This window comes from Lepidochelys kempii, chromosome 12, assembly GCF_965140285.1.
Source record: "Lepidochelys kempii isolate rLepKem1 chromosome 12, rLepKem1.hap1, whole genome shotgun sequence".
Taxonomy (NCBI): Eukaryota; Metazoa; Chordata; order Testudines; family Cheloniidae; genus Lepidochelys; species Lepidochelys kempii.
In genome coordinates this window covers 32242504-32386682 of record NC_136391.1, presented here as the reverse complement: position 1 = coordinate 32386682, position 144179 = coordinate 32242504, and the positions used below count along the sequence as shown (strand labels likewise).

Here is a 144179-nt window from a genome sequence, read left to right as displayed (position 1 = left end):
ATATTTTGTGTGCGGTGGTGCAATTTCTGCACTCTAGTTTTAGCCTTTCCTATTTCATTTATATTGTTATCAGAATATACAGCACTCTGCCTTACCATGTGATCTTAGCCTGTGTCACTTAACCTCTCTCCGTTAGCTTCCCTGCCTTTCAAATGGGGAAAACAAAATTTACCTAAGGGGCAAATTAGGGGCATTGTGATGAATAACATGTTCATATAGCACCTTGGAAAATAGAAGTGTGATATACAGATTCTGCCACTCCTGCTTATCTCAAAGGTTCCCTTAGAGTCCCACTTGAATAAAATGAGGCTACTCTTGGAGTATGGTACTACTCAACATGGGTAAGAATGACAGAATCTGGTGCTAAATACTGAGAGCTAGATTTTGATATTCTTACTGATGTTGAATAACACCTTGTTGTGTGAGAAGATCCATTTATTCCAAAAGGCTATGCAATTAGGTCTGTTCAGTATCAGTAAGGCTATGAGGATCTACCTCTAAGTATTATTACTAGATGAAGTGCAATATATTCTCAATATTTTCATCACTGTAGACAGCTGCGCACCTGGTTCTTGGTTCTCTGGGAAGAAAACTGCTCTACTTTTTTGCTGTTTTAGTGTTTTTGCCCTGAATGAGGTCTGAGCTTCCCCCTAGACATCCAAGCAGAGCACTGTAGTACCATTTTCGTTGTTGCCTTGCAAGCATTCATTGTGTGTGCAATGAACAAAAGTCAATAAGCAGTGATGATAGCCATGTAATCCAGTGTTTTGCAGCCCTCTATGCAAGGCAAAAGCTGCCTTCTAGTACCACTCCGATATAGGTGAATACCTGACCCTGTCTGAGATTCTGCAGGAGGCAAGGATCTTTCCATTTCTCCCCTTGGTCCCTCCCTTAGTACACTGAGATGCTAAAGATCATTAGTCTCAAAATCAGAGTAACACCATCAATCTCGGTAACATTCCTCCATTCAGACAAGCATGAGGACTTGCCTTCCAGGGAGAAAATATACAAGGGGAGTACAGACTGATGTTCCCGAAGAATGGGGACCTGTTTCTCCACAGCCTTGCATATACATTTACTCCCTGTGCAAAGAGTGTAAAATTCAGTAGTCTAAATATTGTCCAATATTGTCAATAATATGTATGGGAGTAAGGAATACTGGATTTAAACGGGAGCTGGGGCAATGAGCCAGTGGGCTAGTGGCAGGAGAGCATGCAGGAGATAAGCTAAGGGCCAAACACACTCACATCCAGCCCTTGCTGCCAAAGGGAGACCATGTGTTCTTTATTCATTACCCATTTGACCAATCCAAAAGAGCTATTCCTAGCTCAAAAAGGAAGCTGTGATAACAAGGCTGCAGTTTGGTTTGGATGTGTTGTATTTTCTCCTTCTAGGAGAACTGAATCCTCCAAACCAGAGCTTGGAATGGTTATGGTCTGTATAATAACAGTACCCCCTGCTCCTCTCTTAAACAATATACCATTTCTCTTATCTTGTCATCAGTCCAGAACATGGTTATTATTCTTCAAGACTGCTGCCTTAGGGTAAAGATATCTGACCCTTCTATCACAAGGCTATTGGCTTTCATAATTCCTAAAGGTGCTTCCTACTTTTCTCCAAAGCTAATGCCAATAGCAGCAGTGCAACACAGTGAGTCAACAGGTGAAAGCCGGAGACCCAGGGATTTAATAACCTCTGTTTGTTTCTCTCCTGCCTCTTTCCCAGAGATCAAAGACACATGTTCCTTCCTGCTGAGTGTGAAAATGGGATAGCAAAAGCTCTGATTTTCTTGCAGACATTGGAGCCTAGCTTACATTTGTTTAGATGTCGTCATTACCCAATTAAGCACTTCACTATATGTCATTCTCTGCATCCCCGCCAAATGGCAGTGCATGCATCTCCAGTCATCATTCTCACTGTTTCCAAACTTTTCCTCTCCTCATCACCACCCCAGACAGACAAAATGCCAACACTGAGCATTATCCAGAAATGATCTAATCCATTTTTATAGTTCCAGGCCTTTAATACGATGATGCTGTTCGGTCTTCCAACTTTGGTTCTATGTGTTAATGCAATGAATGATGCACAGGAAAAAACGTTCGGTTTAGCAACTGTAGTAAAGGTTATTTCAGTAAAGACTCAGCTTAACTAAGGATGAATGCACTGCAAGAGATCTAGCGAATCCTAGCATTTGAGACAGAGATCCCAAATTACCTCTGTTACTGAATTGCTGTTAGTACTAACAGAGCTTCTTTGTAACAAGCTATAAATACAGCTGTGTCTACTTGATATTGCCCAAGGGGTTGTACATCATAGTTTGCTAAATTTTAATCATGCTAATGTTTGCATTTGTGTGAGTTCACATGTCCCATAAAGCCCTTAATCCTCAGTTTGCCGTCCCAGGCAAAATGCCCAGTCTCGGTTGGGGCCTTCCTAGCAAACAGTGCTGATTCCATTGACTTCTCACCACATTCTCTAATGCATTTATGGATCTGATAAGAGCTTTGCTAGAGATCTGCATGCCTTATACCAGGGATATTATCTGCTGCTGTTGATGATACTGGTTGTTAAAAAATACTATACAAACATTCAGTCAAATAAAAGTGAAATTCATCCATCTCTCTTGGTTATATAAAAAAAGTTTATTCATATAAAAGTACAGACAAACCTTACAGCTGGAAAAGACTACATGGAGACACTGTATTTATTCTAAGTGGTTTGAAAAGCAAGTTATAATTATTGTTAGAATCCTCTGCATCTACTACCGCCAGACTGCCCCTGATTTTAAAACAAGTTAGGAGTTCAATTTTGTGCCTAATTTCTGCATGCAATTACATTAATGGTAATTAATGGTAGATTTAATGGTAATTAATGGTAGATTTTCTTGTCTAGAACAGATTTCCCCTGAAAAAGTCCACGAAATTCACCTATGCATATGTGGTGCAAAGGGCGTAATTTGTTTTAGTTTACAGTAGTGCGGCAGAACCTGGAACTTGACAGATAAGAAAAGGGAAACTTGATTTACATTTGATTCATTTTGAAATGTACCAAACTTACTTACAGGGCTTAAATGTAGGGCTTCATCCTGAGTTTCACTTGCTGCCCTTTCACTTTTTATGCATGAACTGCTCTGCCTGTGGGTGATAGATTCTACTTGCACATGTGCTCACTAGAACTTATGTGTGCCAAGCCCAATAGGCAAATGGATCATGTTTTGAAATTCTAACCCCTGTGTGTGCGAATGTTAAAATCTATTGCTTGCATACATGGTGTTAGTATGGTGAAAGCATATGCAAAAAATATTAAGTACACAAGCCAGGATCTGATTCTGAAAGCCAGGCTGTTCTTTTCTTACTGCTGAATCTTATGCAGTTAAAAAAACCTTTACAGTGCCCTCTTCACTTATTATCTTTATTACAGTCACACTTACAGACCCCAACAGAGATTGGGGCCCTACTGGTCTAGGTACTGTATGCAAACATAGTGAGAGACTACTTTTGCTTTGGAAAGCTTTACATTGTAAATTAACAAGACAAGCACAAGGTGTGAGGGGGAAACAAAGGCACAGAAAGAAGAAGCAACTTGCCCAAGGTCACACATAGCAGGTCAGTGCAGAGCCAGGAATAGATCCCTAAGTCTTCTGACCTCAGTTGTGGTGCCCTGCCCTCTAGGCCTAGCCACATTCATGCTCCTTTATTTCTATATTCCCCTTTCTCTGTTTACGGGCTCTGGTAAGCAATGGAAATGGTTAGTTCTTGCTTGAATTTCATAAGTGGCCTTCTTCCCATCTTTTCAAACACCAGCACCTTTTATGCTGGCATGCTCTGGTCTATATAAACTCCACTTTATCTTCTTCTAAAGCTCTGGAGGAAAAGACTGTTAATCTTTTTTTTCCTTAATATTTTCTTCTCTCGACAGCAGACAGATTTCTTCTCCTTTTCTTTATCCTCAGCCAGATTCAAATAGGTCTGTAGCTTCAGAGCAAAGGTAGGTCAACTGGACAGAGGTGGTGTGCTCGACTTCAATCGCTTAGAGATGGCGCTACTGAATGAGGCCATGTAACTGAAAGTGGTGGTGACCCTGCAATGGCTTAGAAGTGCCTGTGTTTCATGTGAGCTGGCTGAACAGTGCTGGCCCATAAGGGTATACAGCCTGGTTTCTTTCACTAAATTAGTTAACAAAAGATGGCGTTGGGGAGGGGAGGCTTTGGCTGGGGGGATAGTCACAGAGTTCAAGGCCAGATGGGACCATCAGATCATCTATTTTGACCTCCTATATATCTTCAGCCACCAACTCCACACAGCACCCGCTCATTAAACCCAACAACCAACATTAGATCAAAGTATTACAGCCCTCAGGAGACCGGACTATTATGTGCCACAGGGAGAGAATAGGAAGGACTGAAGTCCCTAGTCCATGAGACTCCCACAATAGCAGGGAAATGATTAAGCGAGGGAAGGGCGATAAATAGCAGTGCCACCTCCTCAAAAATTCCAGTATGACTATATTTTCTTGGTAGCTAAAACAAAGTATAAAGCCCCTGAAGAAAATATTTATTAAGCCACAGATGGCAACGCTGAGCCTCTGATTTTTCTAAATCCTTAAGAGGATTGTAGTACGGCTTATAGGAGCGTCTTAGTGGTTGGATGCTCAGCTTCTTATTAGAGATGTCAGACGTATATCCACCACAGTAACTTGAGCAGGGAAGGTGCTTTGCTAATCACTCACCTTAAATTAGGGTAGCAGATAATGAGGTGGTTTTATTTTTTTCACTTGCATGAGTTCCCAGGGCTTCATGTGCATTCTCATGAGTTACAAACCTATTCTTTCTTATTTATTTAACTATGAAATCCAGAGTAGCCAGTAATATAAATGTAAATGCTCAAAACAGATGTCCCCTCACTTTTGATAAAACTTACGAAAGTTGATGACACCTGCCAGGTCAGTACAATAAAGTCAAGGAACACATAGAGATGAAATTGGATTCAGTAAAAGTGGGATGCATGTCTTCTCTTGGTGATTACCTTTTATTTCTTATTCTGTTGTCTTTCTCCCCATCCTCTTTTCTGTCCTTCATGCTTGCATTCCTTCTTCATTCTTCTCACTTTACAAATGGGAAAACTAAGGCTGAAAGTTCAATTGATCTGACCAAGGTCACAGGAATCTATGTCAGAGCCAGGAGTAGAACTTGCTCCAGTTCCATTTTAGTCATCTGCACCATGCTGCTTTGCACACTAGTGAGGTCCTCACACTTCTGTGTTGATCTGGATGACAATGGCTGCTCAGCAAAGAATCTAGATTAGATGCAGACAGCTCTCCAGGAGCCCTAATTGTATCAAAGTCAGCCTGGGTGGTACCCCTTCCCCAGACATTAATTGGTCTGGGTTTCCTTCAAAACTCAAGGCATCTACAGCTCTGTATTTCCTAGATCCCAAAGGCCATCTCTTAGCTGTAGAGAGGACCATGAAAAAAGGTGTGATTCTTAAAGGTAAAGTCAATGGGACAAATGTTCAGCTCTAGTGATGTGTTGATATTCCTGTAGTTCCTTGAGATGAAAGAAGTTTGGGATTTATTTTGTTTTTTAAATGAAAGCTGAGATTAACCTTGACCCTTCTAAAGTAACAAATATCAGGGGGGATACACAGACTAGTTCTGACTATTCCATCAAATATAGGAGAAGCTATATATACCTTACACTGTATCTACCCAGTGTGACAGGGTCGGGCCAGATGGCTATAGGAGAGTAATAGAAGGCAGATATATTAGCCCCAGGCTAAGTAGGTCCCTTTTCCCTGAGTAAGGTAACAGGGAAGGTTCCAGAACAATCAGGAACCTTCTGGAGACAATTAAGACAGGCTGATTAGAATGCCTGCAGCCAATCAAGAAGCTGCTAGAATCAATTAAGGCAGGCTAATCAGGGCACCTGGTTTTAAAAAGGAGCTCACTTCAGTTTGTGGTGTGCGTATGAGGAGCTGGGAGCAAGAGGCACTAGGAGCTGAGAGTGAGAACGCGGACTGTTGGAGGACTGAGGTGTACAAGCATTATCAGACACCAGGAGGAAGGTCCTATGGTGAGGATAAAGAAGGTGTTGGGAGGAGGCCATGGGGAAGTAGCCCAGGGAGTTGTAGCTGTCACACAGCTGTTCCAGGAGGCACTCTAGACAGCTGCATTCCACAGGGCCCTGGGCTGGAACCCGGAGTAGAGGGCAGGCCCGGGTTCCCCCCAAATCCTCCCAACTCCTGGTCAGACACAGGAGGAGTTGACCTGGACTGTGGGTTCAGAAAAACGGCCAAGCTGAGGGCTGCCGTGAAGCTCCAAGGCGAGCAAATCCGCCAATAAGCGCAAGACCCACCAAGGTAGAGCAGGAACTTTGTCACACCAGGTTACTTTCCAACTTAGATCTTTTGTTTGGCATTGCCATTGGGCTAGAATGTTGTAGATATGTATTTCATATGGGTACAGTATCACTCTGCAGACTTTAGGGTGTCAATTTACGGTATGAGACTTGAATAACTTCTACTCCAGGGGTCAGTGGCATAGAGGATATTCCCATACTTGCATACATTTGCTGTAAGAAGTCTTAGGGTTGGATGTACAGGCCGTAAACTAAGAACCACTTTTTGATCATCTTTGTATATGTGTATACTTTCTTGCATGGCTTGCCAGAGTTTTTGTATGTGACTGTGTTTTGCTTGGAAATTTTATTTAGTGAATTTTTATATTTTGAAATTAGGCTTCATTCTGAATTGGAATGAAACCTGAAAAAATCAAAATTCTCTTCAAAAGAAAATTCTGAATATTTTTTCCTTTTGGATCATTTGAAATGTTTTGTTTTGATTTTTGACTTGTTTATTTTATGTTCTGGAAATACAAAAAAATTGAAATATTCAAAATTAAAATGTTTCATTCTGAAAATGTTAAAATGGGACATTTCAACATTATTGAAACATTTTCACACCGTTTTCCCGCAAAACTACATTTTGGTGGAATTCTGATGATTTTTGTGAAGCATCTCTATTTTGATGGAATTACATTCTCCAATGGAAGATGGTTCTGTTGAAGTTACTCCAACCAGCTGTAATTACAAGCTACACAATTAATTTATCTTGGACACCAGGGTCCATGATCGAGTGACATGAGTTCACTTAAAAAAAGTGTACCTTGGATGTTGACATCCTGCAATTAGCTAGCTAAGTTAAGAGGCAGGATTCTCAGCTGGTGTAAATCAGTTTAGCTTGATTCCAGTGGAGCATGGGCAATTTACCTCATTTGTGAATCTGAGTTTATAATTGGCCTCTGAATGGTGAAAGTGAATTCAGCAATACCATTAGTCACCTTTGAATTGCCACAACACTAAAGAATTGAAGAAAATATTTCTAAATGTAATGATAACCAGAAGCATGTAGCTCAATTGTGTTGAAAATAAAGTAGATACATATGCTATGTGATTTTTCCACTATGTAATAATGGAAACATGGTAGCAAATTAATAGTGTACAAAAGAGTACAACGTTACTTCACAGAATTAATGTATTTTTCCCCACTGACATCTCACACTTCCCAACTCATGTAAAACATACTGTTTTCCTTGTGTTGACTTTAAAAGGATACATTTTTTTTTAAATCAGGAAATCTACTGGAAAATGATTCTAATGGCTCTTCCTGAGATACTAGTTATGATACTTTGGTTGTTACAAGGGAAAGAAAGTGCTGCATATTTGTGAATGTTAAAAAAATTTTGAGGTTTCTGGTTAGCTCTAAATAGGCCATCAAGGATGAGTTGTTCCTTAATAGCATGATTGATTATGTCATGAAAGAATATACTTTACCAGACGGATAAAGCAACCATGCAATTACCGAATTGAACTGTGCTGAGAATGTATTCCTTCATGTCAACTAAAAGGGAAAGCTGGTAAAGATGTCCTAGAATTTAAAGCTGCATTATGTAAGACTGAATTCTGTTTGCCAATACAAACCTATTTTGTTGAATAATTTGCACTGTAAATTTATCAATAGTAACAAAGTTCTGGTGATGTTTCTTAGGAGAGTTCCTAAGTCAACTAGAAAAGGAGGACTTGTGGCACCTTAGAGATTTAACAAATTTATTTGAGCATAAGCTTTTGTGAGCTACAGCTCACTCTTGCTTGATTTAATTTTATAGGACAGTTTGGGACAGTTGTTTTCCAGGAAAAGCAAGATGAAACTTTGTGGTGTTTGCTTACCTCTGCTGTGCTACAAGCACCTGAATTTCAGCCCACAGCAGAGATAGTCAGACATTTGCTTGAAATGATATGAGACTCTTTTCCCTCATTACTTACTTGACTTTGATTTAATGAGTAATTCATCTAGAAACTACTTATACTTAGATGTCTTGAGAAATAGAAGTCCTGCAATTTATTCAGCCTTGTAAAATATAGTGAAAACCTGATGATTTAGGGATGTCTCCAACTCCCATCAAAGTCAATGGGAGACTTTCCATTGACTTCAATGGGAGGTGATTCAGGCTCTCAGTCCAACCAACTGGTAAAAACTTCCTTTTCTATTTACATACAGTTTACATCTCCAGAAAAATATATAATCTAATACCTTGGATTCAGGGCCTTTTATAGATTATTTTTATAGATTATAATTGTGTAATTCATCAATCCTAGCGAACAGGAGTGGCTAACAGGGGAGTTTGGCGGGGGAGTTCTCTAGGTGAAGAAGGAGGTATTTCGTGACCATTGGGGTAAATTTGTTGTCTGTAGTGTGTGCGTCTGTGTTTGTGGTGTGCTTGCGGCTTGACTGAAATATACTGTGTGCTTTGTTTGTTTGTGGGACTGTGTGCTGACCGTGTGTGTGCTGAGCCTAGAGGCCTGCTAGGCAAGGCTGAGAGCTGAGAGCTTCTTAAGGAGGCTGTGATCCCAAGGCCTTTTAGCATCCATCAACCCTTAACCAGGGCGTGGGGCTACTCAGGGAGACCAGGGCTTTAAAAAGTCCACCCCTAAATGACCAGAGGAGCTGGCTAACAGGAGTGGCTAACAGGAGTTTGGCGAGAGAGTTTAGAGGGGGAGTGTGGGCAGCTGCTAGAACCCAACATTCTTTAATCTTAAAAGCCAGAAACACCCCCTTGATATAAACAAAACAACAACAAAGGAACCAGCTGCAGGAGTAAAAAGAGAATGCTAGCAGAAGTCCAGCAACAGTGTTGGGGCTACCCAGTTTATTGCACCCAATGCAGCAAGTATGATTACCTGCCCTATGCTTATCCCCATTCAGTGCAAGGAGTTCCTGACCCTCGGAGACCATGTACGGGCTTTGGAGACCAGAGTGGCTGAACTGGAGGAGCTGAGGGAGACAGAGAGGTACATACATAAGACTTTATGGGACACACAAAGTAGAACAGTCATAGAATCATAGAATATCAGGGTTGGAAGGGACCTCAGGAGGTCATCTAGTCCAACCCCCTGCTCAAAGCAGGACCAATCCCCAATTAAATCATCCCAGCCAGGGCTTTGTCAAGCCTGACCTTAAAAGCTTCTAAGGAAGGAGATTCTACCACCTCCCTAGGTAACGCATTCCAGTGTTTCACCACCCTCCTAGTGAAAAAGTTTTTCCTAATATCCAACCTAAACCTCCCCCACTGCAACTTGAGACCATTACTCCTTGTCCTGTCCTCTTCTACCATTGAGAATAGTCTAGAACCATCCTCTCTGGAACCACCTCTCAGGTAGTTGAAAGCAGCTATCAAATCCCCCCTCATTCTTCTCTTCTGCAGACTAAACAATCCCAGTTCCCTCAGCCTCTCCTCATAAGTCTTGTGTTCCAGACCCCTAATCATTTTTGTTGCCCTTCGCTGGACTCTCTCCAATTTATCCATATCCTTCTTGTAGTGTGGGGCCCAAAACTGGACACAGTACTCCAGATGAGGCCTCACCAATGTCGAATAGAGGGGAACGATCACGTCCCTCGATCTGCTCGCTATGCCCCTACTTATACATCCCAAAATGCCATTGGCCTTCTTGGCAACAAAGGCACACTGCTGACTCATATCCAGCTTCTCGTCCACTGTCACCCCTAGGTCCTTTTCCGCTGAACTGCTGCCTGCCATTTGGTCCCTAGTCTGTAGCTGTGCATTGGGTTCTTCTGTCTTAAGTGCAGGACACTGCACTTATCCTTACTGAACCTCATCAGATTTCTTTTGGCCCAATCCTCCAATTTGTCTAGGTCCCTCTGTATCCTATCCCTGCCCTCCAGCGTATCTACCACTCCTCCTAGTTTAGTATCATCCGCAAATTTGCTGAGAGTGCAATCCACACCATCCTCCAGATCATTTATGAAGATATTGAACAAAACCGGCCCCAGGATCGACCCCTGGGGCACTCCACTTGACACCGGATGCCAACTAGACATGGAGCCATTGATCACTACCCATTGAGCCCGACAATCTAGCCAACTTTCTACCCACCTTATAGTGCATTCATCCAGCCCATACTTCTTTAACTTGCTGACAAGAATACTGTGGGAGACCACGTCAAAAGCTTTGCTAAAGTTAAGAAACAATACATCCACTGCTTTTCCTTCATCCACAGAACCAGTAATCTCATCATAGAAGGCGATTAGATTAGTCAGGCATGACCTTCCCTTGGTGAATCCATGCTGACTGTTCCTGATCACTTTCCTCTCATGTAAGTGCTTCAGGATTGATTCTTTGAGGACCTGCTCCATGATTTTTCCGGGGACTGAGGTGAGGCTGACTGGCCTGTAGTTCCCAGGATCCTCCTTCTTCCCTTTTTTAAAGATGGTCACTACATTAGCCTTTTTCCAGTCATCTGGGACTTCCCCCGTTCGCCATGAGTTTTCAAAGATAATGGCCAATGGCTCTGCAATCACAGCCGCCAATTCCTTTAGCACTCTCGGATGCAACTTGTCCGGCCCCATGGACTTGTGCACGTCCAGCTTTTCTAAATAGTCCCTAATAACCTCTTTCTCCACAGAGGGCTGGCCATCTACTCCCCATGTTGTGATGCCCAGCGCAGCAATCTGGGAGCTGACCTTGTTAGTGAAGACAGAGGCAAAAAAAGCATTGAGTACATTAGCTTTTTCCACATCCTCTGTCACTAGGTTGCCTCCCTCATTCAGTAAGGGGCCCACACTTTCCTTGGCTTTCTTCTTGTTGCCAACATACCTGAAGAAACCCTTCTTGTTACTCTTGACATCTCTTGCTAGCTGCAGCTCCAGGTGTGATTTGGCCCTCCTGATTTCATTCCTACATGCCCGAGCAATGTTTTTATACACTTCCCTGGTCATATGTCCAACCTTCCACTTCTTGTAAGCTTCTTTTTTATGTTTAAGATCTGCTAGGATTTCACCGTTAAGCCAAGCTGGTCGCCTGCCATATTTACTATTCTGTCGACTCATCGGGATGGTTTGTCCCTGTAACCTCAACAGGGATTCCTTGAAATACAGCCAGCTCTCCTGGACTCCTTTCCCCTTCATGTCCCACCCCTGGTCTGCTGTTGAGGAGGATGAAAGTTCCAGAGAAGGAGAGCATCTAACTAGAACAGATGGAAACAATCCCATAGTTGGGACCCTCTTTCCAGATGATATTGTGGTATCCTCTCGCACTGAGGATACCTCTCCGGAGGAGGGAACTCCAGTTATTACAAAGAGACCGATATTAATAATGGGCAATTCGATCATTAGAAACATAGATAGCTGGGTTTGCAGGGTCTCCCGACTTGCCAGTCTGGTGCAAAGGTATCTCTCAAGACATCTAGATAGACTTATGTGTAATGTTGGGGAGGAGCCGGTGGTTGTGGTACATGTAGGTACCAATGACATAGGGAAGGATAGGAGAGAGGTCCTGGAGGCCAAATTTAGGCTGCTACGTAAGAGATTGAAGTCCAGGACCTCCATGGTACCATTCTCTGAGATGCTCCCAGTTCCACGTGCAGGGCCAGTTAGACAGGCGGAACTGCAGTATCTCAATGCGTGGATGAGACGATCATGTGGGGAGGAGGCATTTAGATTTATTAGAAACTGGGGTAACTTTTGGGAAAGGGGGAGCCTGTACAGGAAGGATGGGCTCTACCTAAACCAAAATGGAACCAGGTTGCTGGCACTTAACATTAAAAAGGTCATGGAGCAGTTTTTAAACTAAGGTTTGGGGGGAAAGCTGACAGGTGCGGAGGAGCATGTGCTTCGGACATCCCTTAGGGGAGGATCTATTAATAGAGAATCTCTATGTCCTAGTGAGGACAAGAGGATGGAAAATGATAAAATACGGGGATGGGCTGATCAGAAACAATCAAATAAAAAAGAGTCCAATTCAATTACATCGTGTAATGGCAGACAGCTAAAAGGAGACAAGTTTTTGAAGTGCTTATATACCAAGGCTAGAAGTCTAAATAATAAAATGGGTGAACTAGAGTGCCTCATATTAAATGAGGATATTGATATAATGGGCATCACAGAAACTTGTTGGAATGAGGCTAATCAATGGGATACAGTGATACGAGGGTACAAAATATATCGGAAGGACAGAACAGGTCGTGCTGGTGGGAGAGTGGCATTATATGTGAAAGAAAGTGTAGAATCAAATGAAGTAAAAATTGTAAATGAATCAAAGTGTACCATAGAATCTCTATGGATAGAAATTCCATGCTCTAATAATAATAATAAAGTGGTAGGGATATATTACTGACCACCTGACTAGGATGGTGATCCTGTCTGTGAAATGCTCAGGGAGATTAAAGAGGCTATTAAAATAAAAAACTCAGTAATAATAATGGGAGATTTCAATTATCTCCATATTGACTGGGTACATGTCACCTCAGGACGAGATGCAGAGATAAAGTTTCTTGAGTCCTTAAATGACTGCTTCTTGGAGCAGCTGCTCCTGGAACCCACCAGAGGAGAGGCAATTCTTGAGTTAGTCCTAAGTGGAGAACAGGATCTTGTCCAAGAGGTGTATATAGCTAGAATGCTTGGTAATAGTGACCATAATATAATTAAATGTAATATCTCTGTGGCAGGAAAAACACCACAGTGGCCCAACACTGTAGCATTTAATTTCAGAAAGGGGAACTACACAAAAATTAGGAGGTCAGTTAAACAGAAATTAAAGGGTACAGTACCAAAAGTGAAATCTCTGCAAGCTGCGTGGAAACTTTTTAAAGGCACCATAATAAAGGCTCAACATAAATGTATACCCCAAATTGAAAAACATAGTAAGAGAACCAAAAAAGAGCCACCGTGGCTAAACAACAAAGTAAAAGAAGCAGTGAGAGGCAAAAAGGTATCCTTTAAAAAGTGGAATTTAAATCCTAGTGAGGAAAATAGAAAGGAGCATAAACACTGGCAAGTGAAATGTAAAAATACACTTAGGAAGGCCAAAAAAGCATTTGAAGAACAGCTAGCCTAAGACTCAAAAAGTAATAGCAAATTTTTTAAAGTACATCAGAAGCAGGAAGCTTGCTAAACAACCGGTGGGGCCACTGGACGATTGAGGTGCTAAAGAAGCACTCAAGGACAATTCTGCAGATGACACAAAATTACTAAAGATAGTTAAGACCCAGACAGACTGCGAAGAGCTACAAAAAGTGGGTGACTGGGCAACGAAATGGCAGATGAAATTTAATATTGATAAATGCAATGTAATGCACATTGGAAAGCATAATCCCAACTATACATATAAAATGATGGGGTCTAAATTACCTGTTACCACTCAAGAAAGAGATCTTGGAGTCACTGTGGATAGTTCTCTGAAAACATCCACTCAATGTACAGCGGCAATCAAAAAAGCAAACAGAATGCTGAGAATAATTAAGGGGATAGAAAATAGGACAGAAAATATCATGTTGCCTCTATATAAATCCATGGTACACCTACACCTTGAATACTGTGTGTAGATTTGGTCACCCCATCTCAAAAAAGATATATTGGATTTGGAAAAGGTTCAGAAAAGGGCAACAAAAATTATTTGGGGTATGGAACGGCTTCCGTATGAGGAGAGATTAATAAGACTGGGACTTTTCAGCTTGGAAAAGAGGCAGCTAAGGAGAAATATGATTGAGGTCTATAAAATCATGATTGGTGTAGAGAAAGTAGATAAGGAAGTGTTGTTTACTTCTTCTCATAACACAAGAATTTGGGGTCACCAAATGAGATTAATAGGTAGCAGGTTTAAAACAAATAAAGTGAAGTATTTCTTCACACAACACATAATCAACCTGTGGAACTCCTTGCCAAAGGATGTTGTGAAGGCCAAGACCGTAACTGGGTTAAAAAAAGAACTAGATAAATTCATGGAGAATAGGTCCATCAATGTCTATTACCCAAGATGGGCAGAAATGGTGTCCCTAGCTTCTGTTTGCCAGAAGCTGGGAATGAGCGACAGGGGATGGATCATTTGATGATTCCCTGTTCTGTTCATTCCGTCTGGGACACCTGGCACTGGCCACTATTGGAAGACAGGATACTGGGCTAGATGGACCTTTGGTCTGACCCAGTAGGTCCATTATGTTCTTATTTTAAACAATATTTTACGTTAGGATTGGAATAAAAAACAAAGACTCAAATTCAGCCCCGGCCCTTCAAATTCTGTGGGATTCCAGGCAGGGGTGATGGAACAATTTGTACAGTGGGTGTGTTGAGAGCCATTGAAACAAACTGTAAACCCTGTATATGATGGAAATCTACAGCACCCTAAGTTCCAGCACCTATGATTCCAGGTTCTTGATACTTAGATCCAAACTGCAGCCTCTGACTCTGGATCCAGATTCGGCTGCACGTGTCTGGGCCCTAATTCCAGTTTGAATCCAGTGTAATTTTTATACGATACTTGGACACCCAAATGGGGAAAATATAACAAAATCTAGTTTCCTTGAAATCTCTTCAGTGTTGCAAAGATGAAATCAAGCAGATATTGCGATGATATTTCAGGCAGTCCATTTTCCAGTGACATAAGGAGAACTCTGCCAGCAAATCCCTCCCTTTTAGCAAAGAAATCTATATTTAGTCATTGACTCCAACAGTCATATGAGGAATTAGTAGCCAGAGGGTATGTCTACATTGCAGGTAGGAATAAGCTTTCTAGTCCGGGTAGACAGACATGCGCTAGCAGAGCTCAAGCTAGTGTGCAAAAAATAGCTGTTTGGACATTGCTGCTCTGGCAGAGACTGGGGCTAGCCACCCTAGCTCAGACCGAAGGCAGTGGTAGGCTACCACCCAAGTCACAACATCCAAACGGCTATTTTTAGCGCTCCAGCTTGAGCCCCGCTAGTGCAAGTCTGTCTACCCATTCAGGGAAGCTCACTCCCAGCAGCAGTGTAGACTTATGCTGAAAGTACACCAGTTACTTAAAGAATTTTCTCTTGTGTGGGACTCCAGCACTTAGAGAATTCTGTCCATCACTTATAAACTCCACAGCTAAACCATTATTGGTGTCAGTCATGATCCAAGAGCAGTGACAAGGTAGGGAACCTGTCCAGGAACTTGGAAAAATGCAAACAAGATATTTTTGGGGGTGTGACAGGTTTATTTGGCTGAATTGCTCTTGAATGTTACTGAGGCATGCAGTCCCATCAGCCTGGTTACTCAGTCTTTGTGTAACACTGGGAAGAGATCATCAACACAATTAGCCTGTGCACCAGGCACAGTTTGGTGCCTAGGTACCACAGATGGTGCCACAACCTTTTCACAATAATCATAAGCACAAAGGGAAGATGAGAAAATAAAAAAGCAAGTTATCTCATTGTCCTTTACCTCCTGGTATTCTAAAAGGATATCACGGAACTGTAATTGCTTTGTGAAAATATAAGGTAATATTTCTTGGATGTGTGCAAATCCCAATGGAGAGTCCTGCAATGTGAAATGGTGCTACTCAGAATATAACACATTTTGTGTAATGTTCCTCTAACTAAGGCTATGCTAATTTATCACTCAACTCATACATTTGATTACGAAATGCACATATTCTGACATTTTAACTCTCAGATAAAAACAAGTAATACAATGTATTATTTTATTTATATATGGTCTTTCACCCAGAGATCTGAAAGTGCTTTACAGTGGTACATTTGAATCTCATTTTGCTGAAGGGAAACCTGAGGCTCAGAGAAAACGAGGCCTACTGCATGTGCAAAGTCTGTGACTGCTGGCATAAACTGGGCACTCGTATACTTGCCAGCATCTAGTGAGAGACAAACCTGATCATTATAAATGACCAATTATTATTTATGTTATCCAAAGCACCCACCATGTGCCAGATACCACACAAACGTAAGGGGAGGCATGGTCTCTGGCCCCAAAAGCATACAATTTAAAAGATAATCTGCCTAATGGGCTGTAAACATCAGCCACACGGGAGACAAAAGAGAGTTTCTCCTCCCTTGGGCCGATAGGAGGTGAGCTAAGCTTGCTTCACCTGTAATTTGCAGCCCATAGTAAATTACTATCTAGGCTGCAATAAAACTGAAATTGAAATAATAGTGAAGTGGGATGAAGTGGTTAATGTTTGTTAAATATCCTGATCCTGGACTTTGGTCCTTTTGTCAACACCCGCTATTTTACAGGTTGCATTCCTGATAACTGATTTTATTCAGTGAGATAAACAAGTCGTAAAACCACTGTCCATGGAGTCCAATGTGCTCTAGGCATCTTGGAGATTAGAAAGCAGTTTTATTAGTTAATTACAGTTTGAAGAGATTGGTTTATAGCTGTAGAAATCAGGCCCAGTAGGAATAAAGCATCAGTTGACCCAGGCTCTGAGAGTGGCTGCCACAGCTTTGGGTTTTGTTTAGCGGTGTGGACATAGCCTAAGTTTTTGTGAACTCTGTGGGTCTGTATTATTTTATCTGGGATTGCATCATTGGCCAGGAATTGACATGGCATATCTCAGTGACCTGGCTTTTGTAGCTTAGGTTAGGTAAGATTTAGGGAGCACAAGGAGCTGACATTTACAGAGATAAGGGTTGTATAAAGTCCTCCATTATCAACTACTAGTACTTCTGTAGCATAAGTGGTTTTTCACTGTCAGTGTACTTGCTGAGGATTCTTATTGGGTTAGAGGTATTGCCATCCAATTAGAATTTTTAAAGAATCAAAAAGCGTAATAGTCACCCTGTCCTAACTGCCACAATGGTAAAACTGTCACTTAGGAAAGTGCCAGCTAGGGACCGCCACAGATTTGTCTGTCAATTGATTAGGGAGACTGTCAGAAAGTAATAGCCTGAAAAGTAAATTGCATTATGTTCAAAGAGACACAGATTGTCATAAGAGCAGTGGCGGTGCGGATAAATCCTTAGTGATGCTAATAGCTGCCAGCTCTCAGTTAAGTGGGAATCACTTTATTAACAGTGTCTTGTCCTAGCTTTTTAAGCAAGCAAGTGTGTGAGTGGCACAGCAAATACTGGATATACATAGTGCTGCTCACAGGGTGTAGCCTGTGCTGTGTGTAGCACTAACTGGGGAACGCGAACAGAAAAGAAAATATCTGATATATTCTGCTGGTGGTTGAGATGGCAGCTGTATCTCTGTACAGAGACCAGAGAAAATAAATGTGATTGACTGAGATCAGACTGCTCCCATGGCCCTCCCTTGAGTGCAAGGAGGGACTGGAGGGATAATTGGCATGGATAACCATGGTCTACAGCCCAAAAGGGTGTGTCTAATTGCAATGACAGTATGGCCACTGCCCTGGGCATCCTGCAAGCCTGCTAACATCTGGCAACAGGTGCGCAAGGATGGGAGGAGCACAAGCTAAACCATTAAAAAGAAGTGCAATGAAAACTAGGGTTCCTTCTCTTCCCAGCTCTCCCCTTGTGGGGTCTGTATTGCACAGGCAGAATGCTTCAATCCACCACTCAGTCGCTGCAGCTGGGCACTCCTTTCCCCACAAAGTGTGCCTAATACATGCACAGACATAATTTAGCCCTGTGTACACGTGTGTGTGTGCAGGGCAAGCTGGTTTGAAGCATAATCTAAATAAGCATCACAGCTCTTTTCCCAAGAATTGAATCAATATATCTGCTTTCCATCCCAAACATGCTCTCAGCCCATACATGGTACTTTATATTCCAGGATAGCTCATTAATATAATTTTAAATCAAAATGTGGTTACAGTAAACCTAACCAGTTTAGCACAAACCCCGTGGAGTATCTGAATTTTAAACTTAACCAATAATTAATAATACCAGAGAGAAAGGAAAAACTATGATGCAGGACATGGGGTATAACTAGTTTCTAGAGAGAGACCCTGTGAACTCTGGGCAAATATTTTCAGTAAAATTTCTTTCCTTGCACACCAACATGTATGAAAGTCACATCTACTAAATCTGTCTCATGAATGTTTTATCTAATTTCAGTTCTGCAAACACTTTAAAGGGTTGTATTTTTGGTAGGTTTCTAGGTGTCTGGTACAAATCCAGTTGTTCGTTCATGGATGAAATCTGAACAAGATGGAGGATACTGCAAGGAGTGGGATTACCGTTCGCTTTAATGCTCTGGTCTATAACTAGAGGGACAAAGTAAATTATATTCCAGATTAGTTTTCCCCCACCCTGTTTTTTATTTTTCCTCTCCCCCATTACATGTTTCTTTGGGACTTGGCAAATCCACAACTGTTGCTAAAGCTCTTCCTTGTCTGAACATTAAATGCATGTTTCTGCACAAGCTGCTAATTCCTCTCTACCCTGCACTTGGGTGATATGTCCAGATTATGCTGACCTAATGCCTGGGTTTGTGCATGTTCCTGGAACATCGCAAAGGAAATCCCACACAGCTTTTCCTTTCTGCATCATCCAATGGTTGTTAAAAACTTGGGTTATTTTCCACCTTCTCCTCTATAATGTCTGTGAGATCCTAGTTAAACATGCTATTGATATATTATTCCATTTATAAAAGCATCATTCATGGTCTGAAGCATGCTGAACAATATGTAGAAGATCCATACATAACTTCATGACCAAAGACAACACTGGAAGACTTACATCCGCCATTGTCTTCTACATCATCTTCGTAATTATCCTTTCAGGCAAAAGCGTGCCAGGATAGCTAGGACCTACAGCATGCTTGTACACTATCCCACACCCAGTTCACATTCTGCACCAGTCACAGAGATCTGATAATGGAAGTATGTAATGTGCCATTTCTTTATGTATAGAGGGGACTCCCATAGAGTAGCTGCAGCGAGACTGGGGACTGCTGCCAACACATTGATTAGAGGCAACACTTCTTGATCAGCCAGAGCAGAGAGTAATGGGGAGGTGATACCATCTTTGGAATACAGAAAGTAAATACCTAGCTGGTAGACATAAATTGTTCCATTCCAAGCCAGTGAGCACAGTGGAATATGCTTCTAATGGGATGAATCTTTATTTGAAGTGGAGTGAAATTTCTGTAAAAAGACGAAGACTTAATTGAAATAACTGAAGATGTCTGCGACTTTCACGCCATTGATTATTAGTTAGCAAATGCCCCTTGTGCTGTACATATATGTGCCATTTCCAAACATAAAATATGATACATGCCCTCTCCCAGTGATTTTACAAATCTAACCACCAGTGGAGATTCACATTTTATGTAAGGTTCTACTGTATTTATATGGAGATTTTACAATTTGGAGATTTGGAATTATTTCCTGATTTGAACCTGTTTCTTGATGATATTTGAATAACTGAATTCAAACTCAACATCCATTTATTAGTGTTTGAACCTGTTGGGTAGCTGTAGCCACTGTTTATCATCGGTCAAAGAGATCCTTCACATCTTTCTATATAGGAGAGAAGTTGGACATCAGATTTAAGATGATTTCAACCTTAATGAAAGTTTCTGGGTTTCCTTGACTCTCGGCAAAGTTAGAGCTGTACACTTTTTTGTTGGCCAGGGATTAAGAAGTAAAAGAAAAGTAATATGTCAAGAAATGTCATAGCCTAGAGCTAGGTACATGAGAAGAGAAGAAATCCAGCAATTAATTTGCTAAGGACATCAAATAACTCCTATAGATATTTAGATAGATAGATAGATAGATAGATAGTGGAGAGCGAGAAAGGAAGGAATTTGTTGATATGAAATAAGAAAAGGGAAGAAAAGGCAATCTTTTGCTATATGTTAAACAAATAAGCAAAAAAACTTAAATCCACAGATAGTTCCTTCAAAACTAAAGTTGTGAGAGTGTGAGTAAAGTATTCAGATAACATATGAAGAATTATAGAAAAAATGCCGAGTTTAACTAATGCTATTTTCTGTTTCCCCTTCCACTTTTTGTCTATCTGTCTCTTCAGACTGAGCTCTTGTCTCTTACTCTATGTTTGTTCAGTGCCTAACCCAATGGGGTCTCAATCTTGTTTGGAGCCACTAGACGCTAATGGAATAACAATAAAAAATACTTCCACCACCTTCATGTGATCATCTAGCAGCTCAAGTATATTAGGCTCAGTATCTAAGGCCATGTCTACACTACAAAAGTACTCCGATTTTACAGAAGTCGATTTTTGGGAACAGATTGTATAAAGTCGAGTGCATGTGTCCACATTAAGCACATTGATTCGGTGTTGTGCATCCATAGTACCATAGCAAGCATCAACATTCTGAGCAGTGCACTGTGGGTAGCTATCCCACAGTTCCTGCAGTCCCCGCTGCCCATTGGAATTCTGGGCTGAGCTCCCAATACCTGATGGGGCCAAAATTTGTTGCGGGTGGTTATGGGTAAATGTTGTCAGTCAACCCTCCCTCCTGCCGTGAAAGCAACAGCAGACAATCATTTCGCGCCCTTTTCCCTGGATTGCCTGAGCAGATGCCATAGCACAGCAAGCATGGAGCCCGTTCAGCTCACCGCAGCAGTTATGACCATTGTAAACACCTCGCGCATTATCGTGCAGTTTATGCAGAACCAGCAACTGAAAAACCAGGTGAGGAGGCGACGGCAGCGTGGTGATGAGGAAATGAACACAGATTTCTCTAAAACTGTGGTCCCCAGCAATCTGGAGATCATGGTATTACTGGGGCAGGCTTATGCCATGGAACGCCGATTCTGGGCCCGGGAAACAAGCACAGAGTGGTGGGACCACATAGTGTTGCAGGGTTGGGATGATTCCCAGTGGCTCCGAAACTTTCACATGCGTAAGAGCACTTACATGGAAGTTTGTGACTTGCTTTCCCCTGCCCTGAAGCACAAGAATACCAACATGAGAGCAGCCCTCACAGTTCACAAGCGAGTGGCAATAGCTCTGTGGAAGCTTGCAACGCCAGACAGCTACCGGTCAGTCAGTAATCAATTTGGAGTGGGCAAATCTACTGTGGGGGTTGCTGTGATGCAAGTAGCCAACGCACTCATTGAGCTGCTGCTATCAAAGGTAGTGACTCTGGGAAATGTGCTGGTCATACTAGATGGCTTTGCTGCAATGGGATTCCCTAACTGTGGTGGGGCTATAGACCCATATCCCGATCTTGGGACCAGACCACCAGGGCAGCCAGTACATAAACTGCAAGGGGTACTTTTCAATGGTGCTGCAAGCACTGGTGGATCTCAAGGGACATTTCAGCAACATCAATGTGGGATGGCCGGGAAAGGTTCATGACGCTCACATCTTCAGGAAATCTGGTCTGTTTAAATGGCTGCAGGAAGGGATTTACTTCCCAGACCAGAAAATAACTGTAGGGGATGTTGAAATGCCTATAGTTATCCCTGGGGACCCAGCCTACCCCTTAATGCCCTGGCTTATGAAGCCATACACAGGCACCCTGGACAGTAGTCAGGAGCTGTTCAACTATAGGCTGAGCAAGTGCAGAATGGTGGTAGAATGTGCATTTGGATGTTTAAAGGGTCGCCGGCTCAGTTTACTGACTCGCTCAGACCTCAGTGAAACCAATATTCCCATTGTTATTGCTGCTTGCTGTGTGCTCCACAATCTCTGTGAGAGTAAGGGGGAGACGTTTATGGCGGCGTGGGAGGTTGAGGCAAATCGCCTGGTTGCTGAATACGTACAGCCAGACACCGGGGCGGTTAGAAGAACACAGCAGGAATCGGTTTGCATCAGAGAAGCTTTGAAAACCAGTTTCATGACTGGCCAGGGTACTGTGTGACACTTCTGTTTGTTTCTCCTTGATGAAAACCCGCCCCCTGGGTTGCCTCTAAATTCCCCGTAAGCCACCCGCCCTCCCGCCTTCGAGCATAGCTTGCTTGCAAAGGAAATAAAGTCACTATTGTTTAAAAAACATGTATTATTTATTAATTGATTATAAAATAGGGAGATAACTCACAAGGTAGCCCAGGTGGGGTGTGGGAGGAGGGTAGGAGGGAAGGAAAAGACCACTTTAAAACTTCTTGAATGCCAGCCTTCTGTTGCTTGGACTGTCCACTGGGGCGGAGTGGCTGGGTGCCCGGAGCCTCCCCCCTGCGTTCTTGGGCGTCTGGGTGAGGAGGCTATGGAACTTGGGGAGGAGGGAGGGCAGTTAAACAGGGACTGCAGCGGCAATCTGTGATCCTTCTGCCATTCATGAACCTCCACCAGATGCCGGAGCATGTCCATTTGATCCCGCAGTAGCCCTAGCGTTGCCTCATGCCTCCTCTGATCGTCCTGCCGCCACCTCTCCTCACATTTATTGGCCACTTTCCTGTACTTTGCTATTGTGTCCCTCCACACATTCTGCTGAGCTCTGTCAGTGCCGGATGACTGCATGAGCTCAGAGAACATTTCATTGCGTGTGCGGTTTTTTTGCCGCCTTATCTGAGATAGCCTTTGGGACGGAGGAGGAAGGCTTGAAACATTTGCAGCTGGTGGAGGAAAAAAAGGGAGTGAAGTATTTAAAAAGATACATTTTACAGAACAATGGCTATACTCTTTCACAGTGAACAACACTATTCACATTACATAGCATATGTGATTTTGGTACAAGATCGCATTTTGCATCTTATATCGAGTGCCTGCAGCTTTGGTGTTAGAGATCACACACACAGGGCCGAGCAACAGAATTCGTTTTCCTGTTAACGTGCAGCAGCAGAAACCAAACTAACCACCCTCCCCATTCCAATTCTCTGGGATGATTGCTTTACCCCTCACCCCACCGCATGGCTGGTATCAGGGAAGATCCCTGCTAGCCAAATGCGAACAGCTCAGCACCAATGCCCCCACCCCCACCACGTGGCTAACTGCGGGGAGGATTTCTTTTCAGACACAGGCAAACAGCCCAGTAGGAATGGCCACCTCTGAATGTCCCCTTAATTAAATTCCCCTATTTCAACCAGGTTACCTTTAGATGATATCACTCTCCTGAGGATAACACAGAGAGATCAAGAACGGATGTTGCTTGAATGCCGGCAAACACCGGGACCATATCATTACAGGCTTTGCCATGCAATGATACCAGATTACTTGCTACTAGCATGGTGTGGTAAAATGTCCTACCATGGAGGACGGAATAAGGCTGCTCTCCCCAGAAACCTTCTGCAAAGGCTTTTAGAATACCTCTAGGAGAGCTTCATGGAGATGTCCCTGGAGGATTTCCCCTCCATCCCCAGACACATTAACAGATTTTTCCAGTAGCTGTACTGGCCACGAATGCATCCCAAGTCCTCAGGGCTATTTAACCATTAAAAAACGCTTGCTTTTATAACAGGTATTATATTTAAAAAGGTACACTCACCAGAGGTCCCTTCTCCAGCTTTGTTGGGTTGGGAGGGTATTTCAGTCAGGGTGATAAAAAGATCCTAGCTGTCGGGGAGAACGGTGTGCTGTGTGCTCTCCTCAAGCTTGTCGTCCTCCTCCTTATCTTCCCCGTCTGCAAAATCCTCAGTCATGGCGGGGAGTACCCCATCATCGGAATCCACGGACAGGGGTGGGGTGGTGGTGGTGGCCCCCCCTAGAATTGCATGCAGCTCAGTGTAGAGGTGGCATGTCTGAGGTTCTGTCCTGGAGTGTCTGTTTGATTCTTTGGTTTTCTGGTACGCTTGTCTGAGCTCCTTAAGTTTCACGCGGCACTGTGTTGCGTCCCTGCTGTAGCCTCTGTCCCTCATGGCTTCGGAGATTTTTTGAGATGTTTTGGCATTTTGTCTTTTGGAGCGTAGTTCTGATAGCACGGATTCCTCTCCCCATACAGCGATCAGATCCAGTACCTCCTGTTCGGTCCATGCAGGAGCTCTTTTTCGATTCTGGGACTGCACAGTCACCTATGCTGATGAGCTCGCCTGGCCAAATAGGAAATGAGAGTCAAAAGTTCCTGGGGCTTTTCCTGTACACCTGGCCAGTGCATCTGAGTTCAGAGTGCTGTCCAGAATGGTCACAATGGTGCACTGTGGGATAGCTCCCAGAGGCCAATACCTTCAAATTGCGTCCACAGTAACCCTAATTTGAAACAGCGATGTCGATTTCAGCACTAAACCCCTCCTTCGGGAGGAGTACAGAAATCTGTTTTAAGAGCCCTTTATGTCGAAAAAAATGGCTTCGTTGTGTGGATGGGTGCAGGGTTAATTAGATTTAACACTGCTAAATCCAGCATAAACTTGTAGTGTAGACCAGGCCTAAAGGTTTAGAATGGCAAAATAGGCTTCTGGCACTTTTTATCTCAAGGAGCAGTAGTAGTTAAATTGTTCACTGCAGTTCATGAAAGAGGACTACATTTGTGCTTCGTGAAACTCCACAGAAGTGAATGGAAAGATTTCTGTTTATTTGACTGAAGCTGGATCTAGCTCTGAGCATGGGCATCAGAATTACACTCATTAATAGGACTAAAACCCATGTCATAGCAGAGTGGAGGAAACAACCCTTGGATGACATGTGCAACTGTGGGTAAGCAAAAGCCTTGCATTACTGCTTCTTACATCTCTCTACCCTGCGCATATGCCCTTCTGTACACTAACTGCTCACTTGAAGTTGATGGAAGTTCTCAGAATTCAATGGGAGCAGGAACAAAATTCAGTCTGTCACTTTGACTTCGGCAAGGGAAGATAATTATTTCCTCCCCATTCACCCTACTTGCAGTTGGTTTTTCTCCTAATAGTTTTTTAAATGTCATATTTAGCTTCTTGTGCAGTGAGATAACTGTAGTAATCAGACATTAATTACAGGCAAGGTTCAAAGTAGTTCACTGTATGTTTTCCTGTTCATCTAGAATACATACTGTCTTATCTATGGGACTCTCTCAGTGTTATGCCTCTGCAGTATCTGGGAGCTATAGCCCAAGATCTTAGAGGAAACTTTGGACCCACTATACTAGTTGAAACAGGTTTTTGGCCTTTGGCTTCTTTAATCTTTTCCACAGCTCAGTGTTAGATCAGAAATGCTGCGAGTGCTGGAAAAGCCTGCAAATGTGTTTCCTTTTACTCTTGATCCAGTTGTCATTCCTGCCATTCTTACTCAGGCACATTTCCAACTGAAATTAATGGGGATCCTGCAGATTGCTGTATACCTATGGATGTGCAAGATACTGAAGGTCCTCTACACCTATTGACTTCAATGGGAATGGAAGGCCCTCTGCAACGTGCAGGAACAGACCCTGAAACAACAAAGCACATGACAGTGTCTTCATTTAATAGATTCATAGATATTAAGGTCAGAAGGGACAATTATGATCATGACTTTGCACTGATACACCATCTCTCAGTCAAGGATATCAAAATGCTTTACAAATAATAGTTCACACTGGGCCAAATCCCACTGAGCATCATGGGCACACTAGCAACATAGTATCATATCCCCAACAAAGTAAAGTAACTTCACTGAATTAATCTGTGTAAGAGTTGGGAAGAGAAGCTGGGATTCCAACTCCCTGATTTAACTAACAGACCATGCTTAGGTTTTGTCTACAGTAAAATTTCAGCCCCCAATGCTAAATAATCAGAAGTGATTTGGTTTAGAGCTCTGCAGTTTACCCCCCAATAATAAATAATAATAATATAATTAATAATTAATAAATTAATAATAATGTAAACCCCAAGAAATAGGCATGCAAACAAAGTTATCACTTGGCCTTGTAAAACTTAAGACCATTCAGATCTAAATTATTTATCTAAATTGAATAATTAAGCACTTTTGTTGGAAACAACGTTTTTGTACTTGACAAGGGTTGCCTTAAAATTGACTGATTACAGGGGGTGAAATTTTCAAAAGCTCCAAAGTGATTTAGGATTTTAAATTCCATTGAGTTTGAATGAGCCTTAGGCTCCTAAGTCTCTAAGTCATTTTTGAAAATGGAACTTGGGGTCCTAAATTACTTAGGTGCTATTGAAAATGTTACTCACTGTCCTAATCCTTCAGTCTTTTGCCCATGTAACTCCCACCAGTTTCAGTAGGAATTTGCTCAGTGCTTGACTGATATGGAATAAATTTGAATAGATCCAATTAGGTTGTTTCCAAATTGCTGTTCCCACGTATGTGTAAATAATATTTAGGATTTATGCATGGTAGCACTTTTCATCTTCAAATGCTGAACATATATTAATTTATTAATCCTCACAATCCTGTGGTTACTCAATTTCCTTTTATTCTCATCCTTATTTTACAAATAGGGCAACCAAGGTAAAGATAAACGCTCCCTTAAGCAAAGGAGGGAAGTCAGTATCAAAGCTGGAGTTAAACTTGGAAGTTTGTACCTCCTACTCAGCGGCCCAAGTGTCTCTTTATTAAGATATTTTTAAGCTAAAGAGAAAGATGACACTGATTCTTTCCAATGGACAGGAGAATTAACAGCTGATTCTGGGCCAAATTCAGACCCAGTCTCACTCTGTGGCTTTTGATGGATGAGTTTGTCCCCATATGGAAGTCTGAAGTAGTCATTGGCCCAGCTGAGTAAACCAAAGCAAAATGGCTCAGTTAGCAGGTAAACAAGTTTGAGTCCTAAAGGCCAGATTCTCAGCCAGTGCAAATCAGAGTGGCTCCATTAAAGTTAATAACTCACGCTGACTTCAGTGGGAGTCCTGCTCAATGCAGTGTTGACTTCAGTGGAGCTACACTAATTTACCCCCACTGGGGATCTGACCATCATTATTTGCTTATGACTGGTTTGCAAAACCCCTTTTTGATTCTTCCAGATGTTGGAGGACACTATGCTGTGTCTGCTTGAGTGGCTGTTTATTTTAGTTGTTTCATTTTGCACTGCTGCCTTTATAGGGCAGAAAAATCCTGGTCCCCAAAAGCAAATCATATTTGTGAGTGTAATAAATGGTAATGTAGCCGGAGCCGGCAATGACTGTACATAGTTTTGGAAGATATATAATATAATTAGCAGTTGCTGTGAGTTGCCAGATGACAATGAGGTAAGATTTATGTGCTTGCTTTTTACATAAGTATGGTTTAGTTTGATAAGTACAGTTCTGAGATAAAAATTAATACATAATGTATTGGCCAATCCTTTCCCTGTGATCCTGAAATCTATATTACCTCTTTGTTCTAATTATATAAAATTAGGTTGCTTTCCCCTTTTATCTCTGCTTTGATTACCTCTTTAACTGTTCCCCTGTCACCTTGGCCAGAGGGGTGTAATTATTCCTACAAGTTCAACCTCTTGCATTTGGGAGCAGAGATTGTGTAAACTTGTTGCCAGTGTGGCGGCTGGCTGAATCAAGCCGTCTGCACTTGCCTAACTTCTTTCAGTAAAGGACCCTGAATAGGCCTTTGTTGTTTAGGTAAGAAAATGACTGAGCTGAAAGGACTAGTGAGCTCTTTCTGTGCTTTATTTGCTCTAATATCTCCCCATTGTGTCATGGTACCAAACCTTGTTATTGGGCTGCCCAGTAATACCCCGAGGTGCTCTAAAGACCCCATATGGAATGGGTCTATATGACTCCCCCAGTGTTCCCCCATGGGGAATGGGTTGGTCACCTCCACAGAGGCATTGACCTGCCCCTAAATCCACCCTCACTCTCTAGGCCATACAAGAGCTCTCCATGGCTGTTGGAATCTGTGCTAGTGGACAGGTTGGTAAAAGGGAGGGAGAAGATAGGTTCCCATTGGCCCTGCAGCTCCGGGCAGAAAAGAAATACTGCCAAAGCTCTCTTCTGGCTGCATGAGCCCTGTCAGTGAAGTTCCACTTGGCTTATCTCCGAGGACTGGAGGTGGGGTTGCTGGAGACCCAGAGCTGGTGCAGAGGCAGATACTGCATGGATGGCTCTGGCCTTCCATACACCAAATTGGATCCCTCTGAATTCCAAGGGTTGTAGGCCAGCCCCACCAAAACTCCCCATGCATCCTGATAAAACAGTTGGAGAGAAACCTGTGTGGAAAGAACCTCATTGAGACTTCTTCCTCTTTAGCACTCTGGGGGTGGCTACCACCCCAGGGGCCATGGTTAGAGATCAGTTCCTGTGCTGGCAAGGAGGAAGGCGTAGCATAGAACAGCTTCACTGTGTTTAGTGGTGCAAGCTCCCAGCCATGCATTCTTCATATCTTCCTTCTCTGTGGTATTAGAAGCTGTGCTTTTAAGAACTGAGCTTCACAGACAGGGAATCTGGGAGGGGATCTGTGAAGCTCTTGTTCTTACTCACAGCCAGCTGGAACCGGACACAAAATAAAGCAGATCTCTGCAAGCTCCTTAAGCGTTGAGTGATCACAGGACACCACACCTTCCCTCTGTGCAGTGAAACCAGACTGATTCTGCTGCCTTTCAGACCACCTGTCCCTATGAAGGGGATCCGAATTTGCTCCTTCACTTGGCTCTAGCCATGGCTACTTCACCCCTCAAAGAATGTGGAGTGAGCACCAAAAGAACAATAAAACAAACCTACTACTAAAGCAAATGAAAGCCCATTTGTCTGAAACATCCCCTCATTAGAGTGCTCGCTGTATGAGGAATACCCCTTTAACCTGCCAGCCTTTGACTCTATTCTACTGGTATTTGTGCAGTTCACTGGTTAGAAACAATACTAGATGGACTTCTGAGAAACTCTTTGAAACTTCAGTCTCTGCATGGCTGTGCTCATTTAAAATGTGAAAACAGATTATGTGCTGTGCAGCAGTATAGGTCTCAGTTAGGTAATGATTAAAATACCAAACAAAGATCATGCCAATAATAATAATTAATAAATAATAATAAAAAGATTTAATAGGAAAATCTTTTGCGTTACAGCCTTTCAGTTTGAACAATTTAAAGATTCACACTGAAAAGCTCCCAGTTCCCAAAAATCAGAGGGGGGCGAGGAATCCAAACTGAATTTAAAGACACAAATACCATTTAAGTTACTACTGAGCTGCTTCTCGGAAAAAAAAGGGCATTTTGGCATTTTGGTTTAAAGCAGACATTAGTGTACAGTGTGCTAAGCACTGTCAGTGTGGACCCCTGGGTCTAGTTTATGAAGTTGTAAGGCATTTAAAGGCTGTTTATTGTGCCTAACTTTTTATAAAAGATCTACTGTTTTCGCCATTAATCATTCAAAACATTACAGTTTGAGGCCCTGATTAGCACCTGGTAATTTTCACATGATGAGTAATCCCCTGAATCCCATTGTCTTCAATGAGATTTCGATCAAATGCCATTACCTAGAGACAAAAAAAATAATAAACCTAACCCCAACATTTCCCAATTAGCTATTTTAATAACACTGGTCTTTTAAAAAATCTCAGAATAATGTAGGACTCAGTTCAGGTTATACTGAAGACTTTCCACTGATATCAGTGAGAGTTGGATTGCTGCCTTACTGAGAAAAATTAGAGGAGATTAAATGGCAAATATAACACATTGAATATTTACCAGAATATATCAGTTGCTCTTTCATTTGTTACAAGGCTCTGGCATAAGATGCTTAGGAGATCTGTACTTTACTGTAGACCAAAGCTTTTATATTTTACCATACTTTTTATAGAAAAAAAGAGTAGGGAATTTAAGAAAATACAAGCCATGTCAACATAGTTCAGTTTCTTGACATGTCATCCTGGCTCAGTTCTCTCTGCCAGAGCCTGTAGAAGGCCCTATGGCCAACTTGTCAGCTCTCATCTGCCTTTCTGTTCCTAGTGGGTATTTTATTAACACTTTTTAAAAAATGTTTTTTATTTATCTTGCAGTCTATATGCTGAGGCAGCAACCGGTTTGTTTCTCTGTCTTTTTCCTTCTTCCTTTCCCTTCTCTCTCACTCACTGTTGCATGAGAGTGAGGTTAGGTCTTCTGGCACTGGAGTCCACAAATCATGGCAAAAGGGATTGTTGCAGTTTGCATAAATGCGGTGTTACTCGAAAAGTACAGACTGCAACTGCTTATTGCAGTTCTGTGGAATGGCCTAAATTAGGCCCAGTATCTTTCTAATGACATTCATTTATGCAACTGGTTTTTAGGAAATTGGAAAGGAAATTAAACAAGAGCAGCCCGGGGTAACTATTTTTAATCTTTGACGTATGTTTCTGAAATTCTTATCTATCATACTCAGGGTGAAATCTGTTATCGAATTGTCAATGGATTTAGGTGTTGGTGTTTGGCAGGTCTGGTCCAAGTGAAATGTATGAATCAGAATAGGAAGGTACAATACCAATTTAATGCATTATTTCTTCATATCTAGATTATATTTTGTGTTCATTCTCTTAAAACCTGCATTCTTGCATAATTGAAGGCAAACCTGTCTAAAAGGATGGAATAGCTTATGCCATGGCCTTAGGTAAGCAGTAGTTTGCAAAGAATATTAAATAGCAAAACACAGAGGGCTAGATTGTGGTTTGGACCCTACACGTGTGCAGGAATATGAAGCCCCCTTACATACATCCTTGCATGGGCTGCTTACTCTTTCTCCAGAGCACGTGGGTGGAGAAAGGCAGAGCCTTGGTTTCATACCCCCTACTCACTGGCCTACATAACTGAGCTAGTGCATGGGATGTTGTAATATGCTTTTAAAGGTCATCTTTAAATTACTAACCCCATCCCCCAACCCAAAACAAGGGAGGGAATTATGACTCCAAGGTATGCTGCTGAGACTCAGTGCTTCCCTGGGTTATTCCTTGATTGATGCACCTGACTCATCACCATTTCCTCAGCCATGTGCCTAAAGCCCTGCAGATGTGGGCTTCATTCAAGCTTGATTTGAAGGGAAGAGCTGCTCATCTAACTGTACCTTTCTCTAGACCACACACCTTACTTTTACACTTACAGTTACCTCAGGTAAACTCTACTTTGACACCCACAGCAGTGAAAAATCTCTGTCTGGAGATGCCCTTTTATATCTGTTCTACAGCAGTAGAATAACAGGATAGTTCTGGCCATAGCCCTTTCTCCAGGCCTACGCCTGAGACACCACCCCATATAAATAAAGTTTAAACAAGCACCTGCCCTAAAGGGTAGGAGGGATTCCCAGATTTACCAGCTCACCACACCCCAAACACAGGGCTACTTTCCTCCAGGCTCTGTCTGGGCAACTGGATTATTTCCCTGCATGAGGTAAACAGCCTCTGTGCTGTAGTTTGTACCACTGAGCAGTAACGCTCTCTATTTAACATCAGGAATTCAGGCAGTAATGAACCCTATCCCACTGTCCAAAACCAAAGGATGAGGGTGAGACTTAGAATTGTGCAAATACCTGAAACTATAGATTTATCTTCAGCTTGGTTCTCAAAATGAGAACAGAACCTTGGCCTTGAAACACCCACATGTCTCCAACACTCTTGGATGTGTTGCCAGAAAAACAGCGCCTTACCTAAAATGCAGAATGACAACTCTTTAGACATCCCTGGTGAGAGCTGTCAGGGCTTCATCCTTTGACTAGGCACTTCTTCCAGCAAACAGATCCTCACTCAGCTTTCCACCTCTAAATGGACACCCTCACATTTAAGGCTATAGTTAAAAACACAAAGTGGCTTACCTGTGGAATTAATTTTGATTATTCAGCTCAAAGGGATCTTAAAAATCTAATCTTTAATGCTGTTTATTTTTTATTCACTGAGCTCAGACAATGAAAGCAGAGAAGTCGGTTATGCTTTTTTCTGTTGCTTATTAGTTCTCATGCACTAGCACAATGCTGCAATGTTTGGATTGCAAATGATGCCAAGGAAAGTTTAACTCCAAACCAAGCGTGCTGCTTTCACTGGAATTCACAAAAATAATCACTGAAACATTTCTGTAGTTCATATATTTTTCTTTAGAAACTTAAGTTTTGGGTCAACTCAACCTGACAATGTTTATCTACGTACAAGAGTGCTATAGTTGTGGGAAGAGGAGCTGGTCTTTAAATTAGAAGGAGGAGGATTAGACTAGAGTTTGTCTAGGAAGACTAAAAGCTTCCAAAGCAATAAGATTCAAGGGTCTCTTCCTATTCCCATTGAAAGAAATGGGAGTTTTGTCATTGACTTCAATGGAACTAGGATCAGACCCTAAATTAGTATTCTGTATTACTTCATAGTTCTTACCCACATCTGGCAGTCCTAGTTAAATATAGTTTTAGCTATATAGCTAATCAGTGGGGTTATTTAGAAATGACTCAAACCTATATGCTGTTAAAGTCTTAAATGATTTACTGGATGTCTAGATACCTATAATCCTGGAATTAAATCTATTGGGATATAAATCCCTGAAACTCGCAAGCAGTTAAATAAGTACTAAAAGAAAAAGGCCAATACACATCTAATCCATTCCATGTTAAGATATACAAAGGAACAACATTGGAAAAATTCATCTTCCACACTGAATAAAGAGTGATTACAAATGAAAGCAAGAACATTATCCAGAAATATAAGAAACTAGAGAAGCAGCATGATGAAATAGAGAGCCTGATAATTGCTGAAATAAAAGGAAATCACTGTAAATATTCATTCACGTTTTAATGGATCTGCATCGTCAGTGTGCACAGCCCTTTTATGCTCACTTTCAAAAAATATTCTCCTTCAACCTAGTTCAATGCCTGGATAACATCTCATTAAGAGGAGACATGCAAAGCTTTCATAAGAATATCCAAACCTTGAGCAAGGTCTGCTAAAATTTGTGATGCTTTTGGAGTGAACCATGGCCAATTTCTGAGCAAATCTGTGCTGAAATGTTTGAGTTGGAAGCTAATGGCCTGATCAAAAATCTGCTGAAATCAATGGAAAGACTCCCACTAACTTCAGTGGTCTTTGGATCTCAGTGTTGCTCTGTGCTTTCCACTATAGACGGGCTAACATGCTAACTGCAGTTCTGAACACCCCAGGCTTTGGAATGTTCAGATCCAGATCCTCAGCTTCAGCATGCTGATGCTCTTCCACCTTCTGCAGTCCGCTGACCACCTAAGTTTCAAAGGAGTGAAGGACAACTGTAGGAAAACTACCTGGGGACAAAGCTTATTTTTAAGTGACAGAGCCCCACAATGCTTTATTCCTGGTACAAAATCATGCACCATACAAAAAAATATTCACATGATCATTTTGGATGAAGGGTTCTTTGCATAGTTAGTGCTGAAAAGGGACATGTATTGACTTGGTAGAGGGCTTGGGACTTTAGGCACCAAGTAACAGATATCTTTTTGTAAGGGTCATCGTATTCACTGTGGCTATTATCTGGGAAGTGAGTAGGCTTCCATTTCATCTCCTGCGTGGTTCAAAAGGGAGCCAATGGGCCACTGTTTCTTTTCAAAACTCCTCATAATGGTCTACTCATCCCTCTGTGTTTGATTTCATAAATATTTATTGAGTGTAGGATGGGGCTGTCAAGGAGGAAGAAGAATCTATGAACAATCTTATACCACCTTTGCTATACAGTACATTCTAACTACCTTATTCCTTCAGAAATCCAGGCCTGACCCAGTGACCCTTCCAATAATACCCCTTATTTGACTTATTTGACATGATTACTTATGTGAGTCATGGCTACTTCCATGAATAAGGGTGGCAGGATTGGGCTCTGCAGCAGTGGCATATTAATGTGACCTTGTGCAACATAATGACTTTCAGCTCCAATTTGGAATCAGTGGATATATTACTTTGATCATTTAAGAAAATGAGCAGAGACCGGTAATTAATTGTGGTTAGTAAGCATTTGGCCAGTATTTACAAGTATGAGTAGATCATGGGTATTCTGCCTCTGGGCCTATCTTTGCATAATTTTCTTTGTTTGGTAATATAATGTGCATTCCTGGCGCCAGAGAAGAGTCATGTAATCCTTTTATGGTGGAACGTGGGTATTTACTAATACCCATTTAGAGTCTGTGTGTTTGCTGCTAGACCCTGCCCATGTACCCACACTGTATGTGTGGATTAGGTGTGCACCAAAAGCATTGCTCCATATCAGGAGCCAGTGATTCCTTGGCTACATGCACTGCTTTGAAGCCATGCACGCACCAAACCATTCCAAATGTCAAGGCAGTTTTATATGTCCTGCCATCCAAGTGATGATTTATATTAGCAGCTTGTACAGTCAGCATTTCCTTTGATAAATCCTGTTCCAGGATATATATTGTTGTAACTTAGAAGACATTGCACTTGCCACACTTCAGGATGCCTGCACAAATTCACTGTATCCTGGGCATTATTTACTGGAGATGGGATATTTAACCCTTAGCACATGCAGAGAAGTCATCACTGGCCCCAGCATGTCTTGAGTAGTTGATAGACAAGACCAGCAAAGCTTCACAATATCTTTGGTGGAAGTGTGCATTTTAAATGCAGACTGTACTCCTCCTATAAATACTGATGAGAGCAAAGTAAGAAAAATGTTAAGCTCTTCCTGCATTCCATAACCCTGGGGAAGAAGGCTGTGCTTTTTATTTCCTCTAGTTATAAGCGCAACAAAAACTTTGAAGGATAGAAGGGGAGGAGAATTGCCTTGGAACGGCTGTTTTAATCCACGGAATTTAGGCTACTGCCCATAAATCTTCTTGGGATGGAGGGGTGGCCTAGGTCCTTCTAAGCACTTTGGGTAAAATTGTGCGCAAAGCTTTATCACAGGGCTTTGCACGGAGGTGAATTTAACATTACTTCCAGGAGCTATATTATATATTTTAAGGCCAGAAGGGACCATTATGATCCTCGTGTCTGACCCCCTGCCTAGCACAGGTCCAAAGAATTTCACCCAGTGAGTTTTGCATTGAGATCAAGAGTTGTGGTTGAGCTAGAACATGCAGTTTAGAAATCTTTAGAAATCTTAATTAGAAATCTTAATTTAAAGACTCCCAGTGATGAAGAATTTGCCCTGAACACTTTACTATCTCTCCTAGGTTGTCCTCCTTGCAGATCAAAAGACCTGACTTACAAAAGTTAGTCTCAATTTAAGAAGCAGCAGCAAAAAAAGTGTGTTTCTTCAAGACCATCACATTACCTGACACCCGAACTAGCCGGTGGGTGTTCCTGGATTTACCTTCTACAATGCAATGCACAATTTTTTTGCAGAATTTTAAAGACACAGTATATTAACAATGACATTATGATATCTGGAATTAATTTTTTAAAATAATCTGAATGAAGTTCATAGTTGTTATCGATTATACAATAAGTATATACTTCTGTTCTGGCAGTTGAAGAAAAGGGGCAGTTTAGTAAATGAAAACTTAGCCACCGCTTGAGAGATTGCATTCAATAGAGGTACATAACACATACAAAGAGCAGCAGAATCTATGTTTTTTTGTTGTGCTTTAGTCAACTTCAGTGTAATCAGAAGAACTGTGACATTCGCTATGATCCTGGTTAACCAAGTACACAGTATGTGAGCCTCCCCTTCCAATGGTATTTTGATTCCCTGACCATCAACTCCTGACTACTCAGTGAAATGTGGTGTTGCCCAAGCTGTGTTGGGACTTGGGATACAAATGTATATTCTAAGGGAAGAAAGAGTGCCTGGGCTTCACTTGAGCATGGCCATTTTTAGTATGATAACACTTGTGCACACTGGTCTGAGACCCTTTCAAAGGGACCACACTGGTGTCAGTGTCCTATGTAAGGTCCAGGTTAAGGACCCATTGAAAATAAACCCCCATTTGCCCCAAGTGTACCAAATGGATTACTTATTCAGCTACTACAGGTAATTGAGAACATTAAGTAACTATTGGCATTGATCACGCTTCTTAATAGTTTTTTATCTGGAGTTGTCTTATCAAAGTTCATAAAGGAAGCCCATAGTAAGTGAGCAAGGTGAAAAACATCTTATCAACTGGTACCAAAGTTAATATTTGTCAATTTATTTAAGGCTTTGCCTCTGGTTCAGGAGAATAATTGCTTCAGGAGTCTTTAGCCTTTAATATATTTAACTGTTAAGCCACCCTGAATTTGTGAATGAGCCAGATCCTCAGCTGGTATAAATCTGTGTTCCTCCATTGACTTCAATAGGCCTAACTATTCACCAACTAAAGACCATTGTAACCTCTTCTGAGGTTGCTGATGTTATATCTGTACCTCACACCGACTCCTGGAGATTAGAGCTGAGGAGGAAACGTTTTTCCTATCCTGTGAAAAATTTCAAGATTTTGGAAAAAAAAGTAATCCCAGATCAGGATGAAAAATGAAAATCTCAAATTTTTGCATACCAAAAATCAAAATTCTGAGTCTTTGGAGATTTATTCAACACCTAATTATCCCTGACCTTTGGAGAAGTTTTGATTCAGATTCTCTCCCTCTTTTGTGTGCGCCCATGTATAGTAGATTCAGTGGTTGCCATTAAAAGTTTTAAAGGTGTTCTTTATGCTTATTTTAGCACATACCTAGAATGCCAGATGATGCTAATTACTATCAAATGGTAAAGAATTGACAAGATGGTATGTATGCACATGTGTGTATGTATGCATGCATGTGTTTGTATACATACACAAACAACTTAGAGTCTGTCTTCACTGCAGTAGTAGCTTGAGTAATCTACTCTCAAGTTAACTCCACTCAAGTCAGCCTCATTTGAGGAGAGCAGCTACATTGCAAACTAACACTCAACCTGTGCAGAGTGATAGACTGGAACCATCCTTCAGGGAATACTATTTCTTCAGTGCCTCCCTTGCAGGAGTACTATTGTCAGCCCCCTCTCTCCGCCATTTACCTAGAGGGAGGTGATACAGCATTGAGTTGCACCACTTTCTGCCTGAAACTCCACACAGGAACTCCTGGACTCAGCAGGGGCACGGTGAATAACTTGTTATCCTGCTTTTATCTCTCAGCAATGGCTTGACCAAAGTTCTGCTCTTAGTATCTTTGCTGTGCCCCACACACTGCAGGCAGAAATAATGTTGGATAACTCTGTACAGAAGTTTGGTTTAATAAATCCCTCTAATAAGTGCAACAAAGGAAAAGGAAAAGGAGCTCTTTAGTGGCTGAGCCAGCTTAAATGAGGAGAATGCTTTACAATTAACAATCCAGTGCTTCCCATCACATGCTTTGCTTTATTAAGGGCAAAGCGAAAAATGTTTTTAAAGCATGCAGATAAATCTTTGTTTTAAAAGAGCCTGCAGATTCTATTATAACGAGTCGACCACCATCAACGATCTAGAGGCCATACAGCACTAGGTCACTTACACAAAATGGATGCCAATATTTTCTCAGCAAACTCTCTATTGATTGCATAAATACAGTACAGTACCCATGAGGTAGTGTTGACCTGTCACATAGTAAAGATGTGGCAAGCCCCATAATTCATTACTAGTTGGAAATAGAACATCATTGGAGAGATAAGGATAACAATGACTTTCCATCCAATGATAAATTACTAGCAGCTGCATTATTTTCCCTCACTTATATATGGCTCTCTTTATTGAATTTAGCTTGAGATAAATAAATGATCTGCCAGAAGCCTGGTTAATATTACTTCTCTGGGACCCATTTTAGGCCCATCTAGACTTTTGCTGATAATATCTTTAAGCTTTTCAGTACGGAGAGACATAACATTTGTTTCTGACAAGAACCCTATGTTGCCTTATCTATTTCATTTGAGAGGCCGTCGACCTCAACTTCTTTAGTTAAAATGAGAGCTTTACTGTAGAGACTAAGTTCTTGAACTTGACTCTTCACTTACAATGAGATTATATGTCCTGGTTGTAAATTTGAAGCCACACATGATATACAGCTATTCTTAGCATTTCCTGTTGATCACAGGGTGGTATTGATTGCCCTGCTTTTGAATCCTTTTCTTATTGGTTTGAAGTCAAGAAATTCAATTTCTTTTTTCCCCTCACAGTAATTTGCAGATTCTTCAATGTATATTTATATTTTATTTTTGTTTCCTCCTTTTAGACATGACAGTAATTTTTTAAAGTGTCCCCCGCCCTTCACCGCAAGAAGAGGATAGCTTAACAAATGTATAGACTTGATTAAAAAATTTAAAACCATATGGCAACAAAAACGTAACTCTTCCTACATATCAGCATGCCAAGGAAGGTCCTTGAGCTCTTGAAATTCTCTTTCTTACCATTAAAAATGTATCTGCTGCATCAGTGCTTCTGGTCTTTGCAGACATCGTTGAAGCAGACAAGGGGGGAGGGGCAGAATGGAGGTGTAAGGCTGAGGCGTAATCAATCTTCTTTGCAGCCCTACAGGTTTGGATACCTTGAATGTTGTATTTTTGTTATTTCTGGGAAGACCTATCTTTGGGTTATAGATTAAAATCAGACAAGTAGAATTTTTCATACCATGAGAATTAGAGAAAATTAAACCTGACAGCTCCTGATAAATCCTCTCATAAATAAATTAGCTGCTGGTGGTAATATAAGTCCAGCCACCATTTGATTCCCATTCTCGAGAATATAGAACAAGTTCTCTTTGTTTTTTAACTTGTCCTCCTCCTCATTATTATTATTATTTTATTATTATATGCCCAACAGTAATTCCTGGAGGTCCCAATGGAGAGTGGGGCCCCACTGTGCTAGACACACAGTAAAATTTACCTCAGAGAGCTTACAGTCTAAAGAGACAAGACAGATGAAGATGGGAGAAAGGAAATGTTATCATTCCCTTTTGTCTTACAGAGGGGGAACTGAGGCACAAAGAGGTAAAGCAATTTGCTCAAGGCCACGTGGGAAGTCTCTGGCAGAGCTGGGAATTGAACCTACATCTGAGCTTCTGTAAAGTCCCTTATCACAAGATCATCCTGCCTCAGCATTTCTTGGAACACGTGTTATTACACTCCCCTTTTCCCCCCATCCCCCGGGCAAAACTGAGAAGATAAAATGGAGCAATAGCAGTAAATCTCCACTGTCTGATGCTAAAGCATCTTGCATAGGTTTGTATAAGTGAAGCTATAAACTGTGCACATTAACTCTAAGCTGAAGGACTGCCTGTGTTGAAAAAATAGAGTATTGGCTCTTTCTCTGTGATAGGAATAGTTTTTACCTGTCCTGATCACTTCCCATCACACCGTAAAATGCAATATGTTGCAAAATGTTCCTTTTTCTTATTTTCAAAAAAGAGAGTCTTATTCATCCAATCAGAAAACAGAGTAGTCACATGGCATACATATCCTCCCATAACTAACCATTTCCTGTGGGCTTCACAACAAATGGCTTGACCTTCAGTTTAAGACCTAGTGGCTGTAACTATTCAGAGCATAATTTCAGATAATGAGTACATTATCAAACAGGAAGATGGCTGATGTTTGTCAAACAAATTACTTGCTGCTCGTTAATAATAATGCATTTCCCATTGATATAGTGCCTCCATTCTGAGGATCTCAATGCACCCTGCAAATCCTGTGATGATATTCACACACACACACACACACACACACAAAGCCCAGGTTTCAGGCAGATATCTCTACAGAAGACTTGTGGAGAGCGTGGGGTGGGGTAAGGGGGAATGGAGGGGGAGGACTGCAGCACAGCACCCCTGATGTTACTGAACCCCAGAGAAAGCTGGGATGGTGGTCTCTGCTGCTCTGCACTTCTTATGGGGTTTTTGAGCCACTGGATCCAGTAGTCCTGTCCCCAGATTTCCTTGCCCCCCAAGGCCTCTATATGGGCTGGCCTATCTGGGGCAGGAGAGGAGACAGACTGTTTTTGGGATACACAGAGGGCATGTAAAGCAGCCTACCCTCCCACAGCCGTGCCATAGCAATCCCACCATGAGGATGAAGTGCAGAAGGTATTGTGTGTGATATGTCACCAATGAATTTCACTCATTAATGAACTGATCCTAATTAGAGCTCTGCAGGTAGGTAAATGCTATTCCCCCCTTTGACAGAGTGGGAAACTGAGGCATAGCGTGATTCAGTGACTTGACCAAGTTCTCACAGAGAGACTGTGGCACAGCTGGGAATAAAATCTAGATCTTCCCAGCCTTAACCACACGACCATGCTTCCTCCCTATGCAGTAACTGCTGGTTATTCTTTAGGCAGTAAATCTGTCCATTTTACCAAACAAACAGTATATATCTATCATCCTATACTTTGCATACTAACTAAGATTAATAGTAATGCATGTGTAGTGAATAAAAATCCTTACTACATGTTAGTATATTTAAAGTGAAGTGGTAATAATATTCCTGTGTAAGGACAGTATAACATAGTGCATTATTTATATGACAGTCGAATGCTGTTCTTATGGCTCTTATTCTGAGTTGCCATTTTGAGTAATATCCATATGCATAACATGCCATTATCAGCAATTCAGCCCACAATGAGGTGAAGGACTCTTCCATACATTTCCCTCCACTCTGCTGAAGAAGTTAGCTGTAATTTTGCCACACAGGTCATAACGTGTTGCCAAGGACATACCACTGCAAATCAACTCAGTTTCCCTTACTCCTCTTGAATTTATAGGAGAATATAATCTGTGGTGGTTGGATTGTTGACCCCACTACATCTCAGATAAGGTTCTTTCTCTAACCTCAACAGAAGTAATACAGCTCAGGCATTGGCATTTGCAAACTTCCATCTCCGTGCCTCAATCTTGACCTGGTGGGACCATATTTAAGGTAATCCAACCTCTCAGCCTATCCTTGGCCACTCTCGTAAGACTACCAAGAGTGCCAGCTATGGTGGCCATGATAGTGATGTGGACACCTGGCCACAGGAACTGGACCAAGACCAACAGCTCATTTCACATAGCCCATTGAGCAAGTATCACTAAGAATACCTGTGCCCCACGTGTGACGGGCTCTGTGTCCCAGTGCCAATCCCAATAGCTATCTACACTGCTTTGTAAGAGGAGACTCATACCTGGAATCTACTTACTAAAAATTGCTTGACTTGGTTAAAAGAAAATGTTGTCCCTGGGCAATAAATTCCTGAATGAAAATATTTGGCTTGACTGCGTTGTCACATTCCCAGTAGCCAAAGTCCCCATTATGCACTCTAGTAACTTCCCCCCCTTGCATTCATCTAATTGAAACATGACTTCTTGTTCGTATCACACTTTCTATTAAGAAAATCCCACCCTGCCTAGCTGCAACCTTGTTTGCCAAGTTCTAGGGGATGGCAAACCTATATATTTGCACTGTAAACCCTGAAGGAAAAGCCTTATCGGCTGTGGTACATCATGCTCAGTGGGGCCAATGCATGCAGTTCAGTAAGAACTACAGTAGAACTTCTTATAAACATACCTGATGTTACTTGCACTGTGCTAAACTACCAGAAAGACACAGGTGTTTATATTTACAGACTAAATATTTATCTGAATTAAGTGGTGGCTCAGTGGGTTATTCTAATTAAGCAATATTCTAACATGGCTCGATTCAGCTTGAAATTCCACCTCTGCAAAAAAAGCTTAGGTAGACCATGTTTTGAACAGTTACAGTCTTCTGTCAGCCTGAATGGTGGTGCAGAGATATAAAAACATTTTGATGATGTAAGAGCAAGAAACCCTATTAAGGAAGGCTTTCTTCCCTTGTAACCATTATTGCTGAACAAGTCATTCTGATGATTTACCTAGTGAGTCCTAAGTGTCCTTATAAATGTAACCCCCATCCACCCACCCACCTACACTTTTTTTTTTCCTGAGCAGATGGAAGTCTGAAATGGAAGAGAATAAAAACATCATTTGCTGGAGTCCTCAATTAATCACAATCAAGTTTGTGCATGTTATACTCTACAAGGGTAACAACAATGAAAGGCAGGGAGAAAAGGATGCTTTCCTGAGGCAATGATGAAGACACAAAAGCAATAAAGGATCATACTTCACAATAATGTGGAGATAGATGACAGCACTAAATAAAAATGTTCCTTTAAACGTACTGTAAAAATAAAGATGTTTGGATAGATTTATCAGTCCTGCTACAAACTCAAAATCCAGGAGAAACTATGGGCCAGATTCATCCCTTGGGGAACACTGCTGACTCCAACAGTTCCTCTAGGGATGATTTTGGCCCAGTATTTTTTCTAATTGTTTAAAAATGACTTCATTTATTAAAGAGCTTTTTTTCCCCTTGTTTTAAATGGGACAGGTAAGTAAATATAACATTAGACGATCCCTTCATTTGACATGAATTATCAGCTATTGTACATCCCTTACCTCTTTTATGACTGAACCATCTATCAATAAATGTATGGAGGGAAAAAATGCTCAACCTTTGCTTATGTGCCTGGGATTAGTATGTTACACATCTGATCCCATGAGACGAACATGTTGGGTTTTTTTAACCAGTTTTTTATAATGGCAAACCCTGTTAGCTGAAAATAACCCCCAACACCCACAAAAATCCTAGCCTGCTTGGCTTCTAAAAATTCAAAAACTAGTGAGATTAGTTTCTGGGGTCTAATTCAACCACTCCAATGGTTACATAAAACAATGTGTTTGTAAAATGAGATTATCCATTGCAGGCATATAGCGGGATACTGCTTGCAGAATGCCATTGGGACAATTTTGGCAATGGTATCAAAGCCATTAGTTTTGGATATGTGTGTTCACTGGATGTTCAGAGCTGTACATTTCCAGTCAATTCATGAAAGGTTTTTTAAATTACAGAAAGCGCTTCATTAATTGCTTTGAAAAAGGAGAAGCATCAAATATTGGACCCTGTAAGTGCATTGGGCATAGAACTCCCCTTGATTTCAATGAGAGTGCTGCACTAGGGGCCTGACCCAAAATGGTTGACTTCAGTGGGTTTTGGATTAAGCCCAGGGAGTGCCTGCATGATCCAACTCTTGGTGATTGCTAAATAATGCCACTCTTGATTAATCCAGTTTTTTAATAAAAAGCAAAATCATTGGATGTAGTTTTGAAGTTGAACCATGCATACATGCGACTCAGCCTCGCAAATTTTTGCCTGCTCACCACATTAGTTTTTTTAATGGTCAGGTACAGTGTTTTTAGTATGTTAGTTATCATCAATCATTGTTGTAAAAAAGAAGTCAAGGATATTTTGGGGAAATGAATAATATAATACTTATCTGCCTCCTAGAGCGCTGTGAGGTTTACTTCATTCCTGCTATTAAAGTAGTTTGAAATCATTGCTATACAAGTATAAAGTTCTGTAATAATGTGCGGTGGTGTAATATCTTAATTATGCATTTGTATTTGCTATTTTTACCATGCTAGCTGGAGCCCCACTAGTGCAAATCTGTCTACTTGGGCCAGGAGAGTAAACCATACTCTACAGGGCATTAGAAAACTCCAATCTGATGTGCACATTCTCCTTTTCTTCAATATGTCTTTCCAAGCTCAACATGAGTCAAGTATTCTTGCTCTACCCTCATTTCTGCACCAACACAAGATGCCAGAGATGGAGTATTTCAAAGGAGTGGGCTAAAACACAGCACCAGTAAAACAATTTTGTTTTTGGGCAGAGGAGATTCTGAGTAGTGTTTACACCAATAACTGTAATGGTAAAAAGCAAGTGTCTTGTGCCCTCCTTGCAATCAGCACAACCCACATGATCCCTGATCAACAACAAATTGATTAATTTAAATAAAAATAATCTTCCTCTGTCCTCTGCCCCGAGTCCTAACTCTGGAATCCCATGCAACTCTAATCAGCACATTTATATACTGATTTTCCTTTGCCCTCCATTCTCCCAGCCAAGAATCCTTCCTTGATCCCTGAGTAATAAGAAAATGATTTGTGCAAACAAAAATAATTACCTTTCTTTGCTCTCCACCCTCCTATCTGCATAATCTCACCAGTTTCATGTTTAACAAATTGATTTATTTAAATAAAACAGATGGTGATCTCCTTTTAACTTCTGCAGTACATCTCTGCTGAAAATTCATCTCACAAATTCTCATATGGCGAAAAGGACAATTTTTTTTAAAAAAAGAAGCTATACCTCCTCATCTGACCTACCCAAGAGAAACCTTGCTTTCTCTCACTGAGCCCAGCTAACTAAGAAACCTTCTAAACCTGGGAAGATCTGTCAATGGGGAACAGACCTAGGCCATTCCAAACAATAAGTAAAGTAAATCACATGTACCTTTATCTCAATGCTCTGTGCCAATCACAGCTGTTAAATCAACAGAATAGCTCTTTTGTATGAAGGATCCATACAGGGGGAGCTGCTTGCATTTCTAACACACTGTAGCCACCGTGTGTGTTTCTCCAGTAGGAAGTTCCAAAGCAGTAACAACCCCAACTATAAACCCAGTGGACAGCTTTCCAGAGTGTCCTTAATTAATGTGCAGATGTGCAATTAAAGTGCCCTCTCATGCCTCACATAAAACACAAACTTAGTGCCACCTAATACCAGCATGCTCAGTGACAAATGCCAGCAGCAGATGCCACTCTGCCATGTGCAAGCCTGTCGACTTATTCATCAGAATTCAAAAATCTGTCAGACACCCCATTAGGACCCGATCCTGTTGTCAATGAAGTCATTTGTAAAACTTCCATTGGCAATGGAGGTAGAATCTAGCCTAATAGCAGTTTATCAGTTTGTCCTTGGAAAGGGGAGGGCAGTAGAGTAAGGTAAGTGATAGCATAAGGCTCACGTTATTTAGATCAGTGTTTCTCAACCAGTGGATTGCAACCCCATCGTGGGGCGGGGTGGGGGGGTGGGGAGAGGGGTAATCACAAAAGTCAATCAGGAGATCACGCAGAGAAAAATCTTGCTGCGCCACTCCCCACACACCCTTACCCTTCAAGGTCAAGCAGTCTCTGTCAACCTCTTGAAACACTAACATAAATAAATGATGTAGGCTTTGTTGATATTGATACATTTTTTACTCTTAATTTTATATGTAAAGGGGTCATGAAGTGTTTGACTTTGAATAAAGGGTCACCGAGCTGAAAAGATTGAGAAACACCTGCGTTCTTCTGTTCTGACAGAAGCCTTATAATTATATAGTTGGTTTTTGCACCGGAACTTACTTTGACATATGCACTTGGAGTTAGACATCTTCCAGTTTGCATTTGCTAATTCAGTCTGCACAGAGTTTTGAAGTCTGATCCAGTTCGGTTTTATATTCACGTCAGTAGAGTTATTCCTGGCTTTGCAAAGGAGAACGTGAAACCAGAATCAGGCTCCAAATGGGTGCAAAAAAGAAGAAACAACGAAAATTCTCCTTTAATAACTTGTACATACAATTGCAGCTGCAAAGTTAGATGCTACTTTTGAAAATATGGCCCTGAATCTTGGATAGCCTGAGAGGACTCTTTGAGCAAGTTTTCCTTTTACAGGGGTGTCAGGATTAGCAGAACATGGCAATGGTGATGGCAACAGGATTAAGCAGCAACCCTAATGGTATTGAACAGTGAGCAGAAAGCTACTTTGCACAGCATGTTCGACGGCAGGTGAGCCTTGCTGAGTTCTTACAGTAAGCAAATGGAGATGTGTATTTCCTTTCCATGGTCATCCTTGCATGCCTTTCACATCATCTTACACTCTCAGGACCCAGTGATGTATTTACAGTCTGAAGGTTAAGATTTTCATTTTTTAGATCATTAGTGGATACAGACAACCAAATCAATTAGTAACATGGAAAGAAGGCAGGAAATTAGGACACAGAAAATGTACTTTAGTACAAAGAAGCATTGAACAGTATCATATATATCCTCAACTACTTTAATTGCCTCTAAGTTTTCATCGTTGTACTTCTATAAATGAATATGACTGTCATCCAAAAAGTCTGTTGGGCATTAAAAGGCATTTAAAATATCAGTGGTTTGGTGATTCTCTCCCTCAGTCCAGGCCCCAATATTATCAGTATGAAATGAAGCTATATAGTTATGTCTTACTTCATTAAAATGATTAATTTTTTTTTGTTCAGATGCAAAGGTTAATTGCAGTCTGTTGGAATGACAGAAACAATGCATCATCCATGACCAAATGGGATTTTCAATTGCCAGAAAAACTTCTCCTTGAAATCTGATGGAGCTCAGATCTCTCTTCATATAGGTTAATTTTCTATATATTTTTGCAAGACTGACTATGTGCTAGTAGGGGCTGAACCTGAAAGGTTCAAGGGTTCAGTTCACATCAGCACTCCCAAGCCTGCATGCTTATCCAAAGCTTGTGCAAACTTGTTGGGACTAGAAATTGGCCAGAAAATATTGCAAGAACAGTCTGTTGTGCTCCTTCTTGGTTCCAGAATGGTGAGAAATAGCAGTTATTTCATATTTCCCCTTCTGTTCGTTGCTGAAACCAGAAGGCAGAAAGGAAGAAAAGAAATGAGCAAAGTGACAATTGGTGTTTTTCAATCCACAGAAAAGGTTGGGGTCAGTTCTTGTTTTAGCTAAGTAGGTTTGCCTAGACTGATCCTGAGAACTATTATAGATCTTAAGTAACATGGGTATAAATACAAAGAAGCTGTATGTCAAGGTATTGTTATTGCATGTAAAAGTTATTGACAAAGAATTCTAGCAGTAAGGAGATAATAAATCACATGATAAATTATAGCGTCTGCAGTCAATAGTTGTTTAATATGATGCAAATTTTAAGTGAAATTTAGAGCATACAACCATTCCATGTGTAGCCACTTCCTCCTGCTAGGTGAATTAAACATGCAACCAGAGAATGTAGCAATGAATTACATTCAACCTCAGAAATGCTTTAGAATGTCTTCAGGAGTGTCTGCTTGCTCCAGTGATGGATTATAACTTAGCATGAGATCCCACAGGCACAGCAAGGTATTTATGTTGCCTTCTGATTGCCCAGACAGTTGGAACAAATGTTTAGTCAGTGCTAACAGAAATCAGAGCATTGCTGGTCCTCCCCCCCGCCCCCCACTTCCCAGTTGCTGGAGTATTATAAACTGCCGAAAGCAACAATTGCTGAAAAATAATTTACAAAACTACTTATAGTGGCCCTTACTGACAATGGATAAAAGAACAAGAAGTACTTGTGGCACCTTAGAGACTAATAAATTTATTTGGGCATAAGCTTTCGTGGACTAAACTTACTTCATCAGATTTCAACTATTTCCATCCCACTATCAACCTCAGCCTGGACCAGTCCACAAAGAGATCCACTTCCTGGACACTACAGTGCTAACGAGCAATGGTCACGTGAACACCAACCTGTACCGGAAACCTACTGACCGCTGTACTTACCTACTATGCCTCCAGCTTTCATCCAGACCACATCACATGATCCGTTGTCTACAGATAATGCTCTAAGATACAACTGCATTTCCTCCAATCCCTCAGACAGAGACAAACACCTACAAGATCTCTATCAAGCATTCTTAAAACTACAATACGCACCTGCTGAAGTGAAGAAACAGATTGGCAGAGCCAGAAGAGTACCCAGAAGTCACCTACTAAGGGCAGGTCCAACAAAGAAAGTAACAGAACACCACTAGCCATCACCTTCAGCCCCCAACTAAAACCTCTCCAGCGCATTATCAAGGATCTACAACCTATCCTGAAGGATGATCCCTCACTCTCACAGATCTTGGGAGACAGTCCTCGCTTACAGACAACCCCCCAACCTGAAGCAAATACTCACCAGCAACCATACACCAAACAACAAAAACACTAACCCAGGAACCTATCCTTGCAACAAAGCCCGTTGTGGTTGCTGGTCCACATATCTATTCAAGGGACACCATCATAGGACCTAATCACATCAACCATACCATCAGGAGCTAGTTCACCTGCACATCTACCAATGTGATATATGCCATCATGTGCCAGGAATACCCCTCTGCCATGTACATTGGCCAAACCGGACAGTCTCTACACAAAAGACTAAATGGACACAAATCAGACGTCAAGAATTATAACATTCAAAAACCAGTTGGAGAACACTTCAGCCTCCCTGGACACTCAATTTCAGACCTAAAAGTCGCAATTCTTCAACAAAAAAACTTCAAAAACAGACTCCAATGAGAAACTGCAGAACTGGAATTAATTTGCAGACCAGAGACCATTAAATTAGGCTTGAATAAAGACTGGGAGTGGATGAGTCATTACACAAACTAAAAACTATTTCCCCATGCTGATTTTTCCCCTACTGTTACTCACAACTTCTTGTCAACTGTTTGAAATGGGCCATCCTGATTATCACTACAAAAGTTTTTTTTTCTCCTGCTGATAACAGCCCACCTTAATTGATTACTCTCCTTAGAGTTGGTATGGCAACCCCCATTTTTTCATGTTCTTTTTGTATATATATATATATATATATATATATCTTCCTACTGTATTTTCCACTGCGTGCATATGATGAAGTAAGTTTAGCCCATGAAAGCTTATGCCCAAATAAATTTGTTAGTCTCTAAGGTGCCACAAGTACTTCTTGTTCTTTTTGTTGATCCTGACTAACACGGCTACCACTCTGAAACCTGACAATGGATAGTTATTCCACAAGTATTCCCATTGACTTAAATGGAACCATTGGTGGAGCAAAGTTCTATTCAATGTAGTAAAGGTATCACAATCTGGCCCGGTGTTTGAAATGTAGGAACAACTAATTTACTGCTCTGTTTTGCAGTGAGTGTACAGTTCAAAACAGATGCTCCCCAAAAGTTTCAGTAATGTCACAGAATGTTAATGGATCAGGAGGGAGACTGGCTGCCTTGCAGGAATTCAGGCAAGCGTACTCGTCAGGTATCATCCATGTAGACTGTGTGCCTTGAGTTTTGCTTTGAGCTTCATGTTTGAGCTAACCCACAGTCTCAACAAGAAAAGCAAAAACTGAGCTTCACATCAGATGCCGAGAACGTCAGATAATGTTGATTTAAAGCAAACATTAATCTGCCCAGATTTGCTTGGCACTGAGCCAAGGTTCACTCAACAGGTTGGTGAACCCTAGCAAATCTTTCTAAGAATCTGCTTTGTGTTTTGAGTTTGTACTGTGATCTGAAATTAGCTGAGTTTCATGTGGGTTTGATGTGCAGGTTTTGGAAGGCTTAAGGGGACAAATCCAGGGAAATACTGATATTATTGTATTTGCACTAAAGATTGAGGTAGTTGTACATTGTCCCTCTTGGCACTCCTGGATGCCAAAACTGGACAATGATGTTGATACTCTCAGTATGATTTTAAAGAAAACAAGCACAGTAAACTGGCTTCTTGTATTCTTGTTTCAGGAGAAGGTGTTGTTTGAGCTCTAGGAGACGCTGTAGCGTTGCGTCATAAATAAGAGCATCACTGAGCTCAAAAGCATCATGCCCCTCTTCCCTGGCTTCTTATAATTGTCTCTAAACCTGTACTGCATGGAGAAGTTGTGGGGTTGTAAAGAGTTCAAGTATGTCCAAAGGTATATCAGCAACTTCCATGTTAATTGGTTTCAGATAATTATGTATTGCTAGGAAAGTTAATAACCTTTCAGAACAGGACTATGTTTTACTCATGTGGGTGGGCAACTTATGTTATGACTGGGTCCCTCATGACATCTGCATTCATAATATAGATGGGACTGGAGAGTCTGCATAGCTAAATGTAAAATGTTTGGATGTTTTCAATGACAGCCTTACTGCCACAAATATAGGGCATTCCTTGATCCTGATCAGGTTGGAAAAACCGTGAGAACTGACATTTTCTAGCAGTTCCATTTCCAGCCCTGGCTGGAATCTGGAAGAGTATGTGATGAAATGCAGATGTGAGAAAATGTGGAGGGGGGAGAGAATAATTAATTAGAAAATTAAGAATTTCAAAGTGTTTGGGTTCATTTCTAGAAATGGGCAAAAAGGTGAATATTTGGGGGGGGGGAGCAGACAGAAGCTAATTATATTTTCTATACCAAGGAGGAAGCTTAAAGGCTTAATTAGGCTCAATAGAGTAGTAACTGCGTGAAATGTAATTCCTTGTAATATACAGGAGGTCAGATTGGAAGATCTAATTGTCCCTTCTGACCTTAAACTCTATGAATGTTACACAAAAGAACTAAAATTCATGGTTCCCAAATATAATAGGTAAGAACAAATGTAATTCTTTGAGTGTCCTCTAATATCCCCAAGGTTCTACTCCTTCCAGCCAGATGAGCGGATTGTAGTAAAGCAGCAAATTGAATTGTCCTGTCAGTCAGTTCAAAAGTACAGTAAAAGAGAAAAGCACTTTTGTCAATAATAGGCTGAAGCTGACATCTTTGTTCCTCTATTAAACAGTTGTGTTTGCACCTGCTTGTATCACTTCATTTTTCCACTAAGGTTGTCTAACTTATTTAACTTGACAGACTGAGCACCCCTCAGAGGTCTTTGAGATTCCAACCAGCATTGGAAGTGACAGCCCAGATAACACAGGTAATCATATAGGACCTTGTGGGACTGCACTGACTACTTTTTAATTGATATTTCCAAGTTTCTGTAATAAATTTATTTCTTAATTATATACGCAATGTCATACATGGTAGCTAATGATTACTACTAATTTAAGTTTGCAGGCTAGGAGGAAGTAATGAGCTATAATATTCCTCACATTAGTCTCTGGGTCTGAAAAACCCATTTCCCTCATTGAAATCATGATTATTTTTAAAATTAAGATTTTCTAACAAAGCAAAAAGAAAAAAAGGTGCACATTAAATCCACTTCTTCCCAAATAAAAGGAAGCTTTATGAAGTTAAGGTACTAAATTAGGTAAGTGTTTTTAATTAGCTGATCATTTCAGAAAGCTCATAAAACATTTAAATAACTCTGAAGTTATGTATATTTAAGCAGTTTAATGGAGAATTAAAGTCTTAAGTGGTAAATTTGAAAAGTAAATACAAAAGTCTATAGAGGAATGTTAATTGCTTTTTCTAAGTTTCCCACCTGGACTGATATGTTATAACTCCTGATACATTTTGTATTTATAATAATAATGGGTTGGATTAGGCCCAGATAATTCCTTTAGGTGTTTAACTTCACAATTCTGCAACAAACATGGAAGTTACTTCCAAAAATAATAAGTAGAATATGAATATTCTAGAATAATATATTTCTGGTTTAAACTCTCAGAATCCAGGGAATTTAGGGACAAATTCACCACAGGAACTCAGCCAAAACCCACTGAAGTCAATAGAAACCCACTGGTGCCTTCTTTCAAATCCCTTGATTTCAACACCTAACTGCCTTTTAGCACCATCAAACTGACTTGCACAGGCAGAAAAATGTACCCACTGGAAAATATCATTGAACGTATGTAAGGAAATATCATGCCAAGAGATGGGATTAGCACCCAGATGAATTCTCATTTGCCTGTAGGTAATTTGGGAATATTTTTGCTTTTCTTCTGACTTCACTGGATTAAATTAAAACCTTATTTGAGAGTTTAGTACCCCTATAATGCTTGAAGCTAATTAAAAGAAAAAATAGGTGTAATAGCTGGGTTTAAAAAGGATGCTTTGTGTATATAAACTGATCACTCAGTGTTAAACTTTGGATAGTGAGGAAGAATCCACAGGAAGAGGGGAAGTGGAGAGTAGTCTGTAAGTGACCTTACAGAGCTTTCCTGGAACCATTCCCTCTGCTAGGCATTGTTTGAGGGGGCCATCGAATTGGGAGACTGTGTCCCCTTCCAGTCAGTGGATCTGCAGATAAGGAGTTCCCTCCTGCCTTCCGTACAGAGATGGGAACCTCTCTGCATGGACAACTACTGTGCTACTAGGCTCCAACAGGAATGGTGCTGCCATTGTCTGGGTGCCTATGTGGCTAGGTGATAGCAACCAAGAGGGAAAACCTGAAGGGAGGGTAATGTAGCTAATAACTGTGTGATGTTCCAGTCGATTTCCAAAATGAACCCTGGGGGATGGTGTCATGGAGAATAGCTCCTCCCATGTTTTACATCCTTCTGCACTTTCGCTGGCACCATAATTCTCTGACCAGTCTGAGCTTCAGCAGAGCTCCATCAATGCTAGGAAAGGAGAAGAAGAATGGGGATCTCCGGTAGTCCTGCCCTCTCCTTGTGTGCAGGCATAGGCAGATCAATAAATGTAAGATTCCCCTTATATACAGATCCCAGGAGGGATGATCTGGGCCCATATATTTGCCTTCTCTGTGCCTTTATTTCCTCAGCAGTGGAATGGGGATAGTAGCACTCTCTTATCTCCTGGGGTGCTAGAAGGGTTGATTATTTTTGAAGCCTTTTGGGATTCTCAGATGCAGTGTGCCTTAGAAGTGAGATGTGTTATTATAAGGATAAAGAATAATTTTGCTGCTTCACATTAATGGTTAATATCTGCACCACAAAATCTGCTTGATTACATAAAGATCCTACTAAGCATTTAATCCTAATCTACAGGCTGATGCATATTCATTTTATTTAGAATATTAATTTAGTCCTCAAAGGTTAATCCCTCTCAGGTGTGTAATTAGATATAGCAGTGTCTTGACATCTCTGGGCTCACGCATGTTGGAATGGGTTTTCCTAGTGGTCAGGTCTGTAACTGTAACCCATTTTCAAATTCAGCCAGCAGTCACAGAACGCAACTTGGCATGCTAGAAGCCCTGGCGAGTTCAAAGACTTTGCATCTAAGTAGAAAAAGGGAAATACAAATAGATGAACAACCCATAGAATGAGTTCTAAAATTCTGGTTTCATTCATCCACTGGCAGGTTTACTCATCTTCATTAAATGTCAGAGGAAAATGGGAGCACCCCAGACTAAACATCTTTGTATAACTTTTAAATATAAAACCATCAGAGTTTAAAATTGTATTCACTAGTAGGAATGCTGCCATGTGCTGTTTCAATATTTTTGTTTATCGTGATATAGAAAGTGTCTGATTTTCCAGCCTGTAAACTAACTATGGATGTCCTGCTTGAGACCTGGGGCCTGATTTCCAAAGGTGCTCAAACCACAGCTCCTGTCCACTGGATCCATCCCCTTCAGAGGAAGGGGTATCAAAAAGAACAGTGGCCTGTGTGTGCTCTGCAGCTCTGCAAATCAGGCCCTAAGTGTCTCAGATCTGGCCCCAAATTCAGAGGTCACTTTAGAAAATTTGGTCTTTATGTGAAATGATGATAATATTCATCTCAAAGATATACTATGATGCTTCATTAATTAATGGCTCAGTCATTACACTAATTGAATCTATTTCCCCATGTTAAGTATCCTCACACCTTCGTGTCAACGGTCCGAAATGGGCCATCTTGATTATCACTTCAAAAGTTTTTTTCCCCCTGCTGATAATAGCTCCTCTTAATTAATTAGCCTCTTACAGTTGGTATGGGTACTTCCACCTTTTTATGTTCTCTGTATGTATGTATATCTTCTTACTATATGTTCCATTCTATGCATCCGATGAAGTGAGCTGTAGCCCACTTAAGCTTATGCTCAAATAAATTTGTTAGTCTCTAAGGTGCCACAAGTACTCCTGTTCTTTTTGCTGATACAGACTAACATGGCTGCTACTCTGAAACCTGTCGTTAATTAATGGTCATAAAGCACTTTGAGATCCTCAGATGGATGGTGTGACCTAAGTGCAAGGTATCTGTATTATTGTCTCATCCTTTGAAGCAGGAACGAACAGTTGGTTCGTCATTGTTCTGTTCTCAACCTCTCCCTGCTGAATGGTGATGAAAGCAATAAGATATGAGAGGGTGTGTACTGAACTAAGGGTATTGCTTTACCTCTGATGTATCATTAGATATAAGGCTGCTTTTAGCTGTAAACGCACAAGGGATGAGGAGAGCCCAGCAGACATGCATTGTGTCATGTCTTAATGCACTTACTGAATGTCTCTATGCAAATATCATCAGGAAAGCTGAGATTTCCAAAGGTGCCTATGGGAGTGAGGCATCCAACGCATACTGCCTTTGGGTAGGAGTTCAATGTCTAACTACCATAGGCGCCCTGGAAAATTGCAGCCTGAAACATTAAATCATTCAATGAGTTGTAATAAAAAAATAGTGTTCTTATTCCAATTGAAATTGCTCCGTACTTTAAATTATCTATTAAAAATAAAGAATTATAAATAAAGTATAACATGATTGTAGAGTTCCCATTTGTAGGGCGGCCTATAATTAGGCTCTACAGTATTGGCGGGGGTAAACTTGTGCCTCGCTGGTAAGAATTCTTTTTCCCAGTCTTCAGGTGTGGGAGCACAAATAAAATTTGGTGGCATGGAGATGTTCTAGCTCCTTTGCCAAATGTTTATCCACAATGCAGGCCATGACCTTTTATATTTTAAGTTGAAATGGCTGGAATCTTATCTATGGAGGATGTGCATGTGGAATAACTTCCATAGTGTTTCAGGACACAATAGAGGGGTAAATTCTGCCCCCATGCACCCAGATTTGAACCAGAATAACTCCACTGGCTTCAGGAAAGGTACTGTGGATTTACACCAGAGTAACTGAGAGCAGAATTTGGCCCACAATACATGTAATTCCTCCTAAATTATATTAAGCTTCCATACTTTTCTGAGTGCTGCAGTAGATTATTATGACTCCAACAGATGGTTCCACTGAGTAAGTAATGTGCATTTTTAAAAACTGGGTGAATGCCTATTTACTTTATACAATTGTCTGTAAAAGCTCTGAAGGCCTGATGTAGTCTGTTAAGTAAATAACTAGAAATAAAACACACGCTCAAAATTCTTTAAATATGCATTATCCCATTAAACTATAATGGTTGGAAGGAGCTGTGGTGTTTGGGAAAAATTATACATGTTTCTTAACAACTGTCCAAATACATATTTACACATACTTACAAATGTACACAAACCATCTCAATATGAACCCAGACAAAAGAGCCTTATTAAGCATTCCTCTAATGTAGTATTTTTAGTAGCTTCATCACTATAAGTAGCCAAAAGCCACAAAAAACATCAGGAGAAATGCTGGCTGGCTTTGAACCTACAAGTCTGGGGTCCTTAAAGACATAAATTATGTCCCTCTGACTCACATATGAAACAAATGATCTCAGGTGGCTTCAGGGGTAGTGGCAAAACCCTGGAGGTGGAGCTAGCTCATTAGCAGGGTCTGTCCATCTGGTGACCGAGACTGGAACCATGACCCCCTCGGCTTGCATAGTAGGTAGCTCTACCAGATGAGACAAAAAGGGCCCTGCTGTGGCCAAGAACTTTGTTAGCTGGAACTTGGGCTTTGAATACGTTCACTCTCATTGTTGGACTTGCTCTTTGTAAATACACGATTTGTGACATCAAAACACGTTAGGGTTTTTGTCGACTTAGAATTTGCTGAGCCCCTAAGGGCTTCCTCTGGTTTCATATTTTGTGTCTGGATGTAAATATTTGTATGTTACTAGAAAGACAGATTTTCCTTTAGCTTGGAAGCTTTTCAGAACAGGGACCTGGCTTTCCTGCATGCCCATGTTGTTATAAAACAATAACCCTTTTAGAATCATTTTAAAGAAGATAATAGTTTAAACAAGACCAGACTGGTGGAGTATCTCCTTGGCTGAAGGTGTACCTTGACTGTGGAACTGCCAAGTTGAGAAGATCTGGCAGTCTCTGTCTGTCTTGCCTTTAGTTCATGTTGTACATGTCGGTCTGTCTACGGGGGTGGGTGGGAATTTGTATGTAGGCTGTTCAGCTGCTTTCTCCATCATCCCTTAGAGCAGAATAATGCACTGGCCAACCAACGCTTGGGCTCTGTACTGCTGCCAAGAATAAGGGCGTAAGAGAATACTCCCCTTGATTATAAAGTTCTGGAATCAGGTTCTCTCTTGTTGGTACAGATTATTTGGTTAATATTGCACCTCCCTGCTCTGTCTTGGCCCAGGGAGGAGTCGTACTGAGGAATGCTGGGATTCACTGAGAAGGGGGAAGAAGGCCATAGTGCAAGCTCTCCCTTTGGGTTTCTGCAGAAGGAGGTTATATTTTTGTTCTGCAAGGTGCTCGATGGGACTGATCCATTGCTCACTGATATCAATTGAAAGATTCTCATTGCCAGTAGATCAGACCCCACAGGAGCTTAACCAACACAAACCCCAAAGGGGCAACCACCTCAGCCAGCAGAGCACACTATTGGCCTGTGCTGGCCAAGTGATGTTTCCCTAGCATCGTTGCAAATCTTTCTCTGGGTCCCCTTCTGCCTATGGAGCTCCTCCATGAGAGTCTATGCCGGGAATCAGTGTGGTCCTTAGGATGCCTCTATTTTTGGTCAGTTATCAGAAGCCCATACTAGAAGCATGTTTCTATTAACTGATTACAAAGTTGTTTCTCTTTGCTGGTCTATTCTTTTATTCCAAAATTGGCAACTGATAGGTGAAAATATGTGACTGTTTATAATTACAAAATGCTGTGCATTTCCGTCTTGTGACCCACAGCATTTAGTTGGTATCAGACATTTGGTTCATTCTTGACATAATTCAGTTTCATGACACATTTTGGTGTAATATTAATTATGTTAATATTCATTACTCTGTTGATTACCATGGGATCATATACTTGTGCATGCCTCCAAATTGATATTCAAATGCACACCCGGGCATACAAAAAGCTGCAATTGATTTCCTCTGACGTTTTTGCCCAGCTTTAAATAGCATCAGTATACATTCATTTTTTCCCAGCAGATTCCTTATTTGAGTGGGTTTGAACTCCAACATACGCTTCACTGCAAGAGGATTCATACTTACAAATGGGATTCACACTGTTTCCAGTACAGCTTCAAGTATTTCCTGTGCTTACAGCCGAAGTCTAAATACAAATCTGCCTCCCTAATTTTACTTTAATTTCCTAGTTTGCATCTGCCATCTCATCAGAGCAATCTGGCTTTGCAGTATGCTGAGGAAACTATCTAACATTACCAGTGGTTTGGATTTTTCACTTGATATATAGCAGCCTGCTACTCGCTGGATTATGGCTCTGTAAGAACCCATGAACTTTGCAGCAAATGACAGCCTGTTAGATTGTTTTGCAAGAGAAAGCATTACTAGAAACAGCAAATCTGTGGGGTGCAAGAGAGGTCTCATCTTAAAAGCTGGATTTCGCCTGGCTAACACGGTGGAGCCCTTTCAGCTCAATCCTGTGAGGTGCTGAGCATCCTCAACTACCAGGGCCTGATGCAAAGCCTATTGATGTCAATGGGAGTCTTTCCATTGACTCAGTGGACTCTGCAGATCAGTGAATCAGCCTCCTAATGACTTCATTCTGAATTTAGGGTACACCACACAGGAGTGCTCAGCATCTTTCTGGGGCAAACTCTTAATGAATAGCCACGTATTGATACGAAACTTATCTAGGTCCATGTAGCTCTTTGTCTTCTGAGGACGTGGGGGTCCTGCTAGATTCCAGATGTCCTGTACAGTATTGGATTCTTTTCTCTAATTCAAATGAGGATGAAAGAGGCTGCAAAGGCTTTTCCCCTCCCCTGCATTTGATTCTCATTGCATGGGACTAGCATCCAGTGTCAATGGAAGGAAGAAGGACAGTGTTCTGTTAAGCCACTAGGTTAGTGTTTTTCAACTACTGGGCCAAAAGTTGTGTGTGTGTGTGTGTGTGTGTGCACAATGCAGTCAGGGGGTTGAAAATTTTATTTTATTGTAAGGCAAAGAACATTTTGCTTGCCTACTCCCAGCACACCTGTACCTTTCAAGGTCAAATATTTTCCATCAACCTCTCAACACACAGATGAATGCTATAGGCTTTGCGTTGTTATCATTGGTCCTTAAAAAAAAACAAACCCCCTCCTATAGTACACGTAGGGGTGGGTGAATGTTTTTTACTTTGAATAAGGGGCTGCCAACCTGAAAAGGCTGACAAACATTGCTCTAGACTTTGACTCAATAGGTGTGGGCTCATTCTCACCCCTGGCACAGACTTTCTGTGTGGCCTTGAAAAAGTCACTTAACTTCTCTGTTCAGTTTCCCATCTGTAAAACAGATAATAGGACTTCCTTTGGCCCAAGCTATTTCTTTCTTGTCTACTTACTATGCAAACCTTTCAGGGCACAGGCATACTCTTAGCCAGTGAACATTTTATCTGGATAACTGTCAACAAAAGACTGGTTCACTGTGGTATATCAAAGATTTCTACAACTGCATTTAGGACTGATGATAGAATAATTGTTTTCCATCAAGCAAACCAAAAAAGAATTCATAATAAAATTTTACAAGTTAGCTGCCACCAAGAATAAACTAGAGAGCACTATATGAAATGAATTGGGTGCTTTAACTGAATCTTCTCTCAGGACAATAACTCTAATGTAAAGCCAAGGTCTGAGGAGGTCGCCTACAGAAAACCCTCATGGGGCATTTCAGAGGAGAAAGAAAATATTCTCCTTCCTGTCAAGTTCACTTCATGTCCTAATATGTCTGAGGATGTGCATTGAAAACATAATACACAGCCACCATTATGGATCAAGGTTTAGATAACAGGGGCCATTAAGAAATCTCCAAGGATGAGAAACTTAACCCTATATGAACTTTAAAGAGAATATGTAGCTACTAATGCAAGGAATAAGTCAGGTTGATTTTAATTGTGACTGAACTAAAATGTCACTTACCATTGCATTCAATTTTGTAATGTTTTTTTTTTAAAATACTGTAATATTCCTTTCTAAATGTACATGAACGCTCTATCTAGCTCCGTTGGACATAATCTGTTGTGATTTCATCTTTTCCAATAAATATGCTAGAACATCTAGAGTCTCTATTAATTAAATCTTTGCCCATCTTTAAGACTCCATTTAGGTATCATTTGTGGGCATTGATGCCATCCTGGAGCAGAAATTACAATATGTATTGAGAAATTTCCATATTTGTCATCATGGATATGTTTCCAAACCTCCCAGTTTCTGCGCAGACACTAGGATAAACAAGATAAATATGTATCATGACTCATCCTAAGTACAAAGATAACAGCTGATTTACAAGGAATGTAGAAGAATCTTGGTAGTGGTCAAGCATGGATTTCGCATTGCCTGCATCACACCACCTTACCACTAGATTGCTTCATTAAAATCACACTAGTGGTGAAATTTGTGCTTCTTTGCATAAAGGCTGAGGGGCACTGAGTGTGGATTCTGAGGGGGTGGAATCCCATACTCACCCATGGTCAATGCACAGGCCATCAGGCTAGACTGGTTGCATCCCATTGGAAGGCATTTCCCAACCACGAGACCACATAATCCATTTTCAACGTACCCTCAATGAGCCTTCACATTAACCTAATTAAGAGCCACACTAGTGCATGCTTTTGAAGCAAGCTTGGTGGCTCCCTCCGTTTCCCTTCCCCATTTCCCTCCTCCTCCCCCCACACACTCCAAACAGGGCTTCTATGACACAGAGAGAATCATGTGGGTTCTATCCCCAGGAATTTCTCCTAGTTACACAAATCTCCATGCAGCATCCTACAGCTATTTGCTAAGGGCTTCATCCTCAGCTCATGTAAATCGGTGTTGCTCCACTGAGAAGGATATAGCCTGAAGATTGGGATATTAAGTTTGAACAATATCAGATTTCAAAGGTGTTAAAATATACAAGGAGCACTTACTAAAAGCACTAATGTAAGAAACTATTCATATCCTTTACCCTGTATATTCAGCCAAACTGGAAGTTCTCATTTTGTTTCCACACCTGTTTGCATGTATAAACCCTGTGTGTGGATGCACTTCTAGATCAGGTTGTCAGATACGCACATCTGCTTGCTTGCATTCCCAGATGGCTGTGTACACCAATGAAGAGGCCAGTTGGAGACTGACTGAAAATGCACCTTTTAATGTATTGTATTTATTGTTGTTTATCATTTACTGGAATGAGGACGCTTATATACAGGACTGAAAGCACTGGCTAGAAGCTACTATGGATGAGTTGTGTGAGATTTCTTAGCCCCCAATTCAACAAGGATTTATTGCGTAGGCTGAGTAGGAAATTGTTTTCCCATCCTGCAAGAATCTGCAAGATTTAAAAAAAAAAAATTCCATCCCAAATAAGGTTAGAAAATCAAAAATCTCAAAATTTTTCAAGAACTGACATACCAACAAAATTGCAAAATTTAATTTTAAGCTTGATCTTTTTATTAAACTTTATTTTAGTTTAAATTAAGTTACATTTAGTGTAAATTAAGTTACATTTTGAAACATTAATTTATTGTTGTTTATCATTTACTGGAATGAGGACGCTTATATACAGGACTGAAAGCACTGGCTAGAAGCTACTATGGATGACTTGTGTGAGATTTCTTAGCCCCCAATTCAACAAGGATTTATTGCGTAGGCTGAGTAGGAAATTGTTTTCCCATCCTGCAAGAATCTGCAAGATTTAAAAAAAAAAAAATTCCATCCCAAATAAGGTTAGAAAATCAAAAATCTCAAAATTTTTTCAAGAACTGACATACCAACAAAATTGCAAAATTTAATTTTAAGCTTGATCTTTTTATTAAACTTTATTTTAGTTTAAATTAAGTTACATTTAGTGTAAATTAAGTTACATTTTGAAACATTAATTTTTTTTGTCAAATATCAAAACCCAGAATTTGTTGACAATTTCAAAACTATTCAAACTTTTTTTTGAGTCAGGAAATTAGTTGAAATTGACACTTTTCTATGAGCAGTTTCAGTTTTGACAAATTGGCATTTTTGTTGAGAATATTTTTGCAAAAAATTCCTTATGAGCTCCAGTTAGTAGCACAATCTATGGAAGTGTTGCCAAAGAGCTAATAAGAAATGGACTGCTTGGGTGTGTGTCAGAGGTATGGATGACTTAAAAATCAGGGTTATACATTTGCATCCATTTGGCAGCAGTGTCCCTGCCTGATCTGCTGTCCTGCTGCTAAATAGCACAATGGCATCACTTTTCTTTCTCTCAGCATCTGGCAATTTTTCCTCATCTGTTTTTGTTTAGAAGACTTTTTTGATGCCTGATAATTGGAGGATTGTATATGTTATTTATTTATTTGCACTACCGTGTGTTTTGGACATTGGACACAGTTGTGTCAATTTTTACCTTGGTCCCAGCTACAGTATCTGGCCAGTTGCACTAAACAGCATTATGGCCTTGTGATGTTAGCAGACAATGGAGTAGAGCCTGCCAACTTCCTCTCACTTGTGATCTAAGGCAGGTTTGCCAGAATAATGGACTGGGTATGTGGATCAGTATACTCTCTGGCTGTGATTCTCCTCTCATTATCCCAGTGTAAATCAGTACTACCTGTATTGGATTTAGAGGAGTTACAACTCTGTAAAACTGGTGTAAATGAGAGGAGGATTGGATGTTTTTTCTCTCTACGATGCACTCCGCCAGTTAAAACTTTTCTTTGCTTCCATAGGTAGAAGTGAATGAGACGGTCATGCATGTAATAGTTCAGTCTTTGGGGAGTGGGATGCAATGAGGATGCTGATGAGCTGTCTGAGTGGCCATGTCTCCCTAAATGTCACTTTGCTTCAACTCACCTTTGATTCCAGAGGATTTGTTCCCCACTCTTCATTTGTAACTAAAATCTATACTTGCACATGTTTGCCACCAAGAGTCCTACAGGACAATTTTATGCTTGAAAAGGGAGAATTACTTCACAGCTATGTATGCTGTCTGTGCAAATGGCATTGATGCTTCACATTCCAGGAAGAATTCCATTCCCTTTGTGCCTCAGGTTCTCTTTGCCCGTAAGAAATGGAACATGCACAATTGAGTGTTGAAAATCAGATATTGACTTGATATATTTACTTTTTCCCCCCCTGATATTATGGCTCTACTTTGAAATTAAGTGCACTACAGCTATTCACTTGCAGCACACTGTTGGCACATGGTTTATAAATTGCTAGAATTTGCCAGCCCTTGGCTTTTAAATTCCCACTGACAGCAAGAAGCTGGCCCTAATCAGCTCCAGGAGAGTTATGGTCTTGTGTACCTTCTTAAAGGAATGTACTGTAGATACACATCTAAAAACACATAAAATAGCAACATGCCAGAGACACTTTATTCTGAGCAGAGGCTTTATGTTTTAACTCTCTGTATTTTACATCTTTTCCAATAGTTCTGAAGGAAATTACCTCCTATATGACAGCAGGTAGACCTATATCACACACATATAAAATGGACAGAATCACAGTTTAAATAAAACTTGAGCCAAGTGAAAGAGTATTATTGGTCTTAGATAGCTAGCTGCTGTGAAGTTCAGTTGAGAGTCTCAGCCCAATTCTCCGGACAGAAGAGAATCATCAAGTGAAATGCTGTCCCTACTGAAGGCAATGGGAGTCAGTACTTCACCCATAGTCTGCAGAATAACTATTGCATTTGAGCAAAAGTGGCACTGGAGATTGGCCTGAGTCATGAAGATCAGTCATAATCAGATCAGGATATAATCTTCCCCAAAGGTCAATAGTGTTTGTATTTGGTCTTCATGTCTGACCCAATTATGTACAATGGCCTAAATCACAAACTTAAGAGACAGAGCTTTGTCTCTATCTGACTATGTCTATTCATCAGTTAGGACAGGGGAGATTGGATCATTGGTGTGTGTGAGCCCACTTCCACCTGTGGAGTGTGGTATATACAGCAATGTAATTTTAATACTGTTTTCTAGGTGTTTCACTTTGAAGGGTAAAATTGCACTCTTAGCCCATCTGCAGAAGTACTCTGTGTAACTTTTAGTTCAAGATGGTGGCTGTTTTAAAGTGAGTAACACACACGCTCTCTCATGTAGACTTTGTAGTTGCTTTGTCTCTTTTTGTTTTGTTCTGTCATTTTAAGTTGATCTGTGAAAGGAAAAAAGCGTTCTGGGCTTTTGTTCAGAGAATATTTTTATGGATGATTGAGGGACTATTGGTTGCACTCTGGGCTTTTGCAAGTGCTCAGCATAGATCCTTTTACCAGAACCTCCCGTTCCGCCAGCATGGCCATATATAGGGCAGAAGGCAACATCCAAATCAGAATCAAATAGAAAATCCATTCTCTCTGTAGTTCATCTAAGGCAGCTAGATTCTGCAGTGCTGAGCACTTTAGAAATGCAGATAGCCACAGAAGTGTATGCATGCAAAGGCGTTCATGTGGAGAATTCTGTTCTGTGGCCAGGTGGCTGTGGAGAGATGAAAGATGGTGCAGAATCCCCCTGCATGGGAGTTCCACTTGCCACTTGCATAGTGGAAATATTTGATGTCTGCTGCCTTTCTCCCTTACATACCCACATACAAGAGCTCAGGACTTGGGCCTATGCTCTGAAGAAGCGTGGATGTAAAATATCCATTTGGTTATATAGCCACACTGAAATCATAGACTGCAGATAAAATAAGAACTAGCCTGTACCTTTACCCAATGCTCAAACCAAACCACAAACCTTTCTTTGCGTTCCAAAATATTTTGGGTTGTTTTTTTTCCCCTTTCCATTATTTTTCCAATTACTGCAGCATCTCAGAATTCCCTGGTTCTTTCTGGCTAGACCCAAAATGGGAAGGGTCAATATGCCCTGAGAATGCAGAAAGTGTATGAAGCCTCATACAAAAGCATGGTCCTATTTGAGTTCAAGACCAGCTTTGAGATGTGAAAGGGTCAGATAAGCATTTGGGGGGGAAATGCTGTCCCCACTGAAGTCAATGGGAGTTTTGCCCCTTGATCTACTGGTGCTTATTCCAACTGAACCTGACCTCTGAACCTTTTCAGGTTCATCCATCACTACTGCATGTGTGATGGCTGCCATCTTTGCTGACAGTGAGCTCCAGAGCAAAAAGCATGAGCTGTTATAGCAAAAGCAGGAGCATTCACTGGGGAGAGGGGAGGAGGGCAAACAGGGGCATGCCAGGGCACGTCCTCCCCCAGTAATCAATGGGGTCACTGCTCCTCCAGCCCTGGGGCCACAGCAGAGTCACATCCCTGGGCCCACAGTGGGATCACAGAATGAGCCCCTCCAAAAGTGGTCAAATTTAAATTCCTGTGCACGCCCCTGAGCATGAGGTAAAGATCCAAGAATCATTAGCTGCGGATGAATGGACTCATATGCTCTACAGATCTGGCATGGCTGAGAGACCAATACCACACACTTAGCAAAAGGTTACACAATTTACTATGACAGGTTTCAGAGTAACAGCCGTGTTAGTCTGTCTTCGCAAAAAGAAAAGGAGTACTTGTGGCACCTTAGAGACTAGCCAATTTATTTGAGCATGAGCTTTCGTGAGCTACAGCTCACTTCATCGGATGCATACCGTGGAAACTGCAGAAGACATTATCTTGGGAGACAGGCCAGTCCTTGCCTACAGACAGCCCCGCAACCTGAAGCAAATACTCACCAACAACCACATACCACACAACAGAACCACTAACCCAGGAACCTATCCTTGCAACAAAGCCCGTTGCCAACTGTGCCCACATATCTATTCAGGGGACGCCATCACAGGGCCTAATAACATCAGCCACACCATCAGAGGCTCGTTCACCTGCACATCCACCAATGTGATATATGCCATCATGTGCCAGCAATGCCCCTCTGCCATTTACATTGGTCAAACTGGACTGTCTCTACGTAAAAGAATAAATGGACACAAATCAGATGTCAAGAATTATAATATTCATAAACCAGTCGGAGAACACTTCAATCTCTCTGGTCACGCAATCACAGACATGAAGGTCGCTATCTTACAACAAAAAAACTTCAAATCCAGACTCCAGCGAGAAACTGCTGAATTGGAATTCATTTGCAAATTGGATACTATTAATTTAGGCTTAAATAGAGACTGGGAGTGGCTAAGTCATTATGCAAGGTAGCCTATTTCCCCTTGTTTTTTCCTACACCCCCCCCCCCAGACATTCTGGTTAAACTTGGATTTAAACTTGGAGAGTGGTCAGTTTGGATGAGCTATTGCCAGCAGGAGAGTGAGTTTGTGTGTGTGTGTGTGTGTGTGTGTTCCTGGGGGGAGGGGGTGAGAAATCCGGGATTTGTGCTGGAAATGGCCCACCTTGATTACCATGCACATTGTAGGGAGAGTGGTCACTTTGGATAAGCTATTACCAACAGGAGAGTGCGTTTGTGTGTGTGGTTTTTGGAGGGGGGTAAGGGAGTGAGAGAACCTGGATTTGTGCAGGAAATGGCCCACCTTGATTATCATACACATTGTGAAGAGAGTGGTCACTTTGGATGGGCTATTACCAGCAGGAGAGTGAGTCTGTGTGTGTATGGGGGTGGGGGTGGTGGTGAGAAAACCTGGATTTGTGCTGGAAATGGCCCAACTTGATGATCACTTTAGATAAGCTATTACCAGCAGGAGAGTGAGTTTGTGTGTGTATGGGGGTGGGGGGTGGGGTGAGAAAACCTGGATTTGTGCTAGAAATGGCCCACCTTGATTATCATGCACATTGTAGGGAGAGTGGTCACTTTGGGTAAGCTATTATCAGCAGGAGAGTGCGTTTGTGTGTGTGGTTTTTGGAGGGGGGTAAGGGAGTGAGAGAACCTGGATTTGTGCAGGAAATGGCCCACCTTGATTATCATACACATTGTGAAGAGAGTGGTCACTTTGGATGGGCTATTACCAGCAGGAGAGTGAGTTTGTTTGGGGGGGGGGGGGGCGGAGGGTGAGAAAACCTGTGCTGGAAATGGCTCAACTTGATGATCACTTTAGATAAGCTATTACCAGCAGGACAGTGGGGTGGGAGAAGGTATTGGTTCATGGTCTCTGTGTGTATATAATGTCTTCTGCAGTTTCCACGGTATGCATCTGATGAAGTGAGCTGTAGCTCACGAAAGCTCATGCTCAAATAAATTGATTAGTCTCTAAGGTGCCACAAGTACTCCTTTTCTTTTTACAATTTACTATATGATATCAGCCGCTTTAAAACAACAATTAAGACCTAAATTTTCAAAAGTGACTATTGCTTTTGCGTGAGAGGGGCCTGATTGTTGTAGGATAGGTGCTCAGCAAAATGTTTCAAGTCAGGTACCCTAAAATAGAGGCATAGATGCTTTGCAAATTAAGGCTTATAGGAATATGTTTCTTCTTTTTGTATCACATAAGTACTGAAGAGACTGCATCTGCTGTAGTGTATGCCACAAGTGATTTATTCCTTTGGAGTGGGGTGGGTAGAGAAGCAGCGCTCTCAGAATTAAGGTCAATTTAAATAACCAAAGAGAAATTCACTTCCTTGTGTCCTTTTTTGGTAAATCCACACAACACTCAGCCTTTCTATCTTCTTTCTCTTGCTTCTGCTCCTGCACCCACAAACCTCAATGGCAAAACTCTATTGGTTTCAGTGGTTACAGGGTCTATTCCCATAAGGGATGAGTGAAGTCAGTCGGAGTAGAGGGTGCTCCATTTATTGTTGGGATAAGATCCCTAAATGTGTAACTTCAGACTAAAAAGAAACATTTCTTTTGAAGCTCAATTGAATGTTACTACTACACATCAGCATGTTGCACTGCACATAGATAGTGTAGCAAATGTGATTTTTTGGGGGGAGGAGGGGTCTCTTTTCCCTCGGAGCCTGTAAATATCCTCTGGTAGCAAAACCAGAGAGGAATAAATTCTCTTCAAGGTATTTACAAATGTGAGAAGCTTTTCAAGTCATATTTGCAATTCTCTTTCTTGCAACGACCTCTATTTTCATAATCCTTCATGGAATATTATGGTTTAAAGAGCTTTCTCTCCCTGCTGTTTTTGTTAAAAGGTTTTTGGTGTGATATTTGAAAAGTCAAATTCTGCATTTAAATTTTGTGTTTTCACAGATATAATATGAAAGAGGCCATACTTATGGGCCGCCCCCCTTTCTCCCTTTTCTGGGAGCGCCAATCAATTCCTCTCTTCTGCATGTATTGTTAACTAAACCGTGAGAGCATACGACAGTTTTAATAGTAAATCAATTGTGATTACATCTTGCTTGTAATTACATTTATTTCATCACATATGTCCAAAAAGGCAAGCATTAGTTGGCGTGTATGGGCATGTGTTTGTGGTAGGAAGAGTGTCGGTCAGCTTGACAGCAAGGAAAATAGCTTATGGTCACTTAAAGTCTTTTGTGTCATGGACACTTGCAAAGAATCTGAGTGCTTATTTTGTTTGCTTGCCTGCTTTTAAAATCAATTGCATTTGGAGAGAGGGGGAACTTATTACGTGCCATGGATTTGCATCTAAATAATCAAAATATGAAGAGCTACAAACAACAAGGTATGAATGTGTGATCATAAATATGAGAAACCCAATAGGTGCCACATTAAGGGACTGATCTACGAATGGTTGGGGCCTTTCAGGTTCCTTTATGCTGTAGTGGCAGAAAGAGCTGTAGGATTTTTAGTTGGCCATGCAAAATGAAGGGGGGGAAGGGGGAAGGAATTCTGCAATCTCTGCAGATAGCAATGAGTCACTGACTATAGGCTAGATTCTGAGACTGCTGGAGATGTGGAGTAAAATGCTATTCAAAGTGACCAAAGGGACTCAGAATCTGCCCCTTTTAAAACAAGGCATTTCCAGCACAAAATGCCAACAGTGAGAATATTATGTTCACTTAAAAATTGGGCTGGAGATTTTACAAATAAAATCTCTTTTATTTGTATATCTTTTGTACAACAAAAAGCCAGAAGTACATGCATATTCTTAGAAAACATCAGTACCTGACCTGAAACTGCAAAGAAAGCTTTACTTTGAGTTTTGACAAAAATTTGCAAATATCCCCAAAAGTTCTGTTTCCAACTCACCTGGTTTGTTGCTGTGTTTGATCCTGAAAGCAGATGAGTCTTGCACAGCTTGGGGATTCATGAGCAAATGTTAGTGTTCCACCTATTTGCACACACTAAACTGTGGCTGCTCCTCCTTGATGATGCTGTGGGGCCTGCTCCTGCACCAGGGCTTCATCCTTGGGGCCAGCCCAACCTTGGCCTGCTTCCAGCAGCCCATATTGCCTGTCAGGGATAGGGAGTGACATTGCATCTGGAGGGGCTGGGCTGGAATGTGGGGGCTGATCATAGTGTGGACTTTGTGGGCGAGGTGCTGGGGCCAGCCTCTGGGATGGTTCCACAGGGATTGATGGAGAGTACCAGAAGAATAATTTCTGGAGGTGCTTACTGCATTCACATAGATTTGTCAACCCCCCCCCCCCGACCCCAAATAATGGGCTACTTTTCCCACTTAAATTAATACCCACCCATAATGAGAACACCCCTCCAAAAGGTATAAAAGCATCACATTATTTTAAGTATATTTTCTGTACTTTTATAAAACCAAATGCACATTAATTTAAACCAAAAGCTAGTGTGTACTTTTCAGGTAAAGAAAATATCAATAAAAAATGCAGATAGTATACAAATATAAAGAGATTGGGGCATTGGCAAATAGACTGGGTAAATTCTAAGCATTCATTGACCCACAATATTTAGTGACACCTCCTATGTGGTAAAGCAGTTTAAGCATTTTGGCCCATAACGGAAAGATTGCAGTAGACTTAGACTTGAATAACCATCCCTGCATGTAGTAGGTGCTCTCTCAGTTTCATTCACCTCTTAGTTGTATTTCTTTAGCTCTGCCTTCATATAAGCGCATGTTGAATGGGCCAACACAGGAAAAGAACTCAAGAAAATTCATCCTAGAAAACAAAGAGAAAGGTTTACCCCTCGCTGCAAGAAAGTTCGTCACCAATAAGGTGAAACTGTATACATCCGCGAATGAAATATGGTTGTATATATAAAACTACATTAAACTATTATATAGTTTAATAACTATAATAATATATAGTTAATAACTGGTAATATAAGTCCAAGTCTACTGCAATCTTCCTGTTACAGGCCAAAATGTATTAAACTAGTTACAATACTGGTTGTTGGCGCTCCAACACATTGCACTAAAGTTGCCCTTTTAAACTTGCTATCTGTGTAGAGATCTTTTCATGAATAGGTTTAGAGATATTAAGCTGGTGAACATCTGTACCTAGAAGATTATTCAGTAGGCCAGTAGAAGTGGGATGGGAAACAAAAATGGTGAGTAATGTGGACACAGGGAAGAGCCAAGCAGGAACTTCGGATCTAAAGCTTCAGACCCAAAGTTTGAATTCAGATCTGGATCAGAAGTTTGAAGCTCAGGTCCATGTCTAATGTCTAATTATTGTGGATTGGGAGCTGCTGATTTGTTGATGGTTATGGCCAACATTTTCAAGTTTGGGTGCCAAAGTTAAGGGCCTAGATATGGATTTATGAACCTAAGTCAGAGTGACCTGATTTTCCTTAGGTACTGAGACTTGCAGCTGCTACTGGCTTCACTGGAACTAGGGGGTTATAAAACTCTTTTAAAAAAAGGCATTTTTACTTAAGAATATTACTTTTAGGCACTAAAGTTAAAGGACCAAAGGTACATGGGACCAGTTTTTCAAGGAGTTGGTCTCTTCAGTTACACATGCACAGTTCATTAGTGCTACTGCATTGCATGTGTAAAACCCACACTTGAGCACACATAGGACTAGACTGCCAGCCTGGACTGGACCCTGAAAACTTCCATTTTCAGGGTGCAATATTCTGCCTGCAAACACTTATGCTTCCACTTCTGTGACTACAATTATCAGATGTTAATTGTTAGATGTTTACTTGATTTGTACCCACAAACTGTTAGACATCTAATTAACAACATTTGCACTCTGAGTGCACAAAATTATGGCCACAGTTATAAAGATCACTATTGAAAGTCCAGTCCCAAATGAGTAATTACATGCACACATGCCAAACTGCATGCATAGCTCGGCATCTGTGTGTACAATCTTGCAAAACTGATGCACCTGCCTAGTTTGACATTGCCCAGGCTTAATCTAGCCTGAGCCCAATTAGGCCACTGTGTTGCACGTGGGGTGTGTGTTAGACTTAACTGGTGATCAAACCCAGCTGGGGAGAAGCTGGGTCTTCACACAGGAAGGAGAACAGGGCAGTGAGAAAGGCTAGGGAGAGGAGAGCTAGGAGAAAGGTAGTTGGGAGTTTCATCTGTGGGGCTAAGGGTGAGAGATGCCTCAGAGGCCTGAAGTTTGAAGCCAGAATTAGAGGTCCTGAGAAGAAACCTGGAGGCCAGGGCTGTGAAGCCTTGGGCAATAGGTGTGTTGTCTCTAAGCCAAGAGAAAGATGGAGGCAGTGAAGCCCAACAAGCAGTAACAGTAAACCCTAAGGGCCATTTGGAGTGAAGTTTGTAGAACTGCATAGAGGAGCACAAAAGAAGAGGTTCCTGTGACAGCCTCTGAGGAGTGGAGACTCCAGGGAGGAAGCCCTGGGAAGGAGTCCTCCAAAATAAATGAAGAAAGAACTCTGCAGGTATTTGGCTGAGCCCCAGCGAGAAGCCCTGAGGTAAGCAGCCCAGGAAGCTGAGGATGTCAGGGAAAGCCTTGGGTACAGACAGTTAAAAGACAAAGAATACAGGAGATGGTAATTCTCATTGTAGCGGGCTTGAAAGAAAGTTCAGTATGGAGCTGAGACAAGAACCAAGATGGTGGGAGACAAAGGGCTCTTCCTGAGCCTGAGACAGGGTTTGATAAAGTACTGGGAGTTGAGTGGGACTAAAAGTACTGAAGCGGAGATTTCTTTGAATAGTCTACATTGCAGATCCTGGGTGAGGACATGTGGGTTTTAGTAACGCCCAAGAAGAAGGGCTGAGACTGGAACATGGGTATTGAACTTGAGACTGGAGTACCCTGAAAGGGATGTAGAACTAAAGCTGGCCTCAGGGCTGAGTAATGGAAGATGCAGAGCGCTGTGGGACCAGAGTGACTGTGGCCTGAGAGTGTGAGGAGGAAGAAAGCCTGCTTTGCCACACCCGGACACAAGGGGCTACACCTGCGGTGAGTCAACCCTTCTGCAGCTCTCCTTGAAAACACATCCCATAAAATAACATCCCCAGTACACTCAAGACAATAGATAGGTAAATTGGCACCAGCTAAGAATCTGCCCCTTTATTTCTAACTCGATTGAAGAAAACTGTGATTGAGCATCGTTGAGTTACAGTGACTTGTATCAGGTGGACAGGATAGACAAATACTCATATAATCAGGATTGGTTCTACCCTCCAGACACAATAGTCAAACAGAAACAGCAAAATAATAGAGGTGGTTACTTTATATGTTTCTGACTCCAAGGGGAAGGCATTTTCTACTTTACTTGGGGCAATAAAATCTCTAGAGCAAATTCTGGACCATGCCGATGGGTATGGGCATAGATTCAAAGGCCAGAAAGGACCACTGTAATTGTCTCGTCCAACCTCCTGCACAACACTGGCCATAGAATTTTCCCAAAATAATTCCTAGAGCATGTCTCTTACAAAGATACCTTCTCATCCATTTTGGAGATGCCCATATTCCTTTATCTAATAGATTTATGGATAGGAAAGTAGGAGTTATATGAATATTCAAAATGTTTGTTAGAATAAATCCCCTAACTGTGAGACTTGATGGCTACATTGATTGAATGGGTTATTCACTAAAAATAGTTTCTAGTTAATTTGTTTGCTTCCAAAGCACTGTGTCCTGTCACCAGTCTGCTCCCTAAACTCCTCCTAGATTCAGACAGTGTGACAGCAAGGATATGGAGCTATAATCTGTATAGGTTCATCAGCTCTTTTCAATAACATACTCCTTCGTAGCCAAGCATTTTGAGCAGAGATGAGGAGAAGGTGGCGCGGAGGTGTGCATTAATGCTATTCAGAACAAAGATACATGATGGGGTTGCACAATAGACAGGGGCTTGTATTTGAATTAGAAATTAGCCTAAATGACAGCATTGTTTCTTCAAAATGGGGGTGGGGGAGGAATAGGAATCGAATTTGGAGATGGATAAGAAATTTGGATTTCGATCTAATTCTGGGTTTATATTCCAGTCCGAGTCCTTGTGGGTAGTTTGATCCAGAATTTTGCTTCTGCAGGGTCTGGTTTTTAATAAAGAGCCTTACAATGAGGCTTGTGCGTCACAGCTATTGTACGTTAGCATTTCCATTCTGCCAGCTGAAAATGCTAATATTTAGGGGAGGTTGTATGAACAACAACAACATGGAAATATTAACAGGAAACCATTTTGATGCCACAGGAAATTATAGCTATGATGGCACTTTCATATTTTATTAGTAGAAGAATGAATGAGGCTTCTGCCTGTGCAAACTTCCTCACCAGTGATGGGAAGAAATTGTATTTTAGCCTCTGTAGATGTACTTCTAAACATTATGCTTTAGGAAAAAAAAATTAGCATTGTTTGAGAGCTCTGCTCAGAAGGATTCATATTTCTTCCATATCAATTTTAGCAGTTGAAAGGTTTTGAAATTGACTGTTTGCAAAAAAAAAAAAAAAAAAAAATAGGGTAACCCTTTTTCTAGCCAGTTCTTGTTAACATGTCACCTTACTTAGCCTACTCTGGTTACAGAATTAGCATCTACATTGATCATTAGAAATAGACCACGGGCTGTAGGACAGGAAGGGACCTCCTGGGTCATAAAGTCCAGTCCCTTGTTGTTGCAGACAACCCATCATATAAACCCAGTCATAAATTTATCACACTCTAAGTTGCTTGCTGCTACTGTTCCTTTTGGGAGGCTGTTCCAGAACCTCACTCCTCTGATGGTAGAAACCTCCTCCTCATTTCCAGCTTAAATTTATTCGTGACCAGGTTGTAACTATTTGTTCATGTGCCGACATTGTCCTTTAGCTTCAATAACTTCTACCTCCCTGGTGTTTACCCCTCTGATGTATTTATGACGTATGTATTTATTTAGCTTCAGGCAGCCACTGTTTGAGAACCCCACCTTCCAAAATGGAGGATGACCTTTACTCTCTGCACCCAATAGCAATAATAGCTACTCCGCACAATGAGGCTATATCCTCCAACTGCTTTGGTGTCTCATATCCGCTGCCTGGAACTGCTATCTAGATGACCCATGCTTTACTGCGGAGTATTTGGACTTGTGTGGCCTAAAAGCAGCTGTTTTATTGGGTGAGCCAAAATGGATCCTCCCCATGCAGAGCTACTGTGTTAACCTTTTTTCTGCCAGAAATCTCTGGATCCGTGTGCAGCCTGAAAAAGGTGTGGGAAAGCTTGTGAACTGGGATAATTTGAGGATTGTAGTGGATGGAATTCTCCATAGCTTCTAGGACAACCTAAGGGCTGAAGTAAATCCTATTGCCCCTGTGTCCTCACCATGTGAAATAGGGGAGTTGCTAATAAAAGGATTAAATGTCCACTAGCCATGCCACGTACATGCTCCAAAACCAGACACCCTGCTGGGTGCAAGTTGTCTCTGCCACCACCATACCACTGGTCTAGACATCCTTCACCTGCTTCCCATGCACAGAGCACTGCGTCAAGTCCACCAGGAATCAAAAATCTTCCATTCCCACAGAGGTATGGGCAGGATTTGACATGAAATGGAGATCTACAAGGAATTGACAGGCTTAACCTGCCTCAAACTAACAAGTGCCCATGTGCACAGAAATAAAAAACCTGGGGGAGGGGAGAACTCTTGAGATGATCAGACACTGTAATATGGTCTTTCTGTGTCCTCCTCCATTAGACAAATATGGCTAACAAATGGGGACCACAGCTATATATTAATGTGTGTTTATGTAAAGCGCCTAGGGACACCGCCAAACACTTCATACAATAAAAATAAGCCAACTTTAATACATCAGTTACCATTCTCCAAAGATCACATTTTAACAGGGAACTTTGCAGGATAAAAACATGGTTGTCTGAGAAGAAAATGGAAAAACATGCCCCCCTCCCCAAAATCTGAGGTGGTGTCAACTATCAGTGCTAAATTAGAATGTTACTTATTATTCCTGAAACTGGAATTCATTGGATTAGGTGACTAATAACAAAGTAGCACTGTGATTTTATTTATGATAAAAAAAATTTACCTACTGGGAAGAAATGGACAGATAAAGCCATATGTATGTAGAGTATCAGCTCTCTGAGATGCTTGATAAATGCACTTTATCGACATTCTAAAGCTACAGAGTTTTGTGTAGAGCTCACTACAATGTATTACAAGCATATTATGCCTGCTTTACAGTAGTAAAACCAACAAAATGAAGGGGTACCTGAGGAACGTAGCTCATTGTGACACTTTTCTTGAGGTGCCCAGAACTGTAAGCTACAGTTACCCTACCATCTCAACAAGAGAGCTTTGTTGAAGCTTGTGTGTGTGTGTTCCCTGTCACAGCAGTCTGTTTGCCTCACCAACAAACTCTGAGACACTGCCAGTCTTAATTTTGCCTTGTGGGTAACATGTAGTGAACCCCAAGAACTGCTGGAAGAGCATTCCTCTGCAGTATCCAGCCCCTATCACTGGACACTCTCAGAAATTACTGCATCCACTTTTTTCAAAGAGAGAATCACACAGGTCTGTTGGCTCAACTGGGGATGCACACCTCATTTTAGAGTAACCACACTGATACGAATTTATAACAGGAACATAAGATCGGCCCAAACTGGGTCAGACCAAAGGTCCATCTAGCTCAAAAATAAGATTAATAAAGAACAGAGATTTGAGTGATACTAAGCAGAGATGACAGAAACAGAAAATGTAACCAATAAAAATGGTTTCTAGAGTCTAAAATTTTATCCTAGTTTTATGCAGTTTCTCACCTACAGTCAGTTCTCAGCATCCTCAACCCACATAGTTGGGAGATTCACCTTTCACAGATTCCAAGTTCACTGGCCCCTTTTGTTCTTTAAGTGATGGATAACAAAGGAGTCCCCTTTCTTCTGTTTTATAGTGCAGAAAACATTTGAAATGTATTCTTTGAAAAGCAAGTTTCCTCTCCTCTGCTGCTTATTATTCAGGATGCAGGCAGCAAGCGCCTTCTTCATCCTCTGGTCAACTTGCTTTTTCAATTGGCTTGATTACTTTGTTTAGATGCAAATGTATTATTGTCATCTTGCTTGTAATCAAGCCATGCAGTTTTCTTATCTGCCTATTAGCTTGTTCCATGCGGACAGGTAAATCCACATTCCTTTGTCAGCTGCCTCCAAAATGTATCTTAAGAACACATTTCCAGAACACTTACTTACATAACACCATGATATTCATGATCAGCATGTCACCAGTTCTTATATGATACCTTACAAGAGGCTATTTGGATAAATATTCTGACAGTATGTTGGGCATAGTGAATTTGTCAGACCAGCTGTGATTTACTGTTTCATAGCAGTGAGTTGGCATAAGGGGGCTTTTAGTGCCACACTTATCAAAACGAGAAGGCATGCTGAAGGAATTGAAATATGGATGGTGGATTTATTTTCAGATTTGAACACTACAGCACTCATTCTCCTCTCGCTTACACTAATTTCACCCCATATCACTCCATTGACTTATGCATGATTTGAGCTTTGTGTGAGAGGAGAATGAGGATTTGTGGCTTTGTGTGAGAGGAACTGTGGCTTTTAGCTACATCCCCTTGGTAGAGCTTGTACATAGTTCCATCACCTGAGAGGCAGTATCAGGAGCCACTGGACCTCAGAAAGGCAGTGAATGAAATTCTAGCCCTATTGAAGTTGATGGGAGCCCTTATGTGGATGGCACAGAAGGAGGAACTTCTTGTACCCTTTTGTACCTTCTTGTACCCTTATGTATGCCTTTAGAGACTGGCCACACCCTGGACTCTCCCTTCTACTCCCATTCTTGGACCATGTTACTTTCCTTTTGGGTCCCTTTCCTCTCTTCTCCTTACCTTCCACATCAAAGTCAAAGTTTCTGATCCTCAGCTTCCAGGATCTGTACAGCTCCTGTCCTGCCTACATCTCTGCTCTCATTTCCTCTACCTTCACTTCATCCAAGTTTCCCCTCTAACTACCCTCTTGGTATCCTCCTTCCACTTCTGTGGTCTTCCCTTTTTCCATGATGCCTCTTCTCTGTGGAGCAGTCTGCTCCTCCTTGAGCACAGCATGAGTACTGTCTCATCATTAAACCTCCTTTTATAACATTTGTTAAGGTGAAGATTTTGAACAATAATCCCCTAAAGAGACATTAACCTTTGTAGTGCCATTTTGAGATTGGATCTTCCAGCGTTTTCATCTAGTGTTTTAAGGCCAAAGTTTTCAAACTTGGATGCCTAAAGTTAGGCACCCAAATTCATAATTAGTTACCTAAATAACTGGCCTAACTTTCACTCACTGATCTCATAGACTTCAAGTTTCTGGTTCAATGCAACAACTCATGAATAAGGGTTGAGGGACTGGGCCTTTGGTCCCCAAATTATTGGAAGAGGGACTTCGTTTTCACTGATCACACTAACACTAATAAATAAAGGCATTATAGAGCCTCATAAATCAGGAAAATTTATTGTTCTGGATTAAAAACTTGGCTGAAAAAAACACCAATCTCTTAAGAGATTTAAAATAGCTATAAATATTTGTTGCAATGAAAAATGTTAGTTGTTGCAAGAAATATGCAGTGGTGGGGGGGAATCAAAACTAGTCCTCATTCCTACAACTCCCCAGGATTTTACTTCTGTAACTGATGTTCGTACTGGCAGACTGTCTATTCATCAATGGGAATTTAAGGTAAATTTTCTAAACCTAAACATTTCCATGGCAGATATTTATTCCTGCTTCCTATTCCCTTATCAAGTATGCAAAACACATCATATATTAAAGTATGGTCAAAAGCCTACTGTCTTCAGTGGGAGACTTCCAACTGATTTCAGTGGGCATTGGATTAGACCCTTATACCATATAGTCTGGTCATGCCAGAAAGCCAGCTGCAAAGATGCTACATGCTATCAGAGGGTAGAAAGTCAGTGTTAGTAGTGGCTTGAGAGCTCATGGATTTTCATTTAAAAAAAAAAATCAACCCCACCAAAAACCCCATCAGACTACTCTATGATATTCATTGACTATCACAAAATGTAAAAAAAACCAACCCATCCTTGAATATAGAAAGATTTCCTCTATTTTTTTTCTGGATGTAATAAATTAAACATGGTATAAAATGCAAAAAGGTTACATTGAAACATATAATATTTGATGGTTTAATTCATTTTTCTAGTGTGTAAGACACAAGGCTATTAAATTTTTAAAGCAGTGATCTCCTGAAGTCCCTACTTTATGAGGGCTTTCTTCATAAAGATAAATGGTTTCCTTGCCAAATCAAATGCAGATTTGAAACAAATTAAGTTAATGTTCAACGGTACAAGGTAGAATGGATGGGGGAATGGCTTTATTTTGCATTGTAATAACCATATACACCTAAATCAATAGCTGTGGGGGGAAAAGGCAATAATATCACATAACTGCAGGAAATGAAATATAGTGGGACGGGGGTGAGGGGAGCAGGTTGTAGAATGAAAGGATTTGTATTGGAATAATGACATTTCATTAAAAAGGGAAGGAGTGCTATTGAATATAAGTCCGTACCAGTAAATTTCGTTTCTTATAATAACACTTGAGATGAGTTAAAGTTGGTATTGTGATAAAGTATCACGCTGGATTCCTTACTTCTATTATGTTGTAATTTTATGCTAAAAGAAACATTTGAAATGTTAAAGCAGCAGTGCATGTTTTTCAAAGTGCTTTCTCTTTCTCCTAATGTTTCATTTAGCTTGTTATATTATCCTGTGATTCACCACTGGGACATTAGAGAGTTTATCATTTTCATTCTGCCATACGCTCATATCAAAAAAAAGAAAATGTGAATCCAGGTCTGGTGAAAGGTATGAGATTTGACAGCTCTGTAAGTGAAAGCCTTCTCTTTATTCATATGACAGGTACAGCATGCATGGCAATGGCACATATCTTTGGCAAAAATAGTTTGCTCCCACTGATAGATGGAGTCAGATTCTCAGCTGGTGTAAATTCAATGGACATCCATGGAGATGTATTGATTAACACTAGATGAGGGTCTAATATGGATGAGGGTCCATAATCTTTTTGAAAGTTCTTAAATCGTGATTCCATTGAAGTTAATTGCAAAATTCCCATTGACTTCACCAAGGCCAGGATTTTACCCTTAGGGTATGTCCACACTACAAATGAAGTGGATTGTAGCATAGGTAGGCATGTTCATCCTCGTTTTAATCTAGTTTGGATGGCTTACAATAGCAATGTAAGGTGCCATAAGGACTCTTCGTTGTTTTTGCTGATACAGACTAACACGGCGACCTCTCTGAAATATAGACATGGTAGCTTCAGCACAGGCCAGCAACCAGAATACAAGCGCTCCGGTGAGCCTAGGTACATATTCTGGCTCTGCTAGCCTATGCTGAACCCCATGCCAACACATATACACTGTTGTTCCCTGTGCCAGCTAGATCGAAACTAGCACTGGTATGCTTACCTATGCTACAAGCACTCCTTCGCTTGCAGTGCAGACATACCCTAGTCTTTCTATGTGCTGCCCATCAGCCTATCAATGTGCATCAAATCTGCCCTAAAGGACCATCTGTATATATAGAAAGTAGTCCATTTGCTTCTCTGCTGGGACTGCCTTCTGGGGGATGACATGCACAGGTGTCTACTAGAAATTAACATGGGACCACCATCTCATGTGTCCCAATGGCAAATGAATATTAATATTACTTACAAAGTAATGCACATTGGGGAGATAAATTCAAACTACTCATACATCTTACATGGTTCGGTATCAACCTAGGAAAGGGTTCTGGGCATCACTGAAGGCAGCTCAGTAAAAATCCCAGCTCAATACACTGCTGCAGTCCAAAAAAAAAAAAAAAGAGGTTAGGATGCATAAAGAATGGGATAATAATAATCCTGAAAATACGATGCCTTTATATAAATCAATGGGTAGCCTCCTCTAGAACTCTGTCAGTACTGGTCATTCTGTCGCAAAAGATACTGCTGGAGGCTCAGAAGAGCAACAAGAATGATTAAGGGAAAAACTCTGTGAAGAAATTGAAAAGACTGCGTGGGCTTGTGCACCTTAGAAAGCAAACAGGAGGCTAGAAAATGATCGGGAACTTCTGTTCTCCCTGTCTCATTCCACGAGACAAAGAAATATTCAATTAAATTAAAAGTGTGGAAATTCAAACTTGATAAAAGGAAATTTTTCACACATTTGATTAAACTGTGGAACTGTTTGGCACAGGATGTCATTGAGAACTTAAGATTCAGAAAGGGATTAGACATTTATACTGATAACTCTGCATAGTCTTATCATAACTAAAGACTGTTTTAGGGTTTAAACTAATCTCTAACTATAAAAGACAAGGATGAGACCAGTGTAGAGCAGATTTTTTTTTCCACATCTGACTATTTCAGGGTTCTTACGCCTTCCTCTGAGCATCTGTTTCTGTCCACTATGAAACAAGATACTGGACTAGATGGACCTTGGATCTGATCCAGGATGGCAATTCCTATGTTCGTTTTATTAAATCCCACTGGGGTCTGTACTGAACTGGACTCAGAAGTGAAGGGATCTTCTATTAAACTAATTCTCTGAGTTAATCAGTTCCTTAGAGCAACTCCACTCTCAATGATCACTCTTATCTGGTTATTCTTTAACTTGTATAGGAATTGCGTTGTATCCCTTTGAATAGCTCGTGAGCACTCTAGAGGGCCTCCCTGTCTTGTATTGCAGAAGCCAACAGAACCATGCAAGAGCAGCACTTTACATATGCAGATAGGCGTCTCTTTGTATATAGTTAGTGTACATGGATATTTGGCTGTATCTGTGGTTTCCTTATATTCTTAATGTTGTTGTGACAGGGTGTTCCACTCATTACTAGTATGGCATCTCCTCCTAGTTGTTCTGAGGAATAGCTTGCAAGGTCCATGCCCTTTCCCATGGTTGTATGCTGTCCTCTGCCTCTCTCTCACTCCACAAGTTGTTACTGCCTCTTCATAACTCAGCCTCCGGCCAGGTCACCCTACACATTTTTCCCTTTTGGAGTACCAAAGTCTTCCTCCAGCAATCCTAGGTAGTCTTCCCATTCACTGGCCTTGTACTGCCACTCACTCAGCAGCTGGCAGGGGAACCCCGGGCCTGCCCTTTACTTTGGGTTCCAGCTCAAGGCCCTCTAGCTAGCAGTCAAGGTCTGGTCCCTTACAGACCTTACTTCCCTTTCCCTAAACCCTCTCCCCCACTCCTTTGCTAGCCCAAACACACTTCCATTCTCCCGGGGAGTGACTGCAGACTTTCCCAGCTGCCCCATTTGCTGTCAGTTTCCTGTCTTTATAAGTCCAGCCCTGCTCCTTCCTCCTCAGCTGGGCCCCCTCTCTCTCAATCAGGGGCTTACTTAGCCACTTGATTCCTCTCATCTGTGGCCTGTTGAGTTAATTAGCCCCCTTCTTTGTCTTCATTAACCCTTTCAGGGCAAGTGCAGAGTGAACACCCCATCAGAACTGTGTACAGATAAAATACCCATTTTCTCTTGGTGAGGCACTATTGTATGTTTAACAATTTCCACCCAGCAGGGTAAGTACCAAAGCGGGCATCTCTTGTGGTATTTCTAGTATGATCAGTTGCAGAAACCAAGTTTTGTTCTCCTTACATTTGAAGGTCTGAAGCTCACTGAAGTTCTGACAGTTTGGATAAGATTTGGATTAGCAACTAAAACATCTGGTTGCTTATCTAACCTAGGCCTCTGAAAGGTTGGAGGTTACTACAACCCTAGAGGAGATCCATTTTATTATTATTATTATTTATTATTATTATTATTTGTGGCTTTTGGGCTAATTCTTTGGAATACTTATCTGAATGTTCTTTTGCACCCAGTTTAGGAGTGGAACCTGCCTGCATATACACAGGTATGCCTAGTCACATATCCTACATAATTTGTGTGTGTGTGCGTGCTCGCCGTGCACAGCCAATGATCCGTCCCATAGTGTTTAGCCAGTAGGGGGGCTTGCTTTGAATTATTTTTCTACTCATTATAAGCTATTTGCTTGTAGTTATCAGCGTGCAGGGCTTTTTGGTTCATTTGTTTTAATAGGCACAGGTCAACATTTTTCTCAAAGATATTTCAGACACCATTCTCATCTCTTGGGGTGCACTGAAAGAATGTAAATAACTGTACTTGCGATTGACTTCCTTAGCTCACTTCAAAATAAGAGCAGAATATGAGCTCACTGAAGCAAATCAACTTTTCAAAATTGCTTATTGTCAAATCAGTACCCATCTCTATCAGCAGGAACTGAGATCATTATCCATGAACATTTTAGTGCTAGTACAGGTCCTTATTAACATGCCTCTGCTAGGCTCATCATGGGCTACAATTATGCAAACGATATCTGTCCCAAGAATACTGTACATATTCTCCTTTATTAAGCTTCTGGGCTAGATCCTCACTTGATGTTAAGCAATAAAGCCAGTGGCGCTCTGGTGACTTACACCAGCTGCAGATTTGGCTCTCTGCCTTTTTGCTTTACTGAGGGGTCCTGAATGAAGCAGATGCTCAGTGGAGTGAAAGAAATTCAGAAAAATTAAGACCTTTAAAAAAGATTGTTTCGTAGTGAAGGCAGCTAAACGTAACCAGAAATGATGTAGCCAAACCCTCTTCTATGGAAATGGTAAAATTGTGCCTTTTGAAGAAATACAAAAATGAAACTGTCTCTAACTCAAGACAAATGTTATGTCTTTGGCACAGTTAGAGCGGAGTGAATAATGCTTGGTTGTGTGTTTTTTTTTCTTATGGGTTTTAACCACATCCTAACCCCGTTCTGGCACAACCGTAACCCGCACCCCACCAACGCTCATCTCCTTGTTGGTCCTTTGATTTCTCCCCTTGTGTCTACCCACCACAGTTCAATGGCAGTTCGCTGGGTTAAGACACCTCTGTTAATGCCTCTTGACTGAGACTGGTGTGTGGAGATGGAAGTGGGGAATCGGGGAATTCTTTATCCTTCAACACCTCTCCTTAGAGATTATAGGATGCTCATTTCTCAGGGGACATCTGCTGGAATTGCCCATATCACAGTAATCTGAACAAGATTTGTAAAAAAACAGAGAAAGTGACAATAAAAGAAATTAGTTTATCTAGTTTAGCTATGAGAAGGGTTAAGACATTTTCAGCTTAGTTACAGAGGAAAAAGACAAGTGAACAACTTACATCTCAGGAAAGCAAATCTCTCCTATGATCACCCTTTGGTCAGGCTGTCAGCATCACTTGCTGTCTAGAGAGCAAGGCTTAGATCCTCAAAGGTATTTTGGTATCTAACTACAATTGATTTCTCCCCCCCCCCCCATGGGCATCAGGCACCTAAAGATCTCTGGGCCTTATTCCTCTCTGTCAAGAGATTCTTTTTCTTTTATCAAACACTTTCAGATAGGCCAGTACAGTATGTCCTCACTGCCCAGGTGTTACAGTACATTTGCACCTCAGGGTGAGGTTTCATTAACATTTATACAAAATATTCCTTGATTAGACATCCTGTTTGGGGAGGGGAAGGCCACACGACAATTGTCTCCTAATTTCCTCCGGGAGTTCCCTCCACCCTTCCTACTCTGAGGCTGTTATGTCTGTAGTTCCAGGGATTTCAATTTCTTTAAAATAGGTACAGTTGATCAACTTTTGATCTATGCCATTGTTTCCCACACCCTCTGGCTGAATACACCCAATATCTACTTCTTCTGGACACAGAGATAGCTGGGATATGACCTTGTAAAATTTCTTTTAATTTTTCTCGCCATAAAACTTTAAACTTTAAACCAGATCCCATGCCACATTAACCAACACAGTACAGATTTCTAATTGTACATTGGCTAGTAATATTTACCATTTAGAGTGGTCCATTTAGTTCTATAAATCATTCAGTCAAATAATAGAAGCAATATCATGAGGCTAACTGAGTTCACCATGAATTCTTTTGTGAACAATCTGTAGCTCAAGGAATGTTTTACTGCAGAAATTCACAGGTAGTGATTTTAGATAATGGTTAAGTGTAGGAAGTTCACACTACGTTGGAGGAACAGTTTTTAAAAAGGTGAAATTTATTGAATAACGCATTTATTGGGAGCTATTTGTACCACTGAGCTGAGCAGTCAATGTTTTCCCTATATAAAAATAATGAAATCAGTCATAATTAGAGGACCTCTGAGATTTCCATAAAGGACATTATGAGATGGGTGATAGTGAAAATAGTATTCATGAATGTTCAGATTCCAAATAGCTGACCAGTTAGCCTGTGTTGGGTGTCTTTTTTTTTTTTTTTTTACCGTTCACGTTAATGCAAATTGGATTTTGGTGGCCTATGTGTTTGGAAATTGGCTGTTCCTTGTGTGCATTCCTGTATTCACTTGAGAGTATAGGTGTTTGCTGGTCAGCCATTCTGGTCCATCGGTTTGTTCAGCCAGCCAATCAGAGAACGGAAATAGTAGATTGTGTGACTTAAGTGACCAGTAACACAGCTTGCATTTTAAAAAAATAGTGGAAAATAGCTGAGGCAAATTGCTGGTGAGCGTCCCGCAATCTGAAATCTATTTGCATGAAGTGTTTGAACAATTGTGAACCATGGAAAAGGTCCTTCACGAGTCAGCTAGTAGTAGTACCCTGCTAGCAGAAAAAACAAACAAACAAACAAGGGCTGAATTCACTGAAAAAATTCATCGCTATGAGAAGTTTGCCTGTAACCACACCTGGACAGTCAGTTTCAAATGAATAAACACAGTTCCCTGTGGCTTTAACTGGAACCATGTAAACATACCTATTGGCAGAATTTGGCCCTAAATGATTTTTTAGACCCTGTGGCCCACAGTCCTCTCTGGTGATCTCAACTGAGTTATGACAGGGGTGAAGGTGGTCACAAGTTTGATCTGCAAATTTAGATTTTATTCAAATAGATTAGTGAATATCCGGACTCAAGGCTGACTGACGCAAATGATTTTTAAGTGTGCCATCTCTTTTCCTTGTGTAGGGATGCAGCCTAGCTTGCTATAAATTAGATCAGATATTAGTAAAGATTTGTTGTGGCTATTGCCTACAAATAAAATGCTGGAGAATGTTGGTAAAACTGACTACAGATTATCTAGGGAGTGAAATGAGCCAAATGCTTCCTTGTTTCCACCCAGGCAACACTAGTGAAATCCATAGGGTTACTCGGGTGTAAAATAGAGTATTAAAATTTAACCCAGCTTCCAAACTGAATCAGTTTATTACTCTGTTGATTTTAAAATGAAAAGGGGAGGCACGCAGAGCTTTCTTTAGATGTATTATGCTGCTAAGAAGTTCTCTCTGCTTTGGGCCTTTTCCTTGTCACACATGCTAAGTGCTCACTGAAATCCACAGTATATTTTGCAGGGCAATATCAAATTAGCATTTCATGACTAATTTAACATTTGCGCTGATTGGACATTTTTCTTTTGTGGGAGGATGAGAAACAGAGGAATTAAGCAGGAAATGCATTAGCAATTAACAATGAGATGAAAATCCCACGTTGGTTCCAACATGTTTTTCGATGTATTTTCTGTGAGTTCAGTATTTTTCCCTTCAGCCTGACAACTGTTCAAAAGCAAGTGCACACTTTGTCAATTAGCAAATACCATTCTTTGTAAACTGCCTCTGTGTGTGTAATTTGCCAAGGAACATCTTCTTTAAGTAATCAATACAAATCAATCAATGAATCTGTTTATAATGCCAAAAAATATCTTGCTGGGAGTTTGGCAAACCTTGCATATAAAGCCTATTGATACACGTTATCTTTTATCAATGCTGTTGATCTAATGCAAGAGAATTATCAGTTCACACTTTTGAAAAATAGATCAGTGACACTTTGATTGTGTAGCTTTTGATTTAGAGACCTTTATGCGTTTATTCAGAAGACTAGTGGCACTAAAACTATTTTACCACTTATTAATAAAGCACTTAAGTCATTGCTCAATAAGCCAATGTGTAGCTCTAACCATGTGACTTGCTCCAAAATCCATGTAACCTCAAGCTGGAATGCTCTGAGGAGTTAGAGCAATGCTACATGGCATATTTCCACCCTCTGCTCTTCTGCATAGCATGAACACACAGGTGCATGAGAGTTGTACAATAGTGGCGCATCACAACTCAGCAGACTGGCTGGACTCTTATAATTCAGATAGCAAGGGGAAGCCTTGAGCTGCATAGGAAAAGTGGCAAGAAGGTCCTCTGCTTTAGAAGGAAAAGAAAGGGGGTTGAAAGAGTGGAATGAAGTGGTCATTGGTTTCATGGAATAAGAAGGCAACTGGCTGCAAGGGCAGTTTGGGTGAGGGTGAAAGAAGTGCAGGGAACTGTTATGAGTGGGACACGTTGACACATCCAGTCTGGCAGTTCGATAAAGTTGTCCAGAAAATTGAAACCCATTGACTTTTTGTCCCATTTGGGTGCAATTGTATCATCAACACGATATAGATCCCGATTTTTCTCATGCCAGCCTTTCAGTGTCTTACAGAACTCCCATTGGTGGGACTTTGTCAACTTGAAATATAGCCAATATTTTAAAAAGGAGTTAAACATAATTTCATTTCCTGCCTTGGAATCCCACTGGCAATTTTTGTGGTTTTACACCCATATTTTCCTATTTATTTTCTAAAAGTTTTTCCTCTCCTCTGCTGCTCTGTGAAAGACCCAAACAGGAGAAACTGACTATAGTGAAACTGACTACATGGAAAGCACTGTTAAATGTACAGCGTGACCTGAAAACACGCAGATTTATTTAGTCATTGTTATAGTCCTCTTAAGTGTTACTTGAAGGTAAATGAAAATATTCACATAGAGCCAGGTTGAGATTTTCAAACAGCTCAGGGAATTTTAGAGAGAATACATCTCTCTTCCCTCCTTCCCCCCCCCCCCCGCCCAATTAATTTTAATTTAATGAAAGATGTCAGGCTAAATCTCCGGCATTCTTTAAAAATTTCATCCATGATTGTTAAGCTTCTGAAAAGCCAACAGCTTAGAAAGATGCACTGTTTTACACCCTCCCCTCATCAGAATCTTTTAAGCATTTAAAACACTATTATGATCAGAAAAAATACGCATTTTCCATCTTAAACCCCAGCTTTTTTATATAAACCAGTGTCACCTGGATTGACAGCACTGGGTTGCATTTTCAGAAGTGCTCAGCATCCATCAGCTCTCATTGAAGGGGCTTCCAGATGTCCAGTGTGTTTGAAAATTTGGCTATTTTATTTCATTTGCTTACATAGATCTGTGCCAATGTACACTCACTCACTCTAGGGCTCAGATTTTCAAATGAGCTTCAGAAAATTCAGTGAGAGGTGGGTGCCTAATTGAAAATTCCAGCCTAAGTGCCCTTCACGTAACTGAAGATCAGAACACAATAAATACCAAAACATAACTAAAGGGCAGCAGTCCAATTGAAGATAACGCACTGCAAGCAAGCTAGGCAAATTACCCTCCATTTCTCCAGCATTACAGTTCCCACCTGTAATTTTCAGATGCCTGGAAAGAAAATGAGAAACAAGAGCTGATTTCCTTTAAAAATCTTCACACCACTCTAGGCACTATTTAGATAGTCCCTGCCTCAGAGAGCTTACTGTCTTATGTGTTTTGTACAGCACCTAGCACTAGAGGGTCCTGATCTCCATGCCTAGCAGTGCTGACAATTGTACTGCTACTGCTAACGTGCCAGTAGGGGAGCTTTTGTGTGCTTATCTCTTTCCAGTATCTGGCTCAGAAGCTTCATAGAGTCACTAGCAGTATCAAAATCCAGAGGCCCCTATAGAAATGGCCTGCATATATTGTAAGCTAGCACTGGCTTTAGTCTTCACCAGGATCTTGTGTATTTTGCATTTATAAAACAAATTTAACACTGTAAACCCCCCCCCCAAAAAATTTCTTAATGGCAGGTGTTATTGCAATTACATAACACGTCTTGCAATCAAGAAGTGCTTAGAAACAGCATGGGCCAAAATGTCTGTCTGTCCTTCTGGTTGCTGGTCAGTCAAGGCATACCAGTTTTATGGATGGAGAAATAATGAATGACCAAAAATCCTTTAGCTTCCAGCACAAATCAACTGTACAGCAATGGGCCACCTTTTCCTTGTGCTTTTGGATAGCACAGACTTAATGAGACTGAAGAACAGTGATAAACAGATTTTTAATTTAAAAAAAATTAACAAATCTCCTACATCAAAGCAACTGGTCTATATCCTCCTAGCCGGGGATGGTTGACACTGCTAGGGTGCTGGACAAACACGCTTCAGCACGGTGATCTTAAAGGGCTGTGGTGTCTTTCAGACAGTCTCATTCCTGAGACTTAATTAAAACCTAGTTCACTCCTTTATTCAATTTATGAGGCCTAGCCAGTAGGATTAAGCGATTACAGGCAAAAAGCCCCATTTGTGAAACACTCATAAGCTCAAGATGCTAGGCTGCTCAGTTGTACTCCATTAAATTAATAAGGAATGAAAAGGCTGATCCATTATGAATAAAGCTGTGGGGAGTCAGAGCATTGCTTCATACTCTCTGCACACTCCTTAGAGAACGTTTGTGTAAAATGATTATGTTCATATTCATTCAATTGGAATTCTATGAAAGTGGAATGCATAAATTACTCTAAAGATGGGGAGTTTATCTTAAACATTAACTGTGTGTGTGAATTAATAAGACTATTATAAAACCATTAGCATTCAGTGTATTTACCTACATATGCTGCATACCTAAACCAAATTCAACGATTGCACCTAATTGCTATTCTTGTTGTGTGATCAAGCTGTGGTTCATTTTCCCGTGTAGTCATAATATTTATGAATTACAATTTTTCTATTAAAACTTTTGAATCTCTTCTGCTCCAGCTTTACATTTATTCCTGTAAGTTCTCCAATTACAATTGAATCCACACAATTGTTACTGAATGAGAAGGAAAGGAGCAGCAGGCATGTATGGAAACAAAAGCACTGATAGATCAACAGATGCCTGAATATCAGTTAAGAGTTTAACATCAAATAGCTTCTATTTTCTCAGAAACTATCAGCCAAACTGTAAGGCCAGAAGGAACCAGTGTGATCATCTAGTCTGACCTCCTGAATAGCACAAGTCATAGGATTTCCCAAAATTAATTCCTGTTTGAACTAGAGCATATCTTCTAGAAAATCAGCCAGTTTTTATTAAAAAGTTTCCAGTGACAGAGAATCCTCCATGGCCCTTAGGCTTTTTCTGAACTCCTTTTAAAGAATGAGGACTTGATCCAGCTGATTTCAGTGGGAAGACTCTCATTGAATTCAATGGCCATTGGAGTGGGCCCAAGAAAAGGAGGAAAAAATAGCAAAGGGCATTGTGACAGGTTGTGGAGCACTGCCTTAACCTAGGCAAATAAGGGGTTAAAACCAACTCTGGGCTTGCACAGGTGCCTCAGGGTGAGGCTATAAAAGCAGCTGCTCCAAGAACAGGAAGAGAGCTGGGTAGAGTGAAAAGTAGGGCTCTAAACTCAGGGTTAGAAACCAGGAGGTGGGGAACTTTGCTTCCATTTCTAAGGTTAGCTTTTGAGCTCTTTGTCTGATATATAAAATGTGTCCTGAGAAAGAAACATGACTGGCAGACCTTATGAGTTTTTTGCACTGTGGTGATTTGCCAGGCTTCAGGACTAAAGCAAATAACACATTATGAGGACTGATTCCACATGATCACAGTTAAATGGCAATCAGAGATACACATTTTCAACAGTGTTGCTGAGCAGTGCAGGGAAGTTGCATGTTACCAGGGGTTGGCTAGCAGTTCTGACCTTCATTGTTCCCAGTGGAAACAATGACAGTCTATTAGCCCTCCTCAAGGGATGTCATCATCTCACAGCAGCTCTAAAAATCCCTCAGGACATCTGTGGAACAACAATAATTCAGAGAGTTCACAGAATGTTAGAGCTGTGTGAAATGTTTGCACCAAATCTTGTCTGGATGGGGGTTTCCTTTGGAATGCTGAGCTGCAATAGAAAAATGCCTCAGCCTTTCAAACGTATGTGACCTGTTAAGTTTGCAACCCAAAATCATATCAATTTAGTTCCAATGCAAAAATTCAAACACACAAAACCAGGTAAAACACTGCAGTTTTAAACCTGATTTTGCTTTGATTTTTTGTCTCTGACTTAAAAGCTGCAATGTAAGGAACTAATATTCCTACAAAACCAAACCACGGAGTTTAATGTAGCTTTACAGAAAATTCTTTGTCATATCAAAGCAGAACCACATCTGAGAAGGAAATAATTACTGTACACTGTGGACAAACAAAGCTATGGGAGATTCTGACACGCAACCTCTCTTCTCTTTTTGTTTTCTCTGTTGGAATGGGGGGGTAGAAGCTCCAGAAAACCATGACTGATCCATCCAGAGGCGGTCTTCTAGATGTTTGAATGGCTTCACAGTCCAATGTATTGTCCCTTCCAAAGAGCCACTGGTCCTTTAGATTCAATAAACTTTCTTAGTTACACAAGATTTCATGTGGTTACATTGCATGCTCTGGCCTAAGAAGGAACAGTCCCTATTAGAACTTCAGTAGGAGAGACTGAAACCTAGATAGATATAATGGGCACCCTAGGCCTATGTAATTAGATGCAGATGTAATATTGAATATCTTCAGGGATAACCTCCTTCTGGCGTTAGGGAGACCTTTGATTGGGAAGAATATCACAAGACAAAAGAGTTGCTTGATGTCACCAGGGCCCATGAACTACTTAATCCATGCTCGATAGGAAGGATTAATAAATGAATTCTTGACTGAAACTACACGTAAAGTCTGTATTGGAGAAAGACTTATTCTTTGGCCTGACTCCAAAAGAAACTAATCATCATGAACTTCATGCAGATTTACAATTATTCTTTCAATAGAAAGTGGTTAGGCCAGTGCTGCTCTGACAATAATGAAAAAGCTGCAGAAAAGGAGAAAGTGCTACATCTTAAACAGAATTTATATGGATCATTGGACTGTATTGCTTGCGATGCTACCCTTGGATTTGTACAGAAAATTAATGTAAAGGGGCTGTTATATATTAAAACAGACAGTATCGCCTCGCTCATCTGAGCTCTGAGGGACAGTAATATCATACAGTCTTATTTTTTGAGCAAGATACCATTCCTGAAGAAAGTGATAAGAAAGGACATTACTGAGATAGTATGAAATATATATAATTCATACACACTGCCTTTAACATGGTAATCTTTTATATTTAAAGTATTACTCAAAGCATGAATTACTCAAACACTATTCCCAGTAATACTCTCCTGGGGCCTAATCTGGTACCTATTAAAGTCAAAGGAAGGAATCCTATCAACCTGAATGGGCATTACGATTGGGCCCTCAGAACACTGGCAATATCTGCAATATACTAGGGTGGCAATAAATTGGGGCTAATAACCAAATTGTTGATAAACTCCTGTTTTTGAAATATACCTGAAAAGCAAAAATCACAGCCTGTTTATCTAGAATTTCTGACCTTTGTGAAAGACAGCAGAAAATGTTTGTCAGTCTGGTTTGTCTAATCTAGCTCTCCTGCACTGAGATTAGGTTGACCACCTAATCTCTAACTCACAGGATTTTGTTAATCTCAAACCTGGAGACATTCACTAAAACCACAACGTTTTTTTTTTTCCCAGAGGCCTTCCTTTGGCTGTTAGAGCACTTCTCTCTCCGCCCCCCTTTCCAGGATACATTTTTGACATGAAAAATGAATTTCATGCTGGTTACACAGAAGATCTGTAAGGAGAGAGATTGTGTATGGGCTGTAGAATTCCTTATTTCCATAGCACAGCAGACCAGTGGTCTGTGTGATCCAGTATCCTATCTCAGAAGATGAAAATCTCCATAATGCACCTGACCAGCTGTATTGTGACAAACAATTCCTCTGAAGTCCCAGCTGGATCAGTTTATTCCCAGTAGCATGAGGATTGATAGCCTATATGACTCTTTTAATCTAGGTAACGTAACTACAAACGTTACTCCTGTTTGTATCCATGTCCAATCCTTTCTATATCCTTATTGCATTATTTACACCTCAGTAATCCGTGACACAGTTTGTGCACTAGATCGCATGTGGCCTGTGCATGGACATACAGGGGTGAGCATGAAACTTGAATATGAAGCTTCCTTCCGCTTGCTAGGCTGCCCACGGCAGGACACAATAGCAGTTCCTGTGCTCCCTGTGCTGTCAAAGGTGCAGAGACTACTTGCTCCTGCTCTGGCCTCACCTTGGTAGACAGTACTCTGAAAAGGGGACAGGGAAGAAGCAGGGCCATGGCTGGAGCTGACTGTGTGCAAGGAACAGTACCACTGGCCATGGAACTCCTTACTGTGAGAGGTCAGGATGAGTGCAAATCTGACCACTTTTAGTGCACCGTGCAAGTCCCTTCTTGTGCTAGCCCTTCCTCAAAGACCAAAGAATGACGTTCTATTTTGCACAGACAAATAATAGCAGCAACAATTACCAATAATAGTAAACAAAATGTCTCATTAAATCACAGCAACTTGAATCATAGAATGGTAGGTCTGGAAGGACCTCGAGATGTCATCAAATCCAGTGCTCTGCACTCATGGCAGGACTAAATATTATCTAGACCATCCCTGACAGGTGTTTGTCTAACCTGCTCTTACAAATCTCCAATGATGGAAATTTCACAACTTCCCTAGGCAATTTATTCCAGTGCTTAACTACTCTGACAGGAAGTTTTTTTCCCAATGTCTAACTTAAACTGCCCTTGGTGCAAGTTAAGCCCATTCCTTCTTGTTCTATTCTCAGAGTTTCAGGAGAACAATTTTTCTCCTTTCTCCTTGTAACATCCTTTTATGTACTTGAAAACTGTTATGTTCCCCCTCAGTCTTCTCTTCTCTAGACTAAACAAACCCGATTTTTTCAATCTTCCCTCAAAGGTCATGTTTTCTAGACCTTTAATCATTTTTGTTGCTGTTTTCTGGACTTTCAATTTGTCTGCATCTTTCTTGAAATTGAAGGAGTGGTAGAAGGGGGGTCCTTTCAGGACAAAAGTGGTGTATTATCATTTAGACACCCTACAGATAGGGGCATTAGTAATGCACAGATACAGCATTTGTATTGTTGGAAACCTCTCCCAAAGACAGCAGTCCTAAAGGTCATTAATAGCTACAATAGGGCACTTAAATGTGCAGCCATATTTGATAGAGCGGGGCAAATAGCAACTGCCATATCTGACCCCAGGTTCAAATCCTTAGAAATATCCCAATTATCTAAAAGTTTCTACATTTGTAATGGTGACCCCACTGTATTATAATATAATCTCCCTGAGGCACCAGAAGCTCTAATGCCAGTTCTCGGAAAGGAGGTTTTGTAAATGGTGACTGAGCATACAGCAAATATCAATACCCTGAAGTGTATGTTATAATGTACATTATGTATCGGGACTTTCTCACATTGTGCTAATATTTCCATTGCTGCCTCTTTTAATGCTTAAAACACTGCTGCTGAAAGCAGAAGAGGACTGTATAAGGGCAGTTTGAGTCACTTCTCTTTAAGTGGAAAGACTGTGCCTTCCTCTGTAAAAGATCAGTGTCCTGAACTAGCCACTCCAGCCTGAGCTTTAGAATAAGGTGAGAGAGGACAGATTAGGCCTGCTGTCCTGTTCCTTCCTATAACCCATTGACCAATATATTATAACTGCTTCTATTAAAAGGTTAAAATAACACGTTTAACCCCCCGTCTCCCCTCCCCAGAATGGTGTCATTTAAACAGCAATTGACAAGGAAGCCCATTTTATCTGAGTGGCCTCTTACTGTTCACATTCCAATATTAGGCTGTCACTTTGACATCTTTCCTCACACCAAAAAAAAACCCAAAAAACCAAAAAACAAAAACCCAAACCATCCAAAATGATTTTAGAAAAAAAGCAATCACACAAGACATGCATTTATGGCACTGGGTTCTTCAAGGGGTACTTCAAGAATGCTAGACTTGTGGGATTAATATGTTGTACAGCATTAATACCCTGGGACACTGTGGGAGACCTAGAAATGCAAAAAGAATAGAAAGACCCTCCTATCTATGAGAAGACTGATTGCTAGTTGCAACTGTCATAGGAGAGGAATTAGAATACAAAGTTACCTACATAGTACAAAAGTGCCGTCATACGGAACTGTGTACTACCCATTATAATGCTTGTCGAAAGATAAATCGGTGGAAAGAGAATATCTACCTGCCTGACTCTGAAGTACAGCATGGGTTTTCCTAATGTACTGGATACTCTATTCAAAACAAGTTCCTGTGAGAACATATGGCCCCTGTAATGGAGCCGAGGTCAGAGAGGTTAAAGATGGACTTGCTACATAATTGGCAGATGTGCAATAGCCCAGGAGGAAGTTCTAACTCACCCAGTGTTTCCAAGTTTGAATACATGTAAGTGGCCTGTTAGGTCACTTCCCTTTTAGAAATTTCTCACTGTCTTTTCTGGATCTATTCTCCTCTTTTTACATACTGCATCTGGCAAATTCCCCTAAATATGCACCAAACACTCAGGCTGTTAAGGTTTGTAAAGCAGATAACCGCATTATGCTATTTTTTTTTCATTTAAATTGCATGCAGATCTGGACTGGGCACAGGCATAGCAGAGTTAGCACCATGAGTATCTTGCCAATTCTAATATGTTATGTTTTCCCGTGGCTTTATTGTGATTTAAAGGATTGGCAGATATGATCTCTTTTGGTCTGTAAGCACGTAATACCAATGAAAAGTATCCCCCATGGAATAATAAACTCTTTAATAACAGAAATGTAGCAACCACAATCATGGAGAAAGTGATTACATTCTACATAAAAAATATAAAAGCTCATTTGATCCTAAGCTCCCCAGTGGCACATTTATCTGAACTTTTTTTTTAAAATATAACATCCCTTACTTACATCTCATTCAGGGCCTTTGTTAATACTAATATAACAGTACAATTGACTGTAGAGGAATGTAATAAAGGATCACTATGGGTCACTGATCCAAGCTGTTAGTTCTGAGATTGCCCACAAATCTGACACATAGAACTCCTAGGAAAGGGGTTAGAAACTGCTGAGCATTTTGACACTCAGTCAAGTTTTATACACCCATATACAGTAGAAGTTAATACAAACAAACGGACTCTTGCTTTAACAGCAGGCTTCTTGTCATTTTCTTCCCACAGAGGTGCCACATTTAATGTGGGAGTCCTGCATGGATGTGACTCTATAAATGCCGCTTCTCATAGACTGTTTGGAAACCATCATAGTATGAACTAACCTTGCTCTTGACTTCCCCTCTGTTCTAATCTGCTTTCACTAGGGTGACCAGATGTCCCAATTTTATAGGGACAGTCCTGATATTTGGGGCTTTATCTTATATAGGCACCTATTACCCCCCCCCACCCCCATCCTGATTTTTTTTTTTATGCTTGCTATCTGGTCACCCTAGCTTTCACACCCCATTTTCCCTTCACTATGGTTAACTGCCTCCTCCCTGTCTTTCCATTTCCACTTCTGGGCTTACTTCTGGGCTGCCCTCTACTCTAGGAACCATTTCTTGACCTAGTTTGCCCTAAAAACATCTCTTCCAGGAGGCCTATGAACCCTAGCCTTCCAGCAGGGAAGTATTAGCTCTTTTGATGATGACTCATCAATGCACTATAGAGAAACATACTGAAACAGGAAACATAAATACACACACAGTTTTGTCACTCACTCACTCTTGCATCTTTTATGTAGTTTTCCAGCCCATGTTCTTTATTTGCATGTTGTCATTAACTGTAAACGATTTAGTACGTGGTGCTTGTCCTCACACATCTCTAAAACTAACAGAAAGAAAGATGAGGGGAGAAGAAGAATGGTCTGGTGGGAAAGGTGCTGGGTGGGGACTCCAGAGATCTGGGTTGAATTCCCTGTTTTGATACAGCCTTCCTGTGTGACCTTGTGCAAGTCATTTTGTCTCTCTGTGCCTCACTGGCCCATCTGTAGGACTGGGGTTAATAGCACTGCCCTACCTCACGGATTTTGTAAAGATCAATTATATTAAGATGGTGAAATCCTCCAGTATTGGAGGCCATAAAACTACCTTAGGTGGAATGATGCTATGACTGCAAGTAGTAATAAAATAATAGTACAATAAGACATATTAAAGGCGAATGTATCGGTTCCCCTTGTTGTTTAAGCTTATGAGAGGGCTCTGAGTTTTAATAAGCCTCGTCGCTGTGTTCTGATGAGAAGTAGCTTCATTTTGCCTTTTGCACTGCCAATTGCTGCAATCTATAAACCATCCTTTCCCCTGAAGTTTGGTTGCCTCATGAAGCTTCAGCTGATGATTGATCAATAAGAGCTGTGGTCTTCTCCTGTCAAAATCACTGCAGCATTCTGTAGTGCTGGCTCAAAATCTGTAGTGATGTTAATGTAAGCTGGAGATAGGGTGGAGCCATTTCTGCAAGAGGTGGTGGTTCTCCCCTCCTCCCACCCCCAATTATCATTGTGGTGACTTAGGGAAATACCGTTTTCAAGAAAGATAAAAGGGAGGGGGAAGTTACAGATGGGAGAAATCACAGAATTAGCCCTCACATTTATTATTTAATTGTTAAAATAATAAGAAAATATATTTATCTAGAATGCTCAAATACCATGGTGAAGGCCACAGGCATAAGAACCTACCTAAGCTGAATCAGAGAAAACTTTACCTATTCAAAGTCTGAGAGACAAGGGTGAGGTAATATCTTTTATTGGAACAACTTCTGTTGATAAGAGAGACAAGCTTTTGAGCTTACCACAGAGCTCCTTTTCAGGTCTGGGAAACATACTCTGGTATCACAGCTAAATACAAGATGGAACAGATTGTTTAGTATAAGTCCTTAACACACATTTCAAGGGACCATTCAAGGTGAAGTGGCCTGTTAACACCCCTCCAGTCACAAAGGTGAGGAAAGGAAAGGAGAGAAAGAAAAAGGCAACTAGAGGGGGGCAGTTTTTAGTGAGTTATAGATTGTTTTCATAAATCTGGTGTCTATTCAGTCCATGATTTTTAGTGTCAAGCAGATATGAATTTAAGCACCGAGGCTCGTCTTTTGAAGGGATTGTGCAGGTTTCCTTTGAGGATAAGGACTGACAGATCAGATATAGAGTGATCGCTTTGTGATCTGTTTCCTCTTGCTTTTTCCTACCCCCCCCCCCCCAGATGTTCTGGTTTAACTTGGATTTAAACCTGGAGAATGGTCAGTTTAGATGAGCTATTACCAGCAGGAGAGTGAGTTTGTGTGTGTATGGGGGTGGGGGGGATGTGAGAAAACCTTGATCTATGCAGGAAATAGCCCGACTTGATTATGTAAAGAGTTGTCACTTTGGATGGGCTAGCACCAGCAGGAGAGTGAATTTGTGTGGGGGGGTGGAGGGTGAGAAAACCTGGATTTGTGCTGGAAATGGCCCACCTGTTGATCACTTTAGATAAGCTATTACCAGCAGGACAGTGGGGTGGGAGGAGGTATTGTTTCATGATTTCTGTGTGTATATAAAGTCTGCTGCAGTTTCCACGGTAAACATCTGATGAAGTGAGCTGTAGCTCACGAAAGCTCATGCTCAAATAAATTGGTTAGTCTCTAAGGTGCCACAAGTACTCCTTTTCTTTTTGCGAATACAGACTAACACGGCTGTTCCTCTGAAACCCGCTTTGTGAAGTGTTCACCAACAGGTGACGTGGGTATTTTTTGTCTTTTATCATTTTCCTGTGTGAGTTCATTCGAGAGCATTGTTATTGTCTGGTCTCACTCATAGTTGTTGTTGGGGCATTTATTGCACTGGATGAGGTACAACACATGTTGTGATAAGCATGCGTAGGTCCCATGGATCTTGAAAGGTGCCTTTTGTGAGTAGGGTTGCCAACTTTCTAATATCACAAAACCAAACAACCTAGCCCGGCCCCATCCCCCACTCACTACATTTCCCCCTCCCTCTGTGACTTGCTCTCCCCCACACTCACTCACTTTCACTGGGTTGGGGCAGGGGGTTCAGGTGCAGGAGGGGGTGAGGGCTCTAACTGGGGGTGTGAGCACCGGGGTGGGGCCAGAAATGAGGAGTTCAGGGTGCTGCTCTCAACCAGTGGGCCCCCTGCCTAGGAGCTGGACCTGCTGGCCGCTTCTGGGGCACAGTGCCAGGACAGCTAGAGACTAGCCTGCCTTAGCTCCGCAGCACCGCTGACCAGACTTTTAATGGCCCAGTTGGTGGTGCTGACTGTAACTCCCAAGATTCCTTTTTGAACGGGTGTTCCGGTCAAAAACCGGACACCTGGTCGCCCTACTTGTGAGGTCTGTTGATCATTGTATCAGTGGAGATATGTCTATAGGTTTTGCATATCTTGTTTTGGCAGAGTCTGGTGCTGCTTTGAGTTGGTGTGTCCTGATCTATGAGGAGCTTGCTTCTGATGATGACTTTGGAGAGGCTGGGGGCGTTGTTTCTGAAATTCACTGCTGTTGTTGTTTTTCCATAAAGTATGTTATATGAAAATGTATATAGGTCAAATTCTGCTCTAGATTACAGCTGTAAATCTAGAATAACTTCAGTGGATCTACTCCAAATTATGCTGGTGTACCTCAGAGCAGAATCTGGCCCTGTATCTGCAATATTTATTGCAAAATATGACCACTGATTTCTCTTTTTTTCCTTCACATATAATTTTAGAGGTTAGGGTAGGAATTACTTATTTAGTGATGGTACCAAGACATAGGCAGATTTGGTAACATTCTGAAACCACACAGCAAATATCTGCTCTGGATCTGGATGGAGACCATAGCAGAAATATATTCAAAATCTTCTATTTCCTCCTTTTAGTCTGCCAATCCCAGACTGCTTACTGCCATCCTCATGCTCTGGCCAACCATTGCCATTACTGAGAAACTAATCTCTCGCTCTGTAAGGAAGAGCTAATGGAAAGTCATTTAGTCCAGGCCAGTCCATGAGAGAGACAAAGTCTCATTCCAGAGAGTTTTTTTCTTGTAACCAGCAGTCAAAGGTGTGGAATGGGAGCAAGGTGTTTTTCGGGTTTGCGTTCTTAATCCAGAGCCAGATCAGAAGATTGAGAACATGCCTGAGGTAAAGTGCATTAGAGAATCCACATTGGAGGCTTAGAAAGGTAACTGTGGTGAACCAAAAGATCAAAATTACCCCGTATATAGAAATTAAAGCTTGTACTTGCACTTGTACAATGTGCCGGTGTTCTCAGCTGCCGAAAAGAAACGCCTACCTTAGCTTCTAAGTACAAAATTTGTTTATACAAAGTATAGGTGAGCTTAGGTAAAATAGAGCCCATGAACCATTGCTCCACTCTCTGCAGTTATGCAGATCCAGTGGCATTAATCCCAGCACGTACTATTCATATATTTAATAATAGGCCCATCCTACTCTCTGGAGCCCAGTTCCTCGGCTTGTATAATTCATCATAGCTCAGTCAAAGTCAATGGAAAGCAGACAATTTACATTAGCTGAGTTTCTGTTCCCCTGGGTATTTTTACAAAAGCTTTATTAAAAAAAAAAATAAAGCCTTGGTATACACAGTGAGCTAAGTGAGCTCATGGCTTTGCCACACCCTGCTTAACATCTGTTGTAGTACTAGAGACCAACTGACCCTCATCTTCACTGGCAATGATGTCAGCCTTCATTGCCTACTAATGAAATTTTCTAGCAAACATCGTCTTGCTTTCTCCCATGCTAGCCCTTATGCATAAGAGGAGCTCCCTGTAAATATCCTCAAGGCCATTATCCTCTTCAAATCTCTCATTAAACCCCACCTTTGCCATGATACCTACAAATTGCTTAACAATTGCAAGGCAGTGGGTGAGCAGCATCCCAGCCCATTAAACTTCTTGCTATTATTCTGTGCTCAGAGGTGAAAGTAAGCTGGTATGGTAAGGTACGGTATACCGGCAAGAGCCGGTACACTGTGCCATGCCGGACCAGACCAGCTTCCCCAGGCTGGCGATTTAAAGGGCCAAGGGCTCCCTGCAGCAGCTGGAGCACTGAGCCCTTTAAATTTGCCTCCTGAGCCCTGCTGCCGGAGCCCCGGGCCCTTTTAAATCACCGCTGTAGCTCGGGCGCTGCTACCCAGGGGCTCGGGCGCCGCTGCCCCGGGGCTTGGGCAGTGATTTAAAGGGCCCGGAGTTCTGCTGCGGTAGCAGTGGCTGGAGCCCTGGGCCCTTTAAATCACCCCTGAGCCTTTCAGTCTTTAAAGGCCCCACCTCTTCTGGTTGAGGCCACGCCCACGCTCAGGACTCTGGCGTACTGGTAAGTCCTTTAAGTTACTTTCATCCCTGTCTCTGCTCCACCCTGTCCATTACTTGTATCCACCCATTGTTTCTCATCTTACAGTTAGATTGTAAGCTCTCTGGGGCTGGGATCATCTTTCTGTTATGTGTGTGTACATTGGCACAGTGTGGCTGCCATGTCTAGGCATTACTGCAATACAAATAACTAATCATAACAAGTTTATAGACTGTCTGGGCAAGCATCTTAAAAAGACAGCCCTCAGTAATGTTTGTTAATGATTCTGTTACCTGATTAAAGGGTGAAAAGCCTACCAATAGAAGGGTTGTTAACATAGCCTCCTCTTCCCCCCTCCCCCACACACACTCTGGAGCAGCCTGCAACATCAACTAGCATTATAACAAGTATTTGTTTGTTTTTAAAGTGATAGCACTATCCCTTGAAAGCAGTAATGTATGGATAGCTCTATTTAATAGATGTGTAGGAATTGAGTGAGACATGCTTGTTCTCTTATGACTGGAAATGGTCATAAAAGAAATAAAAGTACATTTGCCTTGTTAATACAATTTGTATTACATATTCATAAACCATTTTATAAAACTCCCAAGGAAAAAATTCAATTGTACTGAAAGCACATAATGGTAGAGCAACCATACAGAAAACAGGCCGCATGCTACAGAATTAACTGCACCATGAATGAAATGCTATGTCTATAATAAACCCATTCAGATATAAATTATGGGAGAGTAGATGGAATGTTTGTTAAGCAATAAAGCTTGCAACCATACATGTGAAATTGAATGGGATTTATCATAAAATATTGTGGAGGATATGGCCTGAATATGTGTTACAAATTGACTGAATTAAAAATAATCCAGAGAAAGAAAGCTTTCGGGAGACTAAAATTTTAGGAAATGAGTTCATAAGCTATTTAGCTGTGGCCCAAAGTCCCCTGGTGCCAAGGAAAAGAGATTTAAGAAAATAAGAACTGCTTGATTTCTGAGAGAACCACAGATATGTTGTCCTAATTTTAATGTCCTAAATTTGTCATATAATCTGACTCCCTGTTGGGTAAAACAGCATCTCACTGGTTGGAGCAGAGGATAGGGAATTTGGCAAAACCCATGTTTGGTTAGCATGATTTACTGGGGAAGATTTTTTTTTCTTGAGTTATTTATCTCAGTAAGGCTGCTGTATTGAGAATAGGACAGATGATATTTTAGTTGGACTTTAAAGGGATATGCGGTATGTTTTCCCAAAAGACCTTACCAGCTATCTCAACACAAACAACAAAGTTGCTAAAGAATACATTCCATGGGTTTCCATGCAGCCTTTAGCTGGTCTTGGCTATATTCCACTTTCGAAAATTGCATAGTCTTAGCTTTCTTTGGATCCTCATTACTTCCAAAAATTGTAAATACTCCCAATTTTACAACATGATGGAAATATTGTACATATGCTTAAAAACCTTAACAGAAGCCCCAGAAATTATATTTAAAATTTAAAAATAGATATTTATGGGCTCTGGGGATAAATGAGAGACTGGATAAGTTACAGCCACAAATAACATTTGTAGCTATGGAAACAAACAACAAGGTAAGAAAATAAGGGTAATCAAACGCTGTGAACTCAGTGCCTATAATGGTCAAGAAGGAATGGCCTCTTTTCTCCAGTACACAGATGGGCAAATGCATTTCAGGGTGATTCTCACCTTCTGAAGCATTAGATAATGACTGTGGTAGGTGGACAACACATTAGCTGGACCTTTAGGGACACATCCTCAATCCTGAGGGACAGAATGTAAATCAGTTTTTCTCTGTTCACTTCATTAAAACGACATTGATTTATGCAAGTTGAGAATCTGGCCTATAGTCAGCCCCAAAGAATAGAGACCAAACTCTCTCTGTCTACAGAGCTTATGTGGTCTTACCTTGTTTAGTGAAATTAAGGTTCCTATTAACTTAAGTACATTTTGCTTTGTTGGTGGTTCTGTTTGTTTAAAAGGTTTGTTAGGCTGAAAAAATGGATGCGTAACTTCAGTCATCAAGTTAATGTATCTGACTGACCACTAGAGCACTTCTGTTTGCCATTTACTGTGTATGGTAAATAAAGGAATTCCCCATGATCTACTGGGTGAGAGCGCTCTAACTTAGTTGTTTCCTGCTAACATTTCAATGCCGTAAAACATTCCCTTTCTTGTAGAACAGTAACAGTTAACCAGCATTTCTGTGCTAGATAAAGATGAAAGCAGGTTTTCAGCAGCAGATTCTTTTTGTCGCCTTGCAAAATGGGTCTGCAAGCTTTCCCACTTAACAACCCACTCACCCACCCAGGAGATATTTTACTGGTTTGTTTTATTTTTCCTCCCAGAAATACCACATGCAGCACAAATGTACTTCAGTGACATAGTACACATTGAGAACGGGTGACAATCCTATCCCTTTAAGGCATGTGCCCACTGGAGAGTGAGTTTATTTTACTCACAGAAATCCAGTCTATCAAAAGCCTCTTTTTAACAGAGGAGGAAAAGCCTGTTAACCTGACAAGCTGCATCTGAAAGGCCTTGGGTTCAAAGCTGCTCATCAGTGTTGGTTGACATTCCCCTTTAGTGCCTTTGGAAGTATCAAATTTGCCAGGTATTGACTGCATTGCTGAGTTAACTGTTGAATAAGCACAATTTCCATAAAGGACATAAGGCTAGGGACATATTCACCATGCATTTTAAGACATGGTTGATTTGATTTTTTTCATTCCCTTCTCCCCTCACCCCACCCCCAAACATATTTCCCTCAAACTTAAACACTGAACTGTAACAGTATTCTTGTTTTGTTTTTTATTTGAGGAGTAATAGCATCAATTTAGCATTAATTTTCAGGCATTTTGCTCAGGGTTATGGGCTCTGGGAAGAGCTAACACAATTCTTATGGTGTCTGAATTATCTTTTGCCCCTAGACATGAATACTTCTCACCAAGGTTAAGGTCACAGGCATGGTAGCATGAGCAAACTTGTCTGGAAGCTCTGCAGAAGACCAAATCTCTTTCTCCATGTATATAAATAAGAGACCCAGGATTTCAAATCTAGAGTTTAATATTTAAACTTTGTATACATGTTCCTTAAGAACAAAAAAGCCCCAATGTTGAGTTGATTTTGGGAGGTACAGAATTCTAATTTTGGAGTACGAACATCAAAAACTGAACTCCACAATGCACAAGGAAAAACAAACATTGGGTAATGCACCTGCGCAGAGAAAATGAATGAACATTCAAAATAATGCCTGCAGCCACTCCAACAGAAAATATTTTGTGGACTAAAACACAATAGAAAGGGAGTCTGAATCCTGTTTTTCTTCTGACCACTTTAAGAAGTTGGTCCAATAAAAGATATTACCTCACCCACCTTGTCAGGTTTAAGATATTGTCAGTCAAGAGGCATACAATTCAATGCAAATTCCATTACGTTCCTCGATCTCTGTGCACATTATCATTGACCTGTCATATCTGAAAACAGAATAGATTTTGGTGGGAGCTATGACTTAGTGCAGGGTTCTTACCCAACTTGTTTTACATTCTTAAGTGTCATTTTTTTGAATGAGCCAATCATGATTAGATTTTTCAGTGGATATGTCACAGAACAAACAAATACATTATAAAACTCGTGGGGACTCTTTTTTTTTTTTTCAACTAAATACGTATGCCCTTCATTTAAGTGGCAAAACCTACACAAAAGTCTGAAAATTGAGAAATATTTATTAACAAAAGTGATTTAAGAAACCCTGTATACATGGGCATATTAGTGAGGTTCAAATTCTTTTGGAACAATATTTGCCCATTGCAAGAAGTAAACCTTAACTAAATCTTTTGTGAAGGTTCAGCAAAGTAATGACAATAATATTTTGTAGTTCTACAACAGCTTTCACCCGAGGATTACAGGGCACTTTGGCAGACAATAATTAAGACTCACAACACCTTTGTGAAATATGAATCCACTCCTTTTTGCAGATAAACTGAGGTATATCCAATAATCTTGAGTGTCCAAATTGAGCCTCCTGTGACCTAATTTTCACAGGTGCCAAATGTACCTTCCCAACGGGGATCTATATTAGGATTCTTGACACAAATGGACTCTAGCTCCCTGAATGAGGTACGCAGCTCATGCTGCACAAGGTCTGCTTAAGTCTTGGTCCAGAATAAACCATCACGATATATGGGCTGCTCACTGTGCTATATTGAGCACCAGCATCTCCCATTGACTATATTTGCCTTGGTGGATACTCAGAACCTCTGAAAATCAAGGCCAAGGTATCTCAAGTTGGGCACCCAAAAACTTTAGCTCCCAAAATTCATGAATACTTTTGAACAATTTAATTTAAATAATTTGCTCAAGGTTATTCAGCAAGTCCGTATCGGAGTCAATATCAGAGCCATGAATAGAACTCCTGACTTTTGGCTTTATGCTCTAACCACTGTGATCATGCTTCACTAGCCTGGACCAGAAGTGGAAATGAAGAAATACTACAGGATTTACTAAGAATACTATTGCCACTGAATTTTTCAAACTCAAGAGGTTTGGGTAGTTTTCCATCCTCAAGAAAGTTGTAGGACTGAGACTGCTCCTGGGACTTTCACCTCTATGAGTATGAAATGGGACACTCTCCTCACAGTTCCTGCACTAGAAGGTGGTTGGGGTGCATGTCAGGCTTATTTTACTCTGGACAGCAAGTAAAACCAACCCCTAGAACTACACACACACACCCCAATCCATGATGTGAAAGCTTAGTGGCCTCAATCTCCGCCCACAAAGAGAACAAGGAAAGAGTGGAGAAAACTGGCACACCAATAGCAGGAAATGGGTGGAGTCTCAGTCTGTCATCAACTGACAATCATTAAAGAAAGGCATTTGATTGTAATTTAATGGTAAAGGGGCTGATATAATAAAAGGCATGTCTGCCCTCTGCAATGAGAAGCTGGCAAGAGGCTGTGAAAGACACCAAAGAAAATCAATGTTATACGGCTTTGGTGGCCTGGTGCAGACCTCTGCAGTGCCAAAATCCAGACGTGTGTCTTATTGAACTGAGTCCTTATGTTTTATTTATAAATTACTGCTATAATTTATAAAAGAGATACAGCGGAAGAGGGAACCCATAACATTCCTATTCTTTTTAAAGCAACAGCTACTAAATCCAGGGTAATAAATATTTTTCCCCAGCATAAAATGTAACACAATAGAATCTTTTTTACTTTGTGTGTGTTCCTTGTGCACTGTTACTACAGCAGATCTTCCCATAGTAGCGCTCACTTCGTCTATCATTCCACAATTTTTCTGTTAAGATCATTACATGTCAGTCATTTGAGATAAAAGAAATAGTCTCAGATGATGTTCATTTGGCATGCCATGTTACATTACAGGTTTTTATAACCCACACACTGAAGGTGTGAAAGAAATTAATTGCCGGTATCATTCCCCATAAAAACAAATAAATATTAATGGTTGCCTTGAAAGTCAATTGGAGGCTTGATTTTAATTCAAATTGTATTTCAACTTGTATTAGTTCAAGGACTGGCCAATCCTGGGATTTTAAATACAGATACTGACATTTTTGATTGTCACATATTTTAATCACTCTCCTAGTATAATGAGACTATGCATAATGATGTATTAAACATGACAGTGGCATTCACATCTCTGCTCTGAGTGCAGCAGGACATTAATAGATGTAATATTAGCAGTATTTGATTTTCTTGGGGCCCAAGCTTCTGTGGTGTTCTGACCATTCCATTCTGACATCAGGACTATGTTTTTATACAGCTTGAACATCAGGCACTTCTTCATCAGAAGTCCTCAGTAGTAGCACTACAAGGCTCAAATGAAGTAACAGACTGCAGGGTTCCTGCTGGCATATGCTCAACCCAACCACCTTTGAAAAGCTGGCTGTGCTTAATTAAATTGCATTTGAAACATAGAGATGAAGAGCTTGCCAGGAAAAGAACACACATGCAAAGGGACTAAGGGCGGAAGAACCTCAAAATGTTTTGTTCAAATAAGCTGCCAAGAAAGATTAAGAATCCAAACTCCCATACGCTCAGCGTTAAGCATCCAAAAGTTACATATATTTTGATCATCTGAATTACCCAAATTTCTTCCTTCAGTAGAATCTGGGCTGGAAATCTCATGGAAAAGAGTCTTATGAGATGTTTAGTTAAATCAAAGAAAATAGTTAAATGTTACCACTTATATAGAGCAAAAGAAAAGAAATTCCATCCAATCCAAAACATTTCACGTTTTCTTTAACAAAAAACATTTGCTTCCTCATTTGTTTGTCTTTTGTGCCATAAATATGTCAGTTGTTTAAAAGATGCAAGTGCCCTTATAAGTGTATGGCGGATAAGCCAGGTTGTAAAGTATTCAGGTTCATGAACTGTGTTTATGCAGTTCATTGTCTAGTTCTCATGAATAATTGATTCTTGTCCTTCCTGCACAAATATTTCTATCAGATACCATTCAAATGGATAGCAGGTGCTTGATCTGGTGAAAAATAAAGAGGCTGTGTTCTTTAAACTGTAATGCAAGACAACCTGAGTGGTGGTTTACAGAGTGGAGTCACGCATTTCAAATTGGATTCATTGAGGGAGAGAGACTCTGATTAAAAATATGCACAATTCAGATGTGTAGAAACTTCTGAGAAGTAATAGGTTCTAGACCATGCTGCCACATTGTATTTTAATTGTGTGCTGTGTGTGAATGTGCAATTGTGAATGGACTATCATTAAAACATGGCTTGGTATAACAACAGGTTAGGTTAGTTAAAAAGAAGAATATATTTGTACCTGGTAAATTTATATAACAGGATCATTATGTCTCAAGACTTAAAAAGCAGACACTGCCTTCTCCAGAATATTGTAATGACCAGGAGGCATAGAAGAGTAATTGTATTACCCAATATGTCTGAGGCTTGGTGTCTGTTCCTTTAAATTTAGAACCTCTTAAAAACAATTATCACTTTCTTCCGCTACAGGAACAGTCAGTCTACACATGAGTCAATTCAGTTCTGAGAGCCAAAGTGTGCATGTGGGCACAGAAGTGAGAAGGGCAGAGGTAGAACAACCCATTGGGCCTGATTCTGATCTCAGATCATTGTAACTCCATTGGCTTAAGTGAAGCTGCACCTCATTTTACATGGGTGCCTAATCAGAATTAGGCCCAAAGACGTATGAGAAAAGGTACAGAGATCAGGACCCGATTCTGCTCTCACAAAAGTCAATGAGAGTTTTGCCATTGACATCAATAGGAGATGGAGCAATTCCTAGGAGAGTTGCTCTTTGATGTTGTCTTACTATCTGTAACTTGTACGGTGTTGTGTGTAACAAACTGATATCAATAGGGATTCTTTGGAGAAGCTCCCTGTGGAAACAATATTGTGTGTATGTTTTATCTCCTTCCCATGCTGATCTGTAGGGTGATGAGATTCTTTGCCATTCTTTGAAATGTTGATGTTCCATTAAAAATTCCAGCATTCTGAAGGGCACAGAACACAAAAGTAGCATTGATATGCATGTATTTTACATCAGTTACCCACTGCATTACTCTTTGAGAGCATGAGAAAAATACTTGCTCTGTGGGTTCTAACTCATTGCTGCCTTACATATGATATATCTTGCTGTATTCCCCCTTCGGTATTTTTGGACTATTTTAATTTTCACATCATAGACATTACCAGACGGAGAAGCCTGGAGAATGAAGTCCTCTCTTTAATCCACAAAACAGATGCAGTCTTCCCAGATTTCTCACTTCGTGGCACGTCTTTTCCTCCCTTCCCCTACTAGGGGTGAAAGAATGGCTCTGTCATATAGAAGATGGTTCTGCTTTCATGTTCATTCAGTCTTTGGCTGTGCTAATGCGATTACCAACTGGCTGGATGACATTTGTGGTGTCAACAGCTTCTGACAGGGGACCGGACTTAGAGCCACTGAACGCAATATAATGAGAATAGCTTGCAGTTACTATTAAATTTATACCACTGAACTAGGCAGGCACTCTGTCATGTTTTGGGGTGCAATCCAGACCAGTGAGAGGCTGCGTCACCACTTGTTCTATAATCCTGAGTGCCTTAAAGTGCTCTGTTGCTGTAACTTCCTGTCTGGATGCTCCCAGCCAGCCGACAAGCATGCACTGAGTGTGCGTGTATTGAGCAGCCCTGGTTCAGCAATTCTGACTCCAGCAGCCTGTTTGTTATACCACAGTCACACTTTGGTCTCCACCAGCCTTGGTTGCTATTAGCCATGTGACCGCAACACATCCCCAGTCCTGAATTTCCCCCAAACCATCTGCCCTGAAATGTCCAGCTCTCTCCTGGAACATTCAGAGGAGCAATCTGGTCCATTGATCCTTTAAAGAGATAAAAGCACAGTAGCCTGTTAATGGAGTTGTTAATTACTTCAGATCAAACACAGCACTAGGCTGGTTTAGAATAGAAGTAAAACAAGTTTATTTAATCAAAAAGTGAGATTTTAAGTGAGTTCAGGTATATAGGATAAAGTCAGAAATGGTCACAAACAAAAGTGAAAAACACTTTCTAGTGACTAACACTTAACAAAGCTACAGTCTTAGTTCATGGTAAGGTTCTTACCAAACCTCCTTGACCGGGATCTCCCACAAAATACAGAGTGCTTGTTTCCTTTATCATCTTAGTTGAAAGATAACTTGGGTGTCTTTGTCCCTCACTTTTATAGTCCAGTGAGGAAAGGTACGAGGGAGTCTGGTGAAGAAGGTCCCATGCTGGTTGCCTCCCCACCAGTGATTTCTACTATACAAATTGATCTGTCTCTGCAGCCTCTGATATGCCAATGAATGGCCACTTGACTAGGATTGTCAGTGAGTGCACCTATATGGAGGAATCAGCCTTTTCTCTGTCTGGAGAAAACCTGTTTACTTCCCCAGACTTCTCTGGTTCAAATAAATTTTAGTTCAATGTTTCCTTCACCTTTGTACAGTCTTTTGGGCATTTACCATACATCCACCTTGCAAGAATATTAGCGATCACTGTTGTTGGTTTTCCAATTATGCCTTGTACAACACCTATTAGACACAGCTTATGACTTAGTGAATCGGGGTACACTGAACTGGTCAGGCCAGCTGAAATTCACTATCCAATATCAGTAAACTCTTTGCCATCTGGAATTGGGATGCTCTGAGGATCTCACTATCCCTGTGAATAGTTTTCCCATTCTGTTAGTCACACTAGCACTTGTGCTTTCCCCAAACCTATACCTATCCTCCAGTGCTTTGGTTTTCATCATTTATTTGTGCTTTCATTGCAGATGGGAATTCTTTAATCCTGGATATCTTTGTGCCACATTTAGTACCACACCCTCTTTCCCCTATCTCACAGTCATCCATCCTCTATATCCCCTTGCCAGTCAAACTCATCCAATTCCTAACATTTAGTTTCCTAAGCCCATGATTAATAGCTAGGATTATAGCGCCCAGTTCCAAGTAAAAGTGACCAAGTACTGTAGCTGCAGAGCTCGCTGCCAAAAGTGTGTCATGTTTTATAGCAAGTATGGGTCTCAGCTGGGCTGGAACACCCTTTTGCATGTTACTTATTTTGGGTAAGATGTTCTGTGGTAGAATGGCTTATGAAAAGGTTCACCCTTTTTTTTTTTTTTTTTTGAACACCAAGAGGCGCTCTGAGTGAGGAGGCTCAAATGAGTGCTTTAGACCCTGAAGCTAGTAGTATCCTAAAAAGCTCTGTCTTCTATAAATATTACCCTATCCCTGACCTTCCTCCATTTTCCATGCTGGATTCCACTTCTGAATCTATTCATTTTGAGTCAGCAACACAATCCTCCCCTGGAACGGACAACATGGATACACCTTGCCAGCTATAGCAGTTCATAACGTATATATTATTGAAATTTTGGCAATGGTGTCTAAAACCACAAACAGAATAAGTTGTACCTAGAGAAACTACTTTTTTCAGAGGCTTTAATAGCCAACAATTACTAAAAATATCCTTTATATAATTTCAGATATAGTATTTAGTGCACAACAAAATTCATAAATCAACTCTTCACAAAGGCTTCTCTTTCCCATGCTATTCAAAATATTCATATAGGGCAATGTACAGTTCCTAAGCACAGACAGCAATTTCTTTCTGCTCTTTATGAAGAGAATTTAGTGCTAGATGAAGATGACAGATTGGTAGTCTTCACATCTGAAATTCTCTCCTCTGCCACAGAACAAACATAAGCTCCAGTTCTGCAAACACCTGGGCACACACTTAACTTTAAGTGTATCAGTGATCCCATGGGTTTGCTCACACTATTATAAGCTCTAAGTCCCAGCAGATTGGCACCCCATAGCACTTGTCTCTCTACACACACACTTCTCTCTCTCTCTCTCCTTACCCCACAGACCTCACAGTCTAACTAAATGAGACACGGGAAGCAGGGCTGTGAAGTGATTTGCCCATGGTCATGCAGCAGAGCTGGGAATGGGGACTAGGTTGTCTTGCAGGCCCCTGACCACCCTGCCCAGCCTATATCTGTTCTAAAGGGATTGACTGGGGTGAGAAGGTATTTCTTTTTCATGCCTCCAAAAACAGTGCCAAAGGAGTGGGGGTGGAGGTTGGTGACACAATAGGAAAGGTGCTGAGACTACCAAATCATGTTAAGTTGCCAAACTCTGATCACTGCCAACCTCTGCTGGATTCAAAGTGGTGATCTGGATTTGAAAGAGTGCACATGATATCAGTGCAATTTATAAAGTTTTGCTTACATTATCTGTATGCACACACTGCATGGGCATCTACATATATTGCCCCTACTAATCAAGAAACATCGTCTAGTCAGGTTCTTATACCATGCTTATCATAAGAACATAAGAATGGCCATACTGGGCCATCCAGCCCAGGATTCTGTCTACCGACAGTGGCCAATGCCAGGCACCCCAGAGGGAGTGAACCTAACAGGTAATGATCAAGTGATCTCTCTCCTGCCATCCACCTCCACCCTCTGACAAAAAGAGGCTAGGGACACCATTCCTTACCCATCCTGGGTAATAGCTATTAATGGACTTAACCTCCATGAATTTATCCAGTTCTCTTTTAAACCCTGTTATAGTCCTAGCCTTCACAACCTCCTCAGGCAAGGAGTTCCACAGGTTGACTGAGCTGAGTGAAGAAGAACTTCCTTTTATTTGTTTTAAACCTGCTGACCATTAATTTCATTTAGTGGCCCTTAGTTCTTATATTATGGGAACAAGTAAATAACTTTTCCTTATTCACTTTCTCCACACCACTCATGATTTTATATACCTCTATCATATTCCACCTTAATCTCCTCTTTTCCAACTGAAAAGTCCTAGCCTCTTTAATCTCTCCTCATATGGGACCCGTTCCAAACTCCTAATCATTTTAGTTGCTCTTTTCTGAACCTTTTCTAATGCCCGTATATCTTTTTTGAGATGAGGGGACCACATCTGTACGCAGTATTCAAGATGTGGGCGTACCATGGATTTATATAAGGGCAATAAGATATTCTCCATCTTATTTTCTATCCCTTTAATGATTCTTAACATCCCGTTTGCTTTTTTGACTGCCGCTGCACACTGCATGAATGTCTTCAGAGAACTATCCACGATGACTCCAAGATCTTTCTCCTGATTCGTTGTAGCTAAATTAGCCCCCATCATATTGTATGTATAGTTGGGGTTATTTTTTTCAATGTGCATTACTTTACATTTATCCACATTAAATTTCATTTTGCCATTTTGTTGCCCAATCACTTAGTTTTCTGAGATCTTTTTGAAGTTCTTCAGTCTGCTTTGATCTTAACTATCTTGAGCAGTTTAGTAGCATCTGCAAACTTTGCCACCTCACTGTTTACCCCTTTCTCCAGATCATTTTATGAATAAGTTGGAATAGGATTGGTCCCAGGACTGACACTTGGGGAACACCACTAGTTACCCCTCTCCATTCTGAAAATTTACCATTTATTCCTACCCTTTGTTCCCTCTTTTTTTTTTTTAAGCAGTTCTCAATCCATGAAAGGATCTTCCCTCTTATCCCATGACAACTTAAGCCTTTGGTGAGGGACCTTGTCAAGGGCTTTCTGGAAATCTAAGTATGCTACGTCCACTGGATCCCCCTTGTCCACATGTAGTGGATCATCACCATAGTATCTGAGCATTTTCCACTAGTGCATTAAGCAATGTGACAACACATCTGTCATGTGTTGCTTTTTCTCTCACCCTCTTCCCGGTGCAGTGGAGTGTCTTGTTCCTTAGTAGTGTTTTTTTTTAAATATAAACCTGTTGCTCTGTATGTGTTAGAGAAGGCATTTCAAAGAAATAGGCCTTGCCCTTGGAGAGGAAAGTGGAGAGGTTTGTGATGGTCCTCAGTTCTTTGTTGAGTTCATTCATTGCACAATCTCAGACCAGCCCCTGAGGAAGTTTTGTCTCTTGCACAGGTGAGTTTTACCTTATTGTAGAGAATTCCGTTCTGCCAGAGGAGTGTGGTTGTCGACAAATCTTTGTCCTAGAGCTCTGGATGATCTTTTAGAGATTCTGGGCGCAGGCCATGTAGCACTTTGAATATAAGGATGAAAACTTCCCTAGCAGTGATCCACTGTCAGTAAAATGCGGCCTGCAAAGATGTGCTGTGTATCTTTTCAAGAGCTCTGTCTGGAAAATTTTTAATGTGTAATGCTATACAAGTAAGTCACAATAATATTAACAAATAATACAATTTTAGTAATTAATTGAGAGTAAGAATGGTATTTGGTGTGATGGGATGCTATCACTTTAAAAGCAGGGCAGGCTGGGAACCTTAGAGAGGATACACACTGTGGTGAAGGAAGCGCTGAGGAGACCCCGTTAAGCAGCACATTTTGAAAGTATGGGTTGTGTCTGAATTTTTTTCATTGATTTTTTGCTTCCTTTTCTTGCTAGTAAACTGGGATTTGGCAGAGTATTCCTCTCAGCTCTTAGGGTACGTCTACAGTACGAAATTATTTTGAAATTATTCTATTCAAATTTTCGGAAGCTATTTTATACATTCGGTCTTCTGTGTCCCCACTAAAGTGCGTGAATTCGGCAGATTGCATCTGCAGTATCAAGGCTAGCATCGAATGTCGGAGCGGTGCACTGTGGGTAGCTATCCCACAGTTTCCGCAGTCCCTGCTGCCCATTCGAATTCTGGGTTAAGCTCTCAGTGCATGATGGGGCAAAAACATTCTCGCGGGTGTTTCTGGGTGTGTCATCAGAAAGCTATGGCAGACAATCGCTTCATGCCTTTTTGGCATGCAGATGCCATACTGCTTTCAGCAGATGGTGCACTGCTGCTCTCCTGCTACTATGAATCCACCTCTCCATCTCAACTCTGCTCGGCCATCATGAACCGAGCAGCACAGCTTTCACTGCCAACTCTGCTCTCCTGCTATTGCCACGCTTCTGAGCTTCTCTATATTGTCTGTCCTGGGCTCCCATCTCTGTGAAAGCCACAGAAGACAACCATTTTCAGCCTTTGTTCGGCTACCATGAACCAAACAGCACAGCTTCCGCTGCCACTCTGCTCTCCTACGTTTTGCACCCTTCTTTCCAGGATTACCCGTGCAGGCGCCATAGCCATGGAGCCCGATCAGGTATCCACTGCAGTTTTGACCATTGTAAATACCTCGCGCATTATCCAGCAGTATGTGCAGTACCTGCAAAACCAGGTGAGGAAGCAACAACAGCGTGATTACTATACTGATAAGGACATGGACACAGATGGCACAGCATGTGGCGATTGGGAGATCACGGTGCTGTTGGGCCAGGTTCATGCCGTGGAACGCCGATTCTGGGCCCGGGAAACAAGCACAGACTGGTGGGACCGCATAGTGTTGCAGGTATGGGATGATTCCCAGTGGTTGAGAAACTTTCGTATGCGTAGGGCCATTTTCATGGAACTTTATGACTTGCTGTCCCCTGCCCTGAAGTGCAACGACACCAAAATAAGAGCAGCCCTCGCAGTTGAGAGCGAGTGGCCATAGCCCTGTGGAAGCTTGCAACGCCTGACGGCTACTGGTCAGTTAGGAATCAGTTTGGAGTGGGGAAATCTACTGTGGGGGCTGCTGTGCTGCAAGTAATCAACACAATCATTGACAAGCTGCTATCAAGGGTAGTGACTTTGGGAAATGTGAAGACCATTGTGCATGGCTTTAATGCACTGGGGTTCCCTAACTGCGGCGGGGTGATAGATGGAACGTATATCCCTATCTTGGCTCCGGAACACCGGGGCGGCCAGTACATAAACTGCAAGGGGTACTTTTCCATGGTGCTGCAAGCACTGGTGGATCACAAGGGACGTTTCACTGACATCAACATGGGATGGCTGGGAAAGGTGCATGATGCTCGCATCTTCAGGAACTCTGGTCTGTTTGAGCAGCTGCAGGAAGGAACTTACTTCCCAGACCAGAAAATTACTCTTGGGGATGTTGAAATGCCTATAGTTATCCTCGGGGACCCAGCCTACCCATTAATGCCATGGCTTATGAAGCCATACACACGCACCCTGGAAAGTAGTATAGGCTGAGCAAGTGCAGAATGGTGGTAGAATGTGCATTTGAGCATTTGAAAGCACGCTGGCGCAGTTTACTGACTCGGTTAGATCTCAGCACAACCAATATTCCAATTGTAATTGCTCCTTGTTGTGTGCTCCACAATATCTGTGAGAGCAAGCGGGAGAAGTTTATGGCTGGGTGGGAGGTTGAAGCAACTCGCCTGGTGGCCAGTTTCGCACAGCCAGACAACAGGGTGATTAGAGCACAGCTGGGTGCCGCTACACATCAGAGAAGCTTTGAAAGCCAGTTTCATGACTGGCCAGGGTATGGTGTGAGAGTTGTGTTTGTTTCTCTTAAAGTTACCCGCCCCCTATATATATAAAAGGAAATAAAGTCACAATTGTTTAAAAACCGTTCTTTATTATTTGTTGCACAAAACATTGAGTGAAATCAAAAGCTAGATGGGGGAGGGGGGTGGGAAGGACAAGTCCAGAAACCAAATCAAAATGTAGAATATGCCAGCTTTCTGTTGCTTGTGAAATCCTCTGGGGTTGACTGTGTGGATCCCTGTAGCCGCCTCCTCCTCACCCCCCCCCCCCCGTGGGGTTGGGCGTCTGGGTGAGGAGGCTATGGAACTTGGGGAGAAGGGAGGGCAGTTATTCAGGGGCTGCAGCGGCATTCTGTAGTCTTGCTGCCTTTACCGCATTAGATCCACCATACAGCGGAGCATGTCAGTTTGCTCCCCCATGAGCTTGACCATAGCATCCTGCCTGCTCTCATCACGCACGTCCCTCCTCTCTTCGTATTCATGTAACGCTTTATGTGACTCTGCATTTGATTGCCTCCACGCATTCAACTGGGCCCTATCAGTGCAGGAGGACTGCATGAGCTTGGCAAACATGTCGTCCCAAGTTCGTTTTTTCCGCCTTCTAATCTGGACCAGCCTCTGGGACGGAGTAGATAGGGGCCGCATTGAAACATTTGCACCTGCTGCAGGAGGAGAAAAAGGGAGGGTAGTATTTTAGAAGATACATTTTAGAGAACAAAGGGGACACTGTTTCTCAGTGAAACAAGCAATTCATAGTACACAGCACATGTTCTTTCTGTACAAGGTCTCATTTTGCCTCTTATACTGAAGTGCCTGCCACTTTGGTGTGAGTAAGCCATCACCATGCAGCCAGGCAACAGAATTCAGCTTGCGGCTCTCTGGGATGATCGCTTCACACAACACTCTCTTCCCCCCCCACCCCCGCACCCACCGCAGGGCTCCGATGAGGCTCTGAGCAGGGATGAGCCCTTTAAACTAAACACGAACAGCCCAGAGTGGCTGGGTTTCCCCCCACCGCGTGGCTTCGATCAAGCTTTCACTCACCAGAAGTGCCTTCACTAGGGTCATGGTCCGGGAGCATGCTTTGGGAGTAGAGGGAGGCTATTGGCTCCAGTGTTAAGAATAGTTCCTGGCTAGGGGGGAAAACAGATTCCCCACTTGCCGCCTATGCATTCACCTCCTCCTCTTTGTCCTCCAAAAACTCATCCTCCTCGCTCCGTGCTACTCCCCCCTTGCAGGTGTCCCTAGACAGTGGTGAGGTAGTGGTGTTGTCACCCCCCATAATTGCATGCAACTCACGGTAGAAGCGGCATGTATGGGGCTGTGACCCAGAGTGCCTGTTCGCCTCCCTGGCTTTTTGATATGCTTGCCTGAGCTCCTTGATTTTTGTACAACACTGTTCTGTGTCCCTGCAGTAGCTTCTTTCCGTTATGGCCCTGGACACTTTAGTGTACGTATCTGCGTTCCTTTTTTTGGAAAGTAGTTCTGCCATAACAGATTCATCTCCCCAACATGCAATGAGATCCAGTACCTCCTGTTTGGACCATGGAGCTTGTCTGCAAATCCGGGACTGTGTGGTTGCCTGTGATGATGGACTGTGCTGATTGTAAAGTGCATTGAAATCTTTAGCTGAAAAGTGCTACATAGGAAATAGCTATTCTTATAAGTAGCCCATTTTTGTACAAAATTTAGAAATGTGTAAAAATATAAAGCTAACTCAAGAGACCCCCCCATATCTGTAATTATGAACACAAACTAGCACCTAAGTTCCCCAAAACTCATTTTCAAAAACCACCCTGATTTTTCTATAGCTAACTAAAGAACTAAACACTTTCATGGAAATATAGGGCTGGAAGAGATTTCAAGAGGTCATCTAGCCCTCGGAGCTGAGACAGGACGAAGTTATACCTAGACCATCCCTGACAGGTGTTTGTCTAACCTATTCTTAAAAACTTACGACAGGGATTCCACAACTTCCCTTGAAAGCCTACTCCGAAACTTAGCTACCCTTATGGTTAGAAAGTTTTTCTTCATATTCAACTTAATCTCCCTTGCTGCAGATTAAGCCCATTACTTGTCATACTACCTTCAGTGGACATGGAGAACCGTTGTTCACCATCCTCTTTATAAAAGCCTTTTACAGACTTGAAGGTTGTTATCTGGTCTTCCCTTCAGTCTTCTTTTCTGAAGACGAAATTGCCCCCCCCCCCCTTTTTAACACTTCTATATAGGTCAGGTTTCTAAACCTTTTATCATAATTGTTGCTCTAGCCTCTGGCCTCTGGCTCCAGTTTGTTCACATCTTTCCTTAAGTGTTGTGCCCAGAGCAGGACATAATACTACATCTGAGACCTCACCAGTGCCACACAAAGTGCGGCAATTACCTCCTGTGTCTTCTATACCACACCACACACTTGTTGATACACACTAGAATATTAGCTTTTTTTGCAACTGTCACATTGCTGACTCGTATTCAGTTGGTGATCCACTAAACCCCCCAGATCCTTTTCAGCTGTACTACCACCAAGCTACTTATTCACCATTTTGTACTTGTGCATTTGATTCTTTCCTCCCTAAGTGAAGACCTACTTGACGCTATTGAATTTCGTGTGTTGATTTCAGACCAGTTCTCCAATTTTGTCAGGATCGTTTTGAATTCCAGTCCTATCCTGCAAACTGCTTGCACATTTTTTTATATAAGCTTCACAAAAGCCTTGAGAAGTAGGTAATTATTGTTAGTCCTGTTTTGTGGATGAGAAATCTGAGGCACAGAGAAGTCTTCCCAAGTTAGAGAAGGAACCTAGGCTTTCTGAGTGTTAGACTGGTGTTTCTACCACAACACCAGCTCTCATGAGTGAGAGCTGATATGAGCAGCTAAATACCGGATGCCTTAATTTAGGGCCCCAATTTTGAAAATCCAAACTACACTTCAGAGTTTATTCTTCCCTAATAACATTTTTGTCTGAATAAGGAAAATCCGTATGGGTAAGGTGCATTAGAGGTGAAGATGTTCAAAGGTACAAAGGACAGTTAGAGACCCAAGTCTCATTGAAAGTCAATAGGCAATAACTGCCCTTTGTGCCTCGTAAAATCTCTCTCATACTCGCACACGTAGGCCACATATTCACAAACTTGCATGCCACGATGTTCATGTTTTAAGGACCTCAGTTGTGCATGCATACACTGTGATTGCACAGGTAGCTGCAGAAACTGTGCATTCAAATGACCCATTAGATGCATCATTGATCACTTACATATTCTAAATCTATTTACCCAATTGTGTAGCAATAAGTCCACAAAACACATGCTATCTTATGGACACAGTAGACAAAATATCAGAGTCAAATAAAAATATTGCAGGACACTGAAGCTACTAAGATCAGAATTTTGTTCTGTTCATTTCTTAATTAGACTTTGAAATATGAGTAGACAGTAGTACTGTAGTTGCAGTGTTCTCTAAATTATACCTAAACCATGTGTAAGGATGAGCTACTGGGCCACAGCATATTAGTGTACTGTCACTTGATTATTCACATTTCCACTTGCTCACCAGCCAAAGAAAGAGAAGCAGTGAGTCTGAAACCTCAGCTGGCTTGACTTAAAAAGCTCTATCAATAATAATAATCGAAACCACATGAAATATCTATGTAGAGCATAATTTAATTTTTAATAGTGGTGTTCAGAAGTGCTGAACTCTCATATGTGGGTTTGGAGCCTCAATATATCACCAAATCATGCAGTAGAGAGGATGATTTTTAATACCAGAACGAGTCCTTGGTGTTACTATGCATAGTACTAGAGCTAAGCAAATAATTTGCATCAATTAACTATCTGTATGAAGTTAGACTTTGGTTTTGTTTGTGGAAAGTCCATGTGAAGATGATTCTTTCCTCCAATGTGGGACTAAGCCCAGTGAAATCAGTGGAAAGATTCCCATTAAGCTGTGGATCAGGCCCTATTAGAAATTACTCCACGGGCTTCTTGTGATTTGCTTTTTAAATTTTGCAAACAGATTCCAAGCATTTGATAGCGAGGTCTGTAAACAGGATTAGGGTATTTTAGAAAATTATGAGCCTTTCTCTTTCTGGGCAATGTTGTCGTTCTGTACAAATTAGCCTACTGTCAGAGTTGTCATCTGGGCACAGACTGACTTAATTTTTCTTTATCCTGTTCACACAAAGTAATTACATTTGTTTGCACAGTTCTAGCTGCAAAAGGGTGTGGTCTGACCTGTGTGTTCTCTGGCTCAATAAATCACCACTATGCCAGGAACCAATCCCCATTGTGTGGGAAGGTAAGCAATGTCTCATTCTGTATGAAACATCCATAAATACTGAAGTGCAGGAGCTTAAATGCACATCCCTTCATGTTTCTTCCTATAGGTGTGTGTTAAAGATGGGATGTTGCCTTTCACTAATCGGATAATGAATATATTATATACACTGAAATAAGAATAAATAAAATAAATTGACTAACAGGCCACTCCCACTGGGTTATTTTATGTTATGGCACAGTTGTTAAGCACTTGGGAAAACCTATTAATACCAAGCAAGAGAATAATATCATTTTGTGCTGTAATTCTACTTGTCACACTTTTTTTTTATTTCACATCTCTCTCTCTCATCTTTCTTTCTAATTGGACACACAAATATTAAGCTGTAACTACCTATACAAAAAAAATGAGAGAAAAGTCTGAACAGGTCAGCATGTGCACAAAAAGTTCTACAGTGTGAAAGTCCAAAATCAACTAAATACAGAGGGATGTGTGTGGAGGGGAGGGTGTGCGTGTACACATATATAAAAATAATTGGGAAAATGGGTTAATAAAAAGAGCTGACTTTGACAACTTGCCTATTTTAATACACAAAGCATTTAATAGACCAATGCACTGAACATCTGTATTGGATAGGTTCTGGGTAGGAAACAGCAGCAGCCATAAAATACTCAGCCACATCCTATATATAACAATGAAGGTTTGAAAACAAGGACACTAGGTTATATATTAGGCTTTTTTCCTTTAGTGAGCACTTGTTCAACAACAAAAAGCAGGCAGACAAGACAGTGATGTAATGTCTCTTTGAACAGATATCACCTTCCATCAGTGTCAGTAATTCATTTCCCCAAAGGTGGGGTGCACTGATGCTTAAACTTGCAATTTTTTTTAAAAGACTTGCCCCCCAAATTTCTGATGCTGATACAAATCTGCCGGACTAAAGCATATTGTAAAAAACAACTCCCAACTCCACCTGGAGTTCAGTCCCACAGTAGGTGCTTGCTAGATGAAGAGTCTATACCTCTTGTCTTCTGAACATGACATACAGGTGAGCAGGCACCGCTAATTATGCAATGTTGACAGACAGATGGAAATAGGGTGGAGGTACTCTGATCTTTCCTGCTTGCTGCCTAAACTGAGCTCATACCCACACAGTGTACATGGTATAATTAAAGCACATGGATGTCTGTCTTTCTCACAGCCCATTCCTGGCAATGACTCTTCATTTTCTTTATCAATGACCTGATGTTCAAAGGGCAGAACATCTATTAATTTTCATGGGAGCTGCTGGGTATTCAGCATTTTTGAAAACAAGACCACAAGTATTGTGATTTTACATATGGTGAGAGTGGGGTGGTATATGAGGTCAGGTGTAGCTCGGTATAGCTGTCCCTGGGTATGGTGTCAAGTATCAGAGGGGTAGCCGTGTTAGTCTGGATCTGTAAAAGCGGCAAAGAGTCCTGTGGCACCTTATAGACTAACAGACATATTGGAGCATGAGCTTCTGTGGGTGAATACTCACTTCGTCGGACACATGTGCATCCAACGAAGTGGGTATTCACCCACAAATGCTTATGCTCCACTGTTAGTCTATAAGGTGCCACAGGACTCTTTGCCTGGGTATGGTGATTTCCTTAAGATAGAGGACCTCTCTATATCACATCCCAGATGTGGTTGCTGCTGATGTAGTCAATATTTGTCTCCAATCGCCGCACAGAGCTACTGTACCTAGTATCATAGTATATCTCTATACTTAGAATAGGATATAATTATGGTGGCTTAGCTACATGATAAATACTGGGTTTTTTTTCTGGCAATCATTATATCTTGGCCTGGATTCCTGGATATATAAGTTATCATAGTACAATAGAAACACAATAACAACTTTACTGTTGAGTGCTAAGCAGTTCAAGAGTTCATAAAACTATATAGCAGGAAATTTTCAAAGAACTGAATGACATTTCAAACTGCTTGACTTTCATTGACTCAAACCCAAGTCAGGCAACTAAAACCCTGCACAGCGCTATGGAATTTTACCCCCAGTGTCTAACTCTATAGTACTATAGCACATGTTGTTTATGTGAATGAAGGGTCTTCTAAATTATTTTGGACCTGTATTTATTGTGTCTAGTGCTTTAGACTGTGTATGAATCTTTCCATATTAACTATACTATCATGAATTCCTAAAGTACAGCTGAGGGCACACCCCTGACTAGTTATTGTTCTGAAACAAAGTGCACAGTATATCGATTGGAGAGGTTTCCCCAGGATGAAACCTCAGTTGGATAAATTCGCCTGTTAGAAAGGGTGCTAGTCTTTCGCACACTCCTGCTTCTATCCAGAATTCCAATGGTCCAGTGAAAAGAGTATTAACAAGTGAACCATGAAACCAGGCACTTACTGCATTGGTGTCAAAACACTTCTTCAAGCCTAAATGATCACAGGCAGCAAGTTAGCCACTTTCCAGAGCACATTTTCCAAAAAAGGAATCTGCAAATGGCTCATTTTATCCCTTGAAATTACATTCACTTCTGTAATAACCTGGTCTGAGCTCATATTTTGCCCTTTTAAGATAAGTCGTCTTCCCAACCAATTTTTTCTCCTTAACAAGAAACAGGATATATTCCACTTTGCCTACTTGTTGTCATTTGAAATCTTAGAGACTCATGGTATGAGACACCTGTTTATGGAAACAAACTTTCAAATATATTTACTTTTGTTTTCTTTGGAGTTAAAATAATATTTTTATCAAGTGCTTCTACTGTGTTATGTTTTGTGTGGTTCCCAAGTATGAAATTGGTAAATTTGCATATTTTCAGAGGGGGATGGGGGAATCTTTATTCCTCCATAGAAAAAAGTATCGAACTTTGTATTTACAAACACTGAATAAAACAAGTAATTTGTATCCTAGCCAGATAAAATAGGAACACTTGATAAATTCTCATTATGTCCTTGTACTTCTTGAATCAAATACTTCAACTATTCTTGGCTTCTGTTTGTGTAATTTTACTCCTTCAATAACGTGCATTGTACTATTTTTTAAAAAGGCCTTTCTTATCCTTTACCCATTATTAATATCAATATTATTAAATCCACTATACAGTCACTACTTAGAATGAATTGCATTATTTCAGATGCATTGTACATCTCATGGGACACTTACGGTATGTCTACACTGCAGTGTCAGCCCAGGGTTGGAACTCCAGCTCAGGTATAACCCATCCTTCCATTGACACATAAATCATGGTAATGCAGGGTCAGGGGTAGCAGAGCCTTCCCAAAAGGGGGTGGGGGCAGAGGCCTACACCCCTTTCTGTGGCCCCACCCCTCCTCTTCTTCCTGAGGCCCCTGCCAAGCCAGAGTGGGGCCAGGGTGCGCGGGCCCATCCACCTGCCCAGGGTGGGGGACCCGAAAGCAGCCCTGGGCCCCCCACCCCAGGTGGGTGGAGGGTCTGCAGCTTCCCACAGCTGCTTGTGCCCTTCTTACCCTGACCCAGCTCCAACCAGGGGGAGGAGGCAGATGTGGGGCCTGTGGCAAAAAGTGGATGGGCCAGGTCCATCCACTTTCAAAAAGTGCAAGCATCATGTCCTCCTCTCCTTCCCCCCGTTCTGGCACCCCTTCCAAGGGCTCAGATCCAGGGTCCAAGGGCTCAGATCCAGGGTCCCAGTACTCCATAGGGGTGGAGGATCCAAGCCCTAGCCAAACAGGGACCCAGTGTTCAAGCCTTATTGCTTTTCAGTGTAGATGCAGCTCCTCTGGACTCATGCTCTGCAAGTCTGCCAAAAATGTCCCACAAGCACATGGGCTGACGTTCTTTGTCCTCTGGACAGTCAAATTTTCCCACACTGCACCATGAACAAAGGGCTAGAGTGGCCACATTTTGGGAGAGCACTAAGAAGACTGGGTTATGGATGTCTGGACTCAGGCCTACTTAATGTAGTGTAGACCTGGAGCCCTAGGTTGGGACCCAGGGTTCAACAATTCCTAACCTAATGAGTGTAGATGCTCAAGCTAACTTGAGTTCTACTAACCCTGAATGTACACTGCAGTGTGGACATACCCTTAATATTTGACATGATCTTTGGGAGAAGACCAAACAGCTCTCATAGTGTACTACAAGCAAAGACTTATTCTCCACTACTCCTTAAGGGAAAAAAGGATTTTTAGGACATTTAGGATTCATTCAACCTAATGGGAAAACATGTATCTTGCAGTGGCATCAATAATATCTCACTGTCGGCCTTAGTATACAGAAATGGAGGTAAGTACTGAAGGTGGTATTGAATCCTAGTTGAACGACTGTGTCTGTATTCTATTAAATGTATCTTTTCAAAGGGGAATATTTCATTCATATAAATGTTGCGTTCTTCATCACAGAGAAGCAGCCTAGCAAAGGGATTTTACATTTTTGCCCAGATCCTCTGTTGGTGTAAAAGGGTGTAAATCCATTGACTTCAGTAGACTGTCTTCTCACATGTATCTAGCAAAACTTGTGAAGTTTTGGTTGAATCTACAATGATCTGTACTGCACAACTCATGTCCCCCCTCTCTGACCAGGTCTACTTCCATTTCTGTCCCTCCCTCTGCTCCACCAATGATACAAGCCTTGAGACTGCTTTTGTTGCTTTTACCTGCAATTATCACTGGGTTGTCTTCCATGCTGCACTCTGTATGTGAGTGTGTCCTTCACTTGCCTCATTCTTATCCTTACTAGAGCCTCACTTCTGCTAGGAAGCTTAAGAAAATTCACCTTCCATCTGTCTACCTGCCTTACTGAATAACTGCTTGATCACATTATTCTCACTCTCCCATGAGCACCGCTTGTTGTATCAAGTAGAATGGTAGATTGTCTCCTTTTGGGGGCAAGAACTGGTGGTGAGATCCTGGCCTCAGTGAAATCAATGGGAGTTTTGCCATTGACTTGAGTGGCATCAGGATTTCATCTTGTGGCTTCACGTGCTGCTGTGAAGTGCCTAGCACAGTCCTCGGCAATTGAAATCAATGAATGATGAAGATATTGAACAATAACTTGTGGTGAGTTTCACATTCGTCTGAGCCAGTGGATGGCCTCTGCAGTTCTTCATGGCTTTGGTTGTTTTGGGGATTTGCTTTTACGATTTTTTTTGGATCAAAAGCTATACAGGTGAGCAGGCACTGCTGATTACACAATGTTGACAGACTGATGAAAATAGAAATTGTTTGGATCAAAAGCTTCACGTGAACTCCTATGAATACAACCGCTGAGCTTCAGCCATGACCATCATAACCCATCACTTCCCTTTATATTATTGGCTGAATGTTCAGGACGAGCTTAATACATCTGATTTAGTAGCGCGTCAGTTCAGCAAATTACTTAAACATGTGCCTAATTTTAAGCATGTGAAGTCAGCGTGGGCTATTGAGATACTTAAAGTTAGGAATATGATTATAAACCTTGATGGATCATGGCCCAAGGGCCACATTTTCTCCACTGTAGTAGCAACAACAATATTTTGCACAAAGGGAAACACAAGCACATCCGTCCAAGCAGCAAGAAAATCAGCACCAATCAGTAACACCCTTGTAAGGAAAAAAAAAAACATTAACTGTGTTTGAAATCCAGGTCTCCCCTCCCTCCATTCACAAAATGATATAGAACAGCTGGCCATGAAACCTGGCTGCATATTTGTTAAATGGGAACAGATTAGTAAATCAAATTTGTTGACCAATTTTCAAGTATGTGGCCTTGAGATATTTTAAAAAAAAGTTTACATGGAAGAGGAGGGGGAAAATGTCCTGAACATTTCGTGCTGGTGGGTAAAAATACCTTTTTTTTTAATTCTAATCTCTAACTTCCCTATGAGTACCCTGCTAAAACCTCAGGGAATTTTATATAGTGCATGTTGTCAGTATTTTAATCATCCCCAGCTGTCAAAACTCTTGTAACCCGCCTCTTCTATTTAAAATGTGTCTTCTAGGCATAAAATAATTAAAGGTGTAGGACCATAAGGTAGGCTCAGAGCCACTGCAATGTGACAAAACCCCACATATGAAAGGCATTATTTCAGGAAGTTTTAAATATAAATTTTGTTTTGTCAGAAGGCTGCAGGGCACACATTTTCTATACTGTCAAGCTTGATAGTAATAATATTTATATTTCAAATAAAAAGATTAAATTGCAGTCTTATGTGTTTCTGGTTTTCACATAGTTTTTATCCATGTATCACAGTGTTCCATATCAGTGTGTCATCGAAACTTTTTTTTTGCTGACACCAGTTTTGCTTTATTGTAATATTAAGTCTTGTTCTGCCAGTCCCTGAATTGAAATAATGAGGGCAGACAGTAGAGCGGTTGGTGTTAGTTATTTTACAAATACTTTGACATGTACCTTTAAGCTCCCCCCTAACAAAACAAAACCATTCAAACAACTAATTTTAAAGAAATATGTTTGGCTGATAAGTTTATATTTTTAATTAAAACATTTTTATTTCTACAATTTTAGCCCCTCAGCCACCCTGCAAGTGCTTATCCAAGTACTTAGCTGTAAGCATCTGAGTTTCCCCATGGGGATTAAAGTTAAGCACAAGCATAAGTATTTGCAAGATGGGAAGGCCAGAGTGGTTTACAATTATTTTGATCTCCTGTGGGATTTTTATTTAATTTTAAAAAGCAGTAAGCCATATTGCACAGAATAAAAGTCTTGGTTGTTTTGAGCTTCTGTAATATCTGCTTGACAAGCCCCTTTGTGTGCCAATGCTTATTAGCTGCTGTTTGTGAACTTTCTGGTAACGCTCAACTATTCGGTGTTCAGAGCTTTGCAGTCCCATGAGTTTGAGTCCTAGGGTTTGTTTTATGTCATCTATGCAGCATTGCACTAGACAGAACAATGGGGAGAAATGTGAAAAGGTTCTGACTCACTCTGGTATTTGAACTGCCAATTGGATTCACTTACTCTGACAGCTGGGATTGGGTTTGCTCCTTTTGGAATGAAATGTGAGTGTGTGTGAGCTCAAAACTGGAAATACCTCACTGAGAAAATCCTCTCCACTTCTACCCTTTGGATTTGTTTCTTTGCTTTTTTTTACTGTGCCCACAGTTGGTTATTCCCATCTGAATCACCAGAAGGTAGGAATTTATTGGTCCCCTCGTCCCATGAAGCACTCTGTGTGAGAGCAACTGAAAGTTTTGATTCTCCTCTCTCCTATGCTGATTTCACACCAGTATAACTTTAGTTGAGTTACTCCTGCTTTACTTCTGGATTGGGGGCAACAGCAATGCTTATAATATGTGGGATGCAAGGATGAAAAGGCAAAGTTGCTAAAACAATTTTTGAGGGACAGGCTGTAAATAGTTCATCTCCATTAATCCTCTCAGGAATATTTGGCTTCTCTTGTATTGCATAACAGTAGAAGTTGCTTAATGTTTATTTACTTCTATGCGTTTTATTAGAATAACAAAATTAGTCTTGCAGCACTAAATGCCGTGAGCCACTGTGTGGCTTATCTGATCATGTGCTTCTCACAGCAATCCATGCAGATAGTCACTTCTCCCTGCAGTTTGAACACTCCCATTTTTTTGTGCCGTAATATCAACTTTCTTGAGAGCTGTGTTATGAAATATTTACTAGCAGTGAAAATTCACGGGTTGGTGGATTTATGATCAAGTAAAGGCACTTTTTATTCTTTGCTCAATGTTTTGCAAACAGAGAAGAGTTTCTGTGGGTGGAAACCTGACGTTCTCCTCCCCATCCTAAAATACTATGAAACTGGCCAACTCCATTGTCATAACAGTGCAAGATGATACATGGATGATGACGATGATGATACATGGATGATGCAAGACAGGCAGCTGTCAGTTTAATGCCCAGGCAAGTACACCCTTGCCTGTTCCATGCATGATCTGTGCATGTTTGCATCAGATACTCATGATCTTTGTACTTTTGGCCAACCAGCTGAACTAATTGAAATACACACTGCAGTGAGAGATCTTTAACTGTTGTTAAAAGTAAAGCTTAAATACAGAGAAAGAAACCAAGGACAAAGAGAAGAGAGAAAATAGGCATTATTACTGGTTCCTCTATTCGAAATATCACCTTGTTCGTAATTCCTCACCATATTTTTTCAGTTTGAACTAATGGATGTACAAATCAATCTATTGCAGCACACGCATTTCAAATGAGCCAGGCCTATTTCATGGGAAACATCTGGCCTCATTATACCAGGTAACACCTGCGTGAAATTACATCTGTGCTGAAGTCTTTTAACAGAATTTGGTAATTAAACTGAGGCAATCTAATCAAAGAAAGGCGTGAAGAAGGTGAAACATGAAGTTTCATTCCCTGCCATGCAAATAAACTGCAGTAGTGTATCAGTTCTTTCAAGAAATAGTTAATATCAATAGCATTGAATGTTTGTGGTTGGATAGATTTCATGCTAAAAACAAGCATTAATAGTATATCCATAATATGCATTCTGAACAAAGTGTCTCGGGTACTGTTTGGATTTACTACACTTAATAGCATATTATTTGGAGAGTGTTCTGTGCTGTTCTGACTATGCTTTACAAGGATATACTGTGGCTCAATTTCCTTTCAATATATAACTGGGCTCTTTTCAAATTTTACACTCATTGTAAAGCCTGGAATAGTTGGCTGCTCCACCATTCAATCATTGCCATACCAAATGGGTTCTGAATTGTCAGTGCCAGCCTTGAGCGGCATGTAGTTGAGAAGCTTGCTCAGTGTAAGACCCATGTTAGAGCATGGGTACATGAAGAGAGCTGGGGATTTTGGTGCATGCTCTGTCCCTGTGAACTGGATCTTAGCTCAAACTTGGATGAATTGGGTGAAATTAATTGAGTTTATGGCTTGATTTTCAGCTGCCTGCGGTGATCACAAAAGAGCGAGATGCAGCCTCCAAATCCCAGGGCTGATTCTACATTAGCCTCTGACCTGGGCTACTTTACAGTGCACCATCCGACTGTGGCCCCTGGAGGGCAATGCATCAGCTGAGAATAACCAGAGTACTAAGTGCTCTAGGAGCACCTGGACGTGCCCCCCTCTGGCAGAATGTGCTGCACTGATCATCTTAATTCCAGGACTGATGTATACAAAGTTTGTACTAAAATGCTATAAATAAAGTGAAAACTGCACCAATAGGCAATTCAATGATTTAAATGCTCATGTCAAAGTATCCAAGATTTTCAGTAAAATTTTTTAAACTTTGAGTTGAAAAAGTCTTTGACTAAATAACTGATGTTTGCTGGCCCCTAGGGTGGTCCTAATACAGAGAACACTCACATTTCATTACCTAAAGTAGCCATAGGATTTCAGTGTTTTTCTACATAAAAACCACCTGAAAAAATATTAATCTGCTCTTCAAAATTACTGAAATTCCAAACAAAGGAGGCTTGGATATGAAATTTTCATGAAATAATAACCATAGCGAGTGCTTCTCATCAGTAGGTCTCAAAATGCTTTGCGAAAGAGGTCATAGATGCGGAAACCAAGGCACAGAGAAACAATGTGACTTGCTCAAGGTCACCCAGCAATCCAGTGGAAGAGCCAGGAATAGAACCCATGTCTCCTGATATCCGGTCAATATGTACACTAGGCAACACCACTCTCCCTCCACTACCCACCAATTTTCTAACTATAGTGAAAAGAAGAAAAATACCAATGAACTGACCAAAAGCAAATTACTTCCTTGTTCAAACTATAGATATAAATCTGGAAACTCAGTGTTACTTTTTGGTGATTGTGCTCTGTTAAAATATTTATATTAATCTAATGAACACTATAGGGTTGTGTGAAATAGGTACATTTTTTAATAGTGTACATCTACACAACACAATATTGAGATGACTTTTTAATGAGATTGTAAATATTAGAAGTTGTAAGGCTGCTCAGAGCATGGGAGGGGTGCCTATTAGCTGGATGATTAAAAGCTTTAAAATTAATGAATGCATAAATACATAATTAAAATCATTGCTCTGCTGGACTCTATTGGGGGTTTAAGCACACTTTCTTTGTCAGAACATATAGAAAAACAATGCTTGCAACTGAAATGGCAGAATAAATATTGCTCCTGGAGTTGGAATTTGACAAGGACTTTGGGTTAACACTCCTAGCTTTGGACAGAATGCCATGGATTCTTTACGGAGCTGCTGGAGTTTTTGTTGTTGTTTTTTTTCCCATAGGAGCATTTTCTCAACGAAAAGTGACTTTTTGAGGAAAAATGAATTTTTCCATGGAAAATTTTAATCTTGGTAATAAATGCCCCTGCCAAGATGATAAACATCCCAGCCCTTCCCTAGAAAAAAGATGGCTCTTGGAGCATAACGGGTAGGTTAACAGATCTGGGGCTGGGGTGGGCAAAAAGGAAAAAGTAAATTGCAGCATGGAAGGGTCATCCTGCTAGATGCAGTCTTCTGTATGTAAGAGGGGTGTCCACTTTGAGTGTTTGTGCTGATTGCAGCTATGATAGCAGGACACATGGAGAGATGCAACCAGAGCCCCAAATCATTTACATTAGACAGTGAAGTTCTTTGAGGAAGGGACTAAAGCCAGAAATGGAACCGAGGCCACAAGCCTACCACCCTACCCACTGAACCACACTGCCTACTGAAACTTGGTGCTTTCATCTATTATTATGAACACAACTCTAGAACACTTCTCTCTGCTAGTGCTTTCAACATAAGGCTGTTAGATGTTCGAGCTCTAGAGCCAAATGTGTCTGTGGAATTCTGTCCAACACAAAATCCAGCAGCCCAAATACACCTCCACCCAATGCATGTGTAAATACAGTGGAAATAGTGTTCCCTTGTTGTTTGCAGAGGTAGACAAAATAAAAGAAGACAGTGGCAATAAACTTTCTACAAAATCCTACCATGCTGCTGCTGTAAAGGATTGACATTTGCGTTACATTTATTTCCCACCCAGCCCTCCTCTTTAGCTAAATATCCTTATTCTCTAAGTGTTTACCACCCAAAACACATGTACAGTTTAATTTGCAGTATAAAATCATTTATTGACTGATCAAGCTCATTACTAAGGCCTAGCCCAGGCTTTCGCGTGCCCCGACAGTTTTAATTCTTGTAGCAGCAGGCTACTGCAAGAGAGAAACAATCCTGTCACATTAACGGCAGGGGTCTAAATAATTCAAATACACTAAGTCCTCCCAGAACGGTTCCCTTGCTCAGAATGGGTCTTTTCTAGCCAACAATTAACTCACAATATTCTAAGTTAAGTGTCCCAACTCTTTTGAAATCTCAAGGAAAATGGAAACATACACGCACAATAAATGTTCCTAGATGAGAATGTTCCCTACAAGACCCATGTTAGGAGTGTGCTGGAGAATGTAATTGTTTAAAGGGAAGCACTAGTCACTTTGAATCAGAAAGCATTTGTGGAATTGGGAGGGGAGGGGGGGTTACGTCTCTATATTGGCCATATCTTCAGCATGTGTGAATTGGTGAAGCTCCATTGACTTCAATTTACATCTTCTGAGGATCTGGTATATTGCCTTCCCATGGTAGATACTTGTCAAGTCGTTTGAATTTAGAGGAAGGAGTTCTTTTCTGACCATTTATTTCTGTCAGCACTTTTGCTGATTTTCTTTATTAATAATAGCAACATAAAAAATAGATGCAAACTGGCTTTGCACCCCTCCCAGGGTGCTAAGTGAGAACCCTTGGATGGGAATTGAGGGTACTCAGCATCTCACAGGGTCTGCCATCATTACTCCTCTTGAGTAGGAATTTACTCTGCAAGTAATCCCATTCAAATCAATGAGGCATATGAGGGTGGCTGAATCAAACATTCAAGTGAGATAACAGACAATGCTACGGCAAAGCGACATTGGCAGCATGCTCGGATTTCTTTGACCCCCGCTAGTCTGGTTTCAGGTCTGTGTACGTTACTGAAAATGTGCTCTTTGCATTTGCTCTTGACACCCTGCTACTGGGTTCCAATGTGTGTGCGTGCACACTGGCACCCACATAGGCTGAATCCAATTAAAGTAGGGTGCCCATATGTCCCGTTTTGGCTGAGACAGTCCCTTTTTTAAGCCCTGACCTGACTTTTTTGGTAAAAGTGGGCATTTGTTCCATTTGCTCTTGCCAACTTGATTAGCTGACGAGCAAACAGGACAGAGACCTACTTTTGCCAAAAAAAAAAAAAAAAAAAAGGGCAATGCCAGCCCACGCAGGGGGGTGGGATGCAGAGTTTGAGCGGGGCATGGGCAGGGCTCCAGCGAGCATCGACGCCAGCCCCAGCCTACTGCAGGAGGCAGGCAGTGGGTGGGCATGCGGCGAAGCCAGCCCCACACAGGGAGAGGGCCTCAAGCCAGCCCTGTGCACAGGGGAGGTCCTCGGGCTTGCCCCATGCACTCTTTGGGAAATATGGTCACCCTAACTATAACTCCACTAAAAGGGAAGAAGAGTGAAGATTTTCTGTAGGGAAAAAAATAACCTAACTCTAAAGAGAACCTTGTTTGGTGTACCTTTCGGTACGTCTACACTGCAATCCATGGTGTATTGCGAGTCCTGCCTGGGTTCCCTGTCATGCTTGTTCAAACCTCCTGAAGCCCACATTGCTGTATCCGCACTTGTCATGCGAGCACCATTATAGTCGTGTGGTTATGCCCACTTCTGCTGCACAGATTGCAGTGTAGACCTACCCTTTGTGTGTACGTGCTCATGCACACTTTATACAGTCTGGGATTGGTGATCTCAAGGGATATTACTGCCACACCTAACATGGACACCCTGTACATCTCTTTATACTCCTTCAGGAATGTGCTCCCCATCTCTTTTTTTGGCCTAGCCCCCTGTTCTCTTTATTCTGTTGCTTCCATTCCTGTGCAGAAAAAAATCATGGGCAAGACAGGCCCTGCAAAGCAAAAACGATGGGTCTAATTTGTGGCCGAATAGCGGTGACATTGCCTCTACATTTGCTTTGGTTTATAAAAGACTTTGCTTTTTTTTATTTAATCTTTTCATTTTAGAGCACCCTGTTAATGCAATAAATCTTTCTGCACCCTTCTGACAATTTTAACTTTCTCATAAAGCTCCCAATTTTTAACTTCATTATAAACTTCTGTTTTATTGCATAACATGCAGTGCTTTGTTTTAATGCCGAGACATTGCAGTTTCCTGAGAATACCTGTAGAAATAGGATGAAGTTATAATATATCATCTGTGTAACTCACAAGAGCTATAAAATAATTGGAAGAGTCAGTAGGGATGATAATAGTAAAGGAAGGAGTCAGATGATTTATTTTGTAGAAACATCAAGTTTATGCATATTTTTCTTGTCAGATAGGGCTTGATGCCTTTCCGCCAGAGAAGAGTCATTTTATTGACTTCACTGGGAGTTGGATTGGGTTGAAATATATAGATCAGGTACTAGAAAGAAAAGCTATTTGATTTTTGTTTTGTGTTTAAGGACTTCGCTAGTCTAGCCCATTCCTTGGACTTTTTGGTAGGCTGGACACCAGAGCCGGTTGTGAATTTTCTGTAGAAATGGTTTTTCAAGAGAAAATGCGGTTTGCACAAAATCAAAACATTTCCTTGATCGCCTACTAGAAAAACTGAAATGAAATGTTACATTTTGGGGCAGGTTTATTGAACCAAATCAAAATGTTTCGTTTCAGGTCTGTTTCATGTTAATCTGCATTGCCTGAGCTGCTCTGGTACCTCTTGCCTCCGTTCCCCTTAGCAGACTAGGTCCCTGCATGGACTCCATCACCCATGAAGCACTTAGTATTCCCGATGATTAAACGAATGTGGTGCATGATGGGAGACACATGACTGTGGTTCACTGTTGGAGATCCAGGATGGAAACAAATTTTGAAGTATTGGAATTTCTTGCAGGATGGAAATTCTAATGTTCAACCAGCTGTGCTGGATCTCACTCTCGCTATAACCCACTCCCACCAAAGGTGATAGCTTTGAAGAGGGCATGAATATTGCCACTATCACTCAGTGTGTGGAAGCCAGACCATTTATGACGGGCTCTCCTCCTTTATTAGCTCCTGTCCTGAGATTCATTCCAACACCTTCAACTCCTAACTGTGGGTTAAGTAGGTAAACTAGTATGCCACCACATTTCCATCTTCCATGAGTGAGGAACTGATGCAGTGAGTTTCATACTTCCTCATTTTTGAGCACTCCATCAGAAAAATGCAAATGGCCTTCCAATAAGTAGGCCTGGGCAAGGCCAAATCTCTGTCAGCAAGCTGCTTTCTAAATGTGACTTCACAAAGTGAGCTAGTTAAAGCTGCAGTGGGTTTTTGGATACAAATGTTAACATCTGCACTCTTGTGAGTATTAGATCAGAGCATGGACATATTAGCACATGCTCTGATGTTTCCACCTGGAATGTCCAGGTGTGTGTACTTGGACTGACTCTTGAAAATTTGGCCAGATCTGTGCAGCACTATTCAATGCAGCATCTAGAGCAATGAATGTATGTGCTTCAGAAAACAGACACCCATACTCACATAAGGGTCATATAAGGACGTAGAATAGATTGCTGGAATCCTACATGCTGGGTGGATACACACACGCCTACAGAAGTAGGATTACACCTTGGCACTTCAACTCCAAAACCACAGGTCTCTACTGCTTGAACAAAAAGAGAATTTCTATTGTGTCATCAGGAGTAGGGCTTTGATCCAATTTGGGCCAGCCGCAACTTGACTGCTGTGTCATTCACTCACATGCATACACATGCATACCCAAAGCCAATACCTTACAAAAGCATCAGTGTGAGCACCTATTCATATCTGAGACTAGTGAGCAAGCCCGCTCATATACCTCTGATTTACCTCCAGTGTCATGTGCTATGTCTGAGAGGATTCTGAAGTGCATTCCCATTACTTTCCCTTCTTCCACATTTTAATTGTTGATGCTCTCAGCTGTCATTGCTCATGTGCATCTTCATAGATTCATAGATATTTAGGTCAGAAGGGACCATTATGATCATCTAGTCTGTCCTCCTGCACAACGCAGGCCACAGAATTTCACCCATCACTCCTGCAAAAAACCTCACACCTATATCTGTGCTATTGAAGTCCTCAAATGGTAGTCCAAAGACTTCAAGGAGCAGAGAATCCTCCAGCAAGTGACCAGTGACCCGTGCCCCATGCTACAGAGGAAGGCGAAAAACCTCCAGGGCCTCTTCCAATCTGCCCTGGAGGAAAATTCCTTCCCGACCCCAAATATGGCGATCAGCTAAACCCTGAGCATATGGGAAAGATTCACCAGCCAGATACTACAGAAAATTCTTTCCTGGGTAACTTAGATCCCACCCCATCTAACATCCCATCACAGGCCATTAGGCCTATTTACCATGAATATTTAAAGATCAATTAATTACCAAAATCATGTTATCCCATCATACCATCTCCTCCATAAACTTATCGAGTTTAATCTTAAAGCCAGATAGATGTTTTGCCCCCACTGCTTCCCTTGGAAGGCTGTTCCAAAACTTTACTCCTCTGATGGTTAGAAACCTTCATCTAATTTCTAGTCTAAATTTCCTGCTGGCCAGTTTATATCCATTTGTTCTTGTGTCCACATTGGTACTGAGCTTAAATAATTCCTCTCCCGTTCCGGTATTTATCCTTCTGATATATTTATAGAGAGCAATCATATCTCCCCTCAGCCTTCTTTTAGTTAGGCTAAACAAGCCAAGCTCCTTGAGTCTCCTTTCATAAGACAAGTTGTCCATTCCTCGGATCATCCTAGTAGCCTTTCTCTGTACCTGTTCCAGTTTGAATTCATCCTTCTTAAACATGGGAGACCAGAACTGCACACAGTATTCCAGGTGAGGTCTCACCAGTGCCTTGTATAACGGTACTAAAACCTCCTTATCCCTACTGGAAATACCTCTCCTGATGCATCCCAAGACCGCATTAGCTTTTTTCACGGCTATATCACATTCATGTTTGGGCCGAACAGGCAATCTCATGAGGAATAGGTCACTCAGAAGTGTAAGTGCAGCTGCTTCTGGGACATCCATTCTCACTGAAAACTACGTGGTCCCATTGAAAATGTGCATTAATTTGGGGTGTAGTACATTTTACTGTTTGGGAATAAATTTGGGGGCATTTTGCTGCTTCCCACATCTTTGCTAGAGGGGGCTGATCAGGGTCCTAAATGTTTTGGATTTCATTCTTGCAAACCAAGTCCACACGCACCATTGCACATGCAATGACTCACCAACTTTGTCTATACACTGCTGTATAGGCACATGTAAATAAGAGATTTTATGCATGTATGTGGCTAGATAGGCACTGGTCTGGCCCACTCTGCACACAAAATCCCAGCTTTGTCCCTGAAAACACAAGTGTACATGCACACAGATTGGACAAAGGCTCCAGTTTCTGAAAACGTGTGTGATTTTACTCATCCGCTTTTCCAATTGCTTCTTTCTGCCTTTCTTCAGGTCAATATTCTTAGGCCATCTATGCAGCCACCAGAGCTTATGACCATTCACTGGGGAAGGAGAGAGAGGTGTATTTGTCTCATAAGAGTCTGAGCATGCCACTGTTGCAATACCACAGGCTACCAGTTTGGAGCTTTTGGGTCAGATTTGCTGGTGTAAATCAGTGAAGTCAATAGAACTACACTGATTTACACCAGCTGAGGATCTGGCTCTATAATCCTACATCTGTCATTTAGAGATCCTTCTATCCCTCCACAATGGCTATCATGTGCTGGCACTAAGTTATAGGGGGCTTGACCGGTTTGTTTCTTTCAGCTGTGCCCACAATTGAAATAAAACCAGCTTCTCCAACCCCTCTGTTCTAGTTTGTGTGTGTGTGTGAGAGAGAGAGGGGCTTGGAGACTGAAGCTGGTTAATTCAGTGGTAAATGTGGTTTTCTGGGACATCTAAGGGTTATGTCACTTTTATAAAAATCTCTTTGATCTTGAATCAAAAGAAGGGGGTGGGTTTTTAGTGTCGTCTTAACTGTGTGGCTTTTACAAATTAAAAACCCACTTGAAATTGGTTATACAATATCTGCTTGTGTTTCTCTAAGGCTGATGAGACCACCTTTGACTCTAAGCTGTTTTTTCTAGCAGATCATCAGGAAAAATCCTGGTAACGAACAGTTGGGGAAAGCTAGAGGGAGCTTTTGAAATAGGAACTGTGCATTTTTCTCTATTTTGAGAGTCTTGGCTCTTGGTCATAAGAAACAGCAGCTAGTGCACTAACTGTGCCTCATTGTCAGTGAACTTTATACTGAAAAAAAAGTAGTGGAACTGAATGCATTTTAATCTGTTTTGTAACTAAAAATAATTCCACTTTTAAGCATTCAGAATCTAGGGCTTTATCTAAAGCCTATTGAGTCAGTTGGAGTCTTTTCATTTTCTTCATTGGACTTTGGATCAGGGCCCTAGTTTCTGATTGCTGTGTAGCGCTGTGTGTGTATATGCACAATCCCTGGGCCTGATTCTCTGTTTTACACCACATTGCACTAGTGTAATTGGCTGCACGAGGAGCATGGAGCACGATGGAAAATTAAGGGCTGCGTGTGCTTAGTGTGCGTGCATGTGTGTGTCAGAGAGAGAAGAGAAGAGTAAGAAAGGGGATAATACACAGCTAAGGGAGACCAAGTTTTGGGGCTATGAATACTTCAGGAGGTTGTTCTGGGTAGCGGTGGTCAGGAATTTTTAAAGCAAACATGTTTTCACTGGAAAATGCCGATTTAGCAAAACTGTGGGATGTTTTTTGTTCTTGATGAATTTCTCATTTCGAAAACATTTTTAGGAAAAAATAGTTGAAATTTGCAAACAATTTCAACATTTTTCAAAATGAAAAATTCTACTTTTTCAGTTCAAAAAGACTGTTTTGAAACTGAAGCTAAAAATACATTTTAAACGCTCAAGATCAAAACAAAACATTCAAAATCACAGAAACAAAACATTTTGATTGGCCCAAACTGATTTTTTTTTTGAGTGTGGGGGGGAATTGCTGGTTCATTAACATTTTCTAGATTTTTGACTTTTCAATTTGGGATTGGAAATTTTTGCAAGATGAAAAATTTCCTGGTTTGGGGAAACCATTTCCTGGCCAGCTGTAGTTTTGAGTGATCTACTGGGATCTACTGGCAAGAGAGAGTGTGGTTTTTGTGTCCCTGTAATCCTGAGCTTTTAAAAATCTCATCTGCTGAGGTCAATACGGCTTCCGTATTTATCTACCTTACCATCCATAACATCTAATATTCCCTAACTTAGATATAGCTTCTCTCCCATTTTTTTCTAATGATGATTTTTGCAAAGAGATGATATTAGGCCATACATTCCCACTATTAAACATACCCTAATCTGGGGTGGTATATTAAAGGGGGAATAGTTTTGTGTAATGACCCATCCACTCCCAGTCTCTATTCAAGCCTAAATTAATTGTATCCAGTTTGCAAATTAATTCCAATTCAAAAACAGACTACAATGAGAGACTGCTGAAGTTTTTTTTGTTGAATTGCAACTTTTAGGTCTTTAATCGAGTGACCAAAGAGATTGAAGTGTTCTCCGACTGGTTTTTGAATGTTATAATTCTTGATGTCTGAATTGTGTCCATTTATTCTTTTACGTAGAGAGTGTCCAGTTGACCAATGTACCCCACACCATTCCTCAGACGTTCTTGTCAACTGCTGGAAATGGCCCACCTTGATTATCACTACAAAAGGTCCCTCCCAGCCCCCCACCCCCTGCTCTCCTGCTGGTAATATCTCACTTTAAGTGATCACTCTCCTTACAGTGTGTACGGTAACACCTATTGTTTCATGTTCTCTATGTATATAGATCTCCCAACTGTATTTTCCACTGAATGAATGTGATGAAGTGAGCTGTAGCTCACAAAAGCTTATGCTCAAATAAATTTGTTAGTCTCTAAGGTGCCACAAGTACTCCTTTTCTTTTTGTGAATACAGACTAACACGGCTGCTATTCTGAAAGATATTTGAGTTTTTCTTGGGTTGAATTCTGCCCTCAGACATGAATGCACAACTCGCAACATGGTGTGAGGAGAATTAGTCTGTCATTAGCAATACTGGGTGTTGTGCATCTAATTCCCATGCACCACCCTGAAAATTTCCACCACCCCCACAAATGGAAGGGAGAAAAAAAATATTCCATTTATTCTTTTTTATATGTAAATGAGACTTAAAATAATTGTTTGATAATGACATGCATTTTTTTTATTTGGAAATATCTCTTGATGATAATTTATCCTGCAATTATTGTTGCTTAGTACTAGCCTTATAATTAAGGCCAAGAAGTGTTATTCATCACCTCATTAAATATTTTCTCTTTCAGGATGCCTGACTCTCTTTAACACAGCCAAGAGCTGATAAAGCCACTTGTATGCAGAGCTGGCTGCCTGCAGATCTTTGATCTTTTCTCCCCCCCTTCTTCAAGAATATGACTTTGTGAAGTGGTTGCTGCTGCAGTTTCAGTTTGTTGTTTTAAGCAGCTCAGTAGCTATAAATACTCGTTCACTTTGATTTTCAATTGCCCTTGTAAGACAATTGTTTTTTTGTGAGTGCAGTCTCATTTAAATGTTGGATTCCCGTTGAACAGATATAACTCCAGCCTTATTCTTTCTTTTGCTTTTCGTTTGGAAAGTTAGATTTTAAAAAATCAATTCACTTTTTTAAAAGAAAGAAAGTGGCTTCCATAGATCACCTCTTGGGGAAAGGAAAGAACCAAGATCTACATTTGTTATAATGACTAAGAATGCTTTGCACCGCTATAATCTGATTTTATGGATGGGGAAACTGAGGCACAAAATAAGTGGCTTACCCAAGGTCAAACAGTAAGTCAGCAGCAGGAGAAGATCCCAGCAGTCATCTATATTTCTGGATGCATGAGCTCAGGCTTTAATTTATTCTGTGGTATTTTTTTAGGTTTTTATATTTGAAATGTGGTTGGCATAGGTTAATATAAAAAGGCTATTTCTTGGGACTCTTCTGTTGCCTAAAATGTTAGAGGTCACACTCCTGCAGTGATTCATCTCTCTTCCCCCCCCCCCCCAAATATATAAGTTCACACGGCGTCCATGGGAGTCAATTGACTTATGCATCTGGGAGCTTCAGTTGTTAAAGGCCCAATTCGAGATATCTTAAAGGGGGCAGTGTTTTAGAAAGTCTGCAGCACCCTCCCTTCCCCCCCCCCATACACACACAATGAGGCCTCTTAAAGGTTTCTGAACTGGGCACTCAAAATCATTCATCCCTTCTCCAATTTCACCTTGGTATAATGAACTTGCCCTGGGGATGAATTGGTCCCATATGTATTAGCCAAAAGGCAGGCAAATAAATGCAGACCTTAAAGTGAACATTCAGAGAAGAGTGAAACTAGTTTACAGTGTCTAATTTATATTGCCTGTAGCACTTCCTAAGGTGTGGTGACAAATGAATGGTGAACTCTCAGCCAATGGTTGTTGGTCTTGCTTTTCCTAGGACCCTGACACTGGTTTTGCCTTCCCTTTACTGCATAGGCGCTGAATCTGTTGGTGCTCCGCAGCTGGAGCACCCATGGGGAAAAATTAGTCGACACCGACTAATTAGTCGACGCCGACAGCCAAGCTCCCCTCACCCCCTGCCGCACCACCTCCTCCCTCCCCCAAGCGCACCGTGTCCACGCTCCTCCACCTACCTCCCAGCACTTCCTGCCTAGCTACCACCAAACAGCTGTTTGGAGGCATTAGCACGCTCTGAGGTGGGGGAGGAGCGGGAACCTCCGCAGAAGAGGTGGGGCCGGGGTGAGGATTTGGGGAAGGAGTTGGAATGGGGGCAGAGTTGGGGCGGGGACTTTGGGGAAGAGTTGGAATGGGGGTGGAGCAGGGGCGGGTTCTCATGGAAGGGGTGGAGTGGGGGCAGAGCCGGAGGCAGAGGGGAGATCAAACATCTATGGGAAAGAGGGGAAGTCAGCGCCTATGCTTTACTGCACACCTGGCTAGCTGTTTTAAGAAACTCTGAGATCTCCAAGTGGTAAAACGTAGAATCATAAAAATGTAGGGCTGGAAGGGATCTCAAGACATCATCTCCCTTACCTGTGCCAAGCTCAGATTAAACCATCCTCAACAGATGTACATCTAACGTAGTCACTACATGTATACGAGTAGGAGTGAACTTCAGAGAGAGAAAAATGGTCACTTCCCACTGCTAATTCAGTACAAAGTCATAATCATCATTTTTTCTCCTGAGCAAATAATCTTGTCAGGCTTTTCTGTTTATGATGTTAGATTGTGGATAAAACAAAAATTCTAATTCAACAGAGACTATTTTTGTGGTTTAGGAGCACCCCTGAAATCCACTCATCACAGATTTTACTCATCTTCTCTTGGGGAGGTGTGCCTAGCAGATCCGTTGTATATTTAGCAGGGACTCAGGGAACATTAGGCCAATGTGGAGAAGGGGAAAAAGCCCTGGATTTTATTTTTCACAATATTTGATTAAACATAAAGGGAATATTTCTGCCCCAGCTGCAGGCGTGAAGTTTTCAGCAAAGCACCTTCACCCCAGCACTGCCATGTCCCCCTTTAAAAACCCCACCCTCCTCCCTGCATACCAGTGAATGCATTTCAGCAACAGTGGTGTGCAAACACTACCCTTCATAGATTCATAAATGGACCATTGTCGTCATCTGCTCCGACCTCCTGTATAACACAGGACATAGAATTTCTCCACTATAATTCCTAGAGCAGATCTTTTAGAAAAACATTCAATCTTGATTTAAAAGTTGACGGGGTAGAGAATCCATCACAACCCTTGGTAAATTGTTCCATGATGAATTACTCTCACCTTTAAAAATTTACTCCTTATTTCCAGTCTGAATTTATCTCACTTCAACTTCCAGCCATTGGATCGTGTTATACCTTTCTCTGCTAGACTGAAGAACACATTATTAAATATGTATCCGCATGTAGGTACTTATAGACTGTAATCAAGTCACCCCTTAATCTGCTCTTCTTGTTAAGCTAAATAGATTTGAGCTCTTTGAGTTTATTACTGCATAGCATGTTTTCTAATCCTTCAGTCATTCTTGTGGATCTTCTCTGAACCCTCTCCAATTTACTAACATCCTTCCCGAATTGTGGGTGCCAGAACTGGACACAGTATTCCATGACACAATTGTATTAGGTCTTTTGACCACAAAGTCACACTGAGAGCTCATGTTCAGCTGATTATCCACCACAAATCTTTTTCAGAATCACTGCTTCCCAGGATAGAATCCCCAATGTGTCCTACATTCTTTGTTCTCTGATGTTTAGATTTGCATTTAGCTGTATTAAAAGGCATATTATTTGCTTGCACCCATTTTACCAAGCGATCAAGATTTCTCTGAATCAGTGACGTGTCCTCTTCATTATTTACCACTCCCCCAATTTTTTTGTCATCTGCAAACTTTCAGTGGTGATTTTATGTTTATTTCCAGGCTATTGACAGAGATGTTAAATAGTGTAGGCCCAACAACTGGTCCCTTTGGGACCCCACTGGAAACAGAGCCACTCAGTAATTATTCCGTGATTACAGTTACATTCTGAGACCAGTCAGTCAGTTTTTAATCCATTTAATGTTTATCATGTTAATTTTATGTCATTCTCATTTTTTAATCAAAATATTAGGTGGTGCCAAGTCAAATGCCTGATAGAAGTCTAGGTATATTACATCAACAATATTATCTTTTTATCTACCAAACTTTTAATCTCATCAAAAAATATATCAAATTAGTTTGACAGGATCTCTTTTCCATAAACCCCTGTTGATTTGCATTAATTGCCTTACCTTTCTTTAGTTCATTATTAATTGAATCCTGTATCAGCTGCTCCATTATCTTGCCTGAGATCAATGTCAGGCTAACAAGACTCTAATTACCTGGGTCATTCCGTTTTAACTTTTTTTAAAATTGGCCCAACATTACCTTTCTTCCAGTCTTCTGGAACTTCCCCAGTGCTCCAAAACTTATTGAAAATCAACATTAATGGTCCAGCAAGTTCCTCACCCAGCTCTTTTAAAACTCTTGAATGTAAGTTTTCAGGACCTGCTGATTTTAAAATATGTAACTTCAGTAGCTTCTGTTTAACATCTCCCAGAGATACTAGTAACTAGTGGGATGGAAAAAGTGATATCATCATCATATGATGAGACTGCCTCATATATTCTTTTCCCACAAATACAGAACAGGAATATTTCTTGACTACCTCTGCCTTTTTACTCATTATTTATCATTGTACCTGACCAATACATGATCAGGATCCCTTTTTGTTCCTACTATTTTTAAAAATTGTATTTATTATTCTTAACTCTGCTAACCATAGATTTCTCCTTGTGCACTTTGGTTTCCCTTGTTAGTTTTCTACAGTTCCTAACTTCTGATTTATATTTATTACTATCAACTTCCTCTTTCTTCCATTTGTTATATATATATATTTTTTTTTTAAATTTACAGCTGCCTTTACTCCCCCTTTAAACCAGGTATTTATTTTAACCAATACAGTCTTCTTCCTTGATTGTGATTCCCAATTATCATTCACTTTTTTTGACTAAATTCTTCCTCACAGCTGATTTGGCTCATAATTGTTTACAGCTTTGTGAAATTGGCCCTATTAAAGCACCAAGTATATATATTACTGGCCTGGACTGTGTTCTGACTGCACGTTATTCATGTGATCAAGTAATGATAATTTGTACCTAAGCTACCATAAATTTTTACTCGGGCTGTTGATTAATTGCATTTAACTCATGCAATTAATTCAAAAAAATTAATCGCGTTTAAAAAAAATCAATCGCTGTTTTAATTGTGCTGTTAAACAATAGAATACCAACTGAAATTTATTAAAAATTTTGGATGTTTTTCTACATTTTCAAATATATTGATTTTAATTACAACACATAATACAAAGTATACAGTGCTCACTCTATATTAATTTTATAACAAATATTTGCACTGTAAAAATGATAAAAGAAATAGTATTTTTCAGTTCCCTTCATACAAGTATGTAGTGCAATCTCTTTATCGTGAAAGTGAAACTTACAAATGTAGATTTTTTTTGTTACATAAATCAAAAACAAAACAATGCAAAACTTCAGAGACTACAAGTCCACTCAGTCCTACTTCTTGTTCAGCCAATTGCTAAGACAAACAAGTTTGTTTACATTTATGGGAGATAATGTTGCCTGCTTCTTATTTACAGTGTCACCTGAATGTGAGAACAAGCATTCACATGGCACTTTTGTAGCCAGTGTTGCAAGGTATTTACGTGCCAGATATGCTAAACATTTGTATGCCCCTTCATGCTTCGGCCACCATTCCAGAGGATGTACTTTCATGCTGATGACGCTCGTTAAAAAATAATGCATTAATTAAATTTATGACTGAACTCCTTGGGGGAGAATTGTATGTCCCCTGCTCTGTTTTACCCACATTCTGCCATATATTTCATGTTATGGCAGTCTCGGATGATGACCCATCACATGTTCATTTTAAGAACGATTTCACTGCAGATTTGACAAAATGCAAAGAAGGTACCAATGTGAGATTTCGAGAGATAACTACAGCACTTGACTCAATGTCTAAGAATCTGAAGTTCCTACCAAAATCTGAGAGGGATGAGGTGTGGAGCATGCTTTCAGAAGTCTTAAAAGAGCAACACTCTGATGCAGAAACTACAGAACCTTAACCATCAAAAAAGAAAATCAACCTTCTGCTGGAGGCATGTCACTCAGATGATGAAAATAAACATGCATCAGTCTGCACTGCTTTGGATCATTATTGAGCAGAACCCATCATTAGCATGGACATGTGTCCTCTGGAATGGGGGTTGAAGCATGAAAGGACATATGAATCTTTACCATATCTGGCACGTAAATGTCTTGCGACGCGAGCTACAACATTACCATGCGAATGCCTGTTCTCACTTTCAGGTGACATTGCAAAAAAAGAAGCGGGCAGTATTATTTCCTGCAAATGTAAACAAACTTGTTTGTCAGAACAATTGGCTGAAGGAGTAGTAGGACTGAGTGGACTTGTAAGCTCTAAAGTTTTACATTGTTTTATTTTTGAATGCAGTTATTTTTGTACATAATTATACATTTGTAAGTTCAACTTTCGTGATAGATTGCACTACAGTACTTGTATTATACTATTTATTTTGTTTTTTACAGGGCAAATATTTATAATCAAAAATAAATATCAAGTGAGCACCGTGCACTCTGTTTTCTTTGTTGTAACTGAAATCAATATATTTGAAAATGTAGAAAACATCCAAAAATATTGAAATAAATGGTATTCTCTTATTGTTTAGTAGCGTGATTAATCATGATTAATTTTTTAATCACATGATTAATTGCAATTAATATTTAATCGCTTGACAGCCCTAATTTTTACTTCTGTGATTAGTCCTCCTTTATCTGTTAGGATAAGGTCTAATACAGAACTCCCCCATGCTGGCTGCAACATTTTTTGAGTTAGTTTCATTTCTCAGTGGCTGGAAGTAAATCAGCCCCTTCAAATTCTCTTAGAGTCAAATGGATGGATTCTAATCTCCCAGGGGAACTCCCTCAGCCAGCCACTCCCCACCCCAGTCTTCCTCAAGGACCTTCACTCAGTGTCTTTGTGGGCAGTGTGACAGACTGACAGTTTCCTGCAATATCCTGATTGAACTGTACTGAATAAAGTTGAATCTTATTGAATTAGGATTAATAGCTGTGGGGTACATGGTATTTAAAATGCAATTGTGTATGTGTTATTGTGGTACTGTATGCACCTTCTCTAGTAGAAAACTTTCTTCCTTATTGACCCTTTGAAGTCACCCCTTGGAAAGGTATGTATATGCTACTTCAAACTGGATTCTCCAGGCACCAAGAGACAAAGAAAGCGCTTTTGTAGAAATAACCTAGTTTTAAACTAACTAATGTCTGTCTTATTGGTCCAAATGGACAGGATCCCTGGTCCATGGAGGGCTCCAATTCTCAGGGCAGAGCTGGAAGGACTGTGTGCTTGTTCTGAGCTGAGGCTGTGATGAACTGGTAACCACAAGGAATTC

General features: G+C 41.0%; 1 long non-coding RNA gene across 1 annotated transcript; it reads left to right on the top strand.

The window, feature by feature from the left end:
• Positions 1–38966: 38966 nt before the first annotated feature.
• Positions 38967–127269, top strand: LOC140896348 (uncharacterized). The gene is made up of 4 exons (XR_012154525.1): positions 38967–39044; positions 45368–45481; positions 50307–50373; positions 127001–127269. It is a non-coding gene; the product is annotated as an uncharacterized LOC140896348 (long non-coding RNA).
• The last annotated feature ends 16910 nt before the right edge of the window (positions 127270–144179 follow it).